The sequence below is a fragment of the Dermacentor variabilis genome, chromosome 7 (genome assembly GCF_050947875.1).
Source record: "Dermacentor variabilis isolate Ectoservices chromosome 7, ASM5094787v1, whole genome shotgun sequence".
In the NCBI taxonomy this organism is placed as follows: Eukaryota; Metazoa; Arthropoda; class Arachnida; order Ixodida; family Ixodidae; genus Dermacentor; species Dermacentor variabilis.
The window spans coordinates 159,238,668-159,382,846 of NC_134574.1; the positions used below are offsets into that span (position 1 = coordinate 159,238,668).

Consider the following 144,179-nt stretch of genomic DNA (forward strand, 5'->3'; position numbering starts at 1 on the left):
TCAAATCATAGGATAGGCCTTAATGGGAATTCCTCCATCGGATCCAACTTCGATTTCCTCAAGAAAATACACATCACTACCGTTTATCTTAGGCAATGGCTGAATCGACCAGGGACTTTCTAATTATCCAGAGATCGATCGACTGGCGTTCATGTAGACCACAAGGTGGCACAAAAAAGCACGAATGTCGAGAGTCTCTTGATGCATTCAATTAATTTTAATCACGTGGTCTCCCTAACTACGCGTGGCGAGTCGATTTCGGATCTTCTACCGACAACAGAACGAAGCGATATGCTCGTACACGTTCTAGAGGGCACATGCGATCATAACGTCGTACGCTGTGAAGTGTCACTGAAAAGCTATGCAAAACCGGTATCACAAAGAAAACACTTTTTGATTTCAGTCGCGCTAACCATAAAATGATAAACTCCGACATGTTATTCTTTTCCACGCAATTTTTCACTTCATTTCACCTTCGCGACGTAAGCAATAATTGGCAAATTGTTCGCGATAGGCTCACGGAACTTAAAGAAAAGTACCTTTCAAGAATAACTATCACGTGATCAATGCCAGGCCCGTGGTTTACGACCCGCGTTAAGCCCTGTATAAACAAAAGAAAGCGTCTTTATTCAAAGGCCAAGCAATCAAGTTCAGACAGCGACTGCAAGCATTATTGCAAATAATCCAAACTGTACAAAGTATAAATTGAGGCGACCAAATAGTTTTTCAATAATGATATATCTAAGCTGTAGAATAACACCAGAGAATTTTGGAACTTCATTAATGCGAACTACTCATCATCATCGTCCACATCGCTATTGAAAAGCTTCTTCCCCCGTCAGAAGTTGTGAAAGAATTCAATTCAGTACTGTGTTCCGTTTTCATAAATGAAGATCCACCACTAACCACTTTTGATTTTCCCTCCATGTTCCCTCAACTACGCCTGACGTGCTTTATTGCCCATGAAGGTATTACTGCAGCCACTGCCAAACTACCAGCTAATTCTGCACCAGGCACCGATGGGTTATGCCCAAAATTACTTAAAATAGCTAAACATGTCGTTTCCCGATTTTAGTCGCTGTATCTCAACAATCCATAGATACAGGATGCGTGCCATTTGACAGAAAAATTGCCCGTGTCATTCCTATTTTATAATCGGACGACCCAACTGTGCTTCTTAATTACAGACTGATTTCGCTAACTAGTAAGATTTGCAAACTACTAGAACATATAATTTCATCAGCCATAATCAACCTAACAAAATAGAATTTCTTTTTATTCTAACTAGAATGGCTTTCTGAAAGGTCGTTCCTGTGAAACGCAGTTATTCGATGTGTTCACAGATCTCCATTACTCATTACATTCGTCCTCAAAAATGGACGCCATATCTGTCGTCTTCGCCAAAGCATTCAATAAGGTCCCTCACATCCGGCAGCCTGATGAAAAAGCTAGCTATAGTCTCAACATTAACACTAATATTACTAGGTGAATCAATGACTTACTAACCAACCGGTTTCAGACAGTAAACGCCAACGAAGCATTGATGCTTCAGTTAACACTTATCATGTACTCTACTTCGTGCAGTGATCAATGCATTTCGCCACAGATTTTGAAGACGTACTTCTCGAAAGTCGTGGTAAGCACGGAAATGCTGCTAAATTGCCATTACTTCATTGCATACTCGGGTTCAGTTCCGTAGCTGTGACGTATTTCTTATAGCGATTAATTGCAAAGATATTCGGCGAATGTTCTTTTTTTTATTAGTTGACATCTCTACCATTTCTTTTGCGCGATTTAAAGTGATATCCGCCTTTTCAAATAATCCAGTTGACGTAATGGAATTGTGAGATCTACCACAACAAATAGCTATTGTCTGCTTCCAACAAGAGAGATGAACCGGTATATACCACCTGCTTCAAATGGGAAGTGCCAGAACTTCTAGATCATGCAGAGGAAATTATAATGCCTTTTCTTTTTTGCAACACATCACTACAAGCGGCCGGTATCAGTAAGATGTCATATCTTGATACATCATATCCGCTAAATAAATTTGTTATCACTATTGGATAGGCATTTGTTGCACTTCTAACTCCCTTAGATTAATCTCGAACGCCGCCAAATCCGATGGCAGAAACCGAAGACTGAAAGCGTTAGAAGATACTCTCTCTCTCTCTCTCCATGATATTTCCTCTAATCAACACCCTACTCAATTTTTTCTTTAAAAAGTAAAACAAATAAAATAATAAGACACTGAAACGGCGCAGGAAAAGTACCCAGTTCTTCTTCATTAAATCGGGTTGTAGAGTAGCTGCCTATTAACTTCAATGAGCTGATCTGTCGCCTGCCGCCCTGTACCGATTATGTGATGACGAGACGATTGATCGTTTCTTCTTAATGGGCCACCGTTTATCGATAGTTATTTAAGTAAAATTACTTTGAAAGAACCAATTTTCCGTATTGGAATTAAGATTTTTATTCCTAACATTGTGAGTGGGAGCTTCCCTCCCTTATTGGACACCCATTGTCATGCCTGCACAGCCAATAAACATTTCTTTTATTTTATTCGAGACGATTTCTTTACTAAATTCTTAAAGCGTTAAGTTACTGTACCTTTCCATAGGTACCATCTTCTTCTTTTGTTGTTGTTGCTTGCTTGTGTTCATCCACAGTGGGTGTCAGCCATATACAGAGGCAAGCCAACCAACCAACCAATGTTCGCCTGTATACCTCCAAACAGTGGATTTTTTGTCGCTTTCTCGTGGCGTCACCATCATCATCACTGCCACCATTATCGTCATCAAGCCCCGCCTCTGGGGGTGAAGAAGTCTCGGCAGGAGAAGGCCTGCACAACACCATGCCGACCCAGATTACGCCGTATGTACCGCGCGCGCCAGAGCCCGTTGATGCGGGGGTCCCGCTCGACCAGACAGCCATGTCTTCCCTTCTCGTTGCAATCGTGCTATTCCTCGTCAAAATTCTGGCCGGCCTCTACACAGCGGCCACGCTGCCATTGTACTTCGTCTTCCAGAAACCCTGGAATTACTGGTGGCGCTCGCGAACGTGCTTCGCCAAGCCAGTCGTCGAGAACGACCCGTCGACGCCTTACTGGCGTCTTGCAAGCAAGTGCCGCCAGGTCCAGGCTCTGGCGGGCGTCAGCACCCTGGACGAACTGGCGCGAAGGGCCATCTGCACATGGCCACTGCGGCGCTCCCTGGGGACGAGAACCAGGTTAGGTCGGACCGAAGAGAAACAGAGCAGCGGCAAGGTATTCAGGAAGGTGCTCCTGGGCGACTACGAGTGGCTGACGTACCGCGAGGTCGACCGAGAGATCGAGCTCACCGCGCGCGGCCTTCAGTCGATCGGTGTGAGGCCCTACCAGCACTTGGCCATCTTGGCCGAGACCCGCGTCGAGTGGCTGCTCACGGCGCAGGCCTGCTTCCGCACAAACGTCCCGCTGGTGACGTTGTACGCGACGCTCCCCGACGAGGGGATAGCGAGCGCCATCAACGAGACACAGGCGACGCACCTGGTCACCTCCGCGGATCTCCTGCCGCGGGTGCTGAGCATCGCGGACAAGATGCCGTCGATAACGCACGTAGTCTACATGGAGGACCCCAACTCGAAGCCGTCAGAGCTGACTACTCTAGGAACACTGCAGGTGAGTGACGTACACGTTAACTTCAAGACAAAAACGATGCCGAGAAGTTGCAATACAGACATATGCAAGGGGATCAACGTACTAGAAAAATCCGTAAGCGTTAATTGTCCATATCCAATAATCGCCTATATCACACGGGAACTTGCGCATATTGTAAGGCATACACAGGCCTGCACAACACTATTGTGTATTAACGGCATAGGTTGCTATAATGTAGAATCTGCTGCATGCATTCGCTGTCCACAAGTTTGTCGAGATTAAATTAGCTATCATTAGTATCACTTCGTTCTTCCTCAGAATTATTATAATTATCAGCGAAGCTGAATAAACCAACAACAAAAATTGCCCAAGCCCACCAATGCCTGTACACTTATAAAATATTTCCTGCCTTACTCAGGGCGCGTTGAGGCTTCAAGTCGCAAGTAATCGCACAACCATTTAACCGCTAGGAAGATCTATTTGCCAGCTGGCGGGCACAATTAAAACACAGAAGGCGCGCTCACGGTACAACACGCGTCGTGTGCTTATCGCAGGTCATTCCGTTTTCCAACCTGGAAAACCTGAGAGCGAACTTCGTGGCACAAAAGTCCGCGCCGACGCCGTACGACGTAGCCATCGTCATGTACACCAGCGGGTCCTCCGGCGTGCCCAAGGGAGTTGTGGCCACGCACAGAAACATCATCGCGGCCATCAACGGTCTCGCCGCCGTCCGCCAGGCGTATTGCACCGGCCAGGACACGTACATCGCCTACCTGCCATTGGCTCACATCCTCGAACTGGCCGTCGAGGCGCTCGTCTTTGGCACAGGCACGTCCATTGGCTTCTCGTCACCGCTGACCCTGACCAACGCCTCGACGGGCTTGGCCAAAGGGTGCCCCGGGGATATGAGCCTGCTCCGGCCGACTCAGATGGCCGTTGTGCCGCTCGTCCTCGACAAGATCTGCAAGGGCATCTCCGACGCCGTCGCCTCGAGGGGACCCCTACTCAAGGCGCTATTCGACCACGCCGTCGACTACAAAAACTTCTGGCTCGACTGCGGTTTCGACACACCTCTTCTCAACCTGCTACTCTTCAGCAAAGTGCGCCGCGCGCTGGGCTCGAGACTCAAGGTCGTGGTTAGCGGCTCGGCGCCGTTGTCGATTCGAACGCGCCGTTTCGCTCGCGCCTGCCTCTGCTGCCACGTGATCGAGGCGTACGGCCTGACCGAGACTTGCGCCGTGGCGACGGTCAACGACATAGACGACACGAGCGTGGGCCGAGTGGGTGCCCCGATTCCCGGTTGCTACCTCCGGCTGGTCGACTGGTCCGAGGGCTCCTACCGCATATCGGACAAGCCCAACCCGCGCGGCGAGATCGTCATCGGGGGCGCGTGCGTCACGCAGGGCTACTTCAAGAGGGACGAGCTCACGCGCGAGTCGTTTCGCCACGAATCCGGAGTCCGCTGGTTCTACACGGGCGACGTCGGCGAGATCTTCCCCAACGGCACGCTGCGGATAATCGACCGCAAGAAGGAGCTTGTCAAACTCCAGCACGGCGAGTACGTCTCGCTGGGCCACGTCGAGTCGGTGCTCAAGGCGTGCCCGCTCGTGGACAACGCGCTCGCGTACGGCAGTTCTCTGCACACGTACCTGGTCGCACTCGTGGCGCCCAACCATCAGAAACTGCAGAACCTCGCTCGAGAGCTCGGCAGGGCGACGCGAGAGGCCACACTGAAGGAGTTGTGCGAGGACCCTGAAGTGGCGAAGGCCGCCACCGAGTCGATCCTGGCGTTCGCGCGCCACAGCGAGCTGCACAAGACCGAAGTGCCGCTCAAGCTCAAACTCTGCGCCGAGGAGTGGACGCCGCAGACGGGACTGGTGTCGGCCACCTTCAAGATTCGCAGGAAGCCCCTTCAAAATTTCTACGAGCGCGACATCAAAGCCCTCTATGGAATTGCGGAGTAGAGTGCGCTGGTCAGCACCTAACGCAAGACGTGGCGCATGCGATGATGATGCGGCTAGATTTTAATACGTGCTGTACTTGAACAGTAAAATTTTGATCTCTATCTTTCGTAATCTGCTACGCAGCTACATAAAATCAATAGCACTGGTCAGACGCTAAATTTCTCGCGGAGAATATATCTGCGCCGTATAGCAGTGAACTCTACGACGGAGACGACTCAACATTCTGTTTTCCCGACGTCGCTCTGTTCAAGAACAGTAACTTCTATGAGCTCCGCCGTAGAAAACAAATAGAAAACAAACGCGACGGTTTTCAGGGTACGGGAGCCAGCACTCGTCTATGCATGAGGAGCAAATTTTTTATTGTGGAAGACGTAGCAAATTAATAACGCGCAATTGCTGCTGTGACAATAAATTGAGGAAATTTACCCCCCAAATGGCATCAGCCTATTTGAAACCTACCGCAGGACTAAGACCCCTCCCAGCAAACGCCACTTATCCGTGTTGAATGCCAAACGACTGCACAATGGGCGCATCTTTTTCGGCGGAGCTGCCACACGTTCAAATTTAGTGACATTTGACACGATGATGTCGATAACAGCATCTTTTGAAGTGTGCAATTTCATAGAAATAATATAAAGGTAAACATGCATACACAAGTTTAACTAGCTGCCTTCAAGGGTAGTGAAATGTAGAAATGAGCACGCTATGCTGTCGCTAGCTTTAGTTTGTCACTGTCATTTACAACGTTGCAACCGACGAAGCACGATGGCAATGAAATCGTCCTTGTCGTATGTTTTTTGCCAACATTTAACATGACTCCGCTTGCAGCAGCATCTCGTTTTATTTTTTTGCGGTAGATAAAACTTGATGCTCTTGTTTACATGTGCTGCATGGCTTAACCCTTTGAGTACCGCGCCTATTGCGCATCGTTAGCCCGCTAACGATGGTTTGAAACGCCGCTCTCGAGACCTTCCGCGCCGCTCACGGACACAATGCGCTATGGGACAGGAACAGTGTTGCCACGACACATGAAAAAACTTGATTTTTTTTCGCGAAAAATCAGTAAAAATCTGTAGATTTTTAATTTCAATTTTTGCACTCAGTTTATGCGCCCACGAATTCAGCGCTTATATTAGTACTCTGTTGTGGTATTGTAGCTTCTAAGAAATAGTACGAAAATTGATCCCGAGATTCTTGGCGATACTTTTGAAAAACTCGGGGATCCAGAGAGCCATTGTCAAGCACGAATTTAGAAACAGTGAAGCCCTCCGATGGCCTATTCAAAGGGGTCAGATGGCAGTTAGTACCTGAAAGCTTTTGAGGACAGTATCTTCCAGACAGGGGTAATTGGAGATCGCTGGGAGAGGCCTTCGTGCTGCAGTGGACATAAAAATAGGTTGATCATGATGATGATGATGTTGGTTTCATAGTTGTGGGGTACGGCAGTGCATCCACTTTCACGAATTCACCGCCTCACATCCAGTTACTTATCCAGTTACTTTTTAAACTCTATGCATCTTCCCCACTTTGCTCAAAGACAGAGGTAGCGCCACGATTGAGTCTGGAAACGCAAGAATGTATGTAAACCTCGACGCCTACCACGTTTTTTTTTTTCGCTCGCTAGGTGGCCTCACATTAATATAAACTCTGTACTGAAAAAGTAGCAGCTTTTGCTTTCGTTTCAGTAGAAAAGTAAGAAAATCAGTAGATTCAAGCGCTTTATCACTGAATCAGCAGAAAATTTTGAAGATCAGTAGATCTAGTGATAAATCAGCAGCCGTGGCATCACTGGACAGGAAAGAGAACTGCATTTTTTTTTCTAAGCAGTTCGCTTGCCCCCTCCCCCTTTCCCCCGGGCGTGATTTTTGAACGCGCTCCGAAGTTTCGCGACCAAACTAGAAAAAAATGGCCGCCTCCGGGAGCGGCGCGCGCGTTTCGAAAGATCGCAGATGTCGCGATTCCGCTGCCTCTTCGGCTGGTTATTTCATGAAGATGCTGCCTTTCCGCCGGACCGACTCCGACAGCGACGACGATGCTAGGCAGCCCAGATCATCGGCGGCAACAGCCAGGCAAGTCAAACTGTAGTGCTTGCAATTAAAAATTTTTGTAGTGGAATGCCTGTTCAATGAAAGTTTAGTTTTTTTGTGATAGTATCTACTCGATGGCAGCACATTTTGTATATCTCGTAATTTTTGTTACTTCTCTCTTAATAGACACAAACGTGTCTGTACAAGCTCTCTTCCATTTTATGGAAGAGAGCTTGTACATATTGTACATATTCCAATATTGATTCTGGCAAATTCTTTTTTATTATTACATCTCGTTAATGAAACCTTTATGCGTGAAAAGTGGATTCATTCTGGTTTTGTTTATGTACGACATAAAATACTGAGTGCAGTAGATTTTTCAGAAAAAACTCAGTGGCCTTCCACTCTGTGAAGAAGCATGACCAGTGAAGTTGTGTATGCGGGCCCCTTAATGGCGAACTGCACCTCCGCCGCGGGTCGGCCCAGCATTGCAATTTCTTCGGGATCGGCCCACGTATGGAGAGTGCTTAACGCCTGCATCACCTCATCCGCGGGCCGGCAAAGATCCCGAAGAGAGAGAGGGCGTTTTATGCACACGTTACTCGCGCAAGTGCAGTGCACTCATTTTCCTAAGTCTTCCGCCACGGACATGTGACTAATAGAGCTAACTTGGCTTTTCAAAGTAAACTGCATGATAAAATTTGTGAAGTATGGCGTGCACACGGGCTGCATGCATGATAGCTTCGAATTGTTTTTCAAACATGCTAGAAAACATCATTATGTTATTTCACATAATTTCACAAAGCCTCTTGGAGGACAAATATTCACGTGTAGGCCAAAAAAAAAATTAAATCCTGGGGTCTTAAGTGCTAAAACCACGATCCGATTATGAGGCACACCGTAGTTACGGACTCCAGATTAGTTTCGACCACCTAGGGTTCTTTTAACGTAACGCATGGCACACAGGTGTTTTTTGCATTTTGCCCACATCGAAATGTGGCTGCCATGACCAGGATTTGATCCCGCGACCTCAGGCTCAGCAGCGTAACGCCAAAGAAACTAATCAACCACAGCAGATGCCAAAAAAGTCCATGTGCAATAACCTTGGGACATGTGTGGTAGAAAACATACGATAGAAAATCCGAAACAGGTCTGTTTGCGATTCTTGGGATGTCTATGGTAGGATATCCGAAAATCGATGACCGGTGGATGTCCTGTTAGTTTCCCGAATGTTGCACGGGCGTGGGGCTTAGGGGATACTGGGATACGGGCATAGGGGATACCCTATGGACGAAGTATATTTGGAAACTCACAGATAAGACAAGCGCCGCGCTGTACACAAGAGTGAAACTGCGCACTTTTTTGCTCCTGTGCCTTTCTTTTGATACACATCGTGATAAATTGAGTGGCCTTTACGTACACACCCGTAAAATTTAGTAAGCTTCATGCATATGGGCGCATTCACACAATGCTGGTCCCTTTCGGGAAGAAGTGTTGCAGGACCAGCTGCAGAACGAGCTGATGACAAACATTCTCGTGCTTTAGTGCGCAATGCGGAAAGGCAGTACTATATGCCATAGCGTGTTTTGGCAGCAAGGGTATGGGTGAATCTCATGGGTGTTTTCTGGAATTTTACCCATGGTCTACGAGTCTGAGGAGGCAACGTGACAGAAAGACAGCTGTAGTAGTTCACACAAATGGCAATTGTGCATTGTTTATTATAAAGCACTTAGTTTGGTCTTTGCAAGTCTTTGTGCTAATAACTGCTTGTAGCTATAGCCAAAACAAAAATCATTATCATTATTTTAAACATGCCGTTCAGCAACTCAGTGATGCTAATCGTTTATAACAATGCAAGATTTTTATATCGTAACGTCGTTATAATCTGACAAGAAAAAATTCTGATGTGCATTTTTCTTAAGTTGGCTGGGCCTGGCAAGACATTTGACTTATGTAAGTGCCATTGAAATCGGTTGCACAAAACATTGCACCTGTTTCCATGTTTCTGAGGCAGACCATAGCATAAAATAATTTATTTACATACAGACGCACCTACCAAAAAAGTATGAATGGCACTCGGCATCCCAGGAAGTGTATTAGGCTGCTTCATGCCGGAAAGAAATAAGCAAACAGTAAACTTCTGTTTTACACATTTCCAAGGATGGTGGATTTCTTGCAGTGAATTTGCATATACTTCAAGCTCAATGTTGCAGAAGATCATGTTGCTGATGTACGAAGCATGCTTGGCCTTTCTAATTGCGTCTTACGTCCAAACTTTATTTGATGCCCTAAAATGACAGGCACGGCAGACTCTCACCTATCTTGGTGTTCCCACTGTGTGGTATTCTGTGGTAGGACAGTTTCTGGAAAACAGCGCTGTAGTTTACGCGTTTGTTTCCCAACCAGTCCCTACGCTGCTATTCAACATGCAGTGCCAGTACCACAGACGAGAGAACGTGCACGTTGCGAGTGCCACGAGCAACGAGAGAGATCATGCGTGCTGCTTTAGAGAAAACACACAGTAGAACTGCGACACGACTGGAAAACAACAATGGAGGTGTCTTCAACAGGCACAGCAGCGCCTCCTTGCCTAGGTTGCGAGATGCAGACCCTTTTCATGGTGCTCACATGGTGTTACATCCAATGCTTGCCTCAGCTGCCTCCATGTTTACAATGGATGCGCATGATGCCCCGGTGTGACCCAGTAAATCTCTTTTTCGACACGGATATTGTAGACAGTGATTGGGCGGACACCGTAAAGCTTTGGCCACAAGCTCTCAGAGGATTTTGTTTTTCCAAGTCTCGGGAAGAACTTATTACATTCGATGTGTAATGCTGTGGAATGATACAAATATTATTGCACACTGACTGGCCAGCCCCGATGATCCAGGGAAGCCCATGGTCTAATTCCATGGTGAATCAGCAAGGTACTGTATTTAATTAATCAAAAGATGTCATTGTAATTGCAAAACTGAAAAAAAAAAAGACCTCACAAGGATTTGTGGGTCAAATCACACGAAAAAAAAAACAACAGACCAGTGACATTTGCTAGAATGTAATTAACTGTCATACATTTCAGCAGATCACATTCGTTTGTCCACATGTGGTGCACACACATTCTTGTTTTACATTCGTGGAAGCAACCTCGGACACTTTGTTTGGCTTCACCTAGCGCCTCTTCCACCTTTACCTTTTGCCCATGTGACTTTGGTCAAGGGGTGATCGTACCCTCAAAATAAAGGATAAGCATGTTACAACCACAACAACAAGCCCACTACATGAAGTGAAATCTGTCTGTGCATGACAAGCAAGTCATGGCAAAGTCATGCTAGCATACAGATAAAAACAGACATCCTTTGTAGATGTGCCAATTGACAGCTTTTATCCTGGTGACGTCCCGTGTGTGACCCTAATGGCATCACAAAGTGTGAAGCAGGGACTAGAAAAGCCCCACGTGCATTTTTTCTTTTACCTTCTGCATGGATCATAGTGCTGCCAATTTCACAACAGATGATTATTACAGCATTCTGTATGCAATGCATGTGTGTATATCAAAATGTGCGCAAAATGTCAAAGGTGGTTTAGGTGCCCTCTAACTATTGTCACGGTAAATGTTTTGGCAGCTGCAGCTTCCATTTTGATCAGTCAAGTGATACCTGGCTCTAGGTCTCACCGGACTCTAATGTAGGAGTGAATACAGCCCTGATAAGTTTGTGTCATGGTGCGATTCTTTCACAAAGTCCAGGACAGTCTGGAAAAATTCAGGGTGATTGGCGGCCCTGGTAGACACGCAACATTATTCAGTAAAAAAAAATGCATTTAATACTGTAACATCTGCAGTGATAATAGAAACTGGGGATCCGCAACATTGCGAGTCTTCTCAATCATTTGAAAGGGCAACAAGCACAAGAATATCCTTGCACAAGGTCAAAGAATAGAAACTCCAGTACTGTAACGTATGGCACAGGCTCAAAAAAGAACTGAAGGTGTTACACTGCTGTTCCCAACTGGACGGGGCCACTGTGTTCAACACAAGACTGGCACGAAACAAATGGCAGAACCTTGCAGGTCTCAGTTGCAAAACATGTACTGTCAGCCTAGGTCCACACGCTTAGGCAGCTTCATTACAGAGAAGGCCTACACACATTTATGTAACTATAATATGCCATGTGACAACCTGTGTGAATAAAAAAAATTGAAATGACTGGAATGCATCCTTACATTTCCAGGTTCGCTGGCATTCGCATTACAGACATATCTCACTGTAAAGAAGTTACACCTCACATGAAAAAAGCGTCGTTATACCCAATACTGTATATTCACTTGCGTAATGAACGCAGCCCTGAATTTTGTGGTCAAAGTTAGATTTTTTTACTTTCCCACGTAATGATCACATCCCGAACTTGCCGCAGTGACACAGCACGTGCCAAGTCTAGCCGACGGTGATCGTGCTTACCATCTGTTGAATGCTATGCAAACAACCCTTCAAGGCTTATCAAGCGGACTGCACGCACCAAACAGATTCTTAAGGAGATACCCCATTTCATTCCCTCCATCACTTTTTGCGCTTCGAGAAAAATAAATCTACAACCAAACTTGCCTTGGTATTACTATATTTGTTGGCTTTATATTGGTTGTGATCAACAATAAAAAAGAAAGGAGGTGCCTTTTGATTCCTCTCATCTGCATTCTAGAGCACACAACAAACTGCGAATGGCAACGACAGTAGCCACGTTTACACCGATATGGCAGAAGTGTACCCTACTCATATGCCGGCCCTTATAACACAGCTAAGATAGTCGCCCACTCTTAGTGGAAACATGCCGTATTGGGATTGTAGGGAAGACAAATACCACAGTTTTTGCAGCATGTCTGCCATGTGTTTGCCAGTGGCAGCTGGGCGCACCCATTTCTGATCCTGTCCCCTCAAAGTGGGCACGGCTATGTTATTGCTGTGTATTTGATGATATTAACAACATTCTTCATCACTGATACAGAAGAAACTGTTTCAATGTGCGTAATGTACTCACAAGGGAAAAAGAAATGTGTTCGGATTGCTACATCAGCCACCATTTTTGTTTTGATGTCCCACACTGTTATTGCAGCAGCCGCCTGTTGGTTGACCTGTTGTCATTCCGCAGCAAACGCGTTCCGACGCGTTCCCATGGACATCACGTTTTTGCATTTTTCAAGGTGGTGGTGTACTCTGTGGTTGTTTTTTTCGGTGCCATTTCACCATGGGGGGGGTGGTATGAGAGCTTTATGGCCGCGTTTATGCTTAAGGATGTTGACTACGCACTGGAGCATGACAACCGTGCTGCCGGCAGGCATCTAGCATTGATGAGAGTGAAGATTCAGACTCACACTAAACTGAGGCGCCATTATTGAACGAGAAAAATAAAAGCGCAATGTACAATTAATGTAGTGCCTACATAATGGGTGTATTCATTACAAAGGTAAGCCTTACTCATTATATTTGGTTTGGTCATGATAGCCATCAGAAGAATTCTGACCTGCAAACTTTGTTGCATTTTCAGTGCTCAAAATTTTTTTTTAGTGGGAGATTTACTCAGCGTATTGATCGCACCCCTAAATTCGCGTCAATTAAAAAAAAAAGTGCTATCATTATGCGAGCAAATATAGTACTTGTCATAAGCACACATACGTTATACGCTGATAATGGCAACAAACATTTTACATTAATTACTTCATTATATCCAATAATTCATTATATTTATGCTTCTTATATTGAGGCTCGATATACAGTGATGCAATGCAGGCTCCGAAATGTGCATTCAGAAATGCACCTTGCTTAGAAACGGGCTACAGAGACCTCGAATGTCACATTCCAATGACCATTATGCTTAAGAGATGCTCCGATGTTTTTCTTTCTGCCATTCAAGTTTTAATATATGCGGACGGTAGCTTAATATCACAGAAGTTGCATTGACAGTTGCAGTTCTCTCATTTCCCCCACAGAGAAACTTCACTTTGCATCGCATTTTCCGCACCTAACGTCACCAAAAATCACGTTTTCACTGGCGCAGCAGCCACATGCAGGGCAGACTGACTACCAAGTGATTCCCGTCTCTCAAGCCCAGCTGTTTGGTCTCGTGACGGATGGAATGGAGCTGCTCGGCTCCATGCCCATTCATCCTTGAACACCTGCAAAAGAAACACAAAAAAACACCTTGTTAATTCAAACTCCAGGGGGACCGAAAATTTATTCGAATAAAATGGAGTTGCAACAAGGAGATAAGACTTAAATATAAAGCCCGAATAATTGTGCGATGCAGCATGCAAAACCAAACTGTTACTGGGCTCGCATTGAACAACTAATGTCGTTCCTACATCAGCGCATGACGGCGTGCGCGAGAGGAAGTGTATGTTCCATATACAGTCAAGAATGGTAAGATCGCGCCTCATATGTCGTTTGCTGCGAGTGGGAGGGAAATGTGTAAGAGTGAGTTAAAAACGATGGTGGCATGAAGCATGTGTGACATCCTCCCGCATATGATCGAGTGTGGTAATGGTGATCAAGCAGGTGTTAGAAAGGGAAGGGGGGGGGGGGTACACTAACGCGATCAAGCACATGCTAGGAGGGCATAGGTGAGGGTGCGTGGTAACGTGATCAAGTGCACACTGGACGCTCCTTCATGCACCTTTTAAGCTGGATCGGAATGGAGGGCATGCACAGCGGCTCCGATTCGGTCTCTGGCTGCCCTGGAGTCTTTCTCGTCATTTTCAAGGGCACGCAACATCACGGTAGCTAGCGACACATTGAATCTTCCTTAGCCTTTGTCTCAGGTTCGTCCGAAAAGCGCTTTATGGGAACAATAAATTTTATTTAACATAACTGCCGCACGGTTTTTGGAGTTCGAATTTGCTGGAGTTTTCCGCCATTCAAATACATAATACATTGTCGAGACCACGAGAGTGGTTCGAATGATCTGACAATTCAAATTAGGACATTTTGAATTATCGGGGTTTCAATGTACTATAAGGAAAACACTGAGAACGCTTGCTATTTGACTACACAGAAAACAATACGGGGATCCTAGGGACTTAATTTGAAGAGAGACAATGAAGCTAGAGAAAGCATCGGGGAAGGCAATTTTTATGTCTAAAGGAAATACAACCTAGACACAGACCCAAAAAGGCACACACAAACATGCAGACAAGTATTAGGATAGGAATGAATGCTTTGTGGAGTTCTAGCACAATGCATGACATTGTATTAGCCACATGCATTCAGCGCTGCGTGGTTGCCATCTATGATCACAAATATAGTGACCATGGATTCATCTGCAGTGGTGGTGGCAATCAAGCCACCATAATGCACCATAGAAATGCTGCCAAATTCCTGGGCAACACGTATCACCAGTCCATTTCTGCAAACCATCAGTAGCATGGTATATTTTTAGACGTGGTACTGTATTTACTCGAATCTACGCCGGCCCCGATTCTACCTCAAAAGTCTGAAGCAAAAAAAAAGGAGAAAAACTTGCCTCTAATGAAGGCTAAACAAAAAAGCGAGGACAGCGTTTGCAAAATGAAAACAGCATTTATTGAATAATGAACATGCCGAGCTCACTCAATGTCATCATCGCTGCTAGCCTCGTCGCTACATTCCTTATCGGTGTCATTTTCGAACAGTGCACTATCTTCAAACAGTAAATGCCACCCTCATTGTGGCACACGCTAAAAGCATCTCCAAGGTGTGTACCAAGTTTGACATTTTCAACTTCCCAGAGCTTTCCATGTTTTCCTGGAGTGCCTTTGCAAAATTCCCTAAGTGACACAGAGCTTTGTTTTATGTCAAGATGGGCTGACACCATGTCACTCAATGCTAGTAAGCATGTTAAAAAATATTTTTAAAAATGACAATACAGTTTGAATAGTAAGGAGTAGTATTTATTTTATTCAGAATGAAAACAGAAGTAGAAATAGTAAACCCACTACAAATTGAGTAATACATTCTCGAATATGAATAAAAATGAGATGATTTCAGAAGAAAATATCTTCAAATATGAGCTATATCTATCAACTGATAGCAAGCTCATTGGTACGAGACCCGAACTTCGTCACAAGTGAGATTCTCTCTCAAAAGCTGGTAAGTCAACCTCAACTGTCCTTACATACTCTCAGCCCCCGCACCATGCCACAGTGCTGCGTTTCACTGCTTTAATTCAATAGTTTATATTGGTTTGGATGAGGGACACCTGCATCTTGGCGTTAGCCAACACTTGGTTTTTTGAGCTCAAGCTCCTTCAAAGAAGCGGCGGCATGCTTCCTTTCCTGTTCATTCCTGAATGTGCAAGTCCTTTCTGTTCTCATCCTCTTTCTGCCGCACATTCACACCACAGACTACTTGAGGCATCCTCTTGGTCAGTTGTACAGTCAATGTACGATTTCTTGGACTCCCTAAGGGCCGCGAAGACGTCCAAAAAATTGGCCAGTTAGAAAAAAATGAATGCATGTTTTTTTGCTGCACCTAAGGGCTCAAATCACCAGAGGCACATCTGAAAAATCGGAAAGCCTGCCAGTACACTTATTAGGAATAACCGTGCTCCTACTGTGACAGCTGGCGCCAGCTATGCACCATATTTATCAACTTCAATTGAAAACTGGCACATTTTTAAAAAACCTTAAATCTAAGCCAACCCTAGAGCTTGGTATACGATTATTTGAAAAAGAACTATCAACCTAGAGTTGAATAAGTACGGTATATTTACACAATGATCTTATCTTCCCCAGCAATGTTCATGAAGGTGCCGTGTTGACATTTATGTCCAAACTGCTTTCACTTTATGTTCTCAATGCACATGCTGCAGGTATTCTTTGTATTATGGCAGGTGCACAAAGACAGCATGAACTCTCACTCTCCTTGTGCTCCTGGGCTGCTGCTGAAGTGCATTCACAACAATGCAGTTTACTGGTAAGGCAAGGAGGTGATGAAGTAATATCTGGTTAATTTAACACTGGTTAATTTTGACATCGAACAATTAACCTTCGTATTCAGAAATTCGCCTTAATATGAAGCCTATGCATGGCTTGATCTAGATGACGCACTATGTGAACACGCCAAAGGCAACGCAATGAACCTCTTGGGCATGTTCATGAAAGGCATTATCTAGATCAAGTCGAGCATGGGCTTCAAGTTAAAGGGGCCCTGAAACACTTTTCTAACTAATCATAGCATGGCCTCTCTATAAAATGACTTCGTCTCACGAATCTCAAGGTACAAACATTCTTAAAATCCTTCAACTATAAGGAGTTATCGCACTGATACTTGGCGTTCTCTCTCATCTCTGCTAGCATGCTGGAAGCTACACAGCAGAAAAGCCAAGAGGGCAAAGCCCTGGCCAAAAGTTGAGTGTCGCAGAGGCAAAAAGACTCATCGTGGCACCCCGTGGCGGCTAGTACGTCACTGCCATCTCAGAGGCCAGGCGCAGCTACCACACAACTACACACAGTGCAAAGAAGAAATAATCTTTTTGTCTTTTTGAGATCACAGACATATATATTTTTTATTTAACTAAATATCAGTAGTTATGCATTATTGAGCATGCCCTTGCAATCACGAAATTGGCCAAAAGCTATGATGGGCCAGCCTCTTTCGATGACATAGCATGAGAGCATTGCAGAAGTGAGAGCAAGTGATTTTTCACCAATTTTGACACGAGATTGTAAATTCACTGCTGCAAGCAGTGCAGTAATTTTTAAACCCCGTGTTCACAGCAGCCTCTATGATAGATTAGCAACATTTTCTTAATATGTTCAGAACGTGTTTGAGGGCCCCTTTATGGCACATTTCTGAGTACCAATGTAACACTTGCCCCCTGGTCTCTTTTAGTTTATGCACAATATAATGGCATCATAATCTCGTTCAGTCAAACATATTGGGCCACACACCTGTTAATTTGCACTACAACGAAAGCATGCAGCACACTGTCCGCTATTGAAGGAATCTAGCCAGAAACAAGTGCACAAGTGCATGGGCTTCTATGGGTGCCCACAGAATACAGGAGCTATCTGTTAGAACAAGGAGTTCCATGGAATGGAGAGGCTTCCACGACCAACAGCGAACAAAGAAGGGACATGTGTACTGCAGCACTACACGGAGTACCAACCTGGACAGTCAGGTCTGGCACCAGGCCTGAGAGGCGATCCACAATGTGCGCCAAGACCAGCTGCTCATTAGCATCCCTCCGGACACGAACATGAACCGAGCCAGCCTGCAAGCAGAGAGAGATGCCACACCGCAACGTCATTCTCAAGGCAGTAACTCAATGCCCAGAGCACTATGCAGAAGCCGCAATAGAAGGGCAAACAATTTGTTGGAAAGCTAGGAACATCACTGGATTTCAACAAAGTGCCAAGGATATGCCAAGAGGTCCCCCAGATATGCATACAATAATGGGCACTGACTCACAGCCTCACAATAAATAGTCACACATTATCAATCAAGTCGTTACAGAAGGCTTGACACAGAAAAAGAAAATAAGTAGGGAAGAAAAAGAAAACAGCCCTAGCAGATATATACAACATTGCGGGGTCACTGATCGAAGATTAGCAAAGCTACCATACTTATTCTCAAAAAAGACAAATGTGCGACCACGACACACAGTGCCATCTAAACACCACTTAGTTTATGAAAGCCTTTCATGGCACGTGTTGTGCCATGAAATGATTTCGAGGTCTGACAGGCCAGGCTGTTCGCCATGCTGCCATGCGACAGTCAAAAGCTTTAAGGAACCACTGGCCTCCGTATACATTGTCAGCACACACTCAAGTGCAGCATGTAGGCATAGCGCACTAGCACAGTTGCGCCTTGATTTAACGAAGCCACATTCACCATGAAAATACATTCATTATATCTAGTATTCATTATGTGCGTGCGCTCATTACACGCTGGTACTGGTGAGAAACACTTCAGATTTACTCAGTCAATATATTGAGGTTCCAGTGAACATGCAAAGAATGACAGACAGTGCTGTTTAGCCTCTACGAGTGTCACAAATTCCAGAAAAGTCATTTTTTCCCTCCTGAGAAAGCCTGGGCATTCACTATGCAGACAAGTCAATAGCAATCCGCAGCATTTCGTTATAGGGTAGGATAAAGTCTACTGTGCTGAGCCTGCTCGCAAACTGTCAAAAATGTTTATCAAAACCATAAGTGAACCAGAAGAAATTGGAGCATGCTGAATCCGAACCGAAACACCACATTTCTTCAGTTCGACATCCTGCTTTACATTTTTGATAAAGAAAAGCAAAAATGGAAGTGGAAGAAAAGACAACTTGCCATCACACAAAAGTTGTGGGTTCAGCTCCCACCAGCATAGTTTCTAATTATGTATCAGTTAAAACATTCCAAAGGCATCATAAGTATGTCTGCATACTTAGAAAACAAGGATACCTTGAACAACTATTAGGGTCAGACTCAAACAGAATGGTGATTGGGGAAGTGCCAATCACCTTTTAAATATTCACAAACCTTTACAAGCCATCAAGACAATGTGCAAGAAGATTGTGTTAGTAAAATGAGGTTTCAGCTACTAACCAGTGTGCCAAAGGCAAGTGTCCAGAACAGCTCGTGTCGAAACTCCAGCACACCATCCAACGTAGACGCCTCCCGAAGACATTTGTCCAGCTGGCCTAGCAGGTGCCGTGGAGTTGTCTGGACATAGAGAGAATCGCTGTTTGTAGTAATAACACAAAACGTAACCTGTCATCAAGGCTTCCGCTTGGCAGAGCCTTAACTTCCATATACGCTACGATCACTTAAAGTGGGCCACAACGCTTGGTCTTCAACCAAAGACTGCAGTATGTTGTAAACATGGCAAGAGAAGGAGTCAGTACGAAAGCACTGCAAATGCTTTGCCACTGAACATTTCCGCACTGTTTAGAAAAAACCTGCAGCATGCAGAATGACAATCTACACGGCATACTGTGCACAGACCTCCAGCACTGACCAGCTATTATCAAATGATGATTCACTATGGTACAGTAAAGGCGGGATAGATTACCAATTAATAGCAACCAGTACTACAGTCAACGACCAATTTTCCAGTTGACTTCGCAGCACCACCACATACGCCATAGAGTCAATGTATATGAACGTCTGAAATTTCGGATGCAAAAAAGCTTCACCGTCCGATTTTCTGGACTTTTTGCCACGACAGCAGGTCCAAAACAGCATTAGTCGAAGCCACCACCGCCGCCAGTTTTATTACCTCGCCATCTCAAACAAGCGCTCTCGCATGCAGATCCGTTGGCAGCTGTATCCACCACCACAGCAACGCTAGGCCTCGCTACTTCAATGTTTGCGACCACTCGTCTTCCTGTTTGGTGCAGTGTTTTTCATTAAAACAATTAACCCCTGTTAACAATGGTGCCAACTGCACCTTTGTAATACTCGCCAATGGCTTCGAAACTTGGAAAGCATGGCGCATTCCTAAAGGTCAGCATCGCCTCTATACTGAACTACTATGCAGTGAAGCATATCAAGTGTGGGCAGGAGCAATTGTCACGGGATACGGTTTGTGTCCCTCAGTAACACATGCATGCAGCAGCCGTCTAACAGTACAAGAACCAATGTGCTTAATAAGCGCATTGACAGGCCTTCAGAGGTAGTTCAGATGTGCCCGTGGCAATTTCAGCCCTTGGGGGCAGTAAAAGGCATGCATCCGATTTTTCAGACGTTCTCACCGTCTCTAGGGGGCCTGAAAAATCGAACGCTAGCTGTATACACACCACCTCTATACCCTGACATTCACAGACAAGAGAAACTGGCTAGATCTTAGCTTTACCGAAAGAATGCGACTAGACAAACATGAAGCAAACAGTTACGCTTCAACACACATCAGAAACTCCATCAATAACACATGAAAGCACTCACATTTCACTACATTTGACCACACTTCACACCATCCCCAGCAGCATAGTTGTCACAACATGTTTCTTACATGCAGAACGCTATTTGTCATTTCCCTTAAGCTTTTCACAGAGCTAAGAGTGGCTAATTCTACCAAACAATCTCAACAAAAAGAATTCTAGCAGCTGCCTTTACATTAAGACAACACTCTTAAACCATGACCTTTAGTTCACAATTTAGCTCAAAAGACCGAGCAGTAGGACACTCTCGGCTGCTTACCTGAAGCAGAACACAGGCGCAGTGGACGCTCACGGGTAGCATTGTAGCGCAGCACATGATGGCAAGAAGAACGGCCGTCACAGTGTCAGCATGCTGCCAGCCACTGCATCGCAACAACCAACATTCAATAGCCCTTTGGAGATGCTTCATTTAAAACTTTTGATCAAGCAACCAGAATGCACTGATTGCACGGTCACCATTTTCACAGAAAATATTGGAGACGTGACCAGGCATATACTGCGAGACAAGTCATTTGCTAATGTGCCAATTTCTAAACAAAGGGTGAAAAAAGCATAGGCGTCAGCAATCGTATAGTTTCCTTGTATGATAATATCTACACATAAAAGTGAGAAGGTACCAAATGAAATCATCTGAACACATGACAGAGATGAAAACATTCACATACATTAAAATAAGCAGTGTTTTCTGAACATAATGCAGGCGGTGAAAGGCCTTTACAGCTGGAGCAAGTGCAAATGCATGGAAATAGAATTATCAGGTTGATTTCCAAGAATTTTGGTGACCTTTTCAGAGCACCGAACACCCACATAGCTACTGTAAAGTCGTATTATTCCTCCAACACTAAAACTAGCAGGCAAAGGGCCGCAGCCACACGTCCAACAATTGTTCATTGCTCTTCTCCCAGTCTGTATGTATTTCATGCAATGTGCTAAACAATACTGTACCTGTTCCCTGTCTCTCCACATTTAAAAAAGTTCCCTTAAGTCTCACACTGATACAGAGAGGGCACCTCTACATGTCAGTATTAGACAACATACAACCTGCACGAAGAAGATATGAAGGACCTTACGTAAAAGGCCCTCATTGATGCTGAAAGGAGGACTAATGCACAAATACGTATGTGAAGCACGCGGAACCAGTGGGGAGCAAGGCTTACAAAGAGGTGCAGACAAAGAGAGCCATCCTAAAAACCAGATTCAGAAAAGCTTACTCTTCAGACACAACTAGCAACAACATGCACATGGGACCCACTCTCGCTACCATTTGGGTACCAAGTTTGGGTAAGTTTGGGTGCCGAATTAATCAGCACACCATAGCTATCCCTGTCTGAAAAAGAATCATATTTTCTTAATGTGATTTAGTTTGCGCATTGCATCTTTGCTTGAAAAGGAAAAGGGCAAGGCAATGTCCGGACGGCAGGCCCATGCCCTTACGGTAGTTAGCCAACAGACTATACAGGTGCCAATTAGCAACCAAGGAAGCTGCCTACTTACTAGGAAAGCAGCAGCGTATGGCAGAGCAGGAGAAGGCATGCCTCGGCCCACCCCAGGAGAAGGATGGGATTCAGACGGGGCAGCAACAGTCCAGAGAGCCCCGGCACCACACTGCACACGCTGCACACGGTAACAAGGGGCAAAGTAGCAGTTACAAGACTTTCTCCAGAAGGAAGCTGGTAGTTTGATGTTGAAATTTTGGCTTGACAACACAAGTGCTGCTACGCAGGATGTCTCTGGCCCAGCTTTGCTCATTCAAGGATCACTCAGTAGCATCTATTGCAGTAGACGACAATTCAACCGATCCTCCTCTACCATCGCAGTCGGCAACTTGTACCATTGCCGACTTACAGAAAACGATTGCGCCCGGCATGCCGTCCGAGCACACTCATGAGCTCTACCGCGTTGTTTTCCTACCACAATATTTTTTACTTTAACGATCGTCCTTTGGCCCAAACTACAGCTGTTAAACATTGCATTAATACCGGCGATGCCCCTCCTATTCATCGCCGCCCGTATCCAGTGTCACCGGCTGAGCATCGAGTTATTCACACCGAAGTTCGCAAGATGCTAGCCAAGAACATTATTGAACTGTCATGTAGTCCATGGGCGTCACCTGTTGTACTGGTGAAAAAGAAGGATGGCTCATGGCGCTTTTCCATGGATTATCAGCACCTTAACAGGGTTACCAAAAACGACGTGTATCCCCTGCCTCGGATTGATGACGCCCTTGACTGCCTCCACGGTGCTCGCTATTTCTTCTCTATTGACCTTCGCTACGGCTACTGGCAGATTGCCATGGACGATCTCAACCGCGAGAAGACTGCTTTTGCAACACCCGACGGTCTTTATCAATTCAAAGTGATGCCGTTCGGTCTATGTAACGCTCCTGCCACTTTTGAACACATGATGGTCTCCCTTCACGGTTTCAAATGGTCCACATGCCTATGCTACTTGGACGACGTTATAGTATTCTCCCCAACGTTCGCTATGCACCTCGAGCGCCTCTCAGCAGTCCTGGACGTTTTTCGTCAAGCCGGTCTGCAGCATCGAAGTGCCAATTGGGCCGTTGCCAGATTACCGTCCTTGGACATCTAGTTGATGCGAACGGAGTGCAACCGGACCCAGGCAAGAACCATGCTGTTACGCACTTCCCTGTTCCGAAGTGTGTCAAGGATGTGCGCAGCTTCATCGGCCTTTGTTCGTACTTCTGCTGTTTCGTGAAAAAGTTCGCGACCATAGCACGACTACTAACCGATCTTTTGAAAAAAGACACCCTTTTCCAGTAGGGCGATAACGAGGCCTCTGCATTCTTGCATCTAATCGACCTTCTCACTACACCTCCCGTTCTGGCCCATTTTGATCCTTCTGCGCCTACCGAAGTCTGTACTGACGCCAACGGTCATGGAATTGGCGCAGTACTGGCACAACGCCAGTGCGGCCGCGACCGTGTTATTGCTTACGCCAGCAGGCTCCTCTCACCCGCAGAGCTCAAATATTCTATCACTGAGCATGAGTGTCTGGCCCAAGTTTGGGCGGTTGCGAAATTCCGCCCATACTTATATGGCCGACCCTTTTCCGTTGTCACAGACCATCATGCACTTTGCTGGTTATGCTCACTGAAAGATCCTACAGGAAGACTTGGTCGCTGGGCCTTACGCCTCCGAGAATATTCGTATTCTGTTACCTACAAATCTGGAGGACTACATAAGGATGCTGACTGCCTGTCTCGCTACCCGGTAGACGAGCCTGACGTCGCCGACAGTAGTACCACCAACAGCATTTTCTCTGTGTCTGCCTTCACTAACATCGCCGATGAGCAGTACCGAAACTTATCGCTGCGAGCACGCATCGAGCGTCTGCGCTCTACACCTACCGACGCATCCGTTCGCCAATATGCCCTCCAGGGCGGCATTCTGTACCAAAGGAATTTCCTCCCTGACGGATCTGATCTTCTTCTTGTCGTGTCAAAACATCTACGACAGACTGTGCTCTTTGAAATGCATGATGCACCCACTGCAGGACATCTTGGGGTAACCCGCAAGTACGACCGTGTCCGCCGCCACTTCTATTAGCCTGCTCTCGCTCGCTCTGTCCGACGCTATGTTGCTGCCTGTGATCCCTGCCAGCATCAGAAAACACCTCAGGTGCTGCCTGCCAGTCATCTCCAGCCAATCACCGTCCCTGTGGAACCATTCTTTCGTGTTGGATTAGACCTTCTCGGTCCCTTTCCCACGTCATCCTCTGGGAACAAATGGGTAGCCATCGCAACTGATTACGCCACCCGATACGCTATCATGTGGGCTCTCCCTACCAGTTGCACCACTGACGTCGCGGACTTTCTCTTGCGTGACATTATCTTGCTTCATGGTGCCCCGCGACAGCTGCTTACTGGTTATGTTGTAACTACGTAACTACGCGGTCATAACTTCCTCTCACAAGTTATTGACGACATTGTGCATTCCTGCTCCATTCAACACAAGCTGACTACCTCATACCATCCTCAAACCAATGGCCTGACAGAGCGGTTAGACCGTACTCTTACCAATATGCTGTCCAAGTACGTTTCCAAGGGCCACCACGACTGGAACATTGCCCTTCCTTACGTCAGATTCGCGTATAATTCTTCCCGGCACGACACCGCCGGATTTTCTCCATTTTAGCTACTGTACGGTCGTGAACCGACCTTGCCCCTAGACATGGCACTTCCTCCTGCTGCGATCTCAACAAGCGAGTATGCGCGCAACGCCATCGCCCTCGCCGTTCATGCACGCCAGCTTGCCCGTACTCGACTGACGGCCTCGCAAACAACTCAGCAGTGTCAGTACAACGGCCGCCACCGTGACGTACAGTTTTCGCCTGGTGCACTCGTGCGCCTGTGGTCGCCCTCTCGTCACGTCGGACTTTCAGAGAAGCTCCTTTCGTGATGCACAGGGCCCTACCGCGTGCTGCACCAGGTGACGCCTGTGACGTATGAAATTGCTCCTGTGCGTTCAACCTCGTCCTTTACTCTGGCATCTAGTGATGTCGTGCATGTCAGTAGGCTCAAGGCCTAATACACTGCTTCCGAGTCCGGCCTTTAGTCGCTCCGGGACGGCACTTTTGCCGCCGGGGGTAGTGCTATGGAACAGTATTTGCGAAGACGAAAAGGCGAGCAGTGTGAAGATGACGATGACGATTAGAGGCTAGCATGGGCTGTTGCCTCTTGGCCATGTGCGGCGTATTTTCTTGTAAACATACTTGTATATAGCTTTTTGTCTGCGTCTTCCTACGTAACAATATAATGGCTCCTCACAAGGTTTGGGCATTGCAAATAGACAAGGCTCACATGTAGATTTTGCTCTAAAAAAAAAACTGCACTTCCGCTTCCTGGTTGAGCAGCGCCATCTGGCATCCACCCTGGTAAGTTCCATCCGCTGCCACTGCTTATTTTCGTACCACTGCGGAAGGTACAGTTTCCCTTCTGTAATGTTGGTTCTTTATTCTATGACAGCGTGGTGGCGTCGTGCCGAAGCTGGGATAAAAAAGACGCCAGGTGATCAGCATAGGAGAAAAATTAGGCATCATTTTTGCTATCAAATGTGACACGAAGAAGTTGGCACTGGCACGCGACGTGGATCTACTGTTGACTACGGGAACAAGAACAAGAAGACTGCAGTGTGGCATTTGGAATGCAAAGATGTTGCTCGGCAGCGCTGCCGCGACCGCAAAGATATGTCAACTACAAGGTTCGACTTTTCCCTATCGTTGCCTCTGTTGTTGCTGAAGTGTCACCTAGCGACAGTGATGAGCACGACACAGAAAGCAACAGCACAAGCTATTCAGGCCCGACAGTGACAGAAGCTGCACATAATGTCGGCCTATAAATGCAATCATTACGACGAGAACAGCACCCCACAATGAAAGGGGCGCATCGAGACTTCTGTAACGCTACCGCGCTCGTGCACGGGGAATATGCAACGCCAACGAGGAATCTGCCAAGTGAGTGTTTGCCAAGAAGAGGGAGCTGGCTGAAAAGCTGGCTCGCAGCTTCAGTAAGTTTGAGGCAGCTGTCGTCGCTGCTAGGCCGCCAGGGCATCAAACGAAAATAACACTTTTGTCATGCAAAGTGAATAAATGCTGCATGTTTTTTCCCCTTTCATCCCACTCTCACCGAGTTCCGTTTTTGACAGGAAAGTGGGCGATCTCATGCTATTTCAGCTAAGCAGTACTACCGTTTAGTAAGTACTTTTTCCGAGCTCCAGGCAACTGCATTTTAACGAGGTTTCACTGTATACGAGGGTATATGTATTCGGTGGCGAAGTTCAGGCTAAGTGAATTGCACACATATAGGTAGATAAACAGCAGTTCAACAGCTTGCCCCTATGAAAATCAGGGAATTTTACGCTTTTGTGTGAGCCAGGCTTTATGGTGGACAATATCTTGCAGAACACAGTTTGGCCTTCCCATCCGTCGTCGCAGCCTCACCTGTGACTAATGTCGGTCAGATGCTCCTGGAGCCAACTGGAACTGGACGCCTGCAGGACACTGGCCAGCGATGGCTGCTGTACGCTCACCTGTACCAGCAAGTGCCAGCACAGACCCAGCACCACACCTGGGAGCAGACGACCACTGACAACAGGAGACAATAATAATAATATTTGGGGTTTTACGTGCCAAAACCACTTTCTGATTATGAGGCACGCCGTAGTGGAGGACTCCGGAAATTTTGACCACCTGGGGTTCTTTAACGTGCACCTAAATCTAAGCACACGGGTGTTTTCGCATTTCGCCCCCATCGAAATGCGGCCGCCGTGGCCGGGATTCGGTCCCGCGACCTCGTGCTCAGCAGCCCAACACCATAGCCACTGAGCAACCACGGCGGGTACAACAGGAGACAGTGCATGACCATCCTTGCAATGATGAAAGATTTTCCAAGGAATAAAGTCTTTATTTGGTCTCTACAAAACCTGGATCAATTGTATAATGTGCATATTTTTGCTATGTTTATGAGTTACTGCACTGTGTTCATGCTCTAGTACTGTAATATTATTGTAAACCCTCCTCAGTAGTTTCTTGTATATAGAAAGACAAAAAAGGAGGAAGGACAACAAGAGCCGTAGGCATTGTAACTGTCATCTACTTTCCACTGGAGATCTGAGCTGTTGACGTGGGTAAGCATAAGAGAATACGAAGAAGAAAGTAAAACAGACATTACAAAGATAATAGGAGTTATTTATATGGTAGTACACGGGGACATAACTAAATATACAAGAAAAGTAAAGAGTAACAAATGATCATGCAGACAACCCGGTGCTTGCCATGAAATACAAACGCATACATTCACTGTCCCTTCCATGGAGCCAAAGTGGTATAATAAATAAATAAATAAATAAATAAACAAACACTGTTGCCTTGTTAACCAGAAAGGCATTAGAAGGAAGACATCAGCCATGTCCTGACGTATCATTACCACTCAGGGGCAACAGCTCCATTAGTAATTATTGCGGTTAAGCCTCTGTGTGTATTCTAATTTATTGGGGAATATGTGACCTGTAAGACACCTAGATTAGGCATCTTTCAGTGAAAGGCTAATCAGTGGCCTTACGTTCCAAATATAGATTGCCGTAAGTATTTGAGAGCTGACAAAGTGTTTCCCCCAAGAGTGAACAACTCTGTAGACCTGCTGTATGCATGCTGTGATGCAGGACAGGATGGGGGCAGGAGAGGCAATGACGTTGCTTGGATCATAAAGTTGAAAACCTATCACATACTCATGAGAGCAGATTTTGCTGAGCAGGAACTGCCCAGTTTAACTGCCATCCATTAACTGATAGAACAATCAAATACTTGCATGCAGTAATAGCCAGTTAACTGGATGCCACTCATACACAGACAGCCTATCATAATGCTTTCTGCCATGGCAACAAATATTTGTGCAAATAAAAACTTGTGGTAACTGCAGAAAGGTCTGTAAGAAAAATGTGCAGCATCCCTCCTCACCTGTGAACAGCAACTGGCTCCAGCAGCCTCTCCAAACTGAAAAACATGCGGCAGTCATATGTCAGCTACCTGTGTAATAAACCAATCTAGCTCAGGTTAACAGTTATAAATGGCAAACAGTACTCATATTTTCATATTAAGCATGGTGGGATGTTTTGTAGTACACAGTACCTATATTATTTCCATTTTGTTCATTGCCAATGTTAAGTGATTGTGTATGCATGTACTAATATGACTTACTTTTGTCATTTAGGAAGAGTTCACTGCAAAACAATAATTTTGCTGTTCTTTTCATCAAGGTGTATGTGATTTTTTTAATCTTTTTTGTATTTGCACACTGCCACAAAGAGGTTCCCAAGGCTCCTAAAACTGCAATGAGCAGCCTTTCTAAGAAATCTCCCCCTTCGATTTTTAGAATGTTCCTGGTAGAATAAAACAGTGTCCCTTTAATGTGCTCTCATGTCAGGGTTAGCAGTTGTGAGCTCTGTATGCTGATGCAAACTCTCTGATCAGATAGCTCGGAACGCAACTTGCACGTACATTCTAGCAGTTATGATGTACAGCACAAAAAGTTGCTAGTAGCAACTCATGTCAAAATTTGGTTCGCAGTGCTTACCTTTCCTTCAACACTAAAAACGAGCCAAGTTGCGACAATATTGTGCTGGCCAAGATGGCCAAGACTTCCCATCTTCTGTACCTGGATTGAAAGAAGGAAGTGTGTCACACATTCTCTAAACAGCAACAAAAGATGTCCTAAAATAATGTGAACTCAACCAAAATAGATCACAATAACTTGGGACTAGTGCTAATGCTTTTCTTGGTCACATTTTCAATGAAGAGTTCGCTCGACCTTAATTTTTGCACCGCGAGATTTTGACCTCTACCAACTGCCTGTTTGACCCTTTACCAATTACTAAATATGTGTTCGAACACAAGCAACTGAAGATGCTTCACCATTTTTTATTATGCCGTGGGCACTTCCAGCCTGTCCAATAACTTTGTTGGCATAAACGACACTGTTCTCACCGACAAATATGCCAGTCGTAACAAGTAAAATGTGCATGCAACCATTTTTTTACTGTATTTTGCAACAGAAGTTCACAGAAAGGATGAATAAAGCACTCAACAAGCATCCGCTTTTATGCGTGCTTCCTCTTTCTTTGTGACATCTTTACGCATTATTACTGTAATACATACTTTCTTTTTCTGAAAATCTACAGAAGTCTACCTTTGCATTATGTTTGTGGCCACATTATTTACATGCAAATAAGGTAAACAAATAAATAAGAAGGGAAAATATCAAACACTATGCAAGCGGTAGAAAACTATCACACCTGTCAAAAGGTTGCGCTGCTTTCCTACTAGTTAGCAGATGGGAAGACAGGGATGCTGATTAGCAGCAATGACTTCTTGAACAAGGCTCATCACATACAAGGGAATCGGCTTCAGACCACGTAAACAAATACACATTTCAATGGCAAGACTTACCCAAAGCTGTAGGTTGGTCCCGGCTTTTGCTGAGACACCCACATGCCCAACAAGCAATTCCCTAAACTATAGAGAGTGGAGAAAAACAAATATTCCTTCAGAGAAATGCTACTGTTGCAAACACTCACATGCAGAATATGCAGCCAACACAGTAGGAAAAATGTTCAGCACTTGCCGTGAGCACTAAGCTGCATCTCAATGAGAGCAGCTGACAAAAATTATTGCATCAATTTGCTTTTAGCTTATTCAAGTTTTAACTCTGTAGGCAGCTGAGCCCAACTGAATACACCCTACGAGCACAAGAAGCAGAGCCAATGTAAACCCAACATATGGGGCCAGACTGACCCCACATTAGGACACAATGGTGCTAAAAAAAATTATGGGGTTTTACGTGCCAAAACCATGATCTGATTATGAGGCATGCCGCAGCAGGGGACTCCAGAAATTTGGACCACTTAGGATTCTTTAATGTGCACTTAAATCTAACTACATGGGTGTTTTCGCATTTGGCCCCCATCAAAATGCAGCTGCCATGGCCGGGATTCGATCCCACGACCTCGTGCTTTGCAGTCGAGCACAATAGCCACTAAGCAACCACGGTGGGTGTCACACACACAGGTGCTATGTTGGGCCAACACTGACTGTGCTTTACTTGTAATATTGGCCCCACTTAATGTCAGGCCCTGTACCTGTCAGTAAGCCATTGCTGTCCACATTATTTAGTTTGCGTGGTAAAGCTTCTGCTGTTGGTGCAGTACTTGCTACCTTGTGAAGAATGGGGTTATAAGTGGTGATCAAATCAGTTGGCAGGCGGTGCTTGTTCTGTCAATGTGTGTGTGTTTCTTGCTCCGTTTATTTCTAGTTTTCTTTTTTCGTATTCTGTGTTCCAGCATGTCTGACCAACTGGCTCAGGCTGGAGTTCTACTACAGACAAGCACCTGTCTGCAACAAGCCCATTTCAGGGGGACGATTTTGAAAGTGTGGGAAAATCGGGCGGCTCCTTCGTTCATGTGATTTTTTTTAGACATTCAGAGGTGCTGAGCTTCCCTGTGAAATTGCACATGCGGCATGGACGGGGAGCCAATAAGCATGCGTACAGTCAGCCGCATCATTGAGGTCAGAGAAGAGCTGGCAAACATGAGCCACCACAATCGGTGCATGTGAAACTGCACTACGACATTCTCATTTATGGAAATCGCATTGTGAATTTGTGTGTGAAAGACATCAGTCCTAATGGTTGGCTTCATCTTGCTTTCGTGCTGCATCTCTGGTTATCATGGATTATTAACTACCCTGTCCCTAGTAAGCCTTGCTTGATTTCCAAGCTGAAGGGCTGATGCTGTTCTGTAAAGCAAGAAATACCCTACACTGCTACCAAAATTATTCTGACAATTTTCATGCAAACATACTTATTCCTTTCAGGACAGCAAGTGCTATTAGACAAAATCACCACGTAATGCTCACCAGAGCAGGTCAAAGAGTGTCAGCTGGGTAAAAGCACCAAGCGCTGCAACAAAAACACAGAATAAGGCTCTAATGCATAGGAAAATTGAAAAATTAAGAGAAACAAATTTTTAAGCACGGAGAAGCGCTATAATCAATACATCTCACCTAAACTCCCAGACGACCGGCTCCAGTACGACAGAACGGAGCTACACATAATGTTTCCTACCATCAGCCACACGACCTTCTTTGCCTACACGGAAGACACATTGCATATTTCAGTGCATTTTATTTGCCAGAGCCCTGGGTTGGGGTGCAGGTAGTGTGCACATAAGCAAGGCACATAACTAATTACATGCACCGTCGGCCCAGAAAGGAATGTGAAAGGAAAACCAACACATGTTTCTGCCACTGATGCCATAGAGACAATCTCAGCTAGACCACTGCCCTTGCATGTTTTCTGCTAACATGCCATTTTCATCAATGAGTTTGTATGCATGAAACCACGCAAGTAGCGTCATTGAGTTGTCATTACTACTAACGGCATATCGGTGGTAGGTACTATCACTGAGGCAATTATATTCTGCAGGAATTAGTTATGAAAGTGGCAGTGGAACATGTTGCACAGTATAACAGCAAAGTGTACTTTGAAAATTTCATTTCTAAAACAAGTCAAGGCTGGAATCGCCTTCCGGTCTTTATCCCCGATCACGACGCATTCAAGGCTTTCTGCGCCTATCTGCTGCTTTGTCAGTCTTGTTTATTTTGTGTATTTTCACTCCTCTCTTTAGCAACTAGCTGTACGGCCACGAGAGCAATAAAATGAAGTATACTAAAAACTAGAAGGTCTGTAAGATTGATTAAATTAAATTAATTAAATGACGTGGCTTTCCTTCCCAAAACCACGAAAGCACGCCGTAGTGGGAGACTCCGTATTAATTTTGAACAGCTGGGGTTCTTTAACGTGTGAACCTAAAAATCTAAGTACCACAAGCGCTTCTGCATTTCGCCCCCACCAAAATGCGGCCGCCGCGGCAGGGACCGAACAAGAGCAACATTTGTGGCAAGCACTTATATCGCGTCATGCGTTCACGCAAGCGTTTGACAACACGCCACAAAACTTACTGAAGGTTCCTTCATGACAGGCTGCAATTCAGTCAGGAGGGTGCCAACCAGGCCGAGAGCGGGCTTCCTGAAGGGTTGGAATAGGCCCTGAAAAAAAAAAAAGAAAAATGTGGGCGCGTTGAGTAAATACTGACCGAAGACATGCTCACTCACACACGATCTATACCTTTATTACTACAGCAGTGAATGGCAGCAGCGCAAGTATAGCCTCCACGTATCCACTAGTTTCATTTTTGGTATTGAGGCGTCTGCGAATCTTTCTAGGATGCTCGAAGCAGTCAAATCTAGATTCTCGCGACACTTGACTAAGCACGCGCAATCGCCGGCACGCTTCATCATCACGCGCAGGTTTCATCTAGTTTCAACTTACCGTCGGGTGCTCATCCTTGGAGTTCATCGGCGCAACACGTTGCCTCAGATCCGGCAGCTCGTTCTGCATTGCGACTGTGATGCACAAGCGCAGGTGTCGGCAAAGTCCGAGCTGCTCACGGCGTTTTCATTTTTGCGGCGCTGTCAAGCCAATCGCACGAGGACGAAAACAAGCGTAGCATATGAGCGTAGTTCTCCGACACAGAACGAACGTAACGGTCCCCTTGCGGTGTTGTGGCACAGAGCATAGAGTTTCCTACAAGAATTACTAGAGGGAACTCTGGCGCTAGTGTCTACGGGAGCTGCAATGCGAGCGGTTGTCCCAACATGGGAATTATGGGAAGTACATGGATTTGCCTAAACTTCGTCTTTTTGGCTTCAAACAGCTTTGTGACTTTGTAAACTCGTCATTTTCAACAGTATATTGCGCTATAAATAATTAAATAAACATCATTAAAATTGCCCGACGGCAGGATTCGAATACAAGGACTCTAGCACAGAAGCCTGATATTGAAACCATTAAGCCACGGACGCATGTATCGACAAGTGAATGAGACGCCCTTATGAATTTATCGCGGGCATGCCAGTGCCTTGAGACGCTTGGCGCGTTTCGATTTGGTCACCTGGACAAGCTCAATCGTTGCAATTAATAGCAATTGTACGCGTTCCCGGCGTCTTCTGCACTTCGAAGAATATAGATTGCGCCGAAATATACGACAATAAGGTTTATATAGCGTAATATACAAAGCCACAAAAACGTCTGAATCCACAAGCACGAAGATCAGTCAAATTCATGTACTTCCCATCATTCCCATGGTAGGGCAACGACTGCAGCGCCAGAGTTCCCTCTAGTGATTTTTGTAGGAAACTCTATGGCACAGAGAGCACCTATTGCGTTCCCTTCGATTTCGCTGCACTAGGTTGCGAGTCGAGGTGGGATGGAGCAGCACAGAACCATGACAGAACGCGTATCAGTCCTCGTCACGGAGCAAGAAACATTTAGGAGTGGAAACTCCGCTGTTTGCGGCGACCAGAAAAAGTCACAAGCCCGCGGAGCAGTTATCGTGTTGGCGGAGCCTGGCGGTCTGGAAAGAAATTACCGCCGTTGAGAGCGCGCCAAAGCGACCTGCCCAAACGCTGCTTTTTTTTTTTTTTTTTTTTTTTTTTGCTGCGGCTTCTTTGAAGCGCCGCATGGCGCCGCCACTGTTATATGGCCCCGTCAGCTCTAGTCGTCCGCGCTCGCTCGCGCTGACGGGAGTTTCCCCTCCGTGGTCCTCGTAGAGCGCTCCCCTCGCACATTGACTTGTACCACGCTCTTTTTACGTCCTGGGGCTCCTCAGCGTCTCCAAGTCTACCCTAGTTATTTTAATCTAAAATCAAACTATAGAGTGCAAAGTTACCGCAAACAAATATTACCATTGGGCCATCTAGCCACAAGGATGTCCAAACTCTATGGTGTAGGAAACTCTATGGTCCCAACCGCTTTTAACAGTCATGGTAACTACGTAACTACCATGACGCGCTACATGTAGCCATATTAGTAAGGATCGTTACTTCGATCGTGTCGCCAAATGAATTTCGGGAGTCGCAACACCCGTCGTACCAGTGTAAAGATGGAACCTCTGCTCTACTGCCTAGGTGCGCATATTACGCGCCCCCCGTAGTGACCCCATCCGACCCCATTGCAAGGAAGGTCGTCGAGGTAGCAAGAGGCGGCGCACGGCCGAACCTTGGGTGTGGTAGGTTCCCGACCGTTGTGGCGTACCAGGGAACGAAGCGGCTCACGCCGCTGCGAGCGCTATACGAACTTTTAACCTAGAGTTGTATATGGTACTAAAGCATATATATATATAGTAACTCTAACCGCCGCAGCGACGTAGCAACTTGTGTGCCCCTGCAAGATGACGCAAATGGAGGCGTACTGCAGTTACGCAAGCTTGCAAGGAAAGCAGTGTTCCTGACAACACGGTGGAAGAGCTGCCGCCCATACTAACAGGTTGCCCAGGATGCAAACGGCATCTGTGCCGACTATCGGGCACTGAATTTCTGTGGGAGTGCCCACAGCTAAAAGGATGCAGTGCTCCGACGAAAGCATCGGAGCTAGTAGCCAGCTTCGAGGATTGCTACGGAATCTGGCATTCTCCGCATGTTATAACCGTGCGGGGAAGCATTCCTCGGCAGCAGGCCCATGGAGAAAGGCATTGTTGGGCCTGCCCTTATCTCCCAATTCCCCCACTCCATATCCTTAATAAGCCTATGAGCCATGATTGAGGCTTTTATAATTACTCGAGTTTTCTTGCCGCATGCCGAATTTGCAGTAAATCGGTCGCCTCTAAGTGACCTGTGGACTGCTACATGACATTTTCACAGGAACCGCGATGTCATTCGACGCTTCGAATAGTAATCGGGCGTTCCACGTTGTCACACGGCGCACTTTCGATCGCGATTGGCCCCTACGCAGTTTTTTTCCCTGTAGCGCAAATAGCAGAAGGACGTAGTAGAGGGGGGGGGGGGAATAAACACACACAAAGCCGCTGCTCTCCTGCACGTCCCTGTGCTATTTGCGCTACAGGAAAACTGCAAAATGTTAAGCCCAAATTTCTACACTCTACACTGGTGGCTCCTTGGCGCAGGCTGCGGGAGGGAAACAATCGCGGCCGAGTGGCCCTCCCGGCAACACAGACTGTTAATTACCAGAAGTAAAACGATAATCTACGGTATCAAAGCGAACTTTGCGAAAATGAGCTTGTGTGTCGCCAAGGCTTGCGCAATTTACTCGTAACCAGCTTTTATCACCTTTTCCATCCACTCATACTTTTTTTAAAACGCTAGTCGGTTTAAGAGCAGCTCTTTGGTAAAGATTCCCCCTCCCTCAACGAAATTTTCTGGCCAGTAGTGCAAAAGTGGCACACATAAGCACCAGTGTTTTAGTATGCGATACCCTGATTCGAACACCGCAAACTTCACAATTCACCGCCCAAATCGCATTGCTTGTCCGATGCTTTGTGGTCTTCCACGTAACCCGCACTTCTAAAGGAAATAAATGTCCGCCCGATTGCAGCCTTCAGTTTGGTTGGTCGTCGCGCCAGAGCTTCGAAAAATCGGAAAATCCAGCAGTTTGCCGGTCCCTACGTGGGACTAGCCGGGTGACGCTCCCCTGCGTCATCGCTCGACCTAGTGAATTTTTTTTTCTCCAGCACTTGCCTACCATCCTACCTGAAGTAAAATCCTTTGGTGCAGGGTTGGTTAGCGCATGGAATTTCCAGTCCGATGTCTCAGGCTCGCACGGCTCCCTATCTCGGTACTATTCGGCCTTGCATCCCGATGCTCCAGAGCCCGCACAGATCACTTGCTGTTGCTTGGGCTCCAGCACGCTACGCAGCATTACTTGCAACTGCTCAGGTAGGGCATGGAGACTGGGATTTGGCAGAAAGAGCCATTTCGGTATTCTGCCTTGACGATATCAGTCTTCGAAAATCTTAACTTAGCCCACAGGAGAGCATTCAGCCAGACACATGCAGAGTACCTTCAAAACCTTTTATTCACAAACATTCCCTTCAAAGACCGAGCTCTTACTCTTTAGCAAAGCAACCATACACTTCTGCACACATTATAGTATTCCTGTCATTTATCCCTGCACTACTGTATTCACCTTTGCCACTGCACCTCCTTTGAAGTTGCCAATCACCAACCTTCCTTAAACTCTGCGGTAGGCTCCACGTTAACTAGCTGATGTTTTAAATGTGCATTGCAATGCCAGTACACGGGAATTTTCTGTATTCTTAGCTGCAGCTGCCGGGAATCGTGTGCCGAGCTTGGCAGCAGAACGCCATAGCCGTTGAGCCACCGCACCAAACAATCCTGGAACAGGAGGTGGGGTTGGGCCAAGAGAGGGCCTTGCAAAAACTTACCAAAACACCCAGTGGTGGCAGTAGTGTGTGTGTGTAGGAGACACCTGTAAGGCAGGCTGCAAAAAGGTGGGAGGGGAACATTCTGTGAGTGGCCGGGGCACTACCCGAAGCAACCGACAGCGTACAAATGCCTCGAGAGCGGCGTACGGAGTTCGGCGGGTCTGTCACACGAGCGCACTCAGCAGCAGTAACTCTCGAGACGGGGTGCCTGTTGGCGACCATGGACATTTATTGAGAGAAGAGACGACGACTCTTTAGTAAAACTGGCCCGCTCCCCTCGGGCAGCGACTGCATTCGGACGAGACATGAGGTGGTGGTGGAGGTGGTGTACACAACAAACAAAAATAATGGAACAGAGTGAGACGCTGGCGACGGTGTGTGGCCAGGTTAAGTATGGGTGACGTGAGGAGGCGGAGGGCTCAGGTGCCCCGGTACACGCAGGCGGTCCAGCGGTCGGGCTTCGCAAAGGGTCGGGCGGTCATCACGCGGCGAGGGGGCGCTAGCCGCCGCACGCTACCTCCGACCGAGCGCTAGCGTAACCGTCCCACGGGTCGTCGCTGCGGGGGAGGAGGCAAAGGCGACAAGTCACGCGCTGCGCAAGCGAAGTCACGCGCCACTGCGGCTAGTCGACGCGACACAGCATGCGCGCAGCATACTATACGCGCCTGCCAAATCGCCACAGTGCAGCGGGCACTTCACTCACCTGTTCGGGGGGAGACCAGCGGCGCCTAGTAGCCGCCATAGGAGTAGCCGCCCATGCGGTCGGATGACCCATAGCCGGCACCCCAGCTGTACCTGTAAGAGAGCAAGACTTGTAGGCAAAAGTAACTGAAGAACATCACACTACAGGCATTACAAAAACTGCAAAACACGCATGCAAGCCAAAGCAACACCTGTCCTTTGAATATTCCTCATGTGCATTAACACCTAGCAAACTGGGGCTACACACTCAGCTGGGGGGGGTACTCTGTAAGAGTCCACCTAGAGGACTGTCCATTTCGGCTGCTGCTGATTGGCCAGGGCCGCTTGTCTCGTCTCTCGTACAGGTACATCCAATCAGCAGCGGCCAAAATGGACAGTCCACTAAGTGGACTCTCACAGAATACCTCGCCCCCCCTCCCCCTGGACTACAAATTTCGAAGCAGATTAGAGTTGCTAGTTCCATCGTATGAAACCAGCAGCAAAAGGGCCAAATGAGAACACCGCCTCGGCTGTAATTTAGATAAGCAAGCCTCCAGAGTTGCTTTAAAGTAATGCCTCAGTTAAGCCTCCCACTATTTTTTACAAAGGCACTGCCTGCCTCAAGACAGGCTAAACGACAGTGCCCGCTGACCCTGAGGCAGGGGGAGGCGACCGGCGGCTGTAGAGGGCATAGTCTGGAGCCGGCCTCCGCTCGTACATGTCAGGTCCCATGGAGGGGGGTCCCGGGGGTGGGCGTCGTGGTGCGTAGGGGTCGTCTCGGCGCTCGTACGGGGCTGGGTAGGGACGTGGCCTGTCTACCATGGCCCTGTATGGGGCCCGGTCATAGAAGTCGCCTCCCCGGCGGTAGTCAGCATAACCACCTGGTCCGCCATTGTAGTAGCCTCCAGAAGGCCTTCCGTCGTAGCCGTTCCTCTGCATGCCCTGGCCGTAGGGTGGTCGACTGAAAACCATAAAGGGCAAATTTTAATTCTCGTTGCAAGAGCTACGAAAACTACTGATGAACACAAAATAGCTTGCATACTTACTGCATAAACAATGTGCTAGGAAGAAAATTGGTGCTGTATAGTTTATGTTAGCGGTAACCAAATTCAAGCTGCAAAGCAGGCTATATAATGCTGCAGTGCTAGCATGTATTTGAAGTACAGTTTTAAACAAACAAGTACACTTACAGGTACTCTGTGTAGCCCGGGTCGAAGTATGCATATGTGCTACAGGTAAGAAGCAGCATATGCAATTAATTGCACTCACCATAATTTATATGAAAGTTTTCGAAGCACTTTCACTGTACAAGATAATGTACTACAAGCTGTAAGCGTGAATGACTGCATTTCATTTGAAGACTATACTGGCACATTAACTAGCACACAAATTATATAAAGCAAGGTTGCTGACGTGAGTAGTCAACACAAATGCCTGCAGCAATCTTTCCTTCCTCTGCTGGGGAATCTAGTGTTACGTTATTTTTACATATCAGCACACAATTCAGAAAAACCAGTGCTGCTCACCTTGGTCCTCCCTTGGCTCTGCCAGGTGCTCCAGGCTCTTGGTGAAACTTGCTTGTGGAACGCTGGAAAACAATTTTTTTTTTTACATTAAGTCCCGAGAACAAAGAAGACGAATGCTTCCTTTTGCCAATAAAAGTGCACAGCTGTGGGATCTCTAAAATGTTGTGTAAGCCTATTAGAGGGTTACGTTACTTGTTTAGAGACCACAATTATATAGCCACAAATTGAAGGACAGCTGCCACAAATCAGCAGCCATCCGCAGGATGCGGCACACATAGCAGGAATTTTGACGTCCTTGGATGTAAACAAACGCAACCTCTCTTGCTTGGCAGGTGTCTTTTTGAGTTCAACAAAGAAAAACCATGTGCACACATATCAGCAGCAAGCCTGCCAACCTTAACTTGGAAAATACAATAGTCAAGGCTGAAGACTGGGTGTGTTGGCATAGCATATTGGGGGTTCGATTGCACAGCATTTAAGTAGTACTTAAAGAATGATTACATGTGATGCTTAGTTTTAGATTTACAAGCTTTGTTCTGTAGGCACTGTGCTTAATAGTCACAGCAACAAGCAGCACTACAAATCTTCAGGTGTATATTCCAGAGACATTCACTATGGCAACCTTAATTTTGAGCGCAGCTATACATTGGCTGTAAATTGCCGTTTCTACTGCTTCCGTACATTAGTCTTACAGGATTAGTATTTCTATTCTTTATGAACATTATTGGCTTATGGTAGATGCAAATGAAAAATAGCAATACATGGGTGTCAATAAAGCAACTTAAAGAGCTAAAAATCTGGCACAGTAGCCAGACTAATGGGCCAGGACAATATAATGCAAAGAGTAAGGGTCCATGTGACTGTTAGGCAGCTACATTACATTGCCAACAGTTCCAGCTGCAGACCACCAGGAAGAGTGGCACCCGTCAAAACATTGGGGGAAACAGTTTACAGTTCTGAACTGTACAGGTGCAACCCAACTGCTCGCAGTAAGCGTGCTACTTTCAATAGCTACCACTCACCTCAACAGACAGTGTGGAACCCATGAAGTTGTAGTTGTTCAAATTCTTGAGAGCTTCTTCTGCCTGCTCCTCTGTGGCCATGTGCTGCGAGAATGCATCGAAAATGCACAGGGTAACCTCAGTGTGATGCACAATGTTGCCCATGCATCAATTGCTCGGAGACGAGTGCCAAAAGTCGAGTATATGCAAGTACACTCACCACAAAGCCATACTTATTGATGACATCGCACTCGGTCACTGTGCCATACTTGGCGAAGAGCTCTGAAAGTTCCTCTGTGCGAAGGCCGTCTGGCAGGTGGCCTACAAAAAGCTTTGTCCTCTGCAAAGAAAAAGGAGACACCACTTAGCAACACTGCCGACGCCACACAATCCACCAGCACACACTGCAATGAGGCAAGTAATAAAAGCCGAAATGGGACATTACTTCCAAAGTCTGCCCATAATGTGGACATTGAACAACACATACAGACCTGCCAATCTTAGAATTTAAGAAGCACTACAATGGAATGCAAAAAATAATTAAATACTTCAAGTTATCCAAGTATTCTATGTGACATTCATTATCATGGACTGTTCTGTAGAGATGCTATAAACTTGCGATTTGCTCTTCGACGCAGCAACATCTCTGGCACAGACAAGGAGAAATGTTTATGAAGTGAAAAACAGCACTAAACATGGGACATTTTACAATAAAATTGCAAGAAATAGGCAGGTGTGCAAATGTAAAACAGGCCTGCTTGTCCTAATTTCAGGAATAGACAAGCGTTTGCTGAACTCGCAAGGCACAAGTTCGAGACTATGTTAACCTTGGAGGTGAGAACATACCACACCATCACATGAACAGTGCAAGGCAAGGCACATTGATGGAGCCGCTGCTGCACTGCTCACTCTGGTATGGAATACGCGGCACACTGCACGGTTATTCAAACAATTGTGCAGGTGGCTGGTAACTTATGCGAGTTCTGCGTACCGCCTACTGACCTATTGAGTTCTTTACCGGACGCGCATGCGCGGTGCTGACACTACGCATTTGCTTCTGAAGCACGAAAAGAAAAAGGGGGGGGGGAGGGGAGCAGCTTGGCACGTGTTCGCAGTTACCGCTAAATTATGTCCCCGCCTGCTAGAAAACGCTGCATTTTTAAATTTAACCGCTGGGAAGACGAATCAAGTGCTACTTTTCGAACTGGTACTCCGAAATCCGGGTTGTATTGCGAACAGGCACAATTTGCGCGCTTTTTGGCAGTTCTAAACCAAACCTCACGGAAACTAGCAAAATTTGGCAACAAATACAACCGTAGCCAGAATAACTTTCAATTGAAAGCACAATTAGCGTGGACCCTACTAATGCTGGGCGCAAGCTGTTCGAAAGATACCTCGGTTATTAGTGCTCTAGTTTTGTAAAAACTACGTCCGACCGTTTGGCAATACTGCTAGTACTACGAACGTGTCGTGCCAAGTCCACGCAAGGTCATCACCGGCCAATGAATGTCCATACGATATCTTAGTAAAGGGAGACAACGGCAGTGTCCAGCGCGCAAAGTTGCGCCTAGGCGCGCGAAGCCAAGGAAAATACACGGAGTGCCCAACTGAAGTGTACGGCGCACTCGGGAATAGCGACAGCACGCCAGTCCAACTACTACCAACGGACTTGGGGTGAACCGAACTGGTTCAGGGCTAGCGCAACTAACACAAAGGAGAACAAAAATGCCTCGATCAAGGCACTTACCGGCGCCATGCTGAATGAACCGCTGAAGGGCGGCAAAACCTGCGAAACAAAGTAGAGTTGATGAAATATGCACTGATGCCACGGGCTGCCGCACACTGCAAGGCGATTTGCCTAGGTGAAAACAGCAGTAGCACTAAATTTGCGCGAGCGTGAGGAGCACGCCGGGAGCAATAAGGCTTAGCAAGCGCGCAAGCGCCACGCCGGCTAGAAGCCAACGGTAGCACAGAAGTGGTGCCAAACTATAACGCGCGGTCCGCAACAGCGTGGGCCGCGCACAGACTTCAACAAAAAGAAAAGTTAAAATCGCTGTTTTCTTTCTCTTCCGTCACAGTCACCCGGCGTCAGCACACTTCGCTTAGGCTTAGCAACAATGGTTTGCGTCGAAGCTAAGTTCGCCCGTGCAGAATATGTGCGTTTACTAAATGTCCTGCCGCTTAACACTACAATCCTTCGCATAGTAAGAGTCAGTAAGCTTGAAAGACCATTACTTACCTGCTCAAAGCAAGGTTCTAGTCACTGGCAAAATCAACGGCGCGAGCCTCGCAACGACGCAACAACCACCTACGGGCTTGGCGCGAAAAATGGCGTTGTTTTCCGGGCTACCTTCCTAACCAAAAATGTTCTATCCCACAATGCACTCTGTCCTTGGAACTTTTCTACGTAGAGAAGTGGAGTGACGAGGGCAGTGACTCACTGCAACATTTCTTGTTTTACGCAGTTATTTACCCGCGTTAAGCAACACTTTCGCCTACTCCTGCAAATATAAGAATAATTTCTTGTTGAATTGAGGCAGTTACATTCTCTTTTGATTCACAATTACCTGGTTTTAGTAAAAATGTTCAGGTTCTTCAAATTGGTTTGCTGAAGTTGATATGTTCACTATTGCCCTCTGCAGGAAGGTTACTACTGCGTAGTAAAATATAAAGATATTTTTATCACTTTGTAAGTTACACTTCTTGTATATTACGCATTTTTATTTAATTTTATGAAGTATGCTTACATTTTGGTTTTTTTATGTGTTTATTTTAGTTTTGACATTACATCAGCGTGCAATTACGTCTCTTTTTTTTTTTTATTATATTGCTGGATCGCCGGTGCACTTTCCCTGCACAGCGTGTGAAAGTAAAATCGGTGAAATCACATAACTTCGTCACATGTTGATTAAGTAATCTTACGTTGCTTCTACAGTATCGATGAGCGCAGCTAGAAGATCGGTGCGTTTTCGTAAGCGTGTGGCACCGTTGGGACAAGGCATGGCGCTTGCTTGCAGACGCCTTTTTTGTGGTCACTCGCTCAAGCCCGGTTCATTTGCTTTCTTAATACCGTTCAAGGCCTGCCATGCAACCAATCCAGCTGTGACGGCACCTCGTGTCTGCGACACGGGGATATTGCTTTACGATCCCATTACTCGGGGCAAGAAGCCGTTCGTGCTCGAGTCTGGACGCGTGGTGAAATGGTACTCGTGCGGTCCTACCGTGTACGACTCGACGCACGTAGGGCACGCATGTTCGTACGTCCGCATGGACATCGTGAGACGAATCCTGAGTAGGTTTTGCAATCTGGACGTAGTCTTGCTGATGGGCATCACGGACGTCGACGACAAAATCATCAATCGCGCCCGCGACCTAGGCGTCACGCACGAAGCCCACGCGCGAAAGTACGAACGTGAGTTCTGCGAGGATCTGGAAAACCTGGGCGTTCTGCCTCCCACGCTCTTCATGCGTGTCAGCGAGCACATTGAAGCGGTTGTGGCGTTCTGCTCCGTCCTCAAGGAGAAAGGATTCGCCTACCCTGCACCAGACGGCTCGCTTTACTTCGAGCTGGCGAAATGCCCCGAGTACGCCGTGTTTCGCACGCCGGGAAGCGTCAGCGACGACGCCGAAGCCGCGAAAGCGAGCGGGAAGAAGGACGTCAGGGACTTTGCCCTCTGGAAGGGTGCGAAACCGGGAGAGCCCTGCTGGGAAGCGCCGTGGGGAAGCGGAAGACCCGGCTGGCACGTTGAATGCTCGGCAATGGCTAGCACGATCTTCGGCTCTTCGTTCGACCTTCATACCGGTGGCAGGGACCTTGCGTTCCCGCACCACGAAAACGAGCTCGCGCAGAGCCGCTGCTATCACGGCGTGTCCAAATGGGTGAATCACTGGCTTCACACTGGGCAAGTGCATGTAAGTGGCCCTGACGGCAAGCCAACAAAGATGGCCAAGTCACTGGGCAATGCCATGCCTCTTCGAGAGTTCCTCAAGACCCACTCAGCGAATGTGTTTCGAATGTTCTGCTTGCAGAAGGCGTACAAAGCAGACATACTGCTTACTCCAGATGTGCTTCGAGGTGCTGAGAGCTCCATAAAAGCGTTGAACGATTTTTGCGGCAATGCCAATGCCTACATCCGTGGCCAGGTTCCCACAGCTAGCATAGTGGCAAGCGACTTGTACAGTCTTTTGGAACAAACGAGGTCTGGGCTTGGGGTTGCTTTTGCCGATGACCTGGACTACCCAGCGGCCGTGTCATCTGTGTTACACCTAACCTCATACATCAATACAAGGCTTCAGGCACCATCAAAAAACATAAGTAATTGCAGTCACAATGACGTGGGAAGGGCTGCAGTAGCAGCATGCCTTGAATTCATCACTGACTTCTTCCGTAATCTAGGATTGGAGTTAGCTACTGCTCAGACGCATAGTGTTGCAAGTTCCTCATCAACCTTGGTTCGAGTGCTGGATGATGCAGTGGCGTTTAGGACAGCCGTACGAAACCATGCCTTGGAAATTAAGGACAAGGTGCTCCTGCAAGCTTGTGATGTGCTTAGGGGTCAGCTAGAAAGTGAAGGGGTCAAAATTAAAGATAGGAAAACAAATTCAACATGGGAGTTTGTTAATGAGACAACAATAAAGACTGGAGGCAAATGATGTGGGCTGAACAACTTTATTAATTGGTTCACTTGTCAATCTCTCCAAGGTACACCTGCTTGTCACTTGCAACGGACAGCACTGCAAGAACAAAGATGAAAGGCATGTTATAATCACCATCACCGAGCATGCTATCGCAAATCTTTTGTAACATAAATGAAAAACTAGGCCATTCTTAGATCATATTTTGTTTTCACACTAGCAAGCTGCAAACAAACTCCCTTAAAATTCACACATGCAAAGTTTATTTCAACTTTCTTTTTTTTTGCAATCTTCGTCATGCTTAACTTTTCTTTCACTACCACAGTATATGCTTAGTTAAATTACCTTAGCAACCTTTGCACTTCCCTGGGCACTTTATAACCCTGCTAAGGAAGGAATTTCCTGTATTCATGTTCCGCAATGTGGAGGGCGTGCTTATGCAATTTTACATCTGCACCGACTATTTTGCCAGTATTATGAAAAAGAGAAGGGAGTGTGGTCGTCGCAGTAGTTTCTTGTCGGGTGCATTGATTTTATGGCAATATGAAGCACTTTTGCCTTGTAAATGCAAGCTCTTACTTCCAGTTGTGCATTGCGTGTTCCACTCCATTCGTAAAGCACAGCACATGGCCAATGGCTTGTTGGTAGGCATGCCTGGCTCTTCGACACATGTTGAGTGCCTAAAAATGCTCTAAATCGCTGCTGGTAACTTAGCGAGAAAGTGGATAAATTTAACAAGTTTTTAGTCAATCTAACAAAAACTTACCCACTAAACTTAGCCATTAGCCAGCAAATTGCCCTGGTAAAATTTTCCTATGTGCATTTGCTAAGTGCCTTGCTCTCATTTCGTCCCAAGCAGGATGCATTCACTTCCATTTATCGCAACTTCAAACATACTGAAGATCTTATTGGTGAGTAGTGTGAGTGGCATCAAAGCAGCTTTTATAGGCAAGACACAATCTTTAGATCTGATACCGTTCTAGAAAACTGGGGATTGTTTTCCCCTTTAAACATTTCGACTACTGACTTGCTGCAACAGCAGGTAATTTAAAGGTACAATTAAAAAAATAATAATGAGGAAGACGTCAAGGAACAACATAAATGCAAGAAAGACTCTTCCAAGCAAGTATTTAAAGTCACTGCTTAGCAAGTTCTTGCTAGCCGTGGAGTGTTCTGGGTTGTGACCTCACAACCTTGTCAAAAATGAGGTTACCAACACTGGTCTAAATCTTCCCATTGCAGCGATACCAGAGAAATGATATTATGGCTTCTGCACCAACAACAGTAACCACCAGTAGGTGTTCCGGGAAGACCTAGGACATCAACCTAATGCTTTATAAACCCAGTACATGCTACTACATTTAAAAATGGTCATGTTATTTTGGTGACTCTTTCTCATATGACAACTACACCATAAACAAAACATCTTTTGTGCAGACATTACGTCTTGTAAAACAGGTGGAACCATTCTTTGCTATTGGAATGGCTAGCTTATACCTATGCATTTGGTGAATGGAAATTTCTTCACCACCCAATTGACACTGATACTCTCTCCTTTACACTCTCCTTTAGCTTGCACTCTACTGAGAATGAAGCACCATGCAAGGGCTCACTGTCAACTAAAATTTATTATCTAATCGATTGCCAGTCTCTTGAACAGTGCTTTAGGAATTAATTGATTTGGCTGCATTTCGTGAATACTACTTCCCTACCTGTCCCCCAAAAGAAAGAAGTGACACATTCTTCCTGTCATATTTTTAAACACGCTTAGAACCTACACCTAAACTTAATATTCGCCAAAGGATTAGTCAAACCTTGATATAATGGTCATGGATATAGTAAATGTAAAACAAAGTAAATCTAAAATTTCGTTGGCCACGCTTTATTTGAATGATTATTCCACCACTAATAATGAAACCAAAATACAAGATCAGAACCATAGCAAAGCGAATTTATGTCTGCTCGGTAGACCAAAGTATACATATTCTAATAGCAATATTGTCAAATACTCGACAAGAACAACTTGAAACAGCACATGCTGGACATGGATGTACATGTTGACAAATGACCTGGCTAAGTTAGCTTGCAGCCAGCATACCAATATGCCAATCCAGTATGATTTCACCAGTTGCGGATTGATCGTACAAAAAAAAAAGGAGGTTTATAGCTTAGTGTTGTCCACACGTCTTGCATTGATACATAAAGCCACCAACCGATGGGCCATAAAAATTGACAGACGACCTTTTTCCTGCCTGTTGGAGGCGTTACATATGGTTGCATTTCTTGCGCATAAATATGATCATGAACTCCTTTTCCTGTTGATATTAATGTGCATCTTTATAACGAATATTCGAAATAACAATTTTGGTATCCGATACGATTTTGCTATAGAAGTCAAGTTTGACTGTATCAGGCAAATATGATTTTCACAGAGTGCTGCCAAATGCAGCACTCGGAGAGGCCACTAACCAATTGGCTCTTTGGGATGAAATTGAATGTCATTGACTGAGCCATTGTGACCGGGCAGCTTGTAAAGCAGACGACGGCTCGTGGTGTCCCAGATGTGCACGTAGCGGTCAGCCGAGCCAGCCGTAACTTTGCTGCCATCTGGAGACCAGGAACACCGCAGAAGGTTCTGTAAAAATGTATTACACATTAGGGAAACAACAATAATTTCATGCTTGCTATTTTACTGGATCAATTTGCGAGTTTGGGTGTATATCTTGTGTCGGCTGTCATAAAATGCAACCACAGACAGCTGTGGCCTAAATGCAGGTTTTACTGCAGCAATTAACTCTATTTACAAGGGTGGAGAGGCGCGCCGACAATTGGGATAGGGCCGCAACTCTTCTCACAGCAATTAGGCCTGCGAGAAAATATTAGAAGTAACGTTTCACTCATTCTCATCACATTAGACTCAAGTCTATTTGCCTCACATCATCTAGTTACAGCTGTCCAAGTTATTAATAATCACAAGGAAGCATCGATGGACACGACAGTCAGTGCTGCATCACGGAGCACTAAGCGTCCTCCTGTATGAACACCATCTGCTAGGCTATCCCATTCAACTCGACATAGCCCCTGATGCTTATCCACTTCCAAAGCACACAGAAACACACACATGTGCTTTTGAACGAAAGCCACATAAATCTCATTTGCTGTGTCTGACCATTGTCTCTCGTGGCTATTGTGTGCACACAATGATTACAATAAGCACCTGCAAGCTATAGAAGAGCTATTAAAGAGCAGGGGCTATGGTGGCCTGAAAGGAATAGCCTAACAGACAATATTCAAACAGAAAGATCATAGTTCATAGAACATGATAGTTGCTCTGTGCACACGCATGTATCCTCTCAACTTTTGCAGATGCATTCCGTAACACTGCACTCACTGTCAAGTTGGTCAGTGCTCTCATCAAAAGTTTGGAGAGCCTGTACTTTGAAGAAGCAATAATTAAACATCAGATTTCCACTGTGATGCTTGATGGATGACGCACCTGATATATTTCTATCCAAAATACTTTTGTTCAAGTTCTGAAGTTCAACGACTAAGCTGAAGCACTCACAAAAATTTCAGCCATACATTTCTTGTGAGCTCAGCTGCATTAGCAGTACATATCAGCAACAGCTGTTTGACCTACTTGACTGTGGAAAGAGCCCCTGTTTTCTGCCTTGTGTACATAGGCGTGCTCTGCCACAGATGAACACACATAAGTAGGCGGAAAAATTTACCTTTTCAAAATTGTGCATATGTCCTTGAAGGATCTTGACACATCGCTCTTGTGGGGCAAAAGGACGAACATCCCAAATCCGTACTGCAAAAAAAAAGATATCGGGAAGATTGGTGAATGGGGCAAGTTGGTCGGTCTCGTGATGTAAACGGTGTAAAAATCAACTAAGGGCATAAGATGAGAGAAAAGTGGATGCATATGCCTTTTCATCTTTCTATCCTTTTAATCTATCACCCCCTCTTTACAATCAACAACTGCTAAGAACATGTACACACTAGCATCTGTGACACTACTTGTTCGCTGCTCCACATCTGAATCACTAACTGGATTGACATTCTTTTCCTTCAGAAGTTAGATGACACATTACTGTTTTACAAACGAGAGCTGCAACTGCTGTGTGTGCACCTAATGCACTGTTCCAAATGGTGAATACTAAAGAATGATAATGAAGTATTGTTTGAGAAGTTTATAGCTCCTGTTCGTGCATATTCTACAAATCGTTTGCATTGGTGTCATCATAGTTGCCATGTTGGTGTAGCAGGACAGTGAGAAGCTGCGTAAACAACAAGAAATGCAAGAGCATGACAGGATGCATTCCTAGTGAGGCAACTAAAATTCATGGGGATTCTACCATGGTTCTGGCAAATGCCAGCAGCGTTCTGGCCATGTCTCTGTCACAAGGAAAGCATGTCACCTGCAGCAGTGAATATGCTACACTGATGTCACTGTGGCCACCATGCCGGCGAACTAGCATGGTGAGAAGCTGCCTGCATGACGTCACATGAAAACCATATACAGGTGCAAATACTCGCCAGCCTTCAACAAACCTTGCACAATCTAATTAAAACACACAAATTAATGAATTGTGTTATTGAATATAGACATTAAAAAGGGCTCACGGCACCATTTCGCGGCTACCCAAAGGTCTCGAAGATGAGTCAAGAAAGGTCTCAAACTGAAAATGCTAGCTCTCTAAACAATGCACTTGTTCTGCTGGGAGAAAGAAATGCATTTGGTGTGATCTTCCTAAAGCCTGGCATACGCACACATATGGGCATTTTGGCGGGCCAGATGCTTCACGCCTTTCAGTGCACAGAAAACAGTCATGAAGATGAACAGATACATGCTGGTTTCAAGAGGCAGCAATCCATCACTTCCTTTGCAGAGCTAGCTTCTGTATAACCATTTGAGAAGGTTGCACTGATTAACATTTCAAGATGAGTGTGGAATTCGCATGGTATCCTGCCACACACAAAATTTCCGTGGAACAATACAGCTTATAGTTCAAAGTTCAGCCACATGTTGCCCTTTCAACATTTAAATGGCGAGGTTGAAGTCTATCGCTTGTCCTCAGGCGGTGCCGTGCGCTTCACAGTTGTAGTGCCACATAATCAAGTGACCATAAAACACTCATATAATCATAGCATTCCATCACTACTGTATTTCAAAAGAAGCAGGGGCTTTTATCTAAACACATGGGAATAGAGAAATTGTTTTTCTCACCAATCGCTGCACCAAATTTAATGCGGTTTGCTGCATATAAAAGAAAAAATTAAAACCTAGTGGCTGTTGCAAGTGCAGTCATTATATAGGTTGTCAATGTTTTTATAGAAAATGTCTAAAATTTCAAAATATGAAACTATGAAGTTTACAACTCTGTAACTCAGTAATGAAAAACAATATCACAATACTTTAAAAAGGCACCAAAGGCAAATATTAAGTCAAGCTAAAGTTGATAGACTAGTGCTTGATTGGATTGGATTGGAGAAACTTTAATTATGCCTGCAGTTGGGCGCTCGCGCGCCCCGACGAGGGCCTACGTCATCCTCGAAGGTGCCGTTACTCGGCGCGGGTCTCCGCTCGCCGTTGCCGGCTCGCTGGGTCCGTGCCTTTCGAGCGCCTCGAGGACCTGCTGGACGGCCCAGAGCTGATCGTCTCGGTCGTAGCTCTTCGCGGCTGCCTCGAGCCGCGGTGGGAGTGCTCTTGAGTTAGCGTCTTCTGGATATTTAATGCAGTCTCACAAGATGTGCGTGTAGTCTGCGGTCCCCCTCCGGCAGACTCTGCACATATCTGTCGGATATGTCTCGGGGTACATGCGATTTAACAGTTTCGGGCTCGGTAGCGATCCGGTCTGGAGCTGTCTCAGTACTACCGCCTCCGCTCGACTCAGTCTCGGGTGCGGGGGTGGAAGAGTCCTGCGAGCCAAGCGGTAGGCCTTCGTGATTTCATTGTAATCCGTCATGCGGTCCTTGGTTCCGAACCATGTCGGACGGTCTGTCGCCGGGGCGCGGTTGGTTAGCGCTCGCGCCGCGGCGTGTGCCGTCTCGTTATGGTTCTCATTGCGTTCCGACGCGTCGCCCGCGTGCGCCGGGAACCACTTGAGTCGTACTTTTCGTTCGTCTAGTTTTACCGCTCGCAGTACGCGCTCAGCCTCCCTGCAGATTCGCCCTTTGGCGAAGTTTCGCACCGCCTGTCTTGAGTCACTCAGCACCGTGTGGCAGTCTGCGTCGGCGATGGCCAGGGCGATGGCTACCTCCTCCGCTTGCTCCGCTTCGGTGCTTCTCACGCTCGCTGCCGTCCTCGTGGCGCCGGTTGACGCCTCTATGACGACCGCTGCGAAGGCGTTCCGTTGGTATTCGGCCGCGTCCACGTACCGCGCGTGTTCGTCGTTGGCATGCTGGTCGATGAGAGCCTTGGCCCTCGCCGCTCTTCTTCCCTTGTTGAACTCGGGATTCATGTTCCTCGGTATGGGGTCGATTGTGGTCTGGCGTCGGACCTCTTCGGGGACGGGGAGCTTCATCTCCACCTTGTTCGAGCGTCTTATTCCCAGATCGTCCAGTATCTTCCTCCCGGCTTTGGTCATGGACAGCCGCTCCAGTTGAGAGGTCCGTTGCGCTTCGGCTATTTCGTCGAGCGTATTGTGTAGCCCGAGTTGTAACAAGCGGGCCGTGCTTGTGGACTCGAACAGGCCCAGCGCTGTCTTGTACGCTCTTCTGATGAGCACGTTGATTTTGTTTCGTTCGTGTTGCAGCCATCTGTGGTAAGCTGCAACGTACGCAACGTGGCCGATGATGAAAGATTGGACGAGCCTAATTAGGCTCTCCTCTCTCATGCCAGCCTTTCTGGAAGTGACTCGTTTGAGGAGTCGAATCGCGTTGACTGTTTTTGCCTTGAGACGGGTGATGGTTTCGCCGTTCCTTCCGTGCTTTTCGATGACCATGCCTAGGATCCTAATTTTGCCGACCTCGGGGATTACGTTGCCGGATTTGGTCACGATTCTGATTTTTTCGTTTTCGCGTTGTCTAGTCTTGCCTCTGCTGTATTTGGTAGGTGGGAGTATGAGAAGCTCCGATTTGCTCGGCGAACATCTCAGTCCAGTGCCTTCCAGCTGGTCTTCTATTGCGTCGACGGCGGCTTGCAGCACGCCATCGATGTGGGCGTCGCTGCCACCGGTCACCCATATCGTGATATCGTCCGCGTAGATGGTGTGCCTGACGTCTTCGATGCACCCGAGCTTTTCGGCCACTCCGATCATTACCAGGTTGAACAGCATTGGCGAAATGACCGATCCCTGTGGTGTTCCGGTGCTCCCGAGCTTCTTCTCTTGCGTCTGTAGGTCGCCTGCTCGTAGCTCGACAGTCCTGTCCGTGCTTGAGAATCTCTAAGGCGCCAATATTATCGAGAGCAGAGCCTTATCAATATTATCGAGAATGGAGAAACTGAGGTCAATGCAGGCCACGATTAGAGACTCCCCCCGGGACATTCAAGTACTTACCCAATGACGAAAGCATTCCTCAGTTAAATCCGGCCACTACACTAGTACTCAACCACTTGTTGCAAAAAACATCCTTCTACTGTATTATAAGACGAAATAAAATACTGCTTGTCCAGTTCGATTTTACTTTCAGAAAAAGGAACTCACTGAAATGACCCTGACAACGACGCAGGCAAAAGAAAGGTTTTGTTTTCGCTTGACTCCGCGGCAGCCACGCTTTAGCGTTTCAGTAGTTATCGCGTAGTGTTGCGTTGGTTTTGTTGGCTCACGAGACTTGTACAAGCTGCAAGTAGCGAAGAATTCAACTTCTATGTGATGACGCGGGATGCCCGAATGGTCTACACTACTTGAGCAAAAAGCAACTGCAGCGGCGAATCCGCCGCCCTCTCTTGGCTCGGTATCACCATCTGTCGGGCGCCGTTTTACTCACCGGTGGCAGCAAAGGGGGGCAATAGCGTGTGCAATGTCACCACTCCCCCGGTTCAGTAGCGGGAGATTTGAATTTCGAAGAAAGTTTTCGGACCCTTTGGATGCAATTTTCTTGTAAACCAAGTCTTTTCTTGGCACGAAACAAGTGTTGCGAGGTTTCTGGAATGGTATTTAAGCAGTCCACATCGACTTCGTATTTGCCTTTAGTGTCCCTTTAAACAGCACCTAATATTAATCTAAAACAAATAAAATATACATATTATACAATTCTTTGAAGTATACCAACAATTTATGAGTAGGATTGTTGCAATACCCTCATAAACATTGTCACAACTGCAAGGAAGCTGAAAATTAATATATCAAAATTTTCTGCTTTATATTCACTAATGGATGCAGTTTGCAGAACTGTGACATCTGTTTTTGGTGCAGAGGTGTGAATTTGTAAACTTTGGGCTTCAATTTTTTTAAATCTTACCAAGTTTCAGAAATTTTCATTTAAAAAAATAAAGAATTTTGCTTCTGCAGTTGCCATAATTTAACATTTCTTTAAATTACAACAAATTTCATTCAGCTCAGTCCAATGGTTATCTCATAAAATTATTTCTGCGTTTTACATTATTTGAATAGGCACTATCGGAGTCGGGTCTCAAGCTAAAGATTCTTCTTACGTACTAAACAGCACCATAACTTAGTCGCAGCACTGAATTTTTTTTCATCAGTACCATGAATGACAACTACGCATTTTGAAAATGAATAAGCATAAGAGGGAGCAAATAATACAAGACTAAAATGAGACAGATAGCAATAACTCCCCTCTTGTCATGAGGAATTGCTGTAGTTTCGTATTCAAGCTGCTTCTAGCTTGCAGATTGAACATTTTTAAATGCTACTGCACATAGCTAAGCAACTTCAATGCAGCCACTGATTCTCAGGGTACGCTTGCCACCACTTGTGCAATACTAACATGTGTTGTCCATCGAGTTGGAAAGAAGGTAGGAGCCGTCAGGGCTGAGGCAGAGGCCAGTGATGGTGTCAAGGTGGCCCACCATCTTGTACAGCACAGCATTCTTCCTCATGTCCCACACCTGAAAAAGATGAACATTGAGAAATTATGATCTCAAATACATAAGTAAATAAATAAATGAGTGGGAATGCAGGCACTACTGTCGCATTTAACGCCAAGAACAAGCAGCAGTTCTCTGGAGCTGCAAATAACAGCATGACAGCAGCACTAGCAACCACTGCAACCTTTGGCCGTGTCTGTACGCTTTGTGATGTGATTCTGAAACCAGTACAGTTTGCACTCACTTGTGATCTTACATTATATTTACCGAGTGCTTTGAGAGTTCAGTGTCTAACAGACATGGCAAGTAGTATAAGCTGAACCTTAGTTTAACAAAGTTTCCTCCGGCACAGAAATGCCTCACAATCCTGGGACACCAAAACTGCAATATGAACATGAAGCACACCATAGTGGGGGACCCTGAATTAATTCTGACCACCTGAGGCTGGTTCTTTAATGTGCACCTAAATATAAGTACACGAGTGCTTTTGCATTTCGATCCCACCGAAACACAGTCACCACCACCTCGAGCTCAGCAGCGCAAAGGCACAGCTACTAAGCTAATGCAGTGGGTAGAAAAACACATTCTTTATGCCTGATATTCATTATAAACATATACATTCCTTACATGTTGATATCAGCAAGAATAATTTAGGTTTACATCGCTATACAGTCGACTTCTGTTAATTCGACCCTGACAGAACTGATAAAGTTTATCAAATTAAACAAGATGCAGAAAAAAAAACAACAAAACACACTGCTGTTGTGCCGCACTACATGCCTATCATTGAGGCAATGGACGCTCTCCCCTTCCCCCCTCCCCCTCGTTATTCTGAAGTGGTTGCCCTTGTGACAACCTACAAAGTTCCTCGAAACTGCTAGCCCCTTTCTGTGGATCGAACTGAGAAGTTCGGGGGCACAGAGCACATCGACAAATCCACTGACAGCCTTCAGAATTCCACAGAACTTCCCTTGCCAAGGAGACCACTGGTATGCAGCTTGGACTTCTCCCGCAACGGAAGAGGAAAACGACGCGGTCGACATCAGCGCCGATCTTACCTCGTTCCTGCCAAAGGGATGTAAGGCAGAACTGGCCCACTGTTAAAGAGAGAGTCGCCACCAGCCACCAGTCGGTCTGATGCGCTCCTCAGCATTGCTACTTGTATGTTATTACTTGTTATATGTACATATTGTATAAAGCTTTTCGTCTCCTATTCGTCTGCTCCAAGACTCCGTCTCTCGTCCCCATCCCTGAGTCACAATAATGGACGGCAGCTATGGGATTTGCAAACCAGTATCTCAACAGCAGATGGCAGGCTGTGAGATATGAGGCCCAGACACACCTGCTACATCGCTTGATAGCTGCTATGAGAACGAACCGCATCAACCACTTTGGCTGGGTGAGTGCCTGATGTTTGCTTTTATGCCGCCAGACCTCTCTAGCACAGGCAGATGTTATAAGATTGTTTTGTTGTTGTTTTTTGGTAGACTATGAATTAAGAATTTACCTTCTTTAAACGGTGGATTTTGTTTTGAAGTAAGGTAACTTTAGTGGGCCAGCAACACGAAGAACAAAACTGCGATGGAGGAATTCCAAGTTCAAGACCTCATTCAAATTTGTGAGGAGTTGGGCACTTCCAGCAGCTCCGAAAAAGCAAAAGCGATTCTCGACGTGATGCAGGCAGAGGACATGATGGTGAAGGAAGTTGACGAGGCTTGGGAGATTACTTGGGAAATGAGGAATGCAAGAGATGTGAGCTAGAGGGAAAGGAGCACAAAAGTCCTGATCAAAAGGCATGGCGAGAGAGCAGCCTAGAAATTCAACGATAAATATGGCGCAAAGTGTTCTACCACCTCCACAAGTTCAAGGCATGCGCGAGTCCGGCTACTTTTCTTGTGGAGTTTAAAGAAGTTTGCGAGGAAGAAGGTGTCAACGGGGACCTCTGGTCCGAGCGGTTGATCTTGTTGCTCCCTTGTAATTTCGTGTGTGTTTTGGAACACTTGCTTGATGAGGAGAATTGCTACTACGATGAGGCAAAAATGGCTTTGTAGAGGCATTTTGATGCTGTAAGTCAGGCCAACTGTGAAGGTCGAGATGATAGCGACAAGGCCGAGCCTGTTGAGGAAAGATCGCAGGGTGAGCCGGCTAGGTCAGATGGCGTCGGATGAAGTCATGTTCTGTCAGACACAGACATCTAGAGATGACCATGAGCATGGCTTGGTTTTGCGGCCCGAAGTGGTATCGTCTCGTCTCGAGCGCGTCTGAAATGGTTGAGATTGTTTTAGGCTGTTAGTCTGTTCTGTTAGCAATAAACAGAAATTTTGTTTGTCTGTTGTTAATTTTCTACTAAAACCTGATTGTGAATGCTCGAGTAAAGAAAGCGTCAGTGTTTCCGTTTGTTTGTTGTACATACACATATGTAGGCCAAGAAGAGCCTAAATGCTTCATTTTGATTGTGGCTTGATTTATGTATTATATGCTTTAGTCGTGTTGGTGTATAATTTTGATTCACCATTATTTTTAAGTTGTTCCCATGACTTTGAGTATACTGTTTCTTAGTTTGGTAGGACCGCTTCTGGGTTTTAAAAATGCGATACTCGTTCTGCCGAGTGCAATTAGATGGCACTAAATGGAGGATTGTTTTGGTTGGCGGTTACAGTTGTCAGATGTCATTGTGTACTTTTGCGAACCGGAGCCCAAAGGCACAGATTAGCAGTGCTCAGCCTCTGCATCATGGCTTTTGGGGACAAAATTAGGTAATCTACGGAAACCTTGGTCTTTAAGAACATGTCCGCATTACGGTCGAGAATCGTTTACGAGACAATTCTATCTGATTCACTCTGTCAGTGGTTGAGAACTAAGGAAAGGTCCATATCTCAAACTTTCTCTTCGATACACGTCTCGTGCTGTTCGGATATTTTTTTGTTTTGTTTTTTAGCATAGCCAGATGTCAGAAAGTGCTTTGTTTATCGATTTTGGTCTGGCAGTTTGAAGCACATTCGGAGGGTGCTTGCTTTGGCCGGAGCGGTCTGGCGTTGTTGATTCTCAGTCGTTCCAAAGGACTTTCTCAGAGCTGAGCAGCAGGGAAGACCACCGGCAGAAAAAAGCGGCAAAGCCTATCCCTCCAATTAATCAATGACGTCGCTGAACTAGCACATCCAATCGTCCGAGCTGCGTTGGACAGATTAATTTCTTGATGCATTGTCTGGCAGTGGAGGGAGTGCTGCTGTGTCATATTGCGTGCCTATAATCGAGACAACGGCACTACACACCCCGTTCTTCTGAAGTGGTTGCCCTTGTCACAACCTGCAAAGCTCCTAGAAACTGCCAGCCTTTTTTCCGTGGGTCGAACTGATGAGTTCCGAGGCACAGAGTACCTCGACGACTCTACTGACAGCCTTCAGAATTCCGCAGAACTGCTGACCCCTTGCCGTGGAAACTGGTGGTATGCAGCATGGACTTCTGCCGTGACGGAAGAGGAAAACGGCATGGTCGACATCAGCACCGGTCCTGACTTGTTCCTGCCAAAGGGATTTAAAGCAAAACTGGCCGACTGTTAGTGAGAGAGTTGGCACCAGCCATCTCGTCAGTCTAGTGTGCTCCTCATTACCGCTACTTGTATATTATTACCTGCAATATGTACATATTGTATAAAGCTTTTTGTCTCCTATTCGTCTGCTCCAAGACATTGTCTCTCATCCCCGTCCCCGGGTCGCAGTACCGCGCATTCATTTGGCATTATTTGCCCAAGCCTAACACGCCCTTGAATCCCAAGCACGCCCATTTTCCATGTGTCCAAAGCAGAAAAATAATGTATAAATGGTGTTAAAGCTACTAAATAAAGTAGAAATCTAATGCGCACTCTATTTTGTAGCCAGAAAAATGGGCCAGGGTCTAATATGTTTTGCACAACGGCAGCCAGTTTGCTAAAGTCACCTTCGTTGCAGTAAAACATACAAACGCCGCCAAGGTGGTTGATTGCATTGTGCTGGCAATACTCCACCTAATTTTCTTGCAAGAAGAGATGGGCATTATAATGGGGGAACACCATAATCAGACATCATGAACTACAGTTATTGCTTGAAAATCTTCCAAGGGCAGGCCAAAAATAGGCGTTTTCGACGGGAATTGATGCGTGTTCAACACATTCACTCTTCCCAAAGCTCCGTCGAGACAGACACTGCCATTAAAGGGGTCGCTACTGGGGTCACCATAGAGTCAGGCACATGCGTGCTGATAGGTCAAGTTAAAATGATTTGGCGAAGGCCAATTTTGGGATCGAAATAACGAAACTTTGCGCCTATAGAATTGCATGGGTGTCGACTCGAACCTTGGGTCGGGATCAAAATAACAAAAAAATTGAATAATCAGGAATCAAATTATCAGAAGTCTATTGGATCTGATGTTTAATTATATATGTGTTCGTTATATCGAGGTTTGAGTTAGAGCAATTGCCAGCACTACTTGCAGCTAGGCCCACATACAGCTTGCCACATTCTCCTCCTCCAAAAGGAGCACATACAAACAGTAACAGTTGTTCTGCCCACCATCTTTTCACACTAGTCTTTTCATGGTACAATTGTTTGTTTTTCTATGTGCACCATCTAGCTTAAGATTAAGCTTTGCTAAATAGGTCAGAGATTGGTGCAATGACATAGCCTTGACATTGGCGCAAATAAGAATGAATGAAGAAAAAAAAGCGGACACGAACTTAGCACCGCCATCATATGTGAAAGAATACTTTGAATGTGGTTGACTGTGATAGCTGCGTGTTGACTCGATAGCTGTGCACGCTATGCGTCAGGGGCGAACTTTCACAGTCCCACTTATCAAAGTGATGTTTCTATCTCTCATACCTATTTTGCAATTTCCTGCACACTGCGACACAATCGTGTAGGCTCAACACACCTAGAGTTTTCGGTTAGATGCCTCCAAAGTAGATGAAGTCCACATATAACGTTATAAATGTTGCATGAATGACTGTGGGATTGAAACTGTTTTCCAGCATGGCAGCCCAATGCTTTAACCATTAGGTGATGATCGCACACATGGTTCTTTTGTGCCAAAGTCGCTCTTTGAAACGTCTGGTGCATGCGTCACGTGTCAATTTCTCATCACACTCTTCCCTAATGACAGCTAGCACTTTGAGACGCTGTTAAATTGCACTGCCTCTGAGATTGGCCCTTATGTTTTGTCAGACAGATAGGTGCCTACAAAGTGGGTGCAGTCCGCCTATAATGCTACCACACTTAAAAATGAGAAGAAACAGAAGACAACTTCTGTCTCCTGTCTCTTTTTGTTTTTTCAATTTTCTTTCGCTCGTTCTGAGTTGTGCTAAACTCACCCAAGCTGCCACCCTTGTGGTGCAAGGAGCACCAGTGTAGAGTTTGCCAGTCTGTCTAGTATGATGCTGATTATCATGACAACATGAATCCATTGGTGCACAAGATATATTTATGTGTACTGCTGCAGGGTTCTTATTGAAACTGATATTGCATGAAACACGGCAAATCTTGCTGCATGCACTATTTTAGTAAACACAACTGGGAAAGTTGCTGTGGCGATATGATGAAACAGCGCAAAAGACAAACAAGAAGGGGAGGAAACTAGCTAGATACCATGAGACCAGCACTCCATCTTATCATTTGCTCCCTTCATGACTGTCTTTTGTGCTGTTTTATCGTTGTGGTAGTACTAGTTATACTGCTACCACAAGCACTAAGCTGGCACTGCTTTGCACTTTAGATGAAAACGTGCATATTTTTCACTGAAGGCAAAGAAGGAATGCTGCTATGGAAAAAGAACCAGAAATGCCTTTTACCAACCATGCAAAGATGAGAGGAAGAGTGCATGCATTCATTATGCCAATGAGATACAGTAGCGAACAACAAAAATAACTAACTTTTTTTTCAGAGCTTTAAAAATAAGACCTGGCAAAATGCCTGTTAAATTCCTTAATATGCAGAACCAGTCAATGGGTAATGCTTTTCTTCCACAAGAGGATCTTTGCCACTTACTGTCACTTTTTTGCTTTTGGTCATTGTCCATTCTTACATTTTCTAACCGGCTTGGACACTGTCATTGCTGAGATCAGCCTCTCAGAAAACGGCGTCCAAGGAGCATCGGAGCCAATTAGGAAAGGCAAAAAGAAGGAATAGTGAAATAGCTGTTGCTTTAGAAATAGATCATTAGGAAATACAACACCGGGTTCCTTCTTCAGAGCAGCTTCCCTGTCTTTGGAGACAAGCTGTTTCAAAAGTACTTGAAGAAACTTCTTTACTTAAAAGGCATTTGTCACCAGCTATTTTTCGACAAGAAAACAAAGACATGGAACGTGTTATTTGTCCTTTCTCATCTTCGTCTAAAAAGAAGAGGGAGGAACACACATAATAGTTACTGAACCATCACAAGTCTGAGTCATTATTCAGTGTCTGCCATAACTGGGCGTTTGGCAGGCATTCTCAGATCATGAACAGCAGGTTGCCATTATCCCTCAAGAGAAAAGTTTATAACAGCTGTGTCTTACCAGTACTCACGTACGGGGCAGAAACCTGGAGGCTTACGAAAAGGGTCTACTTAAAATTGAGGACGACGCAACGAGCTATGGTAAGAAAATGATAGGTGTAACATTAAGGGATAAGAAAAGAGCAGATTGGGTGAGGGAACAAACACGAGTTAATGATATCTTAGTTGAAATCCAGAAAAAGAAATGGGCATGGGCAGGACACGTAATGAGGAGGGAAGATAACCGATGGTCATTAAGAGTTACGGAATGGATTCCAAGGGAAGGAAATCGTAGCAGAGGGCGGCAGAAAGTTAGGTGGGCGGATGAGATTAAGAAGTTTGCAGGGACAACATGGCCACAATTAGTACATGACCGGGGTTGTTGGAGAAGTATGGGAGAGGCTTTTGCCCTGCAGTGGGCATAACCAGGCTGATGATGATGATGATGATGCCATAACTGGACCACCCCAGTTAGATAACAATGTTTGCCAAACCTATTAATTGAGCTGTCAAACATGGTTAGAAATCAAAACTGGACAGCATAATTTGTTTGAGAAGGCATGACTTTAAATTTATTGGGTTTTGGAGCCTGGACATGTTTGATAGTAAGTATGCCGCCAATACATGTCCACCATGCCGGCGTGTTACACCCTCCCAAATCACACCACAAGAAAAAAAAAATGTATTCATGGCAAACGGCAAAGAAAGACAAGGTACAGAACGGGTACTAATGCGTGCCTTGCACACTGTATCTTTGTCCTCATCTTTTGTTGCACTATGAATTTTAGTTCCTTGCTGTGAACCAATTTGAAAAAAGAGAAAGGCACTAGCCATAAAATACATTAAAAAAATGAGAGCAGTGATATGTGCAGTTTGGGTCCCGGTGCACTTGAGTGCCCTGCCATTTAATGCTGGGATCAAATGCGCGATAACCAAGTAACGTGCGCACTGCACATAATTGCATGCACATCCCGCACAGACGACTGCAGCTCTGTACATTCTTTACCTTGATCTGGTTGTCGATGCCACCAGAGAAGATCTGCTCCGCTGTGTCATTAAAGGAGACTGCTGTGATCTGGTAGCTCTCCTGAAAGCTATGAGCCGGAGTACGCTTCCGTGTGTCCCAGAGCTAGAACAAGAAAAAGACGGCACACATAAAGACACAACTACATATGCGTGGCTATTTATGTATGTTAAGTACATCAAGCCCTTCTTTTCTTTCAGGATATACAAGACTGTTTTTCCCGCTAAGCAGAACAGCTGCATGGTGGCATGGGCAGGCAAAATGGGTAAAGGGGAGACTAAGCCAGGCACGTATGTCACGGCACATATTAGTGGGGCAATAGAGGGGAAAAATTTATTGCTGAACGAAGTATTTTTTTTTTTGCAACTCCGTCAGATTTCGAAATGGAGCATGCCATCGAGCAATAGAATTTCTACCAGTTGAGCAAACTGTTGACGCTACATTTTACACAGACGCTCTCAATTACTCGAAAAAGAAGGTTTTCAACGTCTGCAATGAGATTGCCCCTACCTGGATCCTCCCTCATTAAATGTGCCAAGTCAACACATTGCCGGAAGTGAGAGAGCTTTTACTCAAGCATAACGCGGCAATGCTGATAAAGCCCCCCTACAGTCCTGATCTGGCCCCAGCCGACCTTCTTTTTTTGTTCCCATTAGGCACAGCTTAAAAGGGCATGATTTTGAGGCTGTAAACAAAGTCGAAGCATTCTCTACACAGTCTCTAAAGGAGGCATACCAATCTTGGCAAAAATGCTGGCAAGGGTGTATCAACACTCACTGAGGCTATCTAAAGTTTTTTAAGTTTTTGTATTGGTATGTTCACATAAATTTGTTTCCAGGCAGCAGTCTTATTACTTTCGAAAGGAACCTTGTATGTCATTGTAGTGTGCTAGTCCTTTATTGTATGATGTTAATTTACATATCTAAAGTCAACCCTATTGTTGGAGATATATTTTTAATATTATCATTTTTTTCTTTGTTTCATGCCGAAAACCTTATGTATCCGTGAGTGCCATGACCATGTAATAGACCCCGAGTCTTCGTCAAGCTGCTGCAAATGTTCTTTGCTTAGGTGTCCCTGCAGTTCATCTTGTTCTAGTAAAAAACAAAAATCCCTTGGTTCTGAAATATCGGAACAAGTTTTAGATTTTAAGCATATTTTGCAGTGGCAGTTGCTATGCACTGTACCTATGCTACGTACACTACACACATGCTGCATACACATTTTGATGGCGTTGTTTGTGCCTAATAAAATCTGCCACACGCACTGCTAAGAAAAAAAATATGATGCAAATAATTAAGCACTAGCTGCGGCGCAGGTAAGGTATTTTCACTCCTATCTTTGAACTTTCCAAATTGCTTGGGGTTCTAAAGGTCTTGCTTTCAGTGTAAAAAATGTTTTATGGCGTCCTGATTTAAACTACTACATTCCTCTTCAATACTCAAACTTTCGGCAGCTTTCTAAGGATACAATGGCGCAGCGCCAGCCAAGCAAACCAACGCTGCCAGTGCTTCCATAAGCAAAGTCTGGTTAATGCGATGCAGCGGCAAATGCCCATGCTGCCACTGACTCACTAAGGGAAAGGCGAGGCATGATCACGTCGTGGTGATACTACCTAGATACTGTGAGCACAATCGGCTGTAATCACTGCCCATGATGCAGAGAACTGGGCTTTGCGTGATGTGGCCATACCCTCCTCTCTCAGTATTACCGACCACAAGAACTATGGCCACTTAGCACTAATCAACATAAAAATAAGGGGAGGAAGGGACAAGGTCAGTGCTAACTCTCGACTGTTTATTGTGCACACAGGTACATTGAACGTGTAGTATTCGAAAAGAAAAAACTAACTTCGAATGCGCATTACGAACATGCATTACAGCAACCACATCCTTCTCTTAATATAAAACGATTCTCTAAGGGAAAAAGGGTAATTGACGTGCAGCTGATTCATGACGCCCCATTTTCATGGGGTGCACCATTTCTGTGGTAACATTTGGTTACCAGTATTGTTTTGACAGCGCAGGCTGAAATGTGTGCTGACACGGTGCCTAGCTGGCTCGCTCCAAGTGGCAGAGTCGCAGGTACTTAATTTTCAACCAGCAATGACTTGATGAAGGTGAGAAAAGATAAATGTTGAAACAAAAGATTGATGCAGCCACATTCTGTAAGTGGGGGTCTGTATCAGATGCTAATATAAAGTAGGTACCTTACTGCTGGGCCCTGCCATGCAGCACACTCATATCCTCGCCATGCTTGCATTGAAACCAAAGTGACACAAATTTACTGCAGGATATGCTGGAGTCAGTCACCTCAGCACTTGCAATCAAAGCTAATTCCAACTGCTGCATGTGAGCTGCATGGATCCACAGGAACCAAACATGGCAACTGGACACCATCCGCACCCGACTGGAAAGCTACCAAGGCAGGCAGACTTCCACTTTTTGTGCACACGGATACTCTAACTGTACCTTGAGGGTGCTGTCGTCACTGCCACTGCAGATGAGCTGTGGGCCCCTCCGAGCAGGGTGACAGGCGTTGACGTAGAGGGTGTGACCCCTGAGGCGCTTGATTCTCACGCCAACATGTGTGTCCCATACACCGAGTGTCTTGTCTGTGGATGCTGTGAACAGCAGGCTGCAATGACAAGGAAAGTTAGACATGATTCTATCATGCCACAGAGACATGAGCACCACAATGCAATGTGAAACCTTGAAAATTCTGGCAGCACTCACCTCACTAAGACTGTCAACATTAATGCGGTTACCATTCAAGCAATGTAGTGACACAGTGTATTGCTCAAGACACCTTTAATTATAATCTTCAGTGGTCATGCTGAGATTTCCACTGCTTCGGGTTCATTACCAGTTGCATGGATTCCGCAATTATGCATGACTCTATCAATGTAAAAAGAAGCTTTCGTTGATGTTTGCGAAAATGTTAAATGCAAATGTTATGCAAAACGAAATGCTAATGAGAGAAATATTTGTACAAAATGACAAATATGCAATGTGCTTTTATAAACTTCTCTGTAACCGACTTCTTGAATTTTCTATTGCCAACTTTTTCACTTCCCTGTAGCTCAACGCTCGAGCAGGACAAGAGGCGAGAAGAACCAACCTTGCTCGATGCACACTCAAATCCAAGTTTCTTCAATTCAATTCTTTCTCCACACATGCAATAGCGGTTAGATGGCAGCACACCGAAGTGGGGTTGGTATTCGAAGAACGCTAATCGCATTAAAACACCGAGCGGAAAGCAGACTACACAAAGTGCCATAGCATATATACCACGTTCTGTTTTCTACACATATCTTCCTCGAACCCATAGATGTACCGCGCACATAATCACATTTAAAGTTCGTTTTCATTACCGACTGCACGTTACGAATATTAAAAACTCTTTGTTTTTATTTTTAGTATATCTTATATATGTATGAAAACTCACAGTATTCGAAATGTATGTTACAAGTGTCTTCCATCATGTGTGATGGCACAACAATCTAGATTAAATGCCAGATATAATTTAGCACTGAGGTTAAAAAGCACTGGTCCTTCACCTGCCGTCTGTGGAGAAGTGCATGTCCAATATAGCACCTGTGTGGCCAGTGAGGACGCCAAAGTTCTCGCATTCGCCCAACGTGTTCCAGAAAACTGCGCCAGTGCAAGAAGGAAACAGCATTTCGAAATATGACTCCAGCCTGATCACATGAGCTGTCATACGTACAGATCTGTCTGTCGAAGCCGGATGTCGCCACGTATGTTCCATCTGCATGGAACTTGCCGCAGTAGATTTCACCCTGGTGTCCTGTAAGAAGCATAATGGGCGCCTCCAAACTGGAAGTGCGGTTGATATCCTGCAAAAAGGCAGCAGTCGACGCTAGAACATGAAGCAAAAATAAACTAGAAAATGCCTTAGCGCATCCTCCGAAGCCGCATGATGTCTGACAACTGACTTTGCACCAATGCTATGTTGCATAGTCACATTTCATGCATAAAATATGTTCTTTTTCTCTCTCGCTCTCTCATGCTATGTATTCATGTTCAAACATATGCTAGCACTATTTGTGTATGTTTTACTACGCCATGGAGTAGAGTGCTAACTTTTTTTTATAATGTTTTTCATTTTTTGTGCTCGTATTTAGCTTCGGCTGCCCAGTCCTGCAGTAAAGAAAGCAGATAGGCTTGGGGGGCTCTTACACTAATGTACTGTATCTGTGTGCGTATGTATGTATGATCCAAAGAACCAAAGAAGACGAAGAACTGCTTTTACTGAAGACGGCAGAAGAACAACAATGAAACGTGGTTCTGTTGATATCAGTCTAAGAATGTTGCATGTCTGTATGTAGGTATGAATGTATGTGTATGAGCGCGTACGTTCGTGTATGTATTTATGTATGTATGTATGTGTGTGTGTGTGTGTGTGTATGTATGTATGCATGTATGTACGTATGTATGCATGTATGTATGTGTGTGTGTATGTGTGTATGTATGTATGTATGTATGTATGTATGTATGTATGTATGTATGTATGTATGTATGTATGTATGTATGTATGTATGTATGTATGTACGTATGTATGTATGTACGTACGTACGTACGTACGTACGTACGTACGTACGTATGTATGTATGTATGTATGTATGTATGTATGTATGTATGTATGCACCTATAGCCGGTAGTGGCACTAGTTACTGAACGACAAGCACCAGGTGCGCTTACTCTTTGCATCAGCATCTCAATATATTTGTTTTGACCACGTGCAACACTTTAGAAAAGTAAGCTCGGAGTTCCAAAATCTGTCACTTACAGCCAGCTGCAGTCGCTTGTTGTGATCAGAGGCAGAAACGAGATCATGTCGAGGCTTCTTTACAGGAACCAAGGCTCCTTCAGTCGCCTTCCGCTTTTCCTGGGCCGAGTAATAAGCCATGTCTGCCTATGAGGTAGTCTCACGAACTTGATCCAGTCGTTTTACCATACGTAACTCCTCTATAAAACAGTTATTTGCGAAATCACATTAAAGAACAGTGACACCGGCTACAATCGCGCTCTGTGCTTCAAGCAAGCCGACGACGCGCGACTTTGGATCGCCGTTGGCTATTAGTGGCTAGCTTTAACTGCAGTGATGACGATGATAATGTTGCAGTTTGAGTTATTAGATCAAATATATAAAAGGTAATTTTACTAAATATTAACATTGTCGCATATTTTACTCCCTCATATTGGGAATCATATGAAGATAGAGAGAGCTTCAAATGCGTCCGGTAGTTGTGCTGCGAACGCCATTTGCACGACGTCACGGACCCATCCTCCATGTCACGGATCTGTGTTTTGTCGTCTGCTGCCCGGAATAGTTCAAATTTTCAATTACGGCTAGCATAGCAGAACGATGAGCGCCACGTACGTTGCCCCTTCAGCAAATGTATTCATTCAGCTAGAGTGACAGAAGCTAACTATTCGAAAGAAATTTTGATAATCATCCAAACTGGTGTTTACACACTGGACGTAGTCTGCCTAGACTCCTCGGTGTACAGGGTCCTGCATATTTCGCTTAACGTGTTGGAAAAAATATATTGCGCTTACACCTGCACTGTTCCACGGCCGCTAGATATTTATCCAGCGGCCGTGACTGTTCTTAGCGAAACTTTGTAGAAGCATCGCATTATGGAGGCCACATCGTTCACTGTAACGCTTGTCACAGATAATTGCTTGGTTTTTAAGAAGAACGTGCAAATTCGCCTTCGGTTATGGGGATACGAGCTGCTGCCGCGACGGCACAAGGATAAACTTGTGTCGCCACCTGCCGGCAGCTGCAGAAAGTAGCGTTTCAGGGAAGGCTTCCGCGGGTTCAAGGAGTAGGAAACACGCGGCAACACTGTCCGAAATATGCAGGACCCTGTACATCGTCAAACCCTAAAAAAGGCGGCAGTTTTCAAAAATTTAAATTTTTCAACAAGTACTGCTCTTTTCAACAAAGCAGCGGCACGACGTCGACGGGATGATATCGACGACGGAGGGAGCATAGCGACGAGCCGGTGGCCTTTCTAAGTGATGCTCGTCATTAGAGAATAAAAGTAATCGGAGTGTTCTCTTTTCTTTAATTATTATTATCACTATATCTCACAAAACCTCCCCACGTGGTACGGCAATATATATAGTTTAAATATTTTAGCGTGCGAATGCCAACTCAACGCGCAATTAACCAACTTTTCAGAGAGATGCAGATTCACCTGTTCACGGTACGATTGCCTGCGTCGACGCCGCTGTGAGCCGCCATCTACGGCTGTTTTTTGTGTCTCACGGCCTCCTTACAAGGGAACATATTTGCAGCACAGTAGCACTACATTACAGCTTCAATGGCTCCCCCCCCCCTTTCGAAAAAGAAAAAAGAAAGTATATGGTAAGCGCTGAGATAGCAGACGACATCACTGAGAAGCAGTAAGCGGTGAGGAGGGGTGTATTGAGCTAACACCATGCTCCAGGGGGCGCTACCATGGTTCTCGAGGCTATCGATTTCATAAAGCTTGTACTGCAGGGGCGAAAGAAGATGTGTATACATAAAAAGATAAAATACGAAGTATTTGGTCTGTTATTCTTTATGCTGTTAAATTAAATCATTTAAAAATATTTACGACGTCATCGTTGTCCGGGGCAGTTTCGCTTGTTCCCGTTGTCAGGGCTGGTTGCTAAGGCCATGGTGTTGGCTAATGCGCTTGGCAAAGCTGGTAGAGCGCACGAAGAAAAAAGAAAGAACTAAAGGTACGTGGAGCGAGGACAGGGAATAAGGTTTGAAAAATGCAATATAATTTAGAGCGGGCGAGTGCGTGGGGCAAATGAACGGCACGAGTAAAGACAATCTGCTGTCTGCCTGGCTGTCTATCTCATTGACTTCATTTTACCCGCGATGTGGCGCGGACCCGCCTCTCGTTGTGGGATGTTGCTAAAACACGGCACATAAATTATTCGGAATAAAATGGCCCCGACCAGAATGGTGGTAAAAGGCGAAGCAGCGCTACGCTTCCTGTCTGGAACTGGGTCGCATGCGGGCAGTGTCACGTACAAGCAGCGAGAACTAACCAGCGCGAAACCGAAGTCAGTGTTGCGTAAGCAGTCCCCGTACGTGCCTTGCCCAAAGTTCGTCTTCGTTGTGCAACACCAAGTGAGTAGCCATATGCAACGTGCACGTGGCATCTGCATATCGACCCTCCGCGGTGTCGCATTGGCTGTAAGGGTAGCGCGAGAAATAAAAATGCAAGGGCGTCTGCTAATTTCTGCCCCAACCAAGAGCTGAATTAATGTTTATTTTAGTAGTATCGTATCCTTCTTTCGAAAACTGTCACTTATTAGCGTCTCTTTATTGATTTTTTTTTTTCCGAAAGCGCTCCGGCCAACAGCGAGAGCAAAAATAAGCGACGCAATGTGCGCTTCTCCGCACAACGATAATGCTAGTGGCGGTGCATGCTTTACAGGAAAGGCAAGGATCGCTGTCTCCTGCGGGTTCAAGCACGGAAAACTTATCTCCTCACCGGTATTTTCGTTTGATGCGACAATAGCACGCTTGCCCTAGGTATTTACGGCGAATACACAATTTGCTGCTTCTCTTGGCTTGCCTGTGAACGTGCGAGTCGCAGCATGTGGTGGGCGAACGATGATACAATGCGTCTGATGGAGGCACCAAGTGCGGTGTACACTGTCAAACCCCCCCCCCCCCCCCTCCAATACGCCCCATCACCCCCACAATCAACGCCATCGGATATGTAAGGTATGAGCGTTACGGCTTATAGAAAGGTTATGTGGTCATGTAGAATCTCATATGAAGCATGGGACCCTATTAGAGACCTCTATGTTCACATATGTCGTATGCGCCAATTGAATATGAGAGTTGTGGTAGCATATGGCTTTTTTTTTCACAGCAAGTTTACGCGGATAGTGCATTGAGGGAAGTACAGCTCGCTTATGTAACAACCGTGATGCCGCGGTGACGCGTGACTTTGCTGCTGCCAGCAACAGCGAAGCCACGCAGACATTTGTAGCTTGATCGCTGCTGGGCGTGGCACAGTGGAACCGCATGCAGCTGCTTCGTACCGGCGGTGCGATGCTGGGTTCCGTAAATAGCACCTTTTCACGAAGTTGCAACGTTATCTGTTGTGAACTCTCTCGGCGGTGGATTGTCCGTTGGCCAGTATCTGAGCACAAAAAACGCAATGATCGAGTAAAACATATACTCACCTGCGGCAGTGGGAATTGAACTCATAGCGCAGGGCACCCAGCGTAACTGCGAGCCCTATGAGCTAACCACAGTGAATATTGTGGTGTCCAAATGCAATACCGGGTACAGCTCCTTGAAGAAAGCTAGTACTAGCGTGAGAATTAATTAATTAATTAATTAATTAGGTTATTTATTTACTTATTTATTTATTTATTTATTTATTTATTTATTTATTTATTTATTTATTTCACATCACTGTCATCTGCATGCGAGGCTATAACAGGTGACTAAATGTCACTCGGAAAAATCAAGAACACAGCACAAGGTGTGCTTCAAGTGACTACCACAAGCATTATGCTACGGCGTAATTGGTGATTTCACGCAGGTGACTTCATTTAACTATAATTTGAAAGGAAAATGAGTGTTTACAGCTGCTATTTCACGGAATACGGGGAGGTATTGCCAAAGAAAGAGAAAAGGAAAAGAATGCGCTGGCGTGTGGCGGAGCGAGAATAGGTATAGTACATGGTTCGTCTTACTGCCGTACAATGTTTTTCCCCGGACATCTAGGCCTGTATACAGAAAAATTGGTCACAGTGTACAGGCAAGAAACGCAAAGAGGAAAAAGGGTAACACAGCGACCCTTCATGCTCACCTAAATTATTCCGGCATTAAAGTAACGCTCCTGCCTTGTGAAATTAATTCCGCACGTGATCGGGTACTAGCAAACAACGGTCAATGAAAACGTAACAAACGGAGAGCTATAGTAACAGCGAACCGTACTCCGCCCTTTTGTGCGCTGTCACCATTGTTTTCCCAAAAAAATGTTTACCGACTCCGCAACCTCTCGATTATTCTTCTGCAATTACCAACAGACCGTTTCATTCATGGTGAGCGGAATGGCAGTTGAACGTCGAAAATGGTGAGCTCCCAAAAAAAGATGCATCATAAGTGCTCGCGCGTTCCATGCACCACGACAAGTTTCCGGCATGGCTTTATCCTTCAGTTAACTTTATTCCGGCATTTTCATGATGGCGGGAAAGCTGCGACCTCGTAACTAATTCAAGAAGCGAGATACTGGGCGCGTTATGTAACAGCGCGACTGCGAATGCAAATCCAATAGCCCGAATAACCGTGCCGACGAGATTGCAGGATAGACCGCGGCGTCACAAAATTCTAGTTCGATCGAGAACCTCTTAGTATATACCACGCGTTATACGCAGTGCTAACTCTGCTTTGACCTGTAAGAAAAAAAAAAATAAGTAAGCATCGTATAGTGTGTCATCGTATCCGGATGGACGACGGATTTCTTCATCGTATGAGTGCGTCGTTCGTCACCATTAGTGGCCGCCCCTCTTCATGACGACTTGATCGCGCCCTGACCACACGCATGCGCAGAAACTCGCAAATGAACGCATTACCTTTTTTTATGCAGTGCTCATTTATGGAGAAGCTGCGGTGACAAAGAAAACGGCGCCTCATACAAGGACGTTAAAGCCGTGTTAAAGCATCTGCTACAGTCTCGTGAGCTAAGTAGTGCGTCCACACACACTTTCGCAGACGCAAAAATTTTCCGGACTAAATGTTCATGCTAAGTAATGTAATGCGGCAGGACTGAAATACTGTTTTGAAACATTTTCAGTGTACAAAGAAGGTCACGAATCATACTGTAAAGCTGTAAGCAAAAAAAGAACATAAATAAATAAATAAAAATAACTGGCAGTCTATTAGTGAGGAACAATGCACATCGAGTGATGAAGGAAGCAGTCAATGCGTCAGAAAATTATAGATGGAGCATATGCAAAGTTCGCTTCTCAGCGCACCTATAGTTTGACTTAACCACAATGGCTGACCTCTGGTTCGAATATATATAATTAAGGCGTCAGCATGCAGGCTCCTGACACCATTTCTGCTAACCTTTTTCGCTCGGCCGATCCAAACTTTGAAGACGCGTGTCTTAGGTGTAACGAATTATGGGCTTTTACGTGCCAAAACAACGATTTGATTATGAGGCACGCCATAGTGGTGGACTCCGGATTAATTTTGACAACCGGGGATCTTTAACGTGCCTCCAATGCGCGGGACAAGGGCGTTCTTGCATTTCGCCCCCATCGAGATGCGGCCGCCGTGCTTATATACAGCCTCTTGCACATATAGTAGCGCAACACCATAGCCGCCAAGCCACCGCGGCGGGTGTGTCTTAGGTTTTACATTGCGGACTTCCGCAGAACTACTACGTCAAACACTTGCCTTTGCTTCGTGTGTTGTCGACAAATTCGACTTCGCCCTGCCATCTGCTAGCCGCCTGGTTAGCTCAGATGGTAGAGCGGCTGCCCCGGAAAGGCGGTGGTCCCGGGTTCGAGTCCCGGACCAGGACGAATTTTTCTTCAACTCTGAGGCTTTCCTTTCGAGGAACCCGTATGGGTTTCCTTTGTAGCAATTGCTGCGAACGGGTGGATGTCTGATTTTCCCTTTATAAAGGCTTAACAGTGATGTCAGCTTGAACACGGCCATCATGGTAAGGGCAAATTAGCTGCATGGGGAAGCCAGTGTACGGAATTCAGCATATACCCTAATGGGAAATGCGGTATACAGGGGTAATAGAATAGCTTCTGAGGGAGGTATTCGCGCTACAGAGTAAAAAATTAGGCTGACGGTAATAAAAAGCGTGCACTACGTAAACTTCAGTACAACCAGTCGTATCGGCTTTAGAATGAAATCACTGCAGTTGCTTCTCGGTCAAGAAAGTTCGGATATATCGTCGTAAAAAACAAATAGGAACGGTTGGATTTTGCTATTTGTTGAGCGAATATTAAAATTAGGCCTCGAGACGAATAGCAGGGGTACCCTTGTGCCCTTATTCCGAAATAGAAATCAAGCCGTACTCACGCAATAGTAAATCGCTAAGTTTGTTGGTGATATTAAAGGCAGATAAAAGTTATTTCAATGTTATTGTTTGTGCATACTCAAGCACACTATAGTTCTCTGGACACGAAATTAGTGTGGGGATACTTAGCAAATATTTGGGACTATTGCAACAGAAGTGAATGCGCGAATGACAGCCGACGAACGAGAGACAGACACAAACTTCATTAATTTGCTGGCGATGTTCGCCTGGATGATTGCCTTCCATGCTACTCCAAGTGCTGGGTAATAATTATGATAATTATGGGCGACAAAAGAAGCACATTACTAAGCGCCATGTCTACGTATTCCTTATCATCTCTCGCTTGCACAGCAACTCAAGTTTACAAAATAGTTTTGCCGATATCAGATCGATAACGCGCAATGAATCTTACTGACGGGTCGCGACGCCCAGCGCGGAATAATGTAGGCGCTTCTCGTTAACCTCCTCGAGACGCCTGGTACATCATATAATTTTATATTTCACGTTGCTTTGAAGGGAAAACACGGGGAAGGTGGGAGATGGAAATTCAAGACGATGAGCAAAACGGGAACAAGGTAAAAGCAGGAGCCAACCTTTCGACAAGTGGACTCGAAAAACACAAGTCCACTTGTCGATACGTTGGCTCCTGCTTTTACCTTGTTCTCGTTTTGCTCAACGTTGCTTTGAAGTCTGTTGATAAATCATTTGGAAACGAGTACTTAAAAACATTCATCCCAGATATTAAATCAGATGCACGCGGTGCTGCATCCAGCTGCTTTAATCACACTTTTTTCAGGTCAGCTTTTGAGAGAAACTTGCGTTAGTTTGATGTATCGACCGTTGCTTCCCCACAAAAGACGAGAATAAACCGTGAAGTGCGTTTTGAGTATATACCGCGAGTTGACATGAAAAAATCAGAATCCTGCATTAATTTGCTCATCATGTCATCTCAAACACCTCATGTGCAGTAGTACCCGCCGTGGTTGCTCAGTGGCTATGGTGTTGGGCTGCTGTGCACGAGGTCGTGGGATCGAATCCCGGCCACGGCGGCCGCATTTCGATGGGGGCGAAATGCGAAAACACCCGAGTACTTACATTTAGGTGCCCGTTAAAGAACCCCGGATGGTCAAAATTTCCGGAGTCCTCCACTACGGAGTGCCTCATAATCAGAAAGCGGTTTTGGCACGTAAAACCCCATAATTTATTTTAATTAATGTGCTGTAGCAGGCCCTGCATGTGGCAGGGCTTACAACTTCAGTTTCCATTAAGCTCTTTCTTTCAACGCAGCACACCATGTTACATCGGACATGCACATGGTACTGCCATATATAGTTTGAAACCGGTTAGGCAAAATCTCGCACCTTTCCCGATAACACATTGCAGCGCGACTGGCCGAGGAAAGAGAAGAACGTGACACACAAACACAGCGCTAACTTCCAACTACAATCTTTATTTTCGCGCGCGCGCGATATATACGTAACCGGGTAGTTGAACTCAAAAGCAAAAATGTCAACATTTGGAGTCCCACACCAAGAAATTGACCCGTGTCAAAACGAGTAATCTCAATTTGATAGGTAAACGGCTATTTCGATAACTCGAGGAACCGAATCTGTTTTTCCAATAACGCCGTCAAAGGCATACTCATGCACTTTTCTTTCATCTTTTTCTTCAATTTCATAAGCCTCGAGAATTTCTTTAGCCTCTCTGTTTAGGGGCCGATTAAAAATATTATTTTCTTTTTTAAAAAGAAACCGGTACGTAGCCGCAATCCTGGAAATGCCCATGCCTAAATTACCTTAAATAACTTTCGTGGCATTAAAATAATGCTCCTTATAGTTGGGTACACCTTATATTTGGCCCGCAAGTATTTCCACAATCGCTTCTTGAAAGTTTTCGAAAGTGCTTCAAGGGTTTCTCTGATCGCGCTTTCTTTTTTGGAGCGCAGGAACGCTTCGGGCTGAGGAAAAAAGTGTACCAGTGCTTTCCAATGCAAGCATTTCTCCGTGATGTTTTCAACCATTGTAAACGAAGGAATACGAACTTTTTTTTTTTACTTTGTCGGATGTAATCTTTTCTACTGCACAACTTGTTTAGCATCTTTGTAAGCTTTGTTACACTGATTATATTTTTGGTGTCCATTGTACCAAAAATTCCTCTGGCCTCCCCCTCCCCCCCCCCTCCGCCTCCCCTTCTTATGTAAAGCTCGATGGGCTTTTACGGCAAATAAAAGAAAGAAGAAAAATAACAGATGTGAAAACACCAAGACTGTCCAGCTCACATAACGTCGCCGAAACGCAATAGCCTGAAATTATCTAAATGTTCTTGTTTTTTAGAAAAATACTGCATAGATATGTGCAGTACTCAATATTTTCCAAGGAAATCGCTCGCTTCCAAAAGATATCTGGAACGCCATTAACGCTCCCTTTTTTTCTTCTTTTTTCGTTCTTTGCAGCAGCGCTAATCACCGTGTTCGCGAACAACGGGCTTCTTCGTGGATCAAATCCACAAACTAATTTCGGCGACCGCAGGAGCTTCGACCGCCGGTATAATCCAAGACACCCTAACGAGTAATTGGTTACGACTTCCGCTTAATCACGCCGCGCGGTCGACAGATGGCGAACGCGCGGTATAGAAATCTCTCGCGAATACGCGGCAACGATTCTGCGGCGACTGCATAGGCGTGCATGCAGATGCAATCTCGCTGTAATTATGAACTGGAAATTAACAGCGCACGCGGCAATTCCCTCGTTGCGACGGCTATATGTAACACCTGAGCGAGTAACGTTGGAAACGGACGGGAAAGCGCGCCTGTTTAGGTGCGTCTGGCGAGAACCGATTAGCTTCTCGATGAAACGGAAGGTCGGTCGGGGCGTTCATCGGGCCGGATAATTGAGCGCCGCATGCTGCGCGATGCGCATGTCGCGGCATGCGCCATCTAACTGCAACGTTGGTCATCATGGCCGAATAAACATGACAACGTGCTCATTTAAAGAAACGTTCGTGCATCAATGTTTTTTTCTTTATCGAGAGTGTCATAATATTCTGGGGGAAAGCGAAGGAGGCGGCGAGGTGCAATGTGCTTCTTAATTATTGTTTCGAAATGAGGAATTGTGGGCTGCGCCTCCTGCGTTCGTGAGCGGAGAAGCACTGCAATACGCGTTGTAAGCCTTGCCCGCGGCGCCAGCGCACTAAACAGGAAAAAGAAAAGGTCTTTTAAGACGCCACTTCCCTTTTGTGTGTTTTTTTAATAATATTTTCATGTTAATAGTGCGCTGCTGAACACGAGGTCGCCCGTTCGACTCCAGTTCGCGAATGCGAGATTCTGATAGGGATCCGCAATGCAAGGAGCTCGTGTTCCGTGCTATATATATATATATATATATATATATATATATATATATATATATATATATATATATATATATATATATATATATATATATATATATATATATTGAAGATAGCTTCCGCCCTTTAGATCAACTAAACCAGAAGTTCGCCCGGCGTATAACGGTATACTCGGACGAACGCTACCTCCGCGTAGCCATAACGCAATCCATAATATACGACGGTGCAAGACGCGCTTCGAAGCCTCGTGGTGAAGGCAGCACCTTCCCTCTCGCGGTATACGTTCCTCCTTTCCACCGTCTCGTCCGAGATGCTTTACGCGTCTCGCTGCTGTGTTGTTGTTCTGCGCGCGTATACGTGCGTGTTCTCCGAGCGACCAATTGCTCGGGAGAATCAGCACGAGTCCCCCCTCGCCGTCGGAACACCGCGGTGCTCCCTGTTTAGCGAGGATCCCCGTGTTTTCCGCGACGCTTTGCTGCAGCGAGCCAGCATGGCTTGTTTGTTTTCTCCGTTGTTCGCCTCGGCGACATTAGGAGTTCCCTTGGACACCGTTCCTGCGGGAAGAAGACTTCTTTTCTTCTTCCTTCTTTCCTGCATGAAAGCGTGGAGTCAACGCGGCCGCTCTGACGAATTGACCAGAGCAAGAGTTGGGCGCGGCGGTCTCCGGCGTCTTGCTCGGACCGTGATCGAAGGGCCAGGACCCGTTCGTGGGTGTCGCCTTTATTACCGTTGCTGCGCGTTAATAGAACACTCTGATATTGCGCACATATCAGTTTTAGTGGGCTAGTTTGCAAGACGATTCTCGGTCGTCTATATAGCTTTGCGCTCTCGAGTCGCAACTGTGTGGCGCTGACTCAACAAGGAGACAACCATCATTTGAGCGTGCGCTTGCGCTTGCTGGTTTGCTAGCATCACTGGCACGAACAGAAGAGAGAGAAAGTTTATGCAAAGCAGAAGGCACCTGCGCATACTCCTGCATTGACGAACGGCTTCACCGAGGTCTGCTGCACACACAGAAATTCGGCTACAGAATATTCAGCAACTATATACGCAGCGATATCATTATGCACTCTCAAGTAATGACGCGTAAAAAAAAAGGCGTTACCATTTATTTGTACGGGAGATGCTCTTCTACATACGCAGTCAAATTCCGCCATGTTGGCGTTTTTTGAGCCAATCGGAAAGGCAGCAACAGTCCTGTGGGCCAACCAGCACTGACATTACGGTGGAATTTGACAATGTTTCCAATAACGAATTCGGTCGTGCCTCAATTATGCGATGTGATTGCGCAAACAAACGTTGTCGTTCAAATGTCCTGCCTTTTCTTTCTCTCCTTCCTATTTTCCGTATATTTATTTCTCTTTAACGAAATAATTCGAAGATTGTGTGCAAACCTCGAATATTTATAATCAGCGAACGGCGTCTATACAAGTTACTTCCACAATTTCATTGCACATACGCGCGTGTACCCGTCGGGCCTCGATTGCAACAAACTTACTCCACTGCGTTCTCTATCCTGCACCGTGCACGCTTTTTGCGTACCGCAGTTACGTGAAACCACACAGAGTGCTGGCCCTTGCCTCGTTTATCGCAGCTAAATATTGAAGAGCTCGCGCAACTAGGCGCACTACCTTCGGCACGCGAAAGCCTCCGCGGCAGCTATACGCCCGTCTTCTATCTCTCGCGCGCGCCAGTCGCTCACGCGCTCTCTTATGGAGGCACGTGCCGATCTCCGTTAATGGAAAAAAACGCAAGCGTGCGGTGTGGCATTAAGCGGATTGGGGGGGGGGGGGAGGCAAGCAAGAAGAAGCGAGCGCCAGCCAGCTCCTCCTGGCATGCCAACGCAATCAGCCTCGGCTCCTGCCTCCCCCCCCCCTTCCTTCTCCACTATGGTCTGCGCGGGATGAGGTAGGGGAAGGGTGGGTGGGAGAGCCACCGGTCTGGAGCACAGCCCGAGGGGGTGCCTCGGCAGCACGCTGCGTACAAATGCGATTTGCGCCCCCGCGAGGTCTCCAGCGGCCGGAGCCGTAGCCGGGCCGATGCCGGAGCCAGAGAGCGCTAGCTCGCGCGGTCGCTCGCTTGCTCACGCCGGTGGTTCCCGGACCCGCTGCCGCTGCAAAAGTGCCGAAGAGGAGAGAAAGAGGAGAGGAGGAAGGGGATGGGGATACGCCAGACTACGTGGTCGAGAGAAGAGACTGGGCTCTGACTGCCGCCCCCCCCCCCTTTTCCTCCTTCCTCTTCCATTCTGACAACCAGCCGCAGCCACGACTCTCCTGCGAAGCGTGACTCAGCGAACCCCTCTTTCAATTACCGCTTCGTTAGAGCGCGCAAATTGAGATCGCGCTCGCGTTCGCTTAGATGGGTCTCCCCACCTCGGCGTCTCATTGGCCGGAGCCGCCACGAGGGTGGGCTCCGAGGAGGCGGAGCCTGTTCGCTCAAGCCCGATTCCGCCCTCCCACTCTTTCTTTTCCCATTCCGCCGGGTGTATCCCCAGTCTCGTCCTCTTCATCCTCGCAGCGCGATCGATGCTTTAACTGGAGACAGCTGAAACGCGCAGTGCTTTTTTTTTTCTTTTTCCTTTGGCCGCGGGGGAGTATAACTCGGCGCCGACCTCTCGGGGCGCCTGCGTCGACGCTTTCATCTCCTCGCGGGCGTCGAGTTCTCTCGGGCTCTCCGCTAGTGGTCTGCTTTGTATGCTACGTGCTTCTTCGCGTGTTGCTTTTGCCGTCATTTTTTTATTAGTATCTTTTTCTTCTGTTTTTTTTCCCTTATTTCTAGACGCAACAGGTCGATCGCGATGCACCACGGCAGCTTCTTCGAGGCAGCGATAAACAATGCATTCCGGCCGCGAACGCCGCGTCGGACTCCAGTCACCGACGCTGCCGTAACAGCGCCCTTACAACGTCGGCGATTTCCGGGCGAATTGTAAATCGCGCATCGCGGAACCGCGCGCGATCTCTAGCCGGATGCCAGAACGCTTGCGTCGACAACTTCGGCTCTCTCCCCATCTGCGCACACGTAGTCCTGTTTTTAGGAGCAACACGATCAACACTCGGCAAAGTTGTTTAAGAAGATAAAAACAAAACTGCTTCGGAAGGATATTCCTCGGCGTCGAGTCCAGAAGTCTATTCCCCCTGTTAGGGGTTGGGCGGTTTTTCGTAAAACGATGCCGAGCTACACTTTAGATGATGTAGCACTTGTTGCCTTTCTCAATTTTTCTCGCTTTCTTTTTTCTTAGTGTTGGCATTCGACTATTTTGTTTCGCAACGTTCTGGTGATTTGTTAGCAGCCTGCATAATTCATGTGCTGTATTGGTAGCGTTTCAAAGAATTCATTGAACGTTTTCATTTCTGAAGCTGTATGGTGGTATTGCTGCACTTTTTGCTGCATTTTTTTGTTTATTGTAGCGTTCGTATGATCTGCGTTTTTATTCCCTGATTTTCTCCTGGGGGCTTCATTTACCATTTTCCTTTTTGCCCGTGTTTTCGTCGCTGTATGAAATACAGGGTATCCAAGTTTACACTTGTTATCCCGTATGTAAAAAGTGATAGACAGTTGCAGAACACTGCATGTCGATGCCGAGCAGCAATTTCCTACTGGTAGTTAGCCACTGCGCATGCGCAGTCGCTGTACAGACCTACCAACTGCCCTAGTGAATCCGTGTTCCCCGTCTGCCATAATAGCGATGCTGCCCATTTAGCAACAGCGACCACGACACTCCAAACGGCAATCTAGCTTTGCCTCATATGGACATATTATGCGGCGAAGCCCACCAACGACAACATTTTTTTTTTTTTTTACGTAACGAATTGATGTATTCTAAGAACTATCTAACGTGAAATATCATAAAAAGTAAGGCAGAATGTGCTCGCACACAACTTTATCAATGATGCATCCACCTTCCGTGCAACGCGCTTCATCAGTTGCCTGAGATCGCCCATCACAGCAGTCGCGTGTCAACACCAGGCTATACGTTTCCATTCGGTTCGCATGGTTCGGGGCACACATGACCGCAAGGTGGAGTGTACAGCGGCTGCGTTAGCGGGCAGTGGTAAACAGAGCCTACATCCTGTGTGCCCACCATCAAAAAACCCCGACACCTCGGGAAACTCCCTACAAGTCTCTAAGGCTGCTGCTCGTTCCTAGAGTTGCCATCGCCAATCTACACGCTAAACGCTGCACTGAGACAGCATGCCAGGGCAGACGCGAACGCACGTAAGGCTGGACCGGTCGGCGCAATTCATCTGTCTAGATGTTTTAGTTCACCGCTGGGCTCTGGCTAGAGAAAACTATGTGGTGCGTCATTAGTGCATGCACGTACGCCCGTTCGCAGAAGTGTACGTATCAAAGACTCGCAGAGCAAAGTGAATTTATTCATAATTCAGAAGCACAAATATATATTCACGAGTGCACTATTGAAAGTTTACAGTGCCAAGTGCGGACTGCATGGAGTCCTCTATTTCAAGTTGCATCCACAGGCGGAGAAGGAAAATGACTTTATCGCGAAATCCCTGGTCCGCGTACTTTTGCTCAGGGGAGTGCGTGCAAAAGACGCAAAGAGTTCATCACGGCTACATTTTTTTTCTTTTAGTTTGTTTGTCATCAAAGTTCCCGCAGTGGCGCCTAACTTATTTTTGTCGGCAAGTGGGGCGAGCTAGGCCACAGATACCGGTAGAAGCGCTACAATGATGAATTATTGTAACAAATTTTCTCGACTCTTACAAACCAGCTGTGGATTAAAGCACATTGTAAACATACTACTGTCGCTGAAACAATAATCCAAAAAAATCAGGAAAGGTCTGCACCTGTGTCTTGTGCTAGTGCCAGTTGACATAACGTAGCCAAGCCATTTCAAGCAAAATTATTGTAGAATGTCGCTTAAAGAAATGAAAACTTGAACTGTGGCAAAATTTAAATTTTGCAAATACAGCCTTCCAGTCTGTGTTCACTGCTGACGATTGGTCGCATTCCGGAGGTGAATCACTACAACCACAGACCACTAGACATGCCAACGATAACTAAGTCAGGAGTGCTCAGCTTATTACTATCAATAGAGACAAAAAAAAAGGAAACGGCCCGGACAATATTCCCAACACTTTTCTTCAAAGATATGCCGAAGTCAACGCGAAATATCTACATCTAATGTTTAACAAATCCTTATCAGCACGTAGCCTTGCAAAAGAATGGAACATAGCGAAAGTAATCCCCGTTCATAAAGCAGGAAGCAAAAGTGATGTCGGTAATTACAGGCCAATATCACTAACGTCCCCAGTAGGAAAATTATTAGAGCATATCATACTAAAGCCTATCACGAGCTGTCTAGAGCAAGCACATATATTATCGCCTATCCAACATGGTTTCCGGCTGGGACTTTCAACCATAACCCAATTACTTGAATTAACGCATGACTTATCCCAAAGCATTGATAATCAAAAACAAGTTGACTTAATATCATTAGATTTTTCGAAGGCGTTTGATAGAGTAACCCATCAAAAACTAATGAGCAACTGAAAACAACTTCTTTTTTTTTGCAACGGTTCTATTGTCAATTGGATTGAAGATTACTTAACCAACCGGTTTCAGTATGTTGTTAACAGTGAAATTTCTTCCATTGCAACAGTTACATCGGGGATGCCTCAAAGGCGCGTCTTTGCTCCCGCTTTATTCCTTATTTTTGTTAATGATTTGCCCTCTAACATCCGAGTTAAAATGAAACTTTTTGCCGACGACTGCATCCTTTATAATGAGATTAACTCTATGAATGATCATGTTGATTTAAACAGCGCCCTTCACGATGTAGTGATGTGGTGTAAAATGTGGCAGATGGAACTGAACATTAAAAAAAACTGCGTTTTTATCTATAAGCCGCAAAAAACATAGGTTGGACTTGGAATACACTATCGATAACATACCACTCACCCGAGTTCACGAGCATAAGTATATCGGCTTGATCATTTCACATGACCTAAGATGGGAATCGCATATTAACAGTATCATACCATCTGCTTTAACGACTGTTCTTCCTCAGAAGAAGACTTCGAGCTGCGCCACCGGAAATTAAACTGCTATCATACAACACATTTATTCGCTCAGTTCTCGAATATGGTAACACAGTTTGGTTTCCTTATACACAACAGCTCATTAACAAACTAGAAGGAGTGCAGCGAAAGGCAATTAGATTCATCTTTAACAAATACAAAAATAGCGATTCACCTATCTAACTGCTAAAACGAGCTTGTGTTCCTGCTCGGCGAAACCGCGCCAAACTAGCAAGACTAAAATTATTGTTCCAATTAATACACAATGCATTACGAATAAATACTTCGTTGTACATATGCCTAGCTGACACCAGACCTTCCCGCCATAAGCATTAACTAACACTTAAAGAATATGCATATCGCACTCACTGTTTTGGATATTCGTTCTTTCCTCGTGTAATAAGAGAATTTAATAGCCTGGACCCCTGCATAACGACTAACACATCATTGCCGAAATTTGTAACCCTTGTAGAAGAACCGTTGCGCAATAATTAGGTTATGTTAGCCGGAAATAACGCACCACTCACCGTCGTTGTATAAGATAAAATCTGTATAAGCATTGTATTTGCCTATGCAATTTCACCCCTTTTTGCCAAATGCACTGTATCATTCATGTTTTATTTCCTGCCATATGTGTATATCTGCTTCGTGTCGATTGCAAATATCATTGTTGAAATTATGTAAACCTGTTTTTACCGCTATTTGTTCGTATATAATATGCGCCCAACCTGTAAAAATCCCACTGGGATTGACAGTATCTTAAAAAACAAAGCGGCCGCAAATCTCCCAATTGAAAAATCAATTTTAGTTACACAACGTCGAAGGTAAAAACAATGGCGCTCAATGACGACCGCTGCACGACGACAACTCCAAAGATGTCACAACGCGTCAAACGTTGCAGACCTTGCTGGAATCGATTCCTCTAAGCCCATAAGTGTAGGCGTTTTCAAGCTGCTTCCGCCATGAAAAACTTATGGCTATGAGCGTGAAAATGATGCCAGAGACCTCGAAAACTGGGTGCTGTATCACTGGCAGCTGTCGCCGTAACACTACGCGAAGAACCTGCGATAGAGCCTTTGCGACGCTCAAAGTGTTTACAGCCAGGCGTTCGACGAAAGTTCGTATTTTTATGCGACGCGATGAAATGTGGATCCTTTCGTTACCGGCAATGCTAATGGGGAGTAAGAGCTTACCACGCTTACGTCACCCACTACACTAGTCCAGTGGCTATCGCGCTGTGGCGCTAAGCGCAAGGTCGCTGGTGCGAACCCTGGTCGCGGAATTCACATCGCAACGGGGGCGCAATGCGAGGTCGGTCATGATTTGAGGTAAAAATGAAATCGGAGACAGCGCCTCCACACTCCTCACTCCGGGCTACAAGCACGTCTCCGAGACCACGTGTGAATTGGGGCATTTTAGTGGCTTACTTATTCATTTTGGGCGGCAGTTTATGAAACTGAATAAAAAGGATGCTACAATAAGTTTATTAAAAAGTGAGACCTGGTTAGTTGCACCGTGACCTCGATCGGCGGGCGAAATATTCCGTCCTTTTACAAGCTCCAAATCTGTTTAATACAATCACCTCGCAAGCAAACCCGCTTTCCTTCGCCTGTTCAAGCTTTTTACTTTTTTTGCTCAGCGACGCTCAGAGTAAGTTGTGCCTCCGGAAAAAGAGAATGTAGTCGCTGATATCATTGTCGAGTCCGTTACGGGGTAAAAAGAAGAATGAAAGAAAAAAGATCGAAACAGACCCGCGAGTGAAAGTGGCTTAAACCTGTTTGTCAAATGACTGCGAATCCCAGTCCCGAATTCAAAAAAAAAAAATTCTCTTATACGTAACAACGTTTCTTCATAGGCGGGGATTCGGGACCCACCATTGCAGATAGCGATAGGCGTGATAATAAATTCGTCGCCATGTATAGGGCCGGTTGTGGACGACGCGACACTTCGTACGCAAAGGGAAGCTTTATCAATGTAGACCCCGGCCTTTAGAATATCGAGTTAAGAGTTGAGCGTCAATATCCTTCCATACGGCATTTCATTTTTTTTCCCTTAATATTACTTTCTTTTTTGACGCTGGGTGGTTCACATACCACGGTGTCAATGATAAGATCTGAAATTTCCGCGTGAAATCTGTTTAAACATTATATTGATTCACCCGAATTTTACATTCGGGATTATTGCGAAATGTTTACGTTCAACTAAGTGCTGGCCCTTGCGTGGAAAAGGACACGCGCGTCTCGTACGCCGTGGGAGCGGGCTCTCATATTGAGCGCGCGCGAGCGAGAGATCGAAGGCTACGTCATCATCATGACGCACACAGGAACACGAAGAACCGTATACGACACACTCGTCTTCGGCAGTGCGCGTAAGGATTTATGACAAACTTTCGAAAAGCTAGTCCTGTCGGCTCCTCTAATAGTCTTTATTGTGTTCCATCTTTATTTATTTTTCTTCGGTGCCACTGTGTATCGGGGAGTCGGGCGCGACATTTTCGTCCCATCTCGATCCCCTGGGCCAAAGCGACGCTTCGAAGGAAAGGGCCTCGGCGGGTCGCCGCGTATAGTTATTCTGCTTTTCTGTGTGCGTCTTGCAGCGTAGCGAGCACTGCGGGTGTAGGAGCGATGTGGAAATACTGGAAGTAGGCTTTTCCACACGGTTTCCCAACACGAAGATGGCCGACCTCCGCCTCAGGGCACCACTGAGGCGAGTGTGAGGCTTACAAACAGCGAAGATGTAATAAGGATATAGGATATAGGATATAGTAATAAGGATGCGATAAAGTTGTGTACATGTGCGGGTCCTTTGCTCGAAATAAAGATTGTTGCTAGTTAGCGGCCTGTTTGTGTGACATCTTCCTTTCGTCCTTGTCTTTTCACGCGCTATATAAGCCTCACGATGTCATATCAATTAACAAGCCCAAATCACTGCATCACAGATGAGAGGGAGGCTGGCTGGCACCAGCTCCTAGCTCCCCGCTTTGTTTCCACTGTAACGCGCGGAAGTCAGATAAAGACGTGTGGGGAAGCGCACTTGAAGAATTTCACGCATCTTCTTAGTATTCCGGGAAGACCAATGGACAGCGCACAAGCACGCGCGCTCTCTCACACTGCGTCAGAGCGCTCTTTGAAGACGCACAAATATACCCCCCCCTCTTCCCTCACTACCAGGGAGCAACACTTATGGCGCCGCCTGCAAACGCGCACGCTACCTACTCTATCCCTCCTATCTCACTACCGACCCATCCCCCTTCTTGCCCTCTGTGCGATGCGCCGAAAGCAAACCTCACCCATATACTCCTGGCCTGCCCGGCTTCTCCTCCCCCCGGTGGGCCGGTACCACTCCAAACCTTGGAGGACTGGGAGACCTCACTACGCTCCATGGATCCGGCAAGGCAGAAGATCGCCGCCAACCGGGCTGCCAGCATCATGGACACGTTAAACATGAACGTATGAGTGCAGTGGGGTCGTGCGGGGACCCAGGGCGCCTGGGAGGTCCCAAATTCCTTTGCAAAATAAAGTTTTTCCTCCTCCTCCTCCTCCTCCTCCTCCTCCTCCTCCTCCTCCTCCTCCTCCTCCTCCTCCTCCACAACGTGCATCGACATTTCGACTGATTGTACAAGCCACACGGCAGTGCCAGTGGGAAAGGAGAAAGCGCTGGTCTCGTGATGACATCGCTTGGAGAAAAAAAATAAAATACGCGAGGTGACATCATGGAAAAGTTATCGCTCTACTTCATTACTTATCGGCTGGAGCTATGTTAGCGCGTGTGTGTGTTACTTGCAATATTTGCCTAGACGCATGAATAAACGTGTGATTAGGTACAGACGAAAGCGCCATTTCGTTCTCGACGTAAACCCAGAGAGAGCGAAGCCCTCCGGAAACCGGCCTATAGCGGAAATACATCAAGGCATCCTGGATCGACGGAACGCTTCCTGACCTTAACAACACGCCTACGCACGCACGTGCATAAATTAGTTAAAACAAAGGATTTCGATTGCCCAAAAGGCTACTTTTCCCCACCACTTTCACGTCCGATAACAATTCCCGAGCACTGCAGCGCAATCTCAGTAAAGGTTTTGTACGCTCGTACGCTCAGTAACGCTCATACGAATTGCATGCGTAAAAAATGCACTACGCGTCAACCCACCACAAAAAACATTTATATCATTTGATTAACCACAAGCATTGTCGGTAAGTTCTCTAGAAGTATCACTTAACGATCACACCTCGTAATATTTCAATATGCTCAAACAGGATCACTCCTGGGGACGCATTTTCGGACGGTCACTTTCGGTGATAAGGCTTTCAGTGCGAGAGATTATTGGTTGGTTGAGCGAAAGGGTTTGGTTAGAACGGGTGATTGAGCACTACATGCGAAAGGGATAGTATCACCAAAAGTGATCGTTCATGAATACGTCCTCTGATGTAAGGATGGACTTTGCGAAGTCATATGAAAATTTCGTTATGAATGTCCCTAATTTAGACACAATCGGCACCGGGAACATGCGGTTGTGCATTTGCGGAGTTGTTGGGTTACGTTAACAGAAAGATAAAAGCATAAACAGGTCTCAATGTTAAAGTGTTAGCGTCGGTAAAGTGGAATTTGCTAACAAGTGTTAAATAGAAAGACATACCGCGATAAACAGTTGGATCTTTCTAAAAAATTAAATACCGCAATTTTCTGCAAAATTACTTGACCTTATTTTTATATCATAGCTGTGCACGGGAAATTGGTGGCTTTCTATAAAACATGTATTTATTGTACGAATATCTGCCACATTGTAGTGATTGTAGCATTGTACCCATTGAACTATTAGTAATAAGTGACTCAGGAATTCTTAACCTTCTTCTGAGTCTGGATGCCAAGAAAGCGTGTGACCACGACGATATTGCAAACTATTTTCTGTTCCGATATGCAGAGTGGTGTAGTAAATATATCGCCATGATTTATCGCAAATCTATCGAAGCAGCTAAACTACTATTGGAATGGAAAACAGCGAAAGTATACCAATCCACAAAGCAGGAGATACCGCTGCCCACTGTAACTTCCGGCCTATATCCCTCCCCAGTACGTCGTGCAAGTTACTTGAGCACATAATGTTAAAGCATTTAACCCTTTTTTATAGAAAATAACAACCTTCTGTATCCCCATCAACACGGCTTCAGGGAAGGATTATCTACCATAACTCAGTTTACCGAAGTAGTCCGCAATCTTGCGCTTAGTATCAACAATCGTAGCCAAACCGACATAGTTCTTCTTGATCTACTGATAGCGCATGATCGGGTGAGCCATAACAAACTAGTTTTGAAACTACAAAACACTATTGGGGATGGATAAAATACGAATTGGGTGAAATACTTTCTAAGCGACCGAACACAGATCAAGGACAGCTTCAGTTAACTCAGGTGTTTCCCAACGATCCGCCCTGGGGCCATTCTTGTTACTTATTTTTAAATTGACACCACGGCCGACATAGACATTTCATCATTTACAGGGAAATTAACAATCGTGATGATACCCTGGAAATAAATCCTTCACTAGACAAGATAGCTCGCTGGTGCGAGCAGCGGAAAATGTCTATCAATATATTAAAAAATATTCTCTATGACGATAACAAGGAAATAAGAACCATCCGAATTTAGTGACATAATTAACAACACACCAATGCAAAGAGTTACGCCGCAGAAATATCTTGGTGTCATCTAGACTTCGGATCTGACGTGGGATAATCATATTAACAATGTCACAGCAGCGGCTCGGCGCAAACTGGTTCTCCTACGAAGGTGCCCCTACCACTCGAACCGATACATGCTGAGCTCTTAACCTACACACCATTCGTGCACCCAATCTTAGAGTACGCTAACACTGTATGGTTTCCGCATACTGCCACTAATTTAGCCGATATTGACCGGGCACAAAGGAAGGCCGTGTTTATTCGTAACATATATAAGCGAACCGATCCGCCCACTAATTTTTTAGCATCTTCCGGATTGCCTACGCTCGAGACAAGAGAAAAACTGGCACGCCTGAGGTTTCTGCGCCAACTCCTGCATAAGCACAGCCGGACTGACGCGTCCAAAGACATCTTCCTTGCAGAATTTCGAACACTAAGACACAAACAAACACGCACACACTCTAAGAGAATGCGCTTAGATCAACGATTGCTTCAAACATTCTTTTTTTTCCCCGCTGACAATCACTGAATGGAAGCGTTTAGACCGATCCATTCCAAACACAATCCTTTGCGGATTTCACCTCGAAAATTGAAGATACGTTTAGTAACTAGTCTTCCTTTCTTTCTTTCTTTCTTTCTTTCTTTCTTTCTTTCTTTCCTTCCCAGTATTCTCTTTCGTAGCATAGAGCCAGCTGGCTGCTTTCTAGGTGTGTGTATCTTTTGTGGTGTATACATTGGTCCGCCGTACTTTTTGCATGTAACTAGCGTTGCTATTTTGAATTTCAAAATGTGTACTGCTTTTATGCCGCGTGTCAAAATATAGTTACGTAGTGTACATTGCATTGTAGTGCTAATCCCTTCCTGCTTTGGTCTTGTAAGAGACCGGCAGTATTGTAAATAAATAAATAAATAAATAAATAAATAAATAAATAAATAAATAAATAAATAAATAAATAAATAAATGTGAGTTCAAAGAAAAATTTCAGTTGCTGAGCTGAACGCGAACCGAATCGAAATGCTTTAATACAAAACCGAAATGGATACGATTGTCTGTGTCGCAACCTGATACTGCTGAGGGGTACGTACTAAATCTCCTCGCATTGTGTTTGCGGCACATTTGGTTGATGCACACATCCATATTATAGCGTAGCTGTCTGCGTTACTTTCTTTCTTTTTTTTAAACGAAAAATGTTTTATGCTGGGCTCCCAACAGAAAATCTGTCGCCTGTACGTACGATTATCATCTCGCAAATTCGCGAGATGGCAATAATTTGGAATTTTGTGCCTACATAATGGTAGGCACCGAAGCACCAACGTAATAGCTTTTATGAACGATCACGCTGTCAGATAAATGTCCACATGATGTCCAGCATGGCAGAAGAGCACTAAGGAAATTCCGGGGTTTTACGTGCCAATACCGCGATCTGATTATGAGGCGCGCCGTAGCGGGGGACTCCGTATAAATTGTATGGCCGCAAGGTGTTATTTAAAAACGCTAACCCAATGCACAGTACACGGGCGTATTCGCATTTCGCTGCTTCCGAAATGCGGTCGCCACATTCTGGGTTTGATCTCGCGACCCCGTGCTTAGCAGCGCAACGCCATAGCCACTATATGCCCCCACGGAAAGTGTCTCTGTGGTGAAGACTGCAGCGGCGGGCGTCTGAGGTTTTGCGGCAGTGAAGACGGTACCACGCAAATTGACGAGCCTCGTAGGCGTGATGGATGAGAATGGCAGCGTCGGCATGGAACATTCCGGATGCGTGGGGAACCAGCATGCCGTCGAGCACTGTCGTAACATCTCGGTTATGGAATAAATGGAAAGGGATGAACCCTTCACTTTCTTGAATGCCAGCGCTGTGCGCGAAAGTTAGATAAGGGAGCACATCGGTCCTGTTCCTGTGATCAGTGGCAACGTACATTAAAAGCATATCTGCGGTGGTACGTCTTGTTTAGTCTTTGGGTCAACCCGTTGGTTTTGGGTTGATAAGTCGTTGTTTCGCAGTGCGCAGTGCCCCTCGCTTGCAGAACCCCTTGTATATCATGCCTGATCACTAGCCGGGTGATGACTACCACTTTGGCTCCTTACAGTGGAGGTTGTGAATGAAAAAAAAAATGGTCGATATCTGCTGTGATCTTGGCAGCGTCTTTGTTTACAGAATGAGGTAATCGGTAGCGATTAGAATGCAAACGGTTGCAAGACGAAGATGTGAGGAATGATACCAGCAGGTCCATATGTACCACTCTGCTGAAACGGTGCCTGCGGAATGGCTATGAGCTGTAGTAAGTCCTGCTGGGCGCCTATGGAGCAGTCTTACCTCGTTGGCAGTCGCCACGTGTGCGTACGTATTGTTTCGCAGTCTTTGCAAGACGTTGCCCTGTAGTAGGCGAGGTGAATTCTTTCCAACGTGCGTATGAATGTAATGTCCGGACGATGCTTCATCGTGACAGGCACGTAAATTGTCGCCACGGAGTTTGGTCGGCGTAAGAAACAGGTAAGCAGTTTGGGTAGGGTCGAAGCTCTTGTAATGGAACCCGTTGCAAATCCTTGGCAGCGAGCGTGCAAAATCGGGAGCAGGGGTCGATGCGCGCCCTTCGAGGTCAACGAGAAGGCGGCGCAGCTACAAATCGTCTTGCTGTTGCTCGGTCAAGTCAGGTGCCGATACGGCCCAATTAAAAGAACACTGACCTCTTCAAGGTTGGACGCGTGCCACTGAAGGTGGGAGCATGTGAGACACAATAAGCGTTGGTGTGCTTGCGTCCGAAAGATGACGACGTTCCCAAATTCGAAGGATCCATCGTGCCAGACGGCCTGAGGAGTATTTTAGATTTGCGAGTCAGCAGAACGAATGATGGTGGTCTACCACCATGACTGGGCGTAGTAACGTACGAGACTGGGCTATTTGGTGTTTCAGCTTGTTAAACAGCGCGCAACGAGATTAAAGACGGCAAAAAAAAAAAAAAATGGGCGGCCGTACAAGTATGGTCGGAATAATTCCTCTCAGAAGATAATAACGTGGGGCTCGCAGAAGCAATGACACGCTCAATGCCTTTTTGCCACTGGACCAACACGGCTCCGGGATAGATACTGCTGGCGTCTCTGCGCGATTCTGTGTCGACATTCTCGTGAAAAATGATCGAGTCCAGGTGGAGCCATCAGACGGTTCTGAACGTATCGAAGGCGTGGCGTTCTTTTCCTTGCCCCAAACTAAAGTGGCGTCATCTCTTGTAAGTTGGTTCAGTAATTCAGGAATTTTGTTAAACGTTCACGACAGAGCGCGTATAGTATGAGCAAAGTCCCAGAAACTGGTGCAAATCGCGCCTATTTGGATGACTCATGCTCGCTCAAATAATATTCAGACGCGCCTATTTTACAGTGAGCAGCAAGCTGAACTGAATAGACCAGCGTAAACAAACACGAGGAAGGACAAGACAAAGTGTTCATCCGTGTTATTTCATGTTACCTTTTACTAACGTGCAATCTACGTGGTATTATGTAATTCTGAATGTGCAGTACGCTATCATTTAGGTACTGCCGACATTTCGTTTATTTTGTGCTTGTCAAGCAGTCGTTGAAACTTTTTTTACGACAATCTATTTCTTTCTGCAAGAAAACTGAAATTGATTGATTGATTGATTGATTGATTGATTGATTGATTGATTGATTGATTGATTGATTGATTGATTGATTGATTGATTGATTGATTGATTGATTGATTGATTGATTGATTGATTGATTGCGAAGTGCTGAATTCTAACAAGATTTCATTGCAATGCGGTGCCTCATCCTTTTCCCTCTTTCTGTTTGCGCTTTTCTGCTCAGCAGAAATTACCAACATGCCCATTTGTATAATCTATTAAGAAAACTGCAATCGAGATTCTTGTTCTTTCTTTCAGTCGCGTTCTGCCACATGCATCGGCAGCTCAGGGATAAGCGTCCGGATTCATACGGCCTTTTTTGTCATGGGCCTTCGTCAACGTGACTACGGAGAAGCAGCGATGCATAAAGCCGGTCAACACGTCAACCATATACTTTCGAACAACATATTGTTGGAGGAAACGAGACAATCAGTTTCATACTGGTAGCCCTTCCTCTTCTCCGCAAGCGTTTTTAACATAGCAAATTTTAAAATGGTATACCGGCGAGGGCGCCAGGGTTTCGCATTGACCGCTGATCTATTGGAAAGAACGAATGTGAAATTCGCGCCTCTATTTGATCTCCCAGTCTGCCTCGTCTATGAACCTTCGCAGCGGTAATAAAATTGTGCCAACTTGCGGTTGTTGAAGCGCTGCGCTCTGAGGCCGGGTTTCTTTTACTGGCGTTAGCAGTTTCGTGGTACGATTAAAAAAAATACTCGCGGTCTTCAGTGTCATTCCAAAAAAAGAAAAGAAACAGTACACTTTTGTTACCTTGCGGAATCGCAGCCTAATTTCCATCGAAGCTGTTCCTTTCGAGCAGTGGCAAGAGAAACTACAGCTGCCTGTAATTAAATCGTATACTTTAATACATTGACCGTATATCACTGACCCGTTATCACCGACCTTGCCCGCGTATATAACACCTTCGAGCGCTTGCTAAGAAATGTTGCGAAGGTAGTAATTCATGCACACACATTTCACTTCGCAAGAACTTTGGCCCCGCCCCATTTTCTCACCCCGCCAGCCGCTCCGTTTAATCAAGCGCATCAACCACCACTGCGGAGCTGCTGGCTTACGCACAGTCCGAGCCCTGCCGCAAAGTGTACGCGCCCGCAAGGTGTGCGGCAGCAATTGCTTCAAGCTCGCGAAGCTTGAAATTCAAAAGCTGCAGCACCTCCACCGTGAGAGCATCGGAACGGCGACTTCTTAAGCGCACTCAACCAGAAAAGCTCCGCAAAAAGAAGGAAAAAAGGAAATAATGAATAAATAGAAACAAAAGAAAAAGAAAAGCAGTCAACAAGTGTGCGATTTACGATATAACAACAGTTTCACAGACAACGAAGCTCACGCGGATATGTTGAGAAAAATAAACTAATACATAAGTAGAACATACGAAAAGAATCAAAATTGCAAAACAAATGAATATGCTTCATAGTAATATGGAAAAGTATAGAAAAAAGTAAAGAGGCCACGAAAGAACTAGACGGCTGACACGGCGATATGTTAGCTTGCCTTTCCGCGAGAGCGCGTGTTGTTCCTGAGCGGTCGACTTCAGCCCAGTGCCAAGATGCAAGGCTCCCTCGGAGCTCTTTCTATCCAATAAGTGTATTGCATCAAATGAGTCCACTTGCGCTTTTCCAAACCCTTTATTGAGGAATGTTGCCTGCAGGCAATACGCCAGAAATTAAAAAAAATATGGTTATTGCTGAGTTTCCTTATTGAGTACAAATTTTCTAGCTAAATGCAGTCGGCCAACACTGGATGACAGACAGAAAGCATTATTTGTTGGTTTGGAGCACGAACACACGTTGAGGTAGAAGAATTTCGGTCACGCGACTATCTCTCTTCTGAATGCACAGTCGGAGGATACACATGGATGCAAGATCTCCGGCTGCAGTGGTGTCACACACATTGTGTAAAGCAACGTACACCTATGGTAACGAGGAGACTTTTCAACACCTTCTTTGTGACTGTCCTCGATATAATTTACAGAGACAATCACTCGCAACCGCGATAGCGCGCTTTGACCAAAGACCTCTCACAGAGGAACTTATTTTACAATACCGCCATCACAAGCCATCGCAGCAGAGGGCGACGAGGGCACTGTTGCGGTTTTTGAGGGCGACAGGATTGGACAGGCGGCTGTAGCCTGAACAAATGTTGATAGTGTGGCAAGTGTCACTGTGCTGTGCGATGACATTATTCGGTGCCAGTGACCGATGGTGACTGTGTGTCTAGGCTCCTTCCTTTCCTTATCTCTACTTTGTTACCACTTTACCTCCCCCTCCCCTCTCTCCCCAGTGTAGGGTAGCCAACCGGATCTTTTTCTCTGGTTAACCTCCCTGCCTTTCCCCTTTCCTCTCTCTCTCTCTCTCTCTCTCTCTATGGTTCACGTATGACGAGAGCTATCTGTACAAATAGGAAACGACGCCATAGGTGGCTTGAGGTGAAGCCCACTTACATATTCCTGTCTGGGGTTTCCCCCGTATTTCTGAAAAGGCTTCCGTAAACTATTTCTTTTATTTTCGTTGAGTATGCTTATTCTTTATGCGTTTTGCACGTCTGGATCAAAGCTAAAAATTTTGGGGGTATTTACCTGAGCCGTCATTATATGGCTAATTGAATGCCCCTCTTTGTTTTCCACAATATCTAGCTTGTAGCAGTTCGTGAACTCTAATTCCTCTTCTAGTTGTTCTTTTCCCTTCAATTGAACCGATATTGTATGCTTTCAATTCGATCTTTATTTCCAGCAAAACCTGCAAGACAATGATGTTGTAGTCAGTAGACAAAAAAACAACAACAAGTAAATGGCCTAAAAAGCGTTCACTGACCATCACATTTAGCCGCAAGCAATGCTGCTGTATAAAGAACTGCAGCTGCGTGCTAACTAATATAACCTAGCAGCGGTATTATTAGATGAACAATAAATGAAAACATGCGCACACGTGAATGAAAAATTACTGCGAGGACAACCAACGCAAAGAACGAAAAACGAAGCAGAATAGCAATGAGGGCAATGTTGTGGGTACACTCAACCATGTCTGCTATAGGTATTCATCAAATGTAGTAGTTGAAAGCCCTACATCTGGTCACCGTGGCAACGTCGCTGGTATAAAGTGAAACACCTAGAAGAAATACCTAAAGGATCCTTTGTATAACCCTTTGTAAGCTTCTCCATGACAGATGAACCAGTGTAACCAGTGTAAGTGTCCTGTGCACTATCGTCTCTTTCCTGCTGCACCTACCCGCCGTGCTTGTTTAGTGGCTATGGTGTTGGGCTGCTAAGCATGAGCTCACGGGGATCAAATCCCGGCTTTCTTTTCGTCTTCCTTCGACTTTCCCACTGCTGCTGTGGCTGCTGCTGTCTGATACAGCACGTCGGGGGGTGGTTCAGAGCGTGTGTATACATGACAGAACGCGGAAGAAAGGAAAGGCGACGCGAGAAACTCGTGTGGACCCCAGCTGTGTCTATTGTGCACAATACCCTCTGGCGCTGCCTGGGCGTCGCCACATTAGCCTCTTGACAGCTGTAATTATCCGTGACTTACCTCAAAAGCGTTGCAGAAACAGCAGCCCCACCCTCTCTACTAACTCGCTCCCGCATCTACAGTGACCCATGTCGGCGTGAAAGAGGTTCGTTGAAGAGCGACACATGTGTGCACATTGCCACATACTTAGTGACCCGAGTTGGTCCAATGGTTGGTTTCGGACGGAGGCTGATGAGGACGAAGGGCGACCCACCAATGAAGACGTTAATCCTGTTATATATAAACAGGATTAACGCAGTGGTTCGAAGTTACACAAGGAAACTGAGAAGAGATCAATGGGGCAACATTTTGTGCAAGCCTATCGGTCTTCACGTCAGTTTCAAGGATATGGTGGGTCGTTAATAACCTTGCTAGAAACTTTCGACCAAACAAGCCCTTTGAAACCCTAGCATTGAAGTTGGGCAAGACGCGCGCTTGTCTTGCGAATGCCTTTGCTGAAATATACTCTTCCGGCAGGTCAGCCGGCACAAACAATCTGCCTCTGCCGCTTTCATCGTCTCTAATGGATGCTCCTTTCACACTCAGAGAGTTGGAAATAGCTATGAGCAGCCTCCGACGTCGCTGTGCGGTGGGACCTGACCTTATCAGTAATCAGATGGTCACTAATCTACCAATTGAAAGACGACGTGATTTGCTGGCATTTTTTAAACAAGTGTGGGCCAGCGTGGAGATCCCACATTTATGGAAGGTAGCATGGGTGGTACCGGTTCTGAAGCCTGCAAAGAATCCTGCAGCTCTGCACTCATACAGACCGGTATCGCTGACCTCCTGTGCAGCGAAGCTAATGGAGAAGATGGCGTGCACAAGACTCACTTGGTATGTCGAGCAGGATCGAAAACTACCATCGTGCATGACTGGGTTTCGGCAGCGTCTAAGCGCTCAAGACAATGTGCTGGACCTGCTAAGCCACATAGAACATTACAATGCGGATAGCCTGTCGACACTTGCTGTTTTCATGGATGTTTCCAAGGCTTACGACTACGTGTCTCAAAGAGCCATCATCAGCCAGTTACAAGTTATAGGCGTCACGGGTCATCTCTTGCACTTCATACATACGTTCCTCAATGATCGTCGCATCAGAGTTCGTCTTGGCGACACTTTGAACGATGAAATACCTATATTTCGCGGCGTGCCACAGGGGAGTGTTTTATCTCCTTTGTTATTTAACATTGCCATGAGTAGCCTTCCAAGAGTACTAAACCATCGAACACCAATGAAGATATCTATATATGCCGATGCTATCTGCATATGGGTCTCTGGCTACCTACCAGCATCGCCGCCTCGCACGAATAGCGCAGGGAGCAGTAAAAGCCATTCAGGGCCACTTGGCAACACCTGGATTATCACTATCAGCAGAAAAATCATCATTCGTACTATTTCCTAGAGTGAAAAGAAAATCTACACGCTTGACGCTGAATTTGGAAGGATACCAGATTCGACAAGTAGCCAACTTCCGATTTCTTGGCGTTACCTTAGACTACAGGCTACTCTGGCGCCGCGGTGTTGACCACGTTGTGGCGTCAACGTCACCCAGGCTACATATGCTCAAGCGAGTAGCTGGCATACGCTGGGGCAACCACCCGACGTCGATGCTATGGCTACATACAGCGTTGGTTACCTGTCGGATCCTGTATCAGCTACCTCTGATGTCACCCTCAGACAGCCAATACGAGCGCTTAGAAGCCATCCACAGAAAAGGTATCCGACTTTGCCTTGGAGTCCCTCAGCCAGCGTCAAACAAGAAAGTGCTCTACGAAGCTGAGTCACGCCCTCTGCGACATCAGGCTCCCCAGGCTTTCATGATCCAGCTACTACGATTGAGTGAGTCTACGCCCGGCAAAGTCCTGTTACGACGTATAGGTAACAGGCCGCGTTCACATTTTTATGCAGCACTGAACACGCTTCGCGTATTAGGATTGCGGTGCTCGAGACAGAGGGAAAAGATAGAACCACCCTGGACATTCGAGGACGTCACATGCAACTTAAGTGTACCACGATTGCAGTCAAAGAGCTGCATTCCATCTGCAGAAGCCAAGCCATTAGTCCTGGAACACCTGAACACGACTTACCCGAATCACTTACAAATATACACAGATGGCTCTGTCAAAGCAGACGAAGACCGCTGCGCAGCTGCATTCTATATTCCCTCTCTAAGATATACGTGGTCTGGCCGTCTGGACTGTATAGCCTCGTCGACAGTTGCGGAAGGCGTAGCAATAGCTTCTGCTCTGCGCAAACTAAAGACTTTGCCTCCGCAGACTGTGGTCATCCTTACGGACTCACAGGCCGCGTTACAACAACTATACCGTGGTCTGCCATCCCTCAAGTTCCTACGCAGATCACTAGCCATCGTGAAAGAACTCAACAACAAAGGCTTCACAGTAAGGTTTCAGTGGATTCCCTCCCACATTGGTATCTCTGGCAACGAAAAAGCTGATGCGCTTGCATACGCAGCGCTCTATCATCCTCCCAAAATCAAGGCTCCAAAAAGTAATCAATTGCAAAAATCTGACATTCGAAATCACTTTGCGTCACTTTGGGTTTTACCGCATACGCCCTGCTTAACCAAGAGATTGCACCGAGAGGAAGCTTCACTTCTATATCAAATAAGGACAGGATGTGCTAATACACCGGCCTGGTTATTTAAGACGGGGCGAATCGATTCTCCGAACTGTACGGCATGCAACGAGACAGGAGACATTGAGCACTTTTTGTGGTCCTGCCAGTAATTCCAAGATGAAAGGGATGCTCTCCTGAAGAATCTGCAAAAAAGGACCTTCCGCATGCGTGCCTGAAACACCTTATATTTCCCGAGGGATCAGTTATAGCCCGCAAAGAAACTTCACGTCTCCTTACCGAATTCTTAAGAGAGACTGGTTTGATGGACATATTGTGAAACCCTTCAGCGGTATTATAAGAGACGCTCGGGCGGAGCAATTGTCGGTCTTGATCGCCAGGCTAAACCCGCATGTTGCTACAATTCACCACCACCACCACCACCACGCTGTTACCTCAACACAGCCGCCCGATGCGCTAGCCATTCGGCCACGGACTGGCTATTGACCTAGGTAGGCTTGAAAACTGTTACATACATACATACATACATACATACATACATACATACATACATACATACATACATACATACATACATACATACATACATACATACATACACATACATACATACATACATACATACATACATACATACATACATACATACATACATACATACATACATACATACATACATACATACATACATACATACATACATACATACATACATACATACATACATACATACATACATACATACATACGTACGTACGTACGTACGTACGTACGTACGTACATACATACACACATACCCCAAACTGAGGGAAGTCGCCAAATAATGTCATAGCATTAAAACAAACCGCTGAATGTACCAGACTCGCAGGCGCATAATCTTTCTCTGAGGAGTTTATATTGGGGCCCTTGGTCCCACCCAACATACGAGTATATGTGCAACCAGAACCGTGCTGGTCATACTACAAGTTTTACACGACGCAGGACAAGCGTCGAAAGCTCAGATAGGCTGCAGGGCCGACGACTAGCACCACCGTACCGCTATCTTAGCTCTTAGCTTAAGACTCAACTGACAGCTTTCCGCTATGTCAATGAAATAAAACGTGTACAATCATTGCATTCTACCGGTACTAACATGTAGGGCCTACACATGAACGATTTGAACGATTGCATCAGAAGATTCGAAATATAAAAATTTTGACAGAACAGTGAGACAAAAAATATTGACATGTTAAGCTTTTTGCATGTCACCAGAAGAACGTAGCACAAGGAACACCTATGTTGCTAAAGCAATTAGCCGCATAGTAGCATAAATGAAGAGCGCTGGCGAATGGAAGCCTCGAGAAACACTCTTGTTTAGCTGAAGAGACCGCGAACCAAGCAAAAATAAATTATCGCCGGCATCACTTTCATTGGATAATTAGGAGGGGGGGAGACACCAGTAGGCAATGAATGCGTAATGTAGCGCATATCGGTGGGATGCAACTGCATGATCTTGCAGCCAAGACTACGATCTGACCTTAGGGAAGCCAGCTTTCTTTTTTCTTTTTTCAGGGCGCTCTCATTGTTTCTTCCTCGCCTGCGCCCACATTTTTCTATCAGTTACGTTCGTAATCATATCGTCGAACAAGTCTCTCTCTCTCTCTGAGGTATCTGGATAAATGCAAGGGCCCCACGCGTCGCGCCTAAGTGTTCGCCCTTTCCCCGTCAGAACTTCGATACGTCTGCAAGGGAATCCCCGCCGACGCAGTCCCAGCCGACGATCGAATTCACTATGGCGGCCGGAGCTTATTCCTTTCAAGATGGCGGCCGGCTGCTGGCGAGAGCGGAAGAAGAAAAAATAAGGACAGCGTTGCCATGGCATTTTCTCTGAAGAAAACGAAAATGGTTCTGTTTTCGAGAGGCGGCCGAGGGAGGCTTTTAAGATCCCATTTATCTGTGCACTCCGCCTTCGCGTTCGCGGACTCTCATTCGCTTCAAAGCTTGCGCTGTTTCGTCTTACTTCGCTGCCGAGTGAAGAAGCGTAGTGCCGCTGTTCTTACTTTACAAAAGAAAGCAAAACGATCTCGTAATAACAGCGTTTCGTAGCCTTGTCGTGTGTTGTCCTTTCCTCTGGCGTAAATATACAGTGAAACGAAAAGTGAACGAGAGAAAAGAATCGCGGCCGAGAAGACGGCGCTGGTTCTCTGGTGATAATAAAAGTCGTCAAAAATTAAAGGGAAAAATGAAGCGTCGAAGAGCAGCGGCGGCAACGCGTCCTCGCCGCGCGACTCTCGCGCCATGCAGTGAAAGCAGCGCGCCGCACCTGCGGCAGATGCGCTGGTGGCCGGGCGGTGGACCCCCGCTCTTCCGCGCTCGCTCTCCCTGCGCGTCGCTTCCCCCTTCCCCTCCCCCTGCATCAATGCTCCCCCCCCCCCCCCCACTTGCCCCAACGCTCCCAACCTCCAGCTCCTTTGAGTCGGGCTCTCTGCCGGCTCCATTAGTGCGCGGTGCCGGGGCGGGGGGCGTGGCACCCCGCTGGGCCCATCTGACGGAGTGGCCGCCATGCAAATGAGCCACTTGTCGCCAGCCCCGTGGTCCGGAACCCCGCTCCGCCGGCGCTGAGCACGCCGGAGCGCCCGCCGACGCTGCCCGCAGCTGTCGCCGCCCTACGGAATGCCGCCGACGCCAACGCCGCCGCCACCGATGTGGACGCCCGCCGAAGGCGCTGCTGCTGCTGCTGCGGCGGCAGCGGCGACGAGCACGCCCCGCTGCTGCCGCTGGCGACGCGGGCCGGCCTGCGGCCCGGGCGACCCCGAGGGACCCGCCGAAAGTGAGTGCTGCTACTGCTGCGGGCGGCCCGCGTTCGGCGGCTGCACGACACGCTGCTGGTCGCTAGACTAGCTACCCCGGGGGTTCCAAGCTGCGGCGCGCGCATGAACGCGCTGGTTTCTCTTTGCTGCGACGCGCGTGTTTACCGTGATTTCGCCAGTATAGCAGCGCCGTCGTGCTAAACATTTTCCCTTCGTCCCTCCCCTTTTTTATTGAGAGCAGAGTAACGCGAAAGACGGCGCAAGATGAAGAAAACCGGGCAAGCTTTCCTTGGTTTTGTTAACTCTGGTTCAGTAATAATGATATGAGAACAATCATTCATTGGCCCTCTTCACCTATTCGCGGTACTCTCGCGAACTTTTTTACACGCAAACAAACCAGCTTGGCGCGATTGCTTTGAGACCTAACTGTGTGTCGGCTTATACAAGCTTGCTTCTCAGGAAAAAGAACGAAGGTTTGGAAATGCGCTTGCCATTGCGAGCAAGGTTTTCTATAGTGACAGTCGCTGATGAAAGGTAAGCCCCTCGTAATGTCACGGCACAGCTGGTCGCAATACGAATTTCGTGCACTAAGGACGTGAGCACGCTATTTCCAACACTTCCGGCTCGCTTTCAATAGTCGGCGGAAGCGCACCCACAACTGCCGACCTGCACCGTCCATACACACCACTCGCTGTCCGCGCAGTTCCAGTCAGAAACGAACGTCTCACACTGCGGTCTGGTTACACGCGAGCGGGCGCGGTATACGCTTGCGGGACTTTCTCCCATCCTGGCTCGTGTATCTGGTCACCAGACACTATAGGCGTCATCAGCCTGTTCTGCGCACACGTATTCGCTATACTTTGCGCTACAACGGGACAACCCTCACCCCGCGGTTCCCCCACCTTCTAAAACGCCTGTAAGGCGGGCGATCGCCGTGCTCGCTCGGTGTTACCCTCCCCCGACCCGTGGCACCCATTTGCCGCTCCCCCTGTTCATCAAAAGCGCGTACGCGGGAGAGATTACGCGTAATGTGTCGGTTCCCTTTGGGCATACGCGCATTGTAAGCCGCGATCATTGCGGTCGGACTTGCAGGGAGGCTCGTTTCACTTAGACACCACAGACCCTGCAGGGTGGCACAATAGAGACGTCAAGCAGGTATTTCCACGTTGCCATATGTCGGTAATTGCGCAGCAAACAAAACGCACCTGCATGTATTGGGCTGTTTATCCGATTGGAGTCGATAAGAAAAGGTCAATAGCGTGACAGTTTTTTTTTTTAAATTGTGCAGCAGCGGTCGAAGATGGTTGTCAAAGCAAGCAAATCTAGCCGAACACGCCTGGAAAGCTATTCGTTTTATTATTTCATTTCATTTCATTTATTATCACCTTGAAGGCCCGAAGGCACTACACAAGGAATGGTGCGCTTGCGGGCGTATATATTTGTTGCAGCGAGGATATATAAATGCGTTTGTTATTTCGTTGCAATATTCCATAGCGAACAGAGCCGTTAAACAGAAAATCTGTAGTAGTATAGTATAGGTAGACTCCCCGTGCGCCTCAAAAAGTTGTTGTAATTAGCGTTCGGAAAATAGCTAGTCCTGCAACTGGATAGCGCGATAACGCGCGCCCCTTTGCATAGGAGCCTTCGTGTCCGCGGTGCAAGTCTCATCACCGACCCCGGAAACTGGTGAAATACCCAAGGAAAGCTATTGATTTTTGTATGCAAACAACGGTAGCGGTAGATTTCTTAATCTCGAGCTGTCGGGCCCGATCCCCTTTTAGTTCTCGGGAACTCCCGACTTCAACGCACTATGGCCAGCTCTGGCTTCCTCTTCAGCCCGACTCTTCAGAAGGGTTCACTGTTGGGTATAGTTGGTCTTGCATTCATAACTACGGTAGCTATATAAACGCAGAGTGGTGGACAGACACGCGAACGCGAGGAGGAGACAGCACACCGATATATATACGCATTATTTGGGGCGCGCGCCTCCCGTAACGTCATCTATATATACTGTCGACTGTTACGAAACAGCTGGTAGTATATTAATAGTCACTGTATGTGTGTGTGTGTTTTTTTTTTGTGTGTGTGTCTGCCTGCCACTTCGCGCTAATCGATCGTATAGTTGGAATACTTCGAGTCTTTCATCAGCGGAAGTTTTCTATGCGAGATTCATTGCGCGATTATTGTTCAGTTCGCAACGTGAGCGAATGATGTATCTCCTCGATCATGTAAAGTCTGTCTTAACGCTGTCATGTAGACGCTGAACGGCAAATGGAGGTCTTTAGAATCGATCGGGCATAAATGTGTCGACACAAAATACAAGAACGACATCAAGTTGCTGTGAAAGAAACAGACGCACGAAAGTATAAGTGTACGCATGTTCCTTCAGAGAATGGACCTCTTGGCTTGGCACGCGACATGTTTAGGCAAGCTTGGTTGTAGCGGCGACAAATTGCATCCCGACGGGCCAAAATTTTTAAGAATTGGTCGGCTGATTTGTAGGTGCAATTATGTTTGCCTTGCACTGCCACAAAACGTGTATTCGATTTCTTTATGACAATTGGATGAAACCTGTGGATGATAGCTCACGTGTCACGACAGACGTATTCTGCTGAGATACAGAGACTTGTTTGCTCATAGTTTAACATCTACCGTTGTGTTCGAGCCTGTTTCTTGAAAAGAATACTTATATAATTATCTCTCAACGTTTAAGAGTTCTGCGAAAAGGGGTTTCAAATTGTACTTTTCTTATATTGACTGCTGCACCGTTCTTCCTTATTTGCAGGATCGGAAGTTCTATTTTGTAGAAATAAAAGCCACCGTGAACACTATCATGCACTTTTCGAATCTCCACAGCAAAAGGTAGTTTTTCCGTCTTTCGATTCTGCGCTTTTAGGAAACAGTGCCACTATAACCTTAAGAGGCATAAACAATTCGAGACCTTAAAAAGAATCCCAAGAATAATTCTTGAACTATTCTTTTTATGTAGCTTACAGAGTGATTTTCTGTACAGGTCAGCAGCACGCAAATGCTACTCAGCTCAGCGAAACCCATAAAAAGTTCTTACAAAATTGAATACTCATCTTTCCTAGCAAGGGGAAAACGTATACTTCTGCAATGTTAATTTATGTATTTACTTATTTATTTATGTATTTGTTTGTTTGTTTGTTTTTCGAACGACAGAGAGACGAGCGTGTTTGCGCACATAAAATTTTAACAGAAAATTCTATCCACAGTCAGAAATCTCAAGTTTACGCCTCAAAAATGCGACACAAGCTTATCCTAATGCTGCAGCAGCGAAGTCACTGTGTAAAAAAAAGACGTTTGCTTAAACAAATATTACGTGGTCAGCCACATTGCGTTAATAGATCGTATAGTTGGAATACTTTGTGTCTTTCATCGACGGACATTTTCGATGCGAGATTCAATGCGCGATTATTGTTCTGTTCACAACATGAGCGAACGATGTATCTCCTCGATCGTGTAAAGTCTGTCTTAGCGTTGTCATGTAGACGCTGAACGGCAAATGGAGGTCGTTAGGATCGATCGGGCATAAATGTGTCGGCACAATACAAGAGCGACATCAAGTTACGGTGAAGGAATCAGACGCACGTTGGTTAGGACGGTACAAAAGTGATAGGAACTGTCTAATCGTGGTTAAATTTTCTACCTGCAAAGATAAGGAACGAGTACTTTCATCCGCCCCAAGGCTAAAGGGAACATTTTTCGCTGTTAGCGAGGACTTCACTTTTACAGTGCGACATGCGCGCTCAGAGCTTTTACAGTATATGCCCGCGCCTTGGAAAAGCCTTTTAAGCTACGGTGGGACAAACTGATAGTAGATGGGAAATGCTTCTTTTACGACCGCAAGCACAACCACGTTATCAAGACTGAAAGATAGCTAGAAACAAGATACAGGACTAGCCGGAGTCTTTCTCCTAGACACCGGCATGACAGTGCTGTATCTGTACTGTAGTCCTTGACCGTTCTCGTTGTAAACTGCCGAAGCATTAAAATAAAGTCAATGACTTTGCAGCTCTAGTCTCTGCCGTTAAGCCAAATATTGTCATAGGCACAGAATCTTGGCTTGCTGATTTTATTCTGGATACCGAAGTTTTCCCAGCTGGTTTCGAAATATATCGTCGTGACAGGAATACCCCGGGAGAGGGTGTGTCCCTACTTATCGATGCTTGCCTGCGATCTGCTGCGTTGTCCTCACCTCTGTAGTGCAAAGTCGGATAATGGTTGTCATCTAGCTGTTGGCTCCTTCTACCACTCTCCTGCATGTACTAATCCTGACGTTTTTAAATTCCTATCAAGCTTTGTATATTCGCTAAACTAAGATTTTGTTATAGGTGGCGATATTAATATGTCCAATGTGCAGTGGGACAATAATAAATGCATTGTGACAGACTCGAGTGCCTTATCCGTATAGGCTTTCCTGAGTTTATTTTAGCTAACGACCTGTATCGATTCGTTGCAAAACCAACAAGACAAGGAAGAAATAGTGCTTCTATCCTTGGACTTAGTTTTTACTAACAGACCATCCATCATTAGTGATGTTGTAGTCACTCAGGGAATAAGTGACCATGACTGCGTTGTTCCAAAGCTCATGCCTGTTAGCTCTAGAATAGCATATGCGGGAACCAGAAAGGTTTATTTCTATAAAAATGGTGACTATACCTCCCTCTGCACTCAGCTTAAATCTTTCTTACCCGAATTCACTGCGACCAGCGAAATTTCAGATTGCAATGGGCTGTGGCTAATGTTTAAACATATACTTGAAGCATTAGTTGACCAGTATATTCCTAATAAATATATGTCTCCTAAAAGGCGAGCTTATATACCATGGGTAACTCGTGAGACTCGTTTGCTTATCAAAAAAAGACACCGCCTCCTATGGCAGGTACAGAAGAAGCAATGATCGCACTGTCTATGACTCCTTGAAAACGTCTCGGCAATGAAATAAAAATTAAAAACAAGGTAGCCAGGCATAATTATTTTTATGCTTTGCGCGCTAAGCTGCAAACTAACTCTAAGGAAACGTGAAAGTTCTTAAAATCGAATGGAAGAGAACCCGTTGGTATCCCAAACTTAGTAGATTGTAACGGTATAGTTGTGGATGACAATTATAACAAGGCCGGTTTATTTAACTCTTGCTCCCAATCTGTTTTCACTCCGCCTTATTCTGGTAATCTCCCTCCAGTGTCTGAGGCACTAACAAGTGGTACACCTGACGTGGTTATTAGGCACAATGGTGTCGCAAAACTACTCCTAGATATTAAACCTGCTTCTGCAGGTAGGCCGGACGGTCTTCCTTCGTATGTCCTGCGGGCCTGCTTTGTTGTGATTGCTCACTATCTAGTGATTTTTTTTTCAACAAATAGCTTAAAACCAGCTTTCTTCCTGACGAGTGGAAAGCGGCTAATGTAGACCCTATTAAAAAAGCTGGCTCGAAGAATTGTGTCGCTAATTACAGGCCTATCTCTTTATACCTTTATTTGATGCGAATAATGGAGCACATCATTTACAGTTCCACGATGCAACACATCGAAAGCAATAAATTCTTCAACGACTCCCAACATGGTTTTAGGTCTGACCGTTCATGCATAAATCAACCGAATTCAGTCATGACATTTTCTCTGCATTCGACAGCCGCGAGGAGGGAGACAGCGTATATTTAGATTTCAGAAAGGCCTTCGACACAGTTTCTCATGTCCTATTAGTCCATAAGCTATATCGTTTCTTGGACTACAAAGCAAATTGTTTCAGTGGATTAAAGATTACCTTCAAAGGCGAGAGCGACGCGTCTTAGTTAATGGGTGCTTATAAGACATTGCAACGATCACTTCTGGTGTGCCGCAGGGATCTATGTTGGGACGTTTATTGTTCTTAATCTATGTCAATGACATAGTGGAAAGTATGACTTGCCAGGTGAGGCTATACGCGTATGACTGTGTTTTGTATCGTTCTATGAAAGCACTATGTGACACAGATAATCTTCAGGAAAACTTGGACCACATTCAACTCTGGTGCGATAAATGGAAGATGTGTTTGAATACTGAGAAATGTTACTGTGTTTCTTTTACGCGCAGACGCACGCCAATCTTGTCTGACTACCTATTAAACAACCAACATTTAAATAAGATAACCGATTACAAATATCTTGGGGTTTATTTTTCTGCTGAGCTTACTTGGAAAGAACACACCCAATGTATATCGTCGAAGGCAGCGAGAATGCTGAACTTTTTAAAGAGTAATTTTAGAAATGCTCCTCAGAAGGTTAAGAAAATTTTGTATTTCACAAACATCAGACCTATTATGGAGTACGCCTGCTCAGTCTGGGACCCTCAAGTCAGAATCCATTGTGCTATGCTGAAGCGTATTAAGAATCGTGCAGAGCGAATTGCCACAAACAAATATTGTTTTAATGTCCATAGTAACTGCATCAAGCAGGAGTTGAACTGGGACTCACTGGAAAAGCGTCGTTTGCGACTTAAGCTAGAACTTCTCTACTGGATTTACTCCAATAAAACTGCCATAAATTATACAATATATTTGCTCCCACCACATTTTGTATCAGGAAGATGCGACCACGAATGGAAGATCTGTGAAACGAAGCGTCGTACTGATGTCTTTAAACGGTCGTTTTTTCCACATGTCATCAATAAGTGGAACAAGCTGCCTCACACTGTAATAGAATACCAGTCCGAGGCAAAGTTTCGAGCACTATTGTAAGAAATCTGACATGCTTAATGCACTCAGCTACTGTTACCCGCTCTTCGCATTTCTCTTTGCTTATCTCCTTACATTGACTGATTTGATTTTACATTGAACGATCTTTTCATTTTTTTTTCTTTTTTACCAGAGGTTGGGCCCATGACGCATGCTGTATGACTGTCTTTGAAAGTTGTATGTTTGTATCCCCCCTGCAATTATGCCTTCATGGCGCTGCAAGAAATGTGAATAAATAAATAAAGGCATAGCGTGCTGGAATTACGAGTATAGTTCATTTGTCTGTGCTTATGTTAGCACTGTTTGAAATGACCCTCTATAACGATAGGTGAAATATGCTTCGACAGTGTGTCCTGAAAAGATTGAAAATATCGTTGTCAGTTTCAAAACATTTATAAACGATATCATTCAGGGCAGTTCCTGGGAGCATGTATTTTATCAGAGGAGCCTGAAAAACGTTTTTAAGTAATGAAGACAGTAAAAAACAAAACAAGATATTTAGGGGATGGTATGTTACACACAAGCTACTAGTAAGAAGTAGTTTTTAGTAGTAAATATTTCGGGGATGGTATGTTATACACAAGCCAAGTAAGAAGTAGCTTTCGGAAAAACCACGAGCATAGCCGTACATGCGCGCGCTTCCGAATTGGCACTTTTTGCAGTGGACTGACACGGTAGCATGCAAATTAGCACGTTCCGAGACACAATAACACTTCTGTAGTGTAGCGACCACGATACATCGACCAAAATAATGTGTAGAATGACAGGTCAGTACATATCTTGTCTGGCGGTGTCCAAAACTCTGGCGACTTCTTTACACAATCGTGTTTAAACGTACGTAGGTGTTTAACTTCGCATCCTCACTGCACATCATGTGCCCCCCCCCCCCCCCAATCCCGGCCTCACCACTAATAAACACCACAAAAAATAATTCGAACAGAAATTATCTACGGTGACTGCCCAAGTATGCGAATAGCATTCTTTAGTGGTGAAAGTGAATTTAATGTACGCTACATGAGGGTTTATCGTTCCATGCATATCTTATACATATTGTACATGTTATCATCAGCCTGTCTTATCATGGGTGTGCAATAGGTGGTTTGTTTTATATGTTGTGCGTTATGAAGAGCAGAACATAACCCACTAGCACACATCGAGTCACCAAGTTGGTGTCAAGGAGGTTCAATCAAGAGCGGAACACAACCAGTGGGACGTAGATAGTTACCAAAGTTGGCGTCAATGACGTTCAAGCTAGAGCAGAACATAACCCCCTAGCACACATCGAGTCACCCAAGTTGGCGTCAAGGAGGTTCAATCAAGAGCGGAACATAACCCACTAGCACACATCGAGTCACCAAGTTGGCGTCAATGAGGTTCAATCAAGAGCGAAGCAAAACTAGTGGCACATATCGAGTCACCAAGTTGGCGTTAATGAGGTTCAATCAAGAGCGAAACACAACCTGTGGCTCATATCGAGTCATCAAGTTGGCGTCAATGAGATCCAATCAAGAGCGGAACATAACGCACTGGCACACATTGAGTCACCAAGTTGGCGTCAATGAGGTTCAATCAAGAGCGGAACACAACCTGTGGCACACATCGAGTCACCAAGTTGGCGTCAATGAGATCCAATCAAGCGCGGAACATAACGCACTAGCACACATTCAGTCACCAAGTTGGCGTCAATGAGGTTCAATCAAGAGCGGAACACAACCTGTGGCACACATCGAGTCACCAAGTTGGCGTCAATGAGGTTCAATCAAGAGCGGAACATAACCAGTGGCACACATCGAGTCAGCAAGTTGGCGTCAATGAGGTTCAATCAAGAGCGGAACATAACCAACTAGCACAAATCGTGTCACCAAGTTGGCGTCAATGAGGTTCAATCAAGAGCGGACATACCCAGTGACTCAGGTTAGTTACGGTTAAATAGTTAGACAGCCGGAAAGAAAACAGGTCTGAAAGTGCCAGGAATACTATGCTCATTAAAACTCGCAAATAATATACGTGTTATGCCGAATTGCAGCTAATGAAACTTTGGAACTTTATATGGATAGGTACCTGGACACAATTTCATGCTCAATAGCTGTAACTCGAAGCCGGCTCTAGAACATTAATGAAACATCGTCGTTTCCCCACTCTCTTTTAGTTGAAATAGCAAATAGTAGAAATGAACGCGTCAAGCAACACTAATTTATTTATTTATTTATTTATTTATTTATTTATTTATTTATTTATTTATTTATTTATTTATTTATTTATTTGTTCGTTCGTTTTTGTTTATTTGTTGGTTTGTTTGTTTTGGTGGCGCAAGGGCCACTTCTGGCCAAAGAGCGCCAAAATGCAGCGTGCAGAGCGACATTTTTGAGCATCACTGTATCGCAATGGCCAACGTTAGTCCCGCCTCAGCGGAGGTCTCCCACAGCATTTGGTTCTCGCATTGTTTTTGCCGAAAAGCAAGGTGATACCTATTACCATGCAATGAAACACGCGTGCGGTTTCTGCACCGTTCCCCGAGCTATATACTTGAACATTTCATTTGTTTCTTGCCTGGCGTACATTCACGAAAAGCTCTTACGTGATAATTGCTTGTAAGAGAAAATTCCGGCCAATTGAGCCTGGCGCTGGAGGCGACAGGCCAGTTACAAAGGGCACTCGCGAAAGAGAAGCTTTGTGAATTCGGCACCTGGTGGTTCTCATCACTGTCTAAACAACCGAAATTCTAGGCAGCTCACTTACGGGGCGCCCCGGCTAAACATAGCCAAACTTTACAGCATGCCGACACACTTGTTGATGGTATTTGTGCGGAGCAACTCACACCATTTCTTATCGCGCTTATCCGCAAGCTAATCAAGATTAATTAATCAACTTCGGAAGTATTCATTGTAGGCCGGGTATAATTTTGATAAAAGAAAGTTGCACAGCGTATGAATAAACCTGTAAATAAGCAGCTTCGAACTTCTTACTTGTTGCGTAATAACTTTTTCTGTGTCCTAAAGAAAGCCCTCGATATATTAAAAAAAGAAAAGAAGTACGTGACGTCACCGTGAAGCCGCCGCAATTGAAGTGCTTTCAGACGTCTACCACGCGTGAGCCAACAGCACATTTAGCATCGTCTGCCTGCCTTGTTTGCTTGTCCCCTATCCTGCACCACTGCGAGGGAAGCAAATCACTGGCACAAATCGCAAGAACACCACCACCGTCGCTGCCCTGTCAGTTTTTTTTAAACCGTAGTTGCAGTTTGTGAGCGGTTTGCTGCCCCTGCAATGGGGAAAATGGAAATGGGATTTAAAGAGATGGGAAGGGAGAAAGACGAGTACAGAAGGGGAAATCGGGCGCACAAAATTAAAGTGACACACGTCACTATCACAGTCAATCTCGCCGGCCCTTAGACCGCAGGATGGAAAGTAGCGCTCCGGCTGGCTTTAGCGCGCTTGTACGTCAAGATCAATGTCCTATGCTCGCGAACAACTTTCTTTGGCAATTAAGGGAACGCTACGGAGGCAAAGCGCGCACAAGTGAGAGCGCTTCAGAAAAAGAGTCCCGTGTTTTCCTTCAAGTTAGTTTAAGCTGGGGAAGTGAAAACATAAAAACCTTATTAGCAACAGTTAAATAAGATAAAACACACCACCGAATGTAAACGTTTACTTATTTTGCGGCTTTTTCCCTTCCGCGTCTGGGCAAACGCGAAACCGTCGCACGTGGAATCTGCGTCGATTCAGCTTCTGTTCCGAGCGACGAAAAGCACTGTCTAAGGCTGGCGGACTACTTGACGCGGTAACACATATGCAGAAGCTCCGCTCCCGTAGCTTTCCCTTCACAGCCACAGAAAGTTGTCTGCGAGTATAGTATATTTTGCTCCGACAGTGGCCGGCTGTCCAGCGTCTCCAACGTTGCACACAGAAACTGCCTTTCCCTGGGAAGATGCACAGAAGAAGTTGGTCGGTGCAGTTAGTGGGAATCATGTCGGGTTATTATCACCTAGTTTTGTTATATCTTTCCTTAATATCTGCCACAAATTGTGTTTGACATATTGTCGTCCCTCACCATAGAGGGAAGGCCTTCTGGAAAGGTAAGTGGAACGCCATTGACATTTCGCTGCATAGTTTTGGGCCCTATATTTTGAAACTGATGCTATAGTCCTGGCAGACATTGTAATTGTATACTGTCGTCCACAGTAATATCTAGAACGCTGAATCGACGTGCTGTCATGCAAATAAATAAATATCGGTGCGTTGCTGGCCGGGTTGAGAGACAATTCCAGTGGCCAGCAAAAGCCACGAGGACGCCCGGGCAACATATAGCATTCAGCCCGGTACCTGGAACCTAGCGGCTGTTATACCTATTTCTTTGCTCTGTAGCCCAGAGCTCAAGTGCTCTAGACAGATGTGTAGAAAACTGTACGTGCCTTGAGCGCTGACAGACTTCAACTCTACAATTGTGTATGTGTTGCAGAGGAATTGATGAAGGAAGGTAATTAGTCAAAGAACTGATAACAATAAACAAATAACAATTTTAGTTAAAGAAGTTATAGCACAATTTTTTATGTCCGCCTTCTAATTCAATTTCAGTTATTAATTTCACATGAACTAATTTAACTTGTAGCTGCCGGCTTCGCTTAACTTCTGTCACCTCGGTGCTAGCTCGTCATGCGCTCATGCACCGTAGCGGGCACCGCAACTACAGCCATATGATCGAATGCTGCTCTTGGATCGCGTATCCTTGTGCCACAGTTTGTACGAGCATGACAAAGAGACGTTGGACGACGCATGCGCTGTGCTTTCGCTTGCACTGTTTGTATTGTTGCGAGGCGGAGACAAGCACGAATGTTGTTTATGCAAGGCAAATGCTGAAGGCACCAGCTGACACTAGAACATGGCGGCTGAAACGCCCCAGCAACAACAACACTTCTTCTTCATCGTCTCTTGTCCGCTCGTACTATTTTTCATCGCGACAGTATCATTTCGAAGGTTACAGGTTTGGTACCGGCTGTAGTACCATGTGTTCCTCAATCTTTCGGAACATGTTGTTTCATAGGTAACATGATGGACATTATCGGGAAGCTAGTGGAACAGCCCATAGCAACGAAATAAAGGTTCTCAGCTGCAAGAATGGTTCGCGTCACTCATGCTTCGATTAAATTTGTATCACGAGTTTGTAATAAGACATGCTAATTGACGAAATAAATCTTTTCGTTTGTTTTCTCTCGTTTATGAGAATCACTGATGTTGGAAGGTACTAAAATGTATCTTAGACCTACGAAAATCTGGCTTTCCTACATTGGGTGTTATACAAAGGAGAAGCCAACTCAAACATAAAAACAGAAGAATAATTTTTTAAATAAATAGTTATTTATTTATTTATTTATTTATTTATTTATTTATTTATTTATTTATCGAGACAGTAGCTTAGTTTGTACTGAGCTTCTGCCTATAAGGAAGATCATTCAAGCACAAACAAGAAATGGCTGCAGGCATGGCTGATGCTTCTCTAAGCGGCAAACAGGAAAGCAATTAATGTCAAAAGTCATCCAGTGTGTATCGAAGTGCGAAAAATACAAAAACAGTGCAAATTAAAGACACGTTTTGTTAACAGGAAGAACATGAGAGAAGGACAGCCTAGCACGCCATAACATTATGAAGACGAGTCTCAAATGAAATTACAGACTTGCTCTGCTAAGTCGAAAATAACAGATACCAATGACGCATGAAGGCCCGTTCCCATACATTTAATCTTAATTTCTCCTATTGTACCGTGTATAAACTCATGCTAGAAAAATAAGTGCAGAACTTTAGAACTGTTCTCACACAGGTTTGACATATAAGTGGCATCGCGCTTCCGCAAAGTGTGTGTGTTTTTTTAACTATCACAGCGTTTCATCAAGCGCAACGTGAGTCTAAGCTATTCCCGTTGTTGTTGTGACTTCGAGTCACGGCTTACACCTCAGTGTACCTACTGATGGAGCTGCATTTCCGTGACTGTGGAAACCACGCTTCACCTGATAGGCTCTACGCCCTCAAGGAAACCCCAACTCAAGCTACCGCTCAGACTATGCTCGTCACTCGTACTTAAATGTACCGGCAGCTCCAAGCCTTTTCCTTCTTTTTTTTTTCTAAGTGCAACGGAAAGCTTACCGGTCAGACCGTCAGAATGTCAAATCTTGCAGTGGTAACGCGGAGTACGCGTGGTGGAACATTTTTTTTTATTGGAATTTTTCCATCTGCAGTCGCAATCGCGTTTGTGACATCGTACGGCTGGAAACGTGCTGGAAACAGCGATAGGTGAGAGCGATAGCGTTTTTTTTTTTTTACGCAGACACTAACGGGAAGCAGGCAAGTGCGGTCTTAGCTGTATATGAAATTAAATTTTTTACCAAGTCGATCTTCACGCGATGGCATTATGTACCTCACAGGGAGACCGCAGAACCCGAGGTAATCGCTCGCAAGCGCGCATGCGTGAGAAAAGCGCTCTTGTGCGCCGCCACGCGATGAGGATCGTCACGACTTCCGCGGCTCGCCGCACTACGTTCCACTCGTTGTCGTGGAACACTTCTTTTCTTTTTTTTAGGTCGTAATGCGCATAGAAGAAAGCGCAAACGCCTATATAATATAGAGACTGTGACTTTAAACGATACACATGGTGCACTTAATAAAAGCCGGCTTGCGTACAGTAACCATCAGCATCAAGCTCTAGTACCACTGTTTTATCTAAATGTGGAGCGACATACCGTGCCAATTAAAAATTAAAATTCCTACTTAAACCTCCAGCATCACGCTCAGCTCTATATATAGCTCTAAATCATGGCATTTTCATTTACACCGACATCTCATGACATGCACCGAGCCACGCCGTAGGTCTCTTTAGGTCGCGTATTCACAGAGAAGCTCGCACAAAACAGCAGCGGTTTGCAAAAACACAGATACTTCCCAGTGATTATAATGATGGCGGAACCACCTCTTGCGAACGAAAACCTTTCTCAATCCTATTTAAGTCTTACAGGTCTTTACAACAAAGGGGCTCGCGATAACTGTTGGCCATCAATCGTGATATCGAACATATTGATGGCGAAGGTGACCTGCCACAGGGCAACCAGCGGTTACGAACTGAAAAAAAAATCTAAATGTGGATTCGCTCCCCGGGCCCATGCTTGCAAAGAAGTTTGAATGCTATATGACGGCGCGGAAGAACAAGAACCGGCTAATCGACACAGCGAACACACTACTACAAGAGGGGGCTATAGCTAACCGCAAATAGCGCTCAGGAAAAAAAAAAACGGAAGAAAACCCTTTGTGTATTCAGCGTCGCATCCTTGCACCAGGCTCCATCAATGTCAATGCGTATATACGCCGCTGTTGTGGCCGAGTGTTCTGAAGCGCTGGCTCTGAAACATGTTCAGATTTCAACGGCATAGAGTAAGAATGTCTTCCTGCTATGATCATTTAATGTGCACGCGCACGCAGGCATAGATGCATGCATGCATGGAAGTGAACGTGGTGGGTGCGCTCCAGTGATTCTCATATACAGACTTTCGAAAATGCCCACTGCCGTTGAAAGCGTTGCACGCGCTTTCGCCCGTGCAAATGCGGGTAACCGTGAGGAAAAGGCTGAACATAAATAACAAGTTGGCGTTAGCAAGAAGTATTACGCGTGCCACTTGCTTAGACCTCACTCGTCGAATTCGGACCCTGACGTCAGTGCCGCTAAACGCTAGTTCGCAAGCTTCATTTATTAAGTGAATGAGACGTAAAACTGCACGAACAAATAAATGTAAAAAAAGTGCGAACTGGAAATCTTTGTTGCGCTGAAGTGCTTGCCCAAGTCGTATATAGTTCCACAGATTACGCCGCATCCTCGCTATGACGCGAGCTAGATGTTGCAGCGCAATTGTGTCATTCTTCTAATTCCTATAGCCTAGACGTTCAAGAATTTTTTTTCACCCATAAAGTCGTCGATCGCGGCGCAAACTGCGGCCCGCCCGCCGGACTAATCGTATCCGGGGCAATTAAGGTTAAGTCGTGCGCGCATAACCACGGACGTAATTCAGGGTCAAGTTGAACGACCTAGACGAAGTAAACGCAGAAAACCCGAACGAGAAGAAAATAAGCGGCGGCCAGCGCATCTCCATGCAGGAGCGTCGAAATCGATGAATTGAGGGCAGGCACGGAGAACTGAGTCAGAGAAGGAGCGGGAGCACGACGACGACGACGGAGCGGCGGCTGTTGAGAAAACTTCGTTACCTCGTTGCCATGGAAACGGTTCCCTGCCTCTACCGTGTACGCACGCACTTTCTGCAAGGACGACGCGGGCCACGGCAGCATGGCCCGTCAGCACCGCATCCCGACGCTCGCTGGTTGTCGTCAACGTGGCAGAAGACGACGCTATGAAAGATAAAGAAAAGAACATCATAATAATAATTAAAGAGAGACAGAGAGAGAGAGATTGCGGGGTGAAGACAAAATCGAAGGTGCGTAGAGAAAATATGATGATGAAGACGAAGGAATAAAAAAGACAAGGATTCGGGGAAGATGGGAGAAAGAGGCACCTTCGTGGAAACACAGAGGAGATCGAGGCAGCACGCGTACGTCTCTCTCAGCTCTGGCGTTTGCTGATGGAGACAGCGACAGAAAATAAAAGGGAGGGGAAAAAAGAGCGAGGTAGAAAGATGGCGGCTTGAACGAGCGTAATTTTTTTGCATCTGTTCTTTTGTTCTTCTCTTGGTTCCTGTTGTTTCAGGAGCAAAACTTTTCCGGCGCTCTTTGACCGTGCAGCTCGCGCGGTACAGGAACAAGCTACAGCCGCGCCGCTCACAGTGTCCTTTAAGAGGCTGCGACGGCTTGTCGCGACTAAGATTTTTCTCCTCTCAACTTCTTTCTTTCTTTCTTTCTTTCTTTCTTTCTTTCTTTCTTTCTTTCTTTCTTTCTTTCTTTCTTTCTTTCTTTCTTGCTTGCTTGCTTTCTTTGTCCTGTTCGTATTCGGTCTCGCTCGCACTCTTCGCACAGGGCTCTTCTCTTGCGCGTTTCCAGACCAGCTGCTGTTGCTGCCATGAAGGGAAACGTTCTGCAAAATCGCGGACTCAGCCGAGACTCCCCCCCTCCCCCACCCCCCGTCGCCCCCCGACGTCTCTCAGGAGGCAGCAAGGCCGCGCACCAGCGAGATCAAAGGAGAAAGCTCGCGCGCAGACACCGCGGGCTCGCTCTGAGGAAGGGAGCACGTACTCGGAAAAGGGGACGGAACAGAGGAAGCTTCCTCGGCGGCGCGTTAACCGGCCCGCTCCCCTCGTTCGGCTTTCTCCGCGCTAATCCAATTTCCAGCGGCAACGTGTGTCTCGCTGTTCCTTTTGAGCTGGCCGTGCTTCCTCTCCATTGCGCAGACTCGGTGCGCGCTAGTTCTCGACTTTGACTTCTTCGCAACTATATGCGCGGCGGCGAATGGGCAGCAGTGTATGCCGAATCTGGCCCGCCGTAGCACAGGACGTTTCCTCTGCCAGCACTCCGGAGGGATTCGCGTAACGTCCGCACTCTCGTAAACGTGGCGTGCGAGCCTTGGTCGAAGCATGAGATGGCTTTTTGCTATAGCGCCCCCCCATCCATCACTCTCGTACTTTCTTGCTGCTGAATTGACCTGACCTTTTTTTTTTTTTTTTCAAGATGCAGGTCTAAATGTCGATCTGCATCAAAATAATGCACGGATATAAAGGCGAAGCATTTCTACGCGTTGAATTTCTACAAAAATGTTACTTAAGCTGCTTTTCTTTCTTCCGTAGTAAAAAGCATCGCCGCCTGGTCATGCATAAGCTCAGGCTGCTGGAAGGGCAGATCGGTGAGATATGTTTCCACAAAGCAACATCTTGATTATGAGTTAATCCGTATAGTAGAGGGCTCGGGATTCTTCTTTAATATACGCGCAAAACCTGTAGCGTTCCTTTTTTTTTTTTTCTAACGCACTCAGCATCATCGGAATACTACCTCCGCGGCATGGAGTCGAATATGCGATCTTGTGCCCAGCAGAGCAGTAGAACGCCTCAGCCACCACGATTAAAAAAGAACGAAAGAAAGAAAACAAATCAGAACGTACCTTTCCACGGCTATGGTTATGGCTCGGCTCGACTGCACTAGGTACGTTAATTTCTTATGTTAAAAATGGGCTCTTCTTACTTCCAAAAGTTGATGGTGTAACATTTTATGCCGATAAAATCCAAGAATGGTTACCATTAGCTTTTCGTTTAACATTTGGGGTTCGACGCTATTGGGAGAGCTTGCGCGGTAGGTAAACATCGCATATAGGAAACAAAAACACACGTTCCGACAGATTTATTGTGCGCACTGTATATCAACAAAGAGAAAACGCGTTAGGCAGTCGGAGACGAAAAGACTGACATTGCAAGTATGCTTGAAATACAATCTAACCTCGTTATTACAAAACGGTATAATAACAAATAATGCATATAAGGAAGTCAATTAGGTCCCCCTTGAATATGGTTCAGTAATTCTGGCTAACCCTTTAACTTCGTTACAACGAAGTTGTACTGAAGTATACTTGCCAGAACAGTTGCAATGTCTAGCCACTGAGCTAAGTGGCTATGACATTCTGCCTCTGAGCACGAGGTTATGGGTTCGACTCCCAGCCGCAGCGGCTGCCTGCCGCAGCAGCTGCGATGGGGCCGGAAGGGATAAAAAGATAATAACTCGTATATACTTAGATATAGGTGCACGTTAATGAGTCCCAGATGGACCATATCAATCTAGAGGCCTCCACGACGGCGTCATTACCCAACACATGCAGTTTCGGGGTGTTGAGCCTTACGATTTTATTATGAGTTTGACATTACAAAAAACATGCGCCCGCAAAAGAGCTACAGCTATCCAAGGACCCGCAACCACCTCGCTGAAATGCAGGCTCTTTAAACATTGGGACACTATAGTGTCCCAATGCTTAGAGCCTGCGTTACAACACTGGGACGACGAGACACGAAGCGACAGGTTGAACGCCGCCGCTATTTTCGACCAGCTACCTCAACTAAGCAAGGAGGAACTGGCCAATCGCAGACGCCGGCACCACCCCCCTCGTCCGTTTGTCTACTGGATGTTAAAGGAGCGTACGATAACGTAACGCACGAAGCGATTTTCAACGCGTTAGAGGCAGTAGGACTTGGCGGCAAAGTCTATCTCTGGATAAGTAGATATCTACATAAGAGATCCTTTTTCGTGCTTACCGAGGATGGCCCGACCTCACAGCATTACAGTAACCGTGGGGTGCCTCAGGGCGGAGTACTCAGGCCAACGCTCTTCAGTCTAACACTCATTGGACTCTCCGACATCCTGCCAGGCACCGTTAGGCTCTCCATCTATGCCGACGACATTTGCATTTGGACGTCGGCTGTGACGCGACTGCAGCTTCGCGCGCGGCTTCAAAAGTCAGCCACTTTAACATCATCCTACCTTAGAGAACAAGGACTTCGTATATCATACGAAAAGTGCGCAGCGGTGGCATTTACCAGGAAATCAATGTCTCCATACATGATATCCGTCGACAGACACATGATCTCGTACAACACGAGTCACAGATTTTTGGGGGTGGTCCTTGATAAAAATCTCTCCTGGACCCCTCATGTGAATTATGTGAAAAAGCGCCTGACAGGAATTTGTCATATGTTTAAGTTCCTTGCAGGAAAGACCTGGGGAGTACCAATACACTCTATGCTGCAACTGTACAGGGTCCTCTTTATTGGATTCCTACGGTACAGTCTACCGGTCATGTCCAACACCTGCAGAACTAACCTGAATATAATTCAAAGCATCCAAGCCCAAGCCCTCAAGATATGTCTCGGTCTACCGCGGAGTGCGTCAACGACTGAGGTTATTGCAGTCGCTCAAGATTTCACTATTAAAACGCACATTATCATTGAAACAATGCGTGTGCACATACGACACTTTGCCCGGACCCCTACCCACCACCTAGCAAGTCTCCCAGTTGATAGGCCCCACACGACATTCAGTGCGACTGTCTTCGCGCACTGTGCCTCTTTCAGGTCAGGTTACACACCTGCGGCAAGGCCTTCCATTCCTCCATGGTGTATGCGCCGTACTCAAGTGAACCTTACAATCCCAGGCCTTCAGAAGAAGTCGGACTTGCCATCATCAGCGCTCAAGCAACTAACTTTACTTCTCTTGTACGAGAAATACAGCGACTGCACACACGTCTACACTGATGGATCAACTACATCAACCAGTTCCGGCGGCGCTCTAGTTATACCAGCAATGAGAATAACCAAGCGGTTCAAGACTTCCCATGTCACTACGTCCACAGCTGCAGAGCTCGCGGCTCTCCGCGACGCGCTTCAAGTGATAAACTCTGAAAGTCCTAGAAAATGGGCCGTCTTCTGCGATTCAAGGCCGGCCTTGCAATGTGTGCAGTCGTTTCTCCGACATGGAACTCACGATCAGCTCACGTGCGAAATCGCGGAACTTGTTCATCACTTAATAGCAAAAGGACATGATATCTCTTTTCAGTGGATACCAGGTCATTGCGGTATCCTTGGAAATGATGACGCCGATAAGGCAGCTCGGACGTCAAACCAAGAAGACCGCTGCGTCCCCATTCCTCTCTCAAGGACCGACGCCGCGAGGCAACTTGGCATTCTAGCACGCACGATCTCCTTGGCAGAGTGGAACACCGCACATACAAGGCGCACAAGACTGCACAGACTAAACCCGTCACTTCAACTCAAACCTCCAGCGGGTCTACACCGACGTGAAGCGTCTCTTCTGTGTCGGTTATGGCTTGGAGTTGCCTTCACGAATGCCTACTCAGCACTAATTGGAATGGCTAATACTCCTGCATGTGATGTTTGCGGATGCGAGGAGAACATTGACCACTTATTGTGCCATTGTCCACAATTTCAAGCACAAAGACAGTCTTTGTCCAACACATTGAGGCAACTAGACGATCGTCCTCTGAGTGAACAGACCATATTAGAGCACCGTCCCGACCGATCATCGGCTCAGAAGGCAGTGAAGGCACTTTTGTGTTTTCTCAGAACTTCTGGTTTGCTCGAGCGACTCTAACTGAAGTGCTGTCCGTACGCGTATCTACGCCTTCTCTCTCCCTTCTTTCTCTTCCCCTTCTCCCATCCCCCAGTGTAGGGTAGCCAACCAGACTATTGACTGGTTAACATCCCTGCCTTTCCTGAATTCTCCTCTCTCTCTCTTCACAGCTCCAGCTCGGCCTCACCGAAAACCTCTCCATTCTTGCGTGCTCCTCGCATCTTGTCCGCCAGTTAGACAAGAAGGACCTGCCAAGGCCGGCATTGCTATTTTCTCACAAAGCAAACAAAAGTGACCCCTTATAAAAGAGGAGAGCGTCTGATTGAGCTGTTCGAAACAACGCTGACGGTCGCGGTCCGATGCTTCGGCAGGTACGCATGAAGTTGACGTCAGGATATTCGATTAAAAACAGATTAGAATAGTTTTGCGTTACAGGGTCCATGAAACTTTTGCCGTTTCAGCACTGGAATCTAGATTTTCTAAGTTAAGCCTTTTAAGTATGCTTCGCTCCCGTTTTCATTTTTCTTACTGGAGAAATTATCTTAAAATTATTGTCATGAGTGCTCTCGGCGTTATCGAAAAGAGGCATCCAATGCACGGTTCGCGAGCTTCTTCTTTATTATATTTTTTTTTTCATTCCGTCAACATGAGAACGTAGCCGCGGCGATTGGGATCGAACACGCGACCTCGAGCTCAGAAGCATAACGCCATATAGCTGCTGAAATACACCGCGGTGGGTTGATCGAAGAGAAGAATGATTCCGTCGTCTCGTCTTTCCAGCGCTGTATAGTTTCGCGATGATGCAATACCAACTGTGCCAGCTATTTATCTTATGGCAAACATTAAACACTACCTGGGAGTAACGACGTGTGACTGCCTGTTTCCAGAGCCGGAAACCGGATGCGTTGTGTGTGCGACGTGTTCCAAAGATGGGAGCACCGCCAGGCGTGAGCGCGGCCATTTAACACCGCGCGTTGAGCACACCGTTCTTGTACCCGAAATGGGTGCCATGGGACGTCTGCTCTAACCAGCTTTAACCGCACGGTGAAAATGTCAGCCGTTACTGCAGCGCGCAGTCCTCGTGATGCATGAAATGAACGCACACGGAAAAAAAAACAGCCTCGGATACAGGTGCCACGTGCTTTACTGATCACATCTTGACGCCACCGCTATAGCTTCCGATTCCAACTTATGTCCTAATCAGCAACTTTTTCAGTTTTTGAAACGACCCTGTTCGCAGTGAACGTATGAAACGATTGCCCTCGTAACGGAACTCTTTACAGATAGCGCCCGGTACAATTATTCCACTCCAGTTCCATTGAAAGCTACTTATCTGTAACTTTTCGCCGTCGTTTCGAGCAGAACCTCGCTTACGCTATCATTACCCCAACGGCAAGTCGTTGCAATAGATGCTAAAGTTGAAGCAATCAATCAATTTCTACGGAAATTTACGAGATGGGAAAGGTTGTGTGAAACTGAAAGTTGGCAACCTGTAGGAAGAAGCAGGAAGCTACAAAGAGAACCGATATATATATATATATATATATATATATATATATATATATATATATATTATATCTTCCTTAATGAGAGAGCTCCGCTGCCATAAAAAAATGAAGTCGTAAGAAAAAAGTATATATCAAATTTATGTAACGGCATTACCGCCATGCAGCTTGAACTCAGCCTGCATGTGAAATCCACGACAAAGTCTGTCTTACATAGTGTCTTGTGATGTTCGTGATGGTGTCGGTGAATCAGCTAATTTCAAGAGCAGCTTCAGTTCTGTTTTCACTCCGGCTGTGATATCTGACGCTCATGAGCCGGCAACGCAGTAAGGGGTTAGTAATAGAGATGACATTGTAATTAGTGCACAAGGCATTCAGCTTTTGCTCGTCGCCATGTCGCCACATTCATCGTTGAAGCCGACTTATAGTGTAGTCATTGTGACCTCGTCATCGCTGCTGTGCCAATAAATCATCTTCAAAGTGTCTGTGTCTGTTTTCATATGCCATTTCTGAGTTAAAGCGCGACAAACACACGAAGAAAAGAAAGAAAGTTCGCTCTTACCCTGGCTGGCCGCGTTTAGTTCATCGGTCAGTTACAAAAGCGCCCTCGTGTTAAGCAAAAGTCACCCCCTCCCCGCTCCCCTTTCCCTCAAATCCCAATGCTCACGTACATTTTACGCAGCACGACGAAGATAGATAGATAGATAGATAGATAGATAGATAGATAGATAGATAGATAGATAGATAGATAGATAGATAGATAGATAGATAGATAGATAGATAGATAGATAGATAGATAGATAGATAGATAGATAGAGAAAGAGAGAGAGAGAGAGGGAAAAGCTGAATTTATTCGCTTTTATTTACCATGAATTATTACCAGGAATTAAAGTGTGTACATTGCCGTTATGACACTACAGGCAGAGGCTGTATCCCTTTGACACTTAGGCGATGGAGATGCTGGCCATCCCTTGCTCCGTAAGTATTTCGGTTAAGCTGGGTTCACACGAAGGGATAATTAGACAGTATGGGACAAGTGTGACGTGCATGGCTGAGCTGCAACTAATCATGGGGCGAACAATTTGTCAGTGGCTTCCACGAGTGATTCGCGATTAGGCGGCACTGAGCTACGGCACGCTCGCCCGCACACTGAACTGGCAATCCGTCCCGTCGTGCGAATTCAACTTTGTACTGTCCTAACTGTGGATGCGTCGCGTATGCCCCGGTGTGTATAGTTCCGTCAACGGAAAGGCCTCGCTCCAAAATCCTCGACGCGTCCCTCTTGCCTCGCAGTGTGGTGGTCCCCGCATCCGGCACCGGCACCGTGGCGTCCTCCGCGCCGCGCGGAGCTCCACCCCCGCACCGTGCGCGGTCGATCACCGGCGGCCGCCCCGCACTTCCCGGCCGGATCGAGGCATCAGCCCCGCTCTGCGGATGCAGTCTCCATGGCGACGGCCAATGGGAGCGCGCCGGAGCCCGGTGGGCGTGTTCCCCCTGTCGTCGGGCCCGTCGGCTGTGGGGCGCGCTTTTATAAGACTCGCGCGGGCGCATTGGGCGCGATAACTTCGTTAGTCATTGCTCGTTAGTCAGGGCCCCAAGGCTGGCCGCAGCGCTGGACGGCCGGTTCCAGCTGTGGAGCAGCGCCATGGCGGCGGCTGCCGCCGCCGTGGCCGCCGAGGACCCGCGGCTGCAGGCGCCGGTCGGCGACGATCGGCTCGGCGCCGGAGTCGCGGCGCACGTCGCAGCCGCCGGCCAGCAGGATTGCGGCGGCGGCGACAAGCGGAAGGTCGAGCTGGCGTCGCCGCTGTACGCGCTGCAGGACACCAGGCACCGCGACGGACAGCTCCAAGGACAGGGTGAGTTGCTGCTGCTGCTGCTCGCCGAGCGCGCGCGCGCGCCGTGGCGATCGATGGCCGTAGAGGCCTAATGTCATTAGGGACCCCCCATCAATGCCTTAACGAGCTCTGCCCGCGGAGGCGGGGTTCCGAGCGCGCGCCGCCTTCTCGGACACCGAATACGGCGTCGACGACGGCGACGAGAAACCGACGAAAAGAGAAATTTTGCGGCCGTTAAGTGAAAGAAAGAAAGAATGAAAAAAAAAGAAAAACGTGACGATAAAGAAAGAGCGGAGCTTGTACGGACAAGGAGAACGTCGATATGCAATCGCCGTCGCCGCTCGTCGGAATCGCCGCGCGCGAGCGCCTCGACGATACGGAGCGCGGGCGAAGTGCGGGACGCGAGGAGGGTTTATCCGAAGCCTGACCCGAGCCCAAGGAGCGCGAGCAGTGCCTCAATCCTTCGATCCCGGCCCTCGCACTATGGATGGACTGAACCTCTCAACCAACGAGGATGTAGCTCCTGAAGAGTTAGAGAGATACGACGATCTGAAGGCCCTTCGCAGTTCTAGCTAACAGGAGGCGCAGGTCTATTGGTGCAACCGAAAACTTTGTCCGCTTTAGCCTACCTTGCCTTAATTCTTACAGAAACGTAGTAACTGTGCTTGAAGATAAGCAACAAGACACCCCTTCCATTCAAGTTTAATGGTGGTTAGCCTCTGAGACCGTGTACCGCATCACTTGGTAATATACCCTGATGCCTAGGTACGAAGCTTTCGATGTATAAGTGCGACATCCATTTCGAGTTTATCCCGGGTCTATGCAACGTTTCAGACAAAGAAACCTACGAAACTGGCAATGAGACACCTAAGGGCTTCTAATATGGTCTGCCGGACCCCGACCTCCAAAGAACAAGCTAATAAGCTTGAGCGGGACAGAGCGATCCTCACGTGGCCCTGCTTATAGATTATCGTTGCATAGCTTCTTCCATCAGATGCAGTGCCCAGTATCATAGTATCTCACGGATATAACAGAAAAAAAAAAGTGTAAACGGAAAATCGTAACCTATATTGTTATAGACGCAACGGGAATGCCATGATGGTCGTCGATACACAAAAATATAGTAATAATAAGATCAGAAAACTACACTTGACTACAACAACCGAATGTCTAAGAAGAGTACGGGCCATGGTCACAGCTAACAAGCCGATACCGCTGTGTGAAATTGCTCCTGAACCACTTCAGCGATGAAATTTGAGAAACGACAATCTACACGGGCAAATTGTGTGTATCTCAAATAACTCTTAAGGGGAAAGTTACGTTCATACTGCATTCTTTACGGTCAATCTGCGCTCAGCCGTCGTGATGAACGACAATTCACGGGTTGATATTTGACAAAAGACATGCTGACAGCAATCGCTACAGCACTTCAGACCGTTCCGACCATAAGGTGATGTTAGTCTGTATAGGGCCGTGCGAAGATTAATTTTGGATACCGAATCGAATAACGCCGGAAGCGAATCGAATCAAATATCGAATATTTTTCGAGCATCTTACGAATATTGAGCAGCCGTTTTAACAATAATTACAGAGCGATGTTTACATTCTAGTGTTTACACCGTTCTTAAGTTTCTGCCATTATATTGCACGTTATGAAGGGTTGTTCTTTAAAAGAACAAATGGTACCCGCTGGAATTAGATGTCACCTGCTTTTGCTCCTATGTCATGTTTGATTGCGCAAACTATCTGCGTTTCGAAAACTATATCCGTGTTTACGAACAGTTACTATTCGATTCGAAGACCGAAACGAACAAGACGTTCGATACGTTATTTGAAGGTGTCGAGCACTCGTACACGCCTATATACCCAACAGCGCTGAGATTGGCCCATGAAGTCCATTACAGTCATGAGAGCACCCACTAGCATGTTGCCATCTCTTGGCGTGCAAGGATTCGAACGCGAATGCACCTGCGTAACTTTTGTTTTTCGCATTAAATACGTGCTTTTCAAGCCGAAATAGATCAAGCGATATTGTTCCATGATTCCTAGCAAACAATGCAGGTAAACGTTTTCTTTAACCGCATAAATATATAGTTCAAGTATGCTAAGTTTCCTTTATTACGTCCGAAAGATTCTTAGCCCCAGATGATCACGAACGACATGCATACTGCAACAATACCTAATGTAAATTTCACCGCGCGACTTAATTCGCTTACTTCACAGCACTAGCTGATAAGCCGCGAGCAAAGAAAGGTAATATTAATAAGACAATAGGGAACGTGGGTTTCACCACATATTTTCAAAAGCTTACGCGAGAATCACTTCAGCCTTTCCCCTTTCACCTCGCTTTACACATTCTTCATGATTTTTCGGAGTCATCGGTGTGCAAATCAGCAACAAACTTTGTGCACTGAGGTGCGCTATATTTCCGTACACTTCGGCTCGCTGGCAGCACTCGGAAGCGCAAGATCGCGCGCAGTGTCTCGTTGCCCGCTAGGAGCCTCGGCAACGTTCGCAGACTCAGTTGTTCCACGACACTTGTGGTACCTTTGAGCAACGTCACAAAAATCGCACATTAAACCCAACCAATAGGATCACAAAGAATAAATGCGAGCGTCAGCCTTCTCTTCGCGGCGGCAAAGCGCGTCGCTACGCACACTGTTCTTCGTCCTTCTTCACCGGCTCGTGCAGTTGTCCGTGAAGCAGCCTCTTCGTCAAGACTACAGCTGCTCAGGAGTCTTCTCACCTGCTTATGCGTGTCGCTGTTGCAACGAGCGCAGGATGTAGCGACTTGTCCATCAGCTTCCCGCCCAGATGCCATCGCTGCCATGTAATCAAGCTTTTGCGTTATGTCCCTGCCCTGGTAGATTTCAATTATCGCTAACACGTCACTCGGGTGAACTGGTGCACATAAAATAGCTTCTATAACTGAAGGACCGTGGTTTCGGGCGTGCGTTTTGTATTATTAGGCTCAGCCTTTCACTAACAAATGCGGCTAAAATGACTGAAATAATCGCTCACTGTCGTCTAAACGTATAAACTTCTTTTTAAAGCATTTCTTCATTACAAGCAGCCTTATTTCAGTGAGAAGTGCTTCACTCGGCGCGCCTATACGTATATTTATTGAAAGACGCGTTCGGGTGAATTAACTAAGGCGTGGATCACTTTGGATATTGTAGAAAAACCTGTCACAGCGTCCATTACTCGCTCCCGATTTCTACGTTGTTCAGTTGCGGCGTTTCTGGACGTTACTGCATGGCTGCTTCGCTGCATGGGCACAAGAGATCCTCACAGGCAGATGACTCTTCTATATTTCGAGAGCGGCAGCTCATATATCGTCACCAGCAGACAAGTGTCACGATCGGTTTACTCTTTGATTTTGTTCAATATTGCATCGTCTTTTTTTTTTACATAACCCTCCTCAGAAACCGCTTGCAATATGTGCACGGCCTTGGCATATTTTTCTATTGTCTCAGCAGCGGTCTTCGAATCCCTTACGGCTCTCTAAGCCTTTATTTGTCCGTAACAAAATGGTTTGTTCTCTCTCAACGTCAAGAAGTGATTTCACACGATTTATTTTTTCGGGATTAAATTCAGAGATCGTGTTTGTTTTGTTATTGAACCGAAAGGCGATTCTTCATTGAGTATCGTGTGAGTATTTTAAACAACAGTGCGTTTAAACGCGGCTCTGCATAGACTTCGCTATACTCGTAAAGGTGAACGCGTCTCGGAAAGGCTGCCCTACGAGTTACAATGAGGTACCGCGCGCTCAGAAGCACTGTATCAATAAATATTGTGATCAACACGGGTTAGAATTTGGCTGCGTCCCTTTTCAGAGGTGCGCCGCTATTGAAACTCCGCCCTGCATATACAGCTTACCGAAGGACAAGCGCTTGGTCACAGCCTCGGTCTTCCGCGATTCGTGGTCATCGTGCTTTTCATAACTTCAAATTAGAGTCATTCCGCTGTGCTGACAGCTCCACGGTTCGGTCTTGTACCTCGAGCAATGTGAAGCCCGTTTAATCTCGTTGAGAAACCGTCATTTCTTTTTCTTTTTTTTTTAAATTCTAGACCAGATTTATTACTGCGAATTGTGCTTCTCCCAGTCCAGCCACGTTTTTGGCGGGCGAGCCTGACTTTCGTGAGCCGATGCCCGTGACAGTGCGGTCCAAAAATATGCGCCACTGAGTGTTCGTTTGCTTTTAATTTGATATCTCGCCATTACAAACATTCTGTCTTGCTTATTATTCGTCCGCTACACAACAGTTGCAGTATTCATACAGCCGCTCTCTGCAAATCATGAATTACGTAGACGTCAACAACATGAGCCCACCGAGTTTCATCTCGCGTTGACTATAGCCTTGTTATCGACGACCGTACGTCGTCTTCGTCCAATCGTCGCTACCTGTATGCGACACACAGGCCTACACATCTGAGTCTAACGTAGTGCGTACTCTACAAATATCAATTCTGTATTCGACAGCAGATGTAGGAAGCATGTCGAACCGCTTTCGCTGCGTATCTTAGAATGCCTTCTAGAATATCATTTAACATCGTCTGCGTCCTACAGTGTTGATGGTTTAAAGTAAACGTGAGATAATCCAAAAGGGGAAGCTAGCTTTCTCTATTTCTTTAAATATATCACAGATTTTTTTTTTGTCTTTCGCCGTACATCTAAATCAATACCAATTTTATTTTTGTTTTAAATTGTTGGCTCTTATATGCACCCTCACTAAATTGCGCTTACGGTGACTTAACGTACTGATTGTGGCTGACTCCTTCGCAGTTTGGAGGTGTTTAACACACGATTATTCCTTATGTATTTCCCCTGTTTTGTAGGTCGTAGCCGAGTAACGTGTCAATACTTGTTGCTGGACTTGCTGGTTCATACTGATTGTGGTGGGAAAGACGTGAAACCGGTGTGAAGGAAAGACCGGAGTGGACGCCCTTTTATGTACGTTACGTACGGTCTTTTATTCACATTCTTTTCACGTATATCTTTTTTAATCACACCCGAGTAACGTGCGCCACGTTCGGGCAACTAAACATGCAGGGCTTTCTCAAACTGCTTTGTGTGCCTGCGTGCGTACGTGCGCGCGCTAACTCTTTTGGCGTCGTGACTGCTGGTTTGCGCAGCCAAGACTGCCACCGTTCGTCACAGCGACTAATCACATGCACCCAGAAATGAAATTACTGCGTTTGTGGTAATTATTCAGAGCGTCATTTCTGTATTTGCCTTCTTTCTAATTTTATGCCGCGCTAGCGCGTTACACGATTGACCATTGAAGAGAATACCTGGCATACAGTTTTCTTTTTTTTTCCAGTGGTTTCGCTCCGGTGTCCGGGCGCTTTTGTCTGTTTGACTTACGACGGTATCTATAACCCGTATGAACAAATTGTCACGTTCTATTCTGTCGCCACAATGACAATCTTAAGCGCACTGAAGGTCGAGCGAGTTTATATGACCGTATGGTGGGAAAAACAAATACTATCAGTTTCGACCGAAGGCGAAGCACTCCAAGCGATACCAAGGTTTACAGCGTTGCGCCGGGGGCCTATCAGGACGTCGACGTGATGAGAAACGTTGCAGCGGCCCTGCAGATAACGCACCTCAACGATGCGCGAGATGGACCAGGAGGAAAACCGTCGGCCCCTTGGTTGTGTTCGAAGAAAGGGTCGCACAAATTTAGCTTGACATTTAACCACGTTGCTGTGGTATGGCCACGCACCTGCTCGGCAGGAACGCTAATTCGCGCGTGTGCACAACGTTTACGTCAGCAGTGGAAGCCATAACGCGGCCCTGACTCCGACAAGGCCGACTGAGCGAGGCGTTACTGTGCGTCCACTTGAGGCTTCGTCGCTTTAGGAGCCAAACGCATATCACGTTTCTAGAGGCATTCTAATCCTCCACGCGCGGGCTGCGCATGCGCCGTCAATATCATGACAGCACGACAACGCCGACGGCGCAAATGCTCCTCGAGTGTTCGTATAAAAGCTGCGGCAATAAAAAGTGAAAAGTTTAATGCTGGCACGCAAAAAAAACTGTTTGCTGACTGCAACTCTGGCTTCGCCACACAAAGGGTGTTTATGCGGCGCAGCAACTTGTACCCCTTTACAAGCCAACTTTACAGAGACTCAAAACTGTGCATGCGCCCTGGCAATGATTATTAGCTGCAACAACGTAATTTTCTGCGCAGCTCTAGTCAGCTATGCTTGCTCGATTAGTTAATTGACATCAAGTTGTTATTACGGTTGTCAAGTGGGCATTGTTTGATACTGCGTGCTGGTTAGGTAATGCTAGAAGTCACCATCACCTGTTTAACAACAACAACAACAACAACAACAACAACAACAACAACAACAACAACAACAACAACAACAACAACAACAACAACAGCAACAACAACAACAACAACAATAATAATAATAATAATAATAATAATAATAATAATAATAATAATAATAATAATAATAATAATAATAATACGAAAGCATGAATTGTGTAGCTTGCTAGCATAGAGTGTGACATGCGTAGCGAAAATGGTAGCAAATTTGACAGTGCCTGATCATGTAGTGCCACTGTCGAAAAATACTATATTTATACACTCTTCTTTCTTGTTATTGTTTATTCCTTTCTTTAATAGATTTTCACAAAAGGCACACGAATGCTGCCTTCATAAGAACCCAACAGAGAATGACTCGAAGGAAAGCATAGGGGAAATATAATATGCATAGGGAAACGATAAATAAATGGGAACGAAAGTGGATTAAAAAATCTGACCTTAAGTGAGATACGAACCCACGTATTCGAACCCACGCGGTAGCTCACTTTGTTAGTGCGATGCACTACAAAGTGAGCTACCGCAGCGCCGTTTTCCTGGACACGTTCTTAGGTACTTATGTACGTGTGCCAGATCTAACGCTGGGAGTGTTAGCCAGCGCCATCATTCAGGGCCTTGGCAGTGGAGTGTGAACATCCTATCTACCGCAGGCATCACGTAGTACGTGAACTTTTTTGTGTGAAGGCAACGGATCAATAAACCCTCGTATGCTGCCGGAAGACATCTAAGAGCTCTGCCGGATTCTAGGACCTCGCTATGTAATGAACGGGTAGAAAGGAAACCGAGGGGGCCCGATTTTTATTAATCGCAATCATAATAAGCCCATGGACAATGACACGAAGGAAAGCGCAGGGGAAATTATTTGTTGTTGCTACTGCATGTGCGTGTAAAACGTGCGCGTGTAAAATAAAGACAAGCGTAATTTCCGCGAAGGAACCGGTAACTTAACAACGCATTCTAACGACGCTTTGTTTTTGTTGTAAAAAGTTATTCTAAGAAAGAAAAAGACAAACCACAAGGTGACAGTGTTTCAAACTATACCCCCAGCTGAGGATTAGTCTCGTAACCCTGGCCTCACCATTTACGGCAATGGCGCCAACTTGGGTCGCAGACACGCCACCGGTGGCGTTCGCGAGTCTCATTCTGCCTCCCGCCACCTACCGCGCCGAAACCAATCAGTCGTTGGCTGCGGTGGTGGTAGTAGGCACCGGCAAGACTATATAGCTAGTGATTCTGCCTTGACAGCAGAAATCGGGCTAAAGGGGGCGTGTCATTTAGCAGGCGTTGTGATGATAGAACCAGATAACTCGTAGCGAACTTAGTCCATATAAAGTGCATACAGTCCATATAAAGAAATAAAGTCCACATGATATGAAATTCACGATTGTCTGCGGGCTGTTATAACGGACTTAATGGGGATGCCCGCGCACAGGCGTTGCCTCTGATGGAATTAATATGCCATTGGCAGGAATATATAGTCAGTAATTCTACCTTGACAACAGCCACCATCGAAATGAGTTATTATCAGGCGTGTAACTAGAGTGGAACAACTCTTTCCCACATCTCCATGAAAGTTCGCTGCCATCTAGTGCCGCCACCGCGTATCCTGGGCGTTGCCTCGAAAATGTAAGGCCTGTCTGTGCGTGCAAATGCTGACAAATGCGTCTCGTCTCGTGGCAATCTGGCTATTTTCTTGCGCATTGCGCCGTTTCTTAACTAGAAGCGAGAAGACTTATACCGGACGAACAATTGACCGCTAAGTGTCGTGTGTGGGCATTAAGTGAACGGGCGTGTTAACAGCGATATCAACAGAGGCATCGGAGGTCTGCACGAGTGTGGCGATCGCGTCAGAACAGCAGCTGCCCTTGTTCGTGATGACGACAGAGGTGGCGCGAATCCCCGTATCGGCATTATATTCTACTTATAGTCTGCCAGCGTTGGACATATATTTCAGCGCTGATTTCGTGTGTTTTGTTTGAATGTCGATAATCGTGGTGCATGAGTAACTCCCTCTTACGCCCGCCTCCTCGTTTTCTGTTTCCGTATGTGATCACATTGTTTTGTCTACTATATTTGTCTTCTCTGTACATTTTGCCTCGCGTGTCACACTCTAAGCGCACAAGTACGAAGGCTTCGTAGCTGTTCCTGGGCAGTATAATAAAAATTTATTATTATTATTATTATTATTATTATTATTATTATTATTATTATTATTATTATTATTATTATTATTATTATTATTATTATTATTATTATTATTATTATTATTATTATATGGCCTTTCTTGACTACGTAAGGACAAAAGCAACCACCTCGCCCTTCCCCGTCCCCACCTGGCTTGCACTCAGTTCAGTTCGCTTCTTCCAGTGGGCTATCCACCGCACCAGGAACGCAGCCAGAAAGGGAGGGGGGCGGAGGCACGCCGAAATTTCCATGTTGTATCCAGGATACCACCTGTCAAGCCTCCCCCCCCCTCATCCACCCCGTCCCTGGTCAAGTGCGTGCTCCCCCCCCCCCCCCTCCCCGGAAAAAAGAAAGTCTCGTAACGACACCGCACCGCACCGGCACAGCGCGCAGCCTAATCAAAGGCTCGACGTTCACGCTTCAAGAGGCGCGTTATTCCAGCCCGCAGGTGGCACCAGGGAAGTCCAGACCGTTTCTTCGACGCTGGCGCGGCACGCATTTATCGCGTTAGACCGGCGAGCATGCGCGAACTTGTTCCAGGCTGGAATCGCGAAGGGAGGGACGCGGGGAAGGGGAGCGATTAAGTACGGCTCATGGAGCAGCGTATGCGAGCGTACACGCCGAAAGCCCACCGCTCCGTAAAGCGAGCCCGTATACCACCGGCAGCGCGCGCGCCTCAAGTCGTCCGCGCGGTTCCGCTCCCCCCTTTGACCGAGCCCCTCGAGCTCCGCTCGGACGTAGAGACGCGCTGCGCAAAGGCGCAGCGGGACGCCGAGCGTTCCCGCTGAGACGAACCGGGGAGCGCCTTCTGTCGGGGCGACTCCGAACGCCGTGGTGGCCAGGAGGTGGCCACCCGGTGCAGACGAACTGCTTAAAGCGTGACGTCACGAAAACATGCGACGCGACAGCGCTGCTGTCGCTGTCGGTGTAGGCAAGAGAACGAGAGAGAGAGAGAGAACACACATTTATTTGGCAAAACAAGTAGGAAATTTCCTCGATGAGTGGGGCCCTCAGTCCAGGGCTCCATTGCCATGCGCGACTTCGCGAACCCGCTGGATCAGCCGTTTATGTTCGACGTGCGTGCGCTAGAGAGAGAGAGAGAGAGAGAGAGAGAGAGAGAGAGAAAGGCAGGGAGGTTAACCAGACTGAGTCCAGTTTGCTACCCTACACGTGGGGAGGGGATTAGAGAGAGAGAAACATGAGTCTATGCCGTACTTTCACATGCACTAAGTTAGGTGTAGGATGTCTACAGTTGGGCACTCAAGTCTGTTGCCTTCATGTGCGTGCGCCAACTTCTGTTGGTGTCAGTATAGTTCAATTGCCAACAAATTCACCTGGCGAGAGTTTTCTAGAAGAAAAGTTCAGCGCTTCCAGCGTTTAAGTGGGAATCTGTGTTATGCGAAGCTTTCTTTGGTGTTTGCGCTAGTGTTGAAGCAAGCGTTATGCAAACGTAAAGCTGATGACGGAAACGTTTGCAAAAAATGACGCTAATGGAATGGAGCTTCACGCTATTTTCTGTAGGCGACCAGTTCCCGAGTTCTCTGCAGCTCCTCGCTCCATGCACGCCACGGTCTAGTTTTGTTCACGTCGCTCCCTACTGCACACTTCTTCACCTCTTGCCTCGTCTACTGGTTGTCTGTTATTCGGGCACATATCCAGTCGAACATACCTGTTCTGAGGGCAACGGCCAATAGCGGGCACATACCCATTGGTCCGAGACAATACCGATAACACCGGACAGGCGGGGACGTTCTTGCATTGTTTTAGCCTCGTCTTTAGGTTTCCGGTTTCTACGAGCAATCTGGAACACCAACTAAGACCAAGATAACAGGCTGCGGAGAAGAAGAAAGTTTACCTTGAATGTCGTCCATAGAATTTCATGTAGAGATAGCTGGGCAAGCTCCATCGGCGAAACTGGAACCATGAAAAGAAGATCGAAACGACGGAATGACGTGGTCATTTGACGCTACGTCAGATTCTCCCGTCATGTACGACGAAGAAACAACTCGCATCGTTAGCTGGAATTTTGACATTGCTAAATCGAATAAATTTTGTTTGCTTCGTGCCGCGCCCGTGAGACTGGTGACACTACAAAATTTTGGTAGAACGACGACGAAGGAAGGTTTTCTCCTCAAGGATTGGAAGCGATGCGGTGCAACATCCAGGAGACCGACGTACCAGTTGTTTCAGTGCCACTAGTGGTCGTGCGCACAGTAGCCAAGTCAAAGGCCGCAGTCAACGATTTAATTTTTGCAGTTGGTCTTACTCGTCTGTTGTCAAGCTTCCGCTCGAGCAGGTTATGTGCGTCGCTTTGGAAAGATGCGTAACTTGTAAATGTCGCTTCGATAAAACGAGCGCTGTTTGTTGGAATCGATGTTTTCCGCGAGCGCTACAGCCGAGCTGTCGTTTCGAAAGGTTACGCCTTTTCTAGAACAAAGCGGAAGGTATTCAGTGCAGCCAGGAATTTCAGAAAAGAAAAAAAGCGAACTGAAAAGCAAGAACGACGCGCGCCTCTCACCCTGTCCTCCACCCGCGAAAGGCGGGCGGAAACGCAAGGTGCATCTGTTCCTGTTCTCCCGCGCCTGCTGCTCCCGCAGCGATCTGGGCCTCGCTTCGAAACAAAAACGGGAAGAGGCGACGTGCGCGCGTTTTCTAGCTCGGTACGTGCACTCTGTATAGCGCCGCGTGGCGCCTCGAATTCACAGCACGCGCCGCTTTATTGTTCTCAGTTGTGCCAAGCCTCGGGATTCGCGGCGCGTGCGACACATTTGCACCGGCGACTGGTGAAACACGATGAGTGGGAGGCAGTACGAGGCTGGTTTGGTTAGAGCGGAGACGAGTTGGGTGGGGGAGTTGTCAGACACCGACGCACAGCGTGTCTCTATTAGGAAAACGGTGGTCGCAAAAGTGATGCGGGGGAGGGATGGGAGGGATCCTGCCTTCCTCCCCCGCCTCCTCTTCCCTGGAGGGGTGATGCGGCTCCCCGTTGCTCTCCCGCCCCCAATTCATCGCGCCCCCCCGGTGAGAAGAGCGCGCACGACAGATCGACAGAAGCGCCTGCCTGCGGAGGGTGCGAGCTTCGGCGGCGGACACACGTCGATGATGGCTCACTGCCACCCGACGTGCGTTCCCTCTCCGGGGAGTCGGTACACTATAGCGGCTGCTGTCAGTCAACGCTGGAAGTATACTTGCGTCACCCGATGCGGCCATATTCGCCGTAGCCAGCTCCGTGCGCGTGGCGCGCCAAGCGTCGAGTAGGTGTCGGAAGCGCCCCCGTTGGAACTTTTGCAGGCTCTCGGGGCGGCGTGTTGACACAGCGTCGCCACTTTTTGGCGCCCGGATATAGCGGTGGCCTTATCTCTTATTTGGCCCCGTGGCTCCTTTCTTTGTCCGTCGGCGATAGGCACGTGTACTGCGGTGTGCCTTTTGGAAGGCGACGCGTGCCCTATGCGGGGCCCACAAGTGACTGCCACTCAATCTAACGACACTGGATGGTGTGCGGAGCGAAATGATCGCTTCAATAGGGCCGCTGTTACCTGTTTCTGCTCGCCGCTCTCACAAGCGCACGCTGAGCCGCTACGGCAGGCTGTTTACCGACTGCGAAGCATGTTTGGTGACAACACGTTCGTCTTCCGCGTCCCCCCTTCCCTGTTAACACACACACAAACGCGGGCGCGTCTTTTGTTAAATGACGCTCTGCACACATGCAACAAGCTCTACGCTTTCGAGTGCGTTGTGTTTTATTACTCGACTGATAACATGCGGGGATTTCTCTTGCGATTGGTGGACTACTAAAATTTGACCTCATGTTTAATTTGCGTCTCGGATGCCAAAGCGGCAAGGTGCATGGCCGCAAACAAGTTCACGTCACCAGCCGGTGGTTGTATCATTTATGGTGGTTGCATATATATACATATATATATATATATATATATATATATATATATATATATATATATATATATATATATATATATATATATATATATATATATATATGCGAAGGCTAGGGGTTCGGTTCCCACCGATGGCAAGTGTCTTTTCGTCCGCTTTCATTCCCCCTCCTCCCTTTTCTCTATTATTTTCTAGATTTCAATTTCAACCACAGCTAATTTTCCCGATGTTTTCCTTGGCATCATTGCAATATGAAGCCGATGAAGCCAATGAAGCCAACCAATATATATATATATATATATATATATATATATATATATATATATATATATATATATATATATATATATATATATATATGGATATGTTTCCAAATACAACAACATTTAGCGATTCAGTATTACGAATAAAGAGAAAAAGAAATACAAGATCTTGAATCAGCGCAAAGCATTAAAGACGCGTGAAGACTTGCGCAAAAACACGAAACCTACCCAGCGAGTAGGCCTCATACGATGCCTCTTAGCTCAGATTTCATCATTATTCTAAGCAATTTATTAATCCGACTTTATGCCCCCCCCCCCCCCCTTTTCGGGCAGAGCGCGATAACCGAACAATTACACTAGGACCCCGCGGGCTGCGCGCATTGAAACGCGTTCTTATTCGGCAACGCCTGGGCGCAGGAGATGGCGGAGCGTTCAAGAAGCTCAAGCTGGAGCCCGGCGTGTCCGACCTGGGCCTGTCGTCGTGCGGCGGCGGTGGCGGCGTGCTGGCCACCGCGTGCAGTCCCACGACGCCCGCGAGGCGGCGCCACCGGACCACCTTCACCCAGGAGCAGCTGCAGGAGCTCGAGGCGGCATTTGCCAAGAGCCACTACCCGGACATCTACTGCCGCGAGGAGCTGGCACGCATCACCAAGCTCAACGAAGCGCGAATTCAGGTAACACCACCCGGCACGCCTGCGCTATGTTCGTTATTTTACCCACGAGAGGGCGTTGCTAACGGAAAAGCAAGCAAGCAAACCACCGCCCCGTTCCAAAGGGGACGCTCATAACATCCATCCATCTATCCATCCATGTTCATAGCCGATGCATGAATGAACAGTTGAATAAAAGAGACGCTCATGCCGGTTTCCAAGCTGTGCCCATTCGACTTTGAATATGTTATACACTAGCCGAGTGTGCCATCCCGGTACCGGAGAAACGCATCAGCTGAGAGGTCATGTTGTCTTGTGACGCTTGCAGGAACTGTTAATGTGAGAGCGAAGAGGTGACAAGTTCTAGGATGTATATCTACTGGGACGTCAGAGCTGTTAATGAAGCAGTCAGTTGAAAGGAGAGTGTGCCGACTCACTGCGGCACACTGATGATAGCACACTTCGCCTGTCAAGTCATCGCAGTTACGGAGAGTAATCTTTCCTACTGCATGGTCTACTAAAATTCGTTACGTTCGCGTAGAAGTCATAGTCTGAGTAATACATGCATTAGCTTTACATGCTGTGCAAGTTTCTCGGTTGATAATGGTTCGGTGATGATCGTTCAAGTGAGGAGGCCGCTCAGGTGAGGAAGCCGCGCGAGATCTCTGCTCTCGATGTCGCTTCTGCAGTGCATCTTCGTCACTCATGGCCCAATAGCAATATTGGTTGACCTCGTTCACTTACCCTGCTCACTCAAGCGCCTTCTCTTGCCTGTATAGGCAGATGCATACGCAGCTGCTGCATCAAATGCTGAGGAACATTTGTTCGTGAGGCCCTTTTACGTGTCTTCCTTCCCAGGTGAGGACTCGAGAGTGAATGCTATACAATGTCGAATTCCGCCATGTTGTGAAATTCCGCCGTGTTTGCGTTTTGAGCTAATCAGGAATGACTAGATTCGACATTATGGCAGAACTCGACACTGTCCAGAATAACGTCCTCGGGATAGTTAAAATGGTTTAATTGCGGCCGAATTTCGTGGCTTCGGCTAGTCTCACTTCGTCTCAACCTCGGATGTCTGCACAAACCACGTAGACCTGTTGGTCCTAGTCAAGCACTTTCACCCAGCTTCCCCGTATTTCGTCTTAACGTTCGGTGCAGCCGGTTGTTTCGAAATGTTGGGATGGGGCATTCTACATTGAGAACGTGATGTCTTGTGAGAGCCCTGGGAAGCTTTCTAGCGGCATCTGGCGTTGACAGCGGTGTATACATTCCTCTTTGCTGTCCTGATGGCTGTGATCGTGTGTCTGTGCTTTCTTCCTCTAGACCGTAAACCGATTTACCCCCTTAAAGGTCCTCAAGGTTCAAAAACCAGCCTATAAATCACACGCTTGCACTCATTTGGGTGTAAGAGTGCTAATTCTAGATAGAAAACACCCTTAAGGGTATAAATCGGTTTACAGTGGACCTTCTTATCTTTCTACCTGCCCCTCCCCCATTTTCCGGCGTATATAAGATAGCAAACCGGATTTTCCGCTCTGCTTGACACCTCCCTGCCCTTCTCCCTCTCTCACCGTGCGGTGCCGCGCCGCGCGCGTTTCACTCCCCGGCAGGTGTGGTTCCAGAACCGGCGCGCCAAGTACCGCAAGCAGGAGAAGCAGCTGCAGAAGGCCCTGGCCGCGCCGGCGGCGCTGCCGCCCGCGGCCTGCAACGGCATGATGCGCGGCGTGTACGGCCCACCGCGCACGAGCTCGTACGCGGCCTACGCCGCCGCAGCAGCGCACCCGCACCCGGCGGCGCGGTACCCGGCGTACGGCGCCGCGGCGCAGTCCTTCGGACACCAGCCCGGGGCGGCGGCGGCCGCCACGTCGCCCGAGGAGGACTGGTACCAGCGCGGCTTCTCGGCCCTCAGGGCGCCGCCCGCCACCGTGTCCCAGCATCCGGTCTACCACAGCTAGGCACCGCCGGCGCTGCCCTGCGCTCGCGCTGACCGCACGGCGAGCCCGTCGCTGGCTCGCACCCACTGACTCGACCCAGGGGACCGTCGTTGAGAGGGCCCCACGTGCCTCGCTCGTAGCATCTGTGCGTCGGTGGTGTCCGTTTGCGCACCAGTGGGCTTGGTTTTCTGACAGCTGCGATTCTCCCTAACTAAAAGTTGAGGCTCTCTTGGTCAATTGCGTGTTTCTCGACAAGTGCACCGGTTTACGAGGTCTTCATATCGCGTCCATTTCAGCGCGTATTCTTCCAAGCGCACGACATATTCTCTGTTCTTCAGTCGGCGACTATCTCGCTTTCATTTCTTTCGCTTATCACGTCCTCTTCCACTGGTTTAGCCAGTGGAAGACTTGATCTCCTCCGAGACTTGAGCGATCGAAGACAGATTCCCACGTCAATTCGTTAAAGAAAGACAGGAGCACGTCTCGATGCCTTGGTGGCACGCAGAGCCATACGGAGCCCTGGGTCGAGCAACGGCGACCGGCACGCCGAGTCGCACAGCGCGAGCGCAGAGCCGCCGCCGTTCTCTGGTGGACGACGTCACACATCTCTCACGCACGCGTACACCGAGCGCCACCGTCCGATGGGGGACGACGCAACGCGGGCGACGCCCGCACCGCCGAGGAAACCACGAGGGATCGCCGATGCACGGTCCACCGCCGTCTCCCGCCGCCTGAGCTGCGCAAAAAAGAAAAAAGATGGACACACGCCTGCCGGTCACCTGCAGCTGCCGTCACCGCTCGCCAAACCGCACACTCGCGCGCGCAGCCTGAGGCGGTTTCGGAGGGTCACGCGGCCGGGCTAGCTTCTGAGGGACCAGAACACAACGCACAAGGCGAAGGCCGAAGGGCGCGAGTATATTTGCTGCACACTTCGAAACACAGATATGAGACTCGGGATGTGTCGTTAAAACGCAGCCTCCAATTGGTCGCCGGAGAGAGAAATTGGTTACGCGACGGCTGGAAACGCTCCGCCGCGAGACGGTCCGAAAAAAAAAATACTGTGCCACAAGCTTCTCTCGTATTTATGTTATTTCTTCTATTTGACGATCGTATATGTTATTAAACTCGCAACACTGTACAGCTGCAGCGGTAGTCAAAACAGGGCAGAAATTGAATGCCAGTGCCTAACTGGTGCTTCTCTTATGACGCATAACATCTGTCAGGTGCCTCTTCGCCAATCCAATCGTCGCGTATATTTGCAGCTGAACGCAACTTTACCACTTCCGCCTCTAAGCTTCTATACGTATACCGCTGTCACGACGACGCGGCAGAGGTCTTCGCGGGTGACACAACGGTAATTTTGCACATTTTCTTAACTGCACATTTTCGTATACACCCCGCGCCGTAATTAATTGGCCTGAAGGAGCGAGGCAGGTTTAATTAAGCGCCGCGAAGGAGACGGTTGAAGAGAGATCAGATGGCCAAGTATGATACAGCGTATACCACGCGCGCGTATGACGCGATCCCGCGAACGGTAGGCGAGAACCCGCTGATCCCGTGGCCCCGTTAGCCAACGCGAAAGTGGCGGCTGTGGCATAAGATCGGCCAGATGCCCAGAGCACGCGCTTCCCGTGCAATACGTCGCCACAACGCGAAAGCGCTCTCCGAACCGCTTCAGGCTGCACCTCTATACACGCGCAATGCATGCGTCGCGCCTTCCGAGCTCCAAATAAGCGCGCCACCTTCAGAGACGCGCATACTCTGAAGCGGCAACCATATGGGAACGTATTCACGGCGTACAGGAGGGGACCAACACGTAAGGCAAACGCCGCACCTTCGTTACGTCAGATGTCAGCTCCTTTTCGCGTTCAAATAAAAAAAAAAAAACTGAACGTCGAGAAATACTCCGCAACAGCGCATCTGCTTATGTATATATAGGTGCCGGCAAGTGAGGCTGTATACATATCAGACTTCCGCCGGGATTCTCGCAAGTTAGGGGTTCACAGGAAAACGGACGCGCCTAATGAAATGATCAGACGAAACCCTGTCCTTGACAAAGACAAGCCCTCTTGTCGAAATGTTGGCTCCATGAGACACCTCTTGTTCGACCACTGTTTGATCATTCCGCAACGCTTGTTGCGTACGTGTCGATTATCCGTTGCCCATTTTATATTAAACCACCCTGCATACTTTCGGCCTGTTGTCCGCGTCTCTGTCACACCTCACGCGACAGCGTAATCAAGGCTGAAGTCACTTTTATAAGTGGAGGCCACATTTGGCTAAGATCACACAAAAATCAAATTAGGCATGATTAAAGCGCGGACAACACACGGCGCTGCCTTAATTCGCCAACGCCGCTCCGAAAATGCGCGGGAGGTACGTTCTGTGTGGTTGCCGCTTAATACGAAAGCGCTTCTACTCGCCTAGCACTGCGCTAGGCATTGGAAAAGAAACCAAGACAGGAGCGTCGCAACTGACACAACTCACGGACTCCTTGCTTCTTTTGCTAACGCCAACGGGTGTCCGTTCTCTATATAATGTCCAGGAGATGCTAGCAGGTTGATGTTAAATATCGCTACGGAAAACGTTTTGTAAGAAAAAAAAATCAAAATGAAAATCAAGACGACCTCCTCTCTTTTCACGATTTCTATTTCTTCAACTGTGTATTTTACACACTTCACGCTGGTTCGATTGCTTCTTAACAAAAGTCATGCTCTGATCGTTCACCCTGCTTTGTTTTTCGAAGCACTGTGAGAGTGCAATATGAAAGGATGTACTTTTTGTTTCGGTGGTGTGCAATTGCCTGAAGTACGATAGCTCATCCTGCAACACTATCATAGCTGCTGTACTCGAGTGGCCAGGTTGCTCTAGCGTCAGACCACCGTTCGGGTTGGCAAAAAGCGATGAGTTTGTTTAATGCTGAACTTCCCGCTGTTGCGTTAATTTCCTTCATTGTCTTGCGGCGCTGTTGTAATAATTAGCCGGTTGTGAAAAACGGGTTAGGCGTTCTATAGTTTCGAAATCAGCGTTTTCATCTCGAAGCACATCGCAGTATCGGCACACTTAAGGGGACACCAAAAAGAAGCACCTACTCAATTTAAACTGATGAGGTATTCTTTCGAAGCTCTTATTTTCGTTGATTTCGCGGTTGCAGATCCCCCGCTGGAAGAATATATGAAGGCCAAGATTACGTGTTTTTGAATTTCGCGCCAAAACCCTTGTGGTGGCACGTCAGTGTGACGTCACGTATTTTAAAATGTTTGATTGCATTTAGGCCATTGTGACGCAGAAAGTTCTGGAAACTTGCCACGTTCGCTCTTTAGCTCCTGCAGAATAGAACGCATCCTATCTTTACAGATAAACTGTTAACTATAGGCCCGACAACACGCTGTCGTCGTGAAGTCCATGATGTAACGGCGAAAGAGGGCGGGAACTTCAAGGTGGTGTCGCCACTAGTCCTGCGTTCTGGCATTCTTCTTTTTTCAAAGGTTTTCAAAGTTGGCACGCATCCTCTCGCCGCAAGATTGTCTTTTTCTTTTTGGTAAGAAGGTTATGCGTTGCTATATACAAATATTTTTTTGCTCTCTTTAATGTCCCTTTAACGGCTGAAAACTTGTACAAAGCGTGATTTTTGACATTCTCTCTCTTTCTCTCTCTGCCTATTTCTTTTTGCGCGACCGGCACTGACGCTGATTTTTGTACGCTTAATCGTCATAGAACATTGCGGTCGTCCGTGACAGAAAGCAAGACGGACAGGGTATCAAGAGCCACACTCAAGTGAGCCGTGGTTCGCCCTATAATGTACATATTGTATCTTCAAAAAATTGTCGCGCAATATTATCAAGCCCGAAAATTGACTCACCCAGCGACACATCGCCACTTCGGTTCTGCCACACAGCGCATCAAATCCTCGAGGCAGCGAGAGAGAGCGACGCTTCCTGTCGTGTCCGACGATTCTCATGTACAAACGCCAAAGGCGGAGGTGACATTAAACAGAGTGAATGATAACTATCTGCCTGCTACGTCAGCTTCTCTTATCCACGTGGCCGTGATACCGGCGTTTTGAACTCGACAGCGATATCGTTTGCATTGCCCAGAGCTGAAGCATAATAAAAATGACAGCATTGGTACAGTGTAACGATTTTATTACAATTCTTTTCCTCTTCGAACTTCGCCAGTGGTGCCAGTGGCGCATCGCTTGCGTCATCACGGTCACGAGAGTGATAAGAATGGAAGTAGCTGATAAGAATGGAATCGAATCGAAAGAAAGGAACCATTAAGTCATACCGGCCCTGAGCCCTTGGGGCCCGAATTCACGGCGCTTTTTGCTCGTAAGTATGCTCTTGGCTATTTCTTATAGCATGTGCAATGCCAGGATTGGGTGGAATTCGCTATAACGAACAAATCTGGCGTAACAGCTCTTTTGTGAATACTGGCCCTGTATTGGTATGACGGCGCCTTTTTCCGGCGCTATACTATAGTTCTCTCGACTTGAAGCGATTCAGCTTAGAGCGCCATGCTGTTCTGTGAAAAGCTGACGTGCACAGATGGCATAAGTGCGTCGTTAATTCTTATACGGAAGCAATTAAAAAAGAAAAGGAGGAGAAAATAACTAAATAATTGAGAAAGAAAGATAAATAACAGAATGAAACTAACAGAAGCCATGAGGTTTCAATGCTTCCAGGCCATTCTGATACCATAACCTTACTACGCTCTTATATTTTATCCATGAAAGAGATTGCTTAATTTTGAGCACCTCACTGGCGATTGGTGTCCGACTCGAGCGATTGAAATTGTGGCCGTATTCCTTCTCTCCTTTAAAAAAATGGTAGAATGTACCCAGAAAAAGAAAGAGAAAACAAGTGATAAAAAAAGCGAGAAACACCAGGGGATGGATTAATAAAGCGAGATGACCTTTGTACCAAGCCTCTCATCTTTCTTCAACTTGCGAGACTCGTCCACCGAGATGTTATGCACGTTGTCTGTTTAAGATACTGCTTTATTTTTTTTTTTTTCGAAACCTCTCGGTTCTTTTGCTGACCGTCGCTGCTGCTGCTATCTTGTCAAATAGCTCACACAAAGGACAGCACTTGTATAGCAGATCGGCCTATGTACGCAGCTCCATCTATGCTATCACTACAGATGTGTCGGTGGCCGACTCTGCTCTATAAAAAATTACGCAGGGAAACAACAAACGGTACCCAAGTATTTTCACTGCAACAAATGTACACACGCCTACGAGCGCTTTATTCGAGCGAAGCCTTCTGTGCCATCTTTCGCGGGGTTTGGTGCGACTGGTCGGTTGTTCTTTCTTCTCACGAAGTAAAGCGGGCCGATACCGGAGACAGTGGAACAATAAGCCGAGCCAATTCAGGAGACAATGCAATAGTGCACTGTAGCAATAGCGAGCTGAGCCGATCCGGGAAACAGTGGAACAGTAAGCTGAGCCATTCCAGGAGACAGTGCAATAGCGAGCTGAGCCGATCCCAGAGACGGTGGAACAGTAAGCTAAGCCAATCCAGCAGACAGTGAGCTGAGCCGATCCTGGAGACAGTGTAATGTGTGGTCGCGCGGAGGTGTACCTTCGTGTCTTGCTGGATAGGCCTTGCTGCAAAACTCGGTGCAGAAGCTGACCAGTTTCGAACGGAATATAAACAAACAAAGGTAAGGAAAAAAAAACACACACACAACACAAAAGGCGTTTGTGTTGCCCTGTTCGTTCCCTCCTGTGCCCTTCTTTTTTTGCGCATCTGCTTTTCAGAGACATGAACAACGTTGTGTTGTTGAAGGCAGTCGTTTCTCATTTACGAGCTCCTCAGATGATCGGACGGCCACTTACGAAATGCATCACGTCTACATTGAATAACCTAAATAAGCGTCTTTACCAAATGGACTCCACGCGAATTTTTCATTTCACTTCATTTAGAAATTAGAAAATATTCGATATAGTATTCGGAAATGTTTTTTTTATTTTTTGTCTCAAACGTTCATGTTTGATTCAATTCGTAAATTTCACTATTCAAGCGCCCCTGGTATTCTTGCATATTTGGGATTAGTCGTTGAAAAGAAATGTTGCTTGACAACTAGCCTTTGAATTTAACTTTTATTTACATGTTGCACGGAGGAAAGCCCGAACTAAATGTGAAAATTAACTCAATTGATATGGGTTCATGCACCCTTTATGAGTCATGCAGTAGGAGGAACCAGAAATACATCTAGTAACGTTTTGAATATTATCTGAGCGCTAAAAAACATTAAAAACAATGCAGGATACATTTCGCTGTCGAAAATTCAGACAAGAACTATGTTTCATAGATTCTTTGTTGCAGAAAAAGAAAAAGACAGAAAATAGAAGTAATCACGGAAGTACACAAGTAAA

At 46.4% G+C, this 144,179-nt stretch overlaps 5 protein-coding genes and 1 pseudogene across 9 annotated transcripts; 3 read left to right on the forward strand and 3 right to left on the reverse strand.

Annotated features, from left to right (window-relative positions):
* Positions 1-2,854: 2,854 nt before the first annotated feature.
* LOC142588920 (long-chain-fatty-acid--CoA ligase 4 pseudogene) lies at positions 2,855-5,601 on the forward strand (annotated as a pseudogene).
* Positions 5,602-10,667: 5,066 nt separating this feature from the next.
* LOC142588277 (zinc transporter 6-like) lies at positions 10,668-32,734 on the reverse strand. 2 transcript variants are annotated; one of them, XM_075699853.1, is made up of 13 exons: positions 32,427-32,734; positions 32,057-32,143; positions 31,100-31,184; positions 30,953-30,995; positions 29,489-29,554; positions 28,617-28,697; positions 28,001-28,036; positions 26,486-26,629; positions 22,019-22,138; positions 20,784-20,886; positions 19,191-19,307; positions 17,762-17,866; positions 10,668-13,793 (listed from the first exon to the last, which is right to left on the reverse strand). In XM_075699853.1, exons 1-13 carry the CDS (start codon positions 32,493-32,495, stop codon positions 13,656-13,658), a joined length of 1,194 nt encoding a protein of 397 aa, XP_075555968.1. In that variant the 5' UTR covers positions 32,496-32,734; the 3' UTR covers positions 10,668-13,655. The 2 variants fall into 2 exon arrangements, with proteins under 2 accessions (XP_075555968.1, XP_075555966.1); XM_075699851.1 differs by lacking the exon at positions 32,427-32,734 and adding an exon at positions 32,223-32,420.
* A 3,214-nt stretch (positions 32,735-35,948) lies between these two features.
* LOC142588278 (uncharacterized) lies at positions 35,949-41,936 on the reverse strand. Of its 4 annotated transcripts, none has more exons than XM_075699857.1 (8): positions 41,784-41,936; positions 41,292-41,330; positions 39,765-39,884; positions 39,566-39,649; positions 38,544-38,605; positions 37,736-37,978; positions 37,040-37,131; positions 35,949-36,392 (listed from the first exon to the last, which is right to left on the reverse strand). In XM_075699857.1, the coding sequence occupies exons 2-7, from the start codon at positions 41,298-41,300 to the stop codon at positions 37,065-37,067; spliced, it is 585 nt and encodes a 194-aa protein (XP_075555972.1). In that variant the 5' UTR covers positions 41,301-41,330; positions 41,784-41,936; the 3' UTR covers positions 35,949-36,392; positions 37,040-37,064. The 4 variants fall into 4 exon arrangements, with proteins under 4 accessions (XP_075555972.1, XP_075555970.1, XP_075555971.1 ...); XM_075699855.1 differs by having other exon boundaries at positions 37,670-37,978; XM_075699856.1 differs by lacking the exon at positions 35,949-36,392 and adding an exon at positions 36,542-36,893.
* A 422-nt stretch (positions 41,937-42,358) lies between these two features.
* CysRS-m (cysteine--tRNA ligase-like protein, mitochondrial) lies at positions 42,359-44,197 on the forward strand. Its single transcript, XM_075699858.1, has one exon. It carries the CDS (start codon positions 42,485-42,487, stop codon positions 44,195-44,197), a length of 1,713 nt encoding a protein of 570 aa, XP_075555973.1. The 5' UTR covers positions 42,359-42,484.
* LOC142588280 (U5 small nuclear ribonucleoprotein 40 kDa protein-like) lies at positions 44,195-65,786 on the reverse strand. The gene is made up of 9 exons (XM_075699859.1): positions 65,515-65,786; positions 64,432-64,561; positions 64,265-64,358; positions 63,177-63,342; positions 60,688-60,810; positions 53,078-53,198; positions 47,911-47,993; positions 46,649-46,814; positions 44,195-44,278 (listed from the first exon to the last, which is right to left on the reverse strand). Exons 1-9 carry the CDS (start codon positions 65,632-65,634, stop codon positions 44,226-44,228), a joined length of 1,056 nt encoding a protein of 351 aa, XP_075555974.1. The 5' UTR covers positions 65,635-65,786; the 3' UTR covers positions 44,195-44,225.
* Positions 65,787-122,044: 56,258 nt separating this feature from the next.
* LOC142588281 (uncharacterized) lies at positions 122,045-141,928 on the forward strand. Its single transcript, XM_075699860.1, has 3 exons — positions 122,045-122,555; positions 135,634-135,890; positions 137,477-141,928. Exons 1-3 carry the CDS (start codon positions 122,345-122,347, stop codon positions 137,819-137,821), a joined length of 813 nt encoding a protein of 270 aa, XP_075555975.1. The 5' UTR covers positions 122,045-122,344; the 3' UTR covers positions 137,822-141,928.
* The last annotated feature ends 2,251 nt before the right edge of the window (positions 141,929-144,179 follow it).

What these genes read in the sequence shown, in the direction of transcription:
- LOC142588277 (XM_075699851.1), bottom strand. Translation starts at nt 32,411, where the DNA reads ATGAAACCTGCGCGTGATGATGAAGCGTGCCGGCGATTGCGCGTGCTT. An exon ending in CCGGTCGTCTGGGAGTTTAG is followed by an intron (nt 30,996 to 31,099) that starts GTGAGATGTATT and finishes TTTTTGTTGCAG; the next exon opens with CGCTTGGTGCTTTTACCCAG. An exon ending in TGCCAGACCTGACTGTCCAG is followed by an intron (nt 13,794 to 17,761) that starts GTTGGTACTCCG and finishes TTTCTTTTGCAG; the next exon opens with GTGTTCAAGGATGAATGGGC.
- LOC142588278 (XM_075699855.1), bottom strand. An exon ending in TCAATAAGTATGGCTTTGTG is followed by an intron (nt 39,650 to 39,764) that starts GTGAGTGTACTT and finishes GCATTCTCGCAG; the next exon opens with CACATGGCCACAGAGGAGCA. An exon ending in GTTCCACACTGTCTGTTGAG is followed by an intron (nt 38,606 to 39,565) that starts GTGAGTGGTAGC and finishes ATTGTTTTCCAG; the next exon opens with CGTTCCACAAGCAAGTTTCA.
- LOC142588281 (XM_075699860.1), top strand. Translation starts at nt 122,345, where the DNA reads ATGGCGGCGGCTGCCGCCGCCGTGGCCGCCGAGGACCCGCGGCTGCAG. An exon ending in CGGACAGCTCCAAGGACAGG is followed by an intron (nt 122,556 to 135,633) that starts GTGAGTTGCTGC and finishes GCCTGGGCGCAG; the next exon opens with GAGATGGCGGAGCGTTCAAG. An exon ending in TCAACGAAGCGCGAATTCAG is followed by an intron (nt 135,891 to 137,476) that starts GTAACACCACCC and finishes ACTCCCCGGCAG; the next exon opens with GTGTGGTTCCAGAACCGGCG.
- CysRS-m (XM_075699858.1), top strand. Translation starts at nt 42,485, where the DNA reads ATGAGCGCAGCTAGAAGATCGGTGCGTTTTCGTAAGCGTGTGGCACCG.
- LOC142588280 (XM_075699859.1), bottom strand. Translation starts at nt 65,634, where the DNA reads ATGGCTTATTACTCGGCCCAGGAAAAGCGGAAGGCGACTGAAGGAGCC. An exon ending in GTGACGACAGCACCCTCAAG is followed by an intron (nt 60,811 to 63,176) that starts GTACAGTTAGAG and finishes TTCTTGTTCTAG; the next exon opens with CTCTGGGACACACGGAAGCG. An exon ending in GCATCGACAACCAGATCAAG is followed by an intron (nt 53,199 to 60,687) that starts GTAAAGAATGTA and finishes CATCTTTTTCAG; the next exon opens with GTGTGGGACATGAGGAAGAA.